The 119,905-nt window shown below is 44.9% G+C and overlaps 5 protein-coding genes, 5 non-coding genes and 1 pseudogene across 11 annotated transcripts; 1 reads left to right on the top strand and 10 right to left on the bottom strand.

Annotated features, from left to right (window-relative positions):
- Positions 1 to 587: 587 nt before the first annotated feature.
- On the bottom strand, positions 588 to 19,633 carry CWC25 (CWC25 spliceosome associated protein homolog). The gene is made up of 10 exons (XM_054593658.1): positions 19,479 to 19,633; positions 17,181 to 17,353; positions 13,588 to 13,824; positions 10,593 to 10,662; positions 9,398 to 9,525; positions 8,686 to 8,746; positions 7,878 to 8,089; positions 7,385 to 7,483; positions 2,210 to 2,371; positions 588 to 1,696 (listed from the first exon to the last, which is right to left on the bottom strand). Exons 1-10 carry the CDS (start codon positions 19,494 to 19,496, stop codon positions 1,582 to 1,584), a joined length of 1,275 nt encoding a protein of 424 aa, XP_054449633.1. The 5' UTR covers positions 19,497 to 19,633; the 3' UTR covers positions 588 to 1,581.
- Positions 19,634 to 24,185: 4,552 nt separating this feature from the next.
- Positions 24,186 to 24,257, bottom strand: TRNAC-GCA (transfer RNA cysteine (anticodon GCA)). Its single transcript has one exon. It is a non-coding gene; the product is annotated as a tRNA-Cys (tRNA).
- Positions 24,258 to 25,024: 767 nt separating this feature from the next.
- Positions 25,025 to 27,960, bottom strand: SPMAP1 (sperm microtubule associated protein 1). The gene is made up of 3 exons (XM_054593715.1): positions 27,754 to 27,960; positions 26,059 to 26,158; positions 25,025 to 25,182 (listed from the first exon to the last, which is right to left on the bottom strand). The coding sequence occupies exons 1-3, from the start codon at positions 27,958 to 27,960 to the stop codon at positions 25,025 to 25,027; spliced, it is 465 nt and encodes a 154-aa protein (XP_054449690.1).
- Positions 27,961 to 33,450: 5,490 nt separating this feature from the next.
- Positions 33,451 to 38,715, bottom strand: RPL23 (ribosomal protein L23). Its single transcript, XM_054593801.1, has 5 exons — positions 38,636 to 38,715; positions 37,994 to 38,077; positions 37,560 to 37,688; positions 33,704 to 33,817; positions 33,451 to 33,585 (listed from the first exon to the last, which is right to left on the bottom strand). Exons 1-5 carry the CDS (start codon positions 38,646 to 38,648, stop codon positions 33,503 to 33,505), a joined length of 423 nt encoding a protein of 140 aa, XP_054449776.1. The 5' UTR covers positions 38,649 to 38,715; the 3' UTR covers positions 33,451 to 33,502.
- On the bottom strand, positions 34,486 to 35,163 carry LOC129087023 (U2 small nuclear ribonucleoprotein B''-like; annotated as a pseudogene).
- On the bottom strand, positions 37,827 to 37,962 carry LOC129087096 (small nucleolar RNA SNORA21). The gene has a single exon (XR_008530879.1). It is a non-coding gene; the product is annotated as a small nucleolar RNA SNORA21 (small nucleolar RNA).
- Positions 38,716 to 42,792: 4,077 nt separating the features above from the next.
- On the bottom strand, positions 42,793 to 42,864 carry TRNAC-GCA (transfer RNA cysteine (anticodon GCA)). Its single transcript has one exon. It is a non-coding gene; the product is annotated as a tRNA-Cys (tRNA).
- A 3,240-nt stretch (positions 42,865 to 46,104) lies between these two features.
- Positions 46,105 to 46,211, bottom strand: LOC129087092 (U6 spliceosomal RNA). Its single transcript, XR_008530875.1, has one exon. It is a non-coding gene; the product is annotated as a U6 spliceosomal RNA (small nuclear RNA).
- Positions 46,212 to 49,018: 2,807 nt separating this feature from the next.
- Positions 49,019 to 49,090, bottom strand: TRNAC-GCA (transfer RNA cysteine (anticodon GCA)). The gene has a single exon. It is a non-coding gene; the product is annotated as a tRNA-Cys (tRNA).
- Positions 49,091 to 49,804: 714 nt separating this feature from the next.
- LASP1 (LIM and SH3 protein 1) lies at positions 49,805 to 87,463 on the top strand. Of its 2 annotated transcripts, XM_054593876.1 has the most exons (7): positions 49,805 to 50,010; positions 56,885 to 56,979; positions 65,851 to 65,935; positions 72,612 to 72,719; positions 81,779 to 81,929; positions 82,313 to 82,416; positions 84,693 to 87,463. In XM_054593876.1, exons 1-7 carry the CDS (start codon positions 49,942 to 49,944, stop codon positions 84,864 to 84,866), a joined length of 786 nt encoding a protein of 261 aa, XP_054449851.1. In that variant the 5' UTR covers positions 49,805 to 49,941; the 3' UTR covers positions 84,867 to 87,463. The 2 variants fall into 2 exon arrangements, with proteins under 2 accessions (XP_054449851.1, XP_054449852.1); XM_054593877.1 differs by lacking the exons at positions 49,805 to 50,010; positions 65,851 to 65,935 and having other exon boundaries at positions 56,899 to 56,979.
- An 11,293-nt stretch (positions 87,464 to 98,756) lies between these two features.
- Positions 98,757 to 114,729, bottom strand: FBXO47 (F-box protein 47). Its single transcript, XM_054593626.1, has 10 exons — positions 114,549 to 114,729; positions 113,977 to 114,147; positions 111,283 to 111,359; positions 109,473 to 109,550; positions 107,820 to 107,928; positions 104,370 to 104,546; positions 103,274 to 103,420; positions 102,487 to 102,629; positions 99,588 to 99,747; positions 98,757 to 98,869 (listed from the first exon to the last, which is right to left on the bottom strand). The coding sequence occupies exons 1-10, from the start codon at positions 114,727 to 114,729 to the stop codon at positions 98,757 to 98,759; spliced, it is 1,356 nt and encodes a 451-aa protein (XP_054449601.1).
- Positions 114,730 to 119,905: the final 5,176 nt, after the last annotated feature.

The following is a 119,905-nucleotide window of genomic DNA, read 5'->3' as shown; positions in this document are numbered from 1 at the left end:
TCCTCCCTCCAAAGGGTCAAGTGAAGAGATCGCTGGCACCTAAGACACCTGTACTACAGCAGCGGCATAATAGTCTTATTTTCTGGCTCACTTCGTGAAATCCTTGAGTAAACTGCCCACTTTCTAAACATAATTCTTCTCGGACCAAAGATCTCCAGGTATTTGACTCAAATGATGGGTCATACTGTTCTTTGTGGAAATCCGTAAATTTGGTTCTCAGCACATGGTCGCCCTTTAAACAGTTACAAAAATAAATGTAGCCTTTATTACCAAGTAATATAATAAAATACATAATTAACCCTAGCATAGGGGAACAGATGAGGTAATTAAATGAGTAACAAGTATATGTTACTTTCTTTAGGGAAAGAGTGGGTTTTAAGTACTACAGTGCCTGGCATCATAAACGCCCCCTCAAAAAAAAAAAAAAAACCCAAATGCATTTTAAGCAAAATTGGGAATTAGCAGAAGAGCAATTAGCGTCATTAATGTGTGGGTCAAGAATGCCTAAGAAAAAGTTCATGGGTCAAATGAGGGCTTGTGGTAAAAGAATTGAGAAGGGAGAGGAGTAAAGACAGGAGACTGGTCCCATAAGTTTTTGGGTTTTTTAATAACTGACTAAAAAATAGTAACAACTCCAGAAAATCTAGAATTATTGTAGTAAGATCACTACCTGATAAAAGGGAAGCTATGAAATAAACAGCTTCCATTTTTTTTAAGAGCCAGGGAGCACACTGGCAATTTGGTCCTGACTCATAACATTATTTGACTTCATCATTGCACTCTCCACATCAAGACTCTAAGCAATGTTAAAAGATGGCTACCCTAGATCCTATCAATAACCCCAGGCCCCTCCTTTTTTTTGCAGAGGGAAAAAAAAGAAAGCTGACCTACCTTACTGTATTACTCCATAACAAGATAAAATGTGGTTCCATTAAAGGCATTTACCAAACAAGATAGTCTCACAAACCTTTTTTTAAAAACATGTAAAAATTACCATTTGTACATATACACACAATACTTTTACAGTTTGAAAGATAGCCCAATGGTTCAACAGTTCATTTAGGGATTTTTAAAAATCTTCTCCTTCCAGGTTCTTTATCACTCCCTTGGCTCTGCCCTAACCTGACATCATTGTCATATATGTACTAAATCAGACAAATGTTCATTAAACACAATCTGTCTGAGTGACTCTGGAGAGTGAGGTTTCTGAAAGGTCTCATAGATACTGAGATAAAGGGATAGGTGTGTTCACACTGGTGGCAGGGAAGTGGCATAAGAATCGCGACCACAGGGAGCAGGCTTTCAGAGCAGGAGGGCTCACACTTACATGGTCCAGTACCTACCCATTAAAAACTGTCAAAATCCACTCTGCACTCAGCAAAAGTTGCTGAGGGTCCCCTAAAGTAATCACACTAGTTCTCAAAAGTGTAGCTATTTCAGGAATCAATGGAGGAGAGTCACTTTGAACAGTGGTGGTTTGACATCTATGGAAGAAGTCACTGGAACTCTTATAAAGAGAATTTTTAAGGGGTCAGCAGCTTCCCTGGAAAATTCAGGAAAACCAGCAGGAGAGGGTGGTTTTCATCTTTTCATGAAGTTCTTCTCCAGAGCTACTGAGGTTCTCTGTAGAGAGTAGATATTCCGCTTCACCCGATCCTCCAGGGAGGAGGTTGATGCACTCTCTAGCTTCATGCGGCTAGGGAGAGAAGAGAGACGAATATAAGTGACAAGCGTGTCAACTGGTCATTTAGCAAAATGAGAAGAAACAGGTTGCTAGCCACAGAGCGGCTGTGGAAACGCAAGTCCTTTTAAACCCACACAGATGACTTTTTCGAGTGACACCATCTGGAACTCAAATTTTTAAAGCAGTTCCAAAGGGAAATTTTATCTTTTCTGGAAAATAGTCAAACCCTCATTGGAAAACAGACTTCCTGAGCCATGAATTCTTATTTAAAAGGAAAGCCAAGGAGATTCAATGGAAGTATCAATTCCCTTCTCCTCCTCTCAAATCAAAAACATCCTCCTCCCTGACCAGAAGCTGGGAGTTGTAACAAAGATGGGAGACTAAGTTCCACTTCTCTCTGCACAGACACAGGAACACTGGGAACGGACAATGTTTGGAACAGAAACAATGAATGAACCAGCCTCCCAACGGCCTCCTTGGGACCGTAACCACGAAAGCCATTGGGCAGGAAGAAGGTACACTCACTGGATAAACTTCCCATCCCGAGAGTCCAGCTTCTCCAGTCTCTGCTCCCGTTCGTCATCCTTAGCATGTTTCTTGAGGGTGTTCAGCCTCTCTTCCTCCCGCCACTTGGCATTTTCCATCATCTCTTGCCGTTTTCGCTCAAGTTCTTCTGATGAGAGCTTTCTTTTGAAGACAAAAACCATCCTGTCAGGTCTACTTCTCTCCCAGCAAAAAAAGGGAACCACCTCAGGGAGAAGAGAAGTCAGGTAGGACCCCAGATTCTCCAGGTCACTGCTCTTTCCCCAGACATGCCCGACCAATTGTCCAACTCAGCGTGAGTTTCCTTCCCTCCTAACATCTTGGTCAGGTGGCTTTATCCAAGTTCCAAAAATTTTTAGTGAAGGATTCCACACCTTCACTCAATAATCTCTGCAGTGATTATTCTGAAATATTAAATACAAAATATTCCAACTGTTTGCTCAACAACTTACAGAAGAACAGAGGACTACGTTATCCATGTGACTATTGACATCTACTACCTACCCACTGGAGATGCTTAGAAATTCATGGGACTAAGCTAGAAGCCAGATGCCTGAAGAATTTAACTTAACCTCAGAAAGCAATAGGTGGGCCTTCTTTCCTAGCACTCACTGCAAATGAAGTTAGGGCGAGAAGAGTAGGCGATAAACCAGCTCAATCACTGTTTAACAATGTCGGACACCCAAATCCATTGCTTCTCAAATGGGGGTAATGTACAGATCCCCTTTTAAAAGACAAAATTATTATCAAAGTCTCATAAGGGAGGGGAGTGGGAGCCCAATTTTGAGAAACAAACTTAAGATCCTAAAACTTGACATTAATTTATTTATAGTGAAATGACACACTCCCTTTCAAAACCCCACTAAATAAAATACATAAAACCACAAAGACAAGGAGGAGAGGCAATAACACTGGAGAAGAGATGTCAACAAATTGTTGGAAGACAGAAGTGGATGAGGGAGTGGTAACTGTTTTAACAAACTGGAGGAAACTGAATCCTAAGTGCCCAATACTAATTAGAAACAAAATCCAGGAAAGGCTCAGAGACTACCGGCCCTCAGAACTTTAGAGGATGGCAGCAAAGCATAAGGCTGAAAACAAAAGAACCAATTTAAAGTCTCTATAAGAAGCGATTAAAACAGCTGGGTCCTCTGCCTAACTTAGGGAAGCAAGTGACCGCTCTACCAAACATCTACAGGAGACCCTCCTAAGGGGAGATCCTTCCAGCAGTTTCTGGAGAACTAAACCAGACAGACAGAGATCAGAAGATGCAGAGGCAGTAGGTACAGCAAAGGAAGCTGGCAGGGTCACCAGGGCAAAAAAGGGATGAAACATAATTCACATACTCAGCACTGAGACTCCAGCCCCTGTCTTCCGGAATGCCAGCAGCCAGACTTAAAGCCATTGGTCAGGCAATCAAAGAATTTTTCCTCTGGAGAAATTTAATGATTCCTGACAAGAGAACCAAAGATACGGATATCTGAGTGTCCCCAGCTAAAAAAGAGTTCAAATCTAGACAAGCCCTGCTCACACATAACACAGCGATGTCAGCTTTTTAGTACCTTACTTTCAAATATGAATAGACAGTGAAATTATCACCAAACATTTCAGGAAAGACTCTAACATGAAAAATAGAGACCAATACAAAAGGAAGAGAGAATAAGATAAAGCACCTAACTTTTAAAAATCCGCAATTAAAAAACCTCACTCTGAGATAACAAAGATATTACATCACTGAAATGAGAAACAGGAGGATTTTTTTAAGGAACATCAGGACATGAACCAATGCATAGAAATCAGGGAGAATAAAGAAGTTAGGAAATAATGCCAGAAAATTTCCCAGACTGAAAACCATGGGTCAGACTGAAAGAGAGAAATATTGACCTTAGAAAAACAATGTAAAGAAAGGAAATACAACCTTATTATTCTGCTTGGCAATGGAAAGTATCAATGAACAATATTTGTATAACATAGTAACATGAATCCACATACTGATTAAACCAAAAACTGTGATATAACCACGATGGAAAGATGGGGGGAGAAAAATCATGGGACTGGGAGTGTGTAAGAGCTCATTTACTCCAATGCCTCATTTACCCTGACAGTAAGAAAATACCTAATATCTAAAACCAGTGAATTAAGAGACCACAACGAATGTATATATTTTTTCTTTCTTCTTTTCTTTTTCTTTTTAAATTAAAGCTGGCAACAGCGAAACAAGGACAGGCTTAAAATAGAAGCATTAACAAGAGAGAGTCCAGGCGGGGCTACTTCTAAGCTCTAGAAACACTAGAGGAAAGTAAGCCACGCCAGGCCGTGTGGGCTCACTGAGAAGTCCAGTCATAGTGACAGAGGGGAGGCAAGGCGGGGCTGCTGTTGGCTCACCAAGAAGTCAGAGAAAAGGGGGCCTTGGAGACAGGTTGAGGGGGTAAGCCTGGGACCAGCCTCTGTTGCCCACTGCTCCCCCGGTTATTAATCTTATGGGGACCCTTAAAGTTTAGGAGATGCACCCCTGAGAGGGAAGAAAGGCGTGGGTGTGCTCCTTGGGGGTGGGGGTTGGGGGGAGAGAGCGAAGTATGAGTATTTTTGGAAATAGAGCTGCCAAAGAAAACTGCTCAAAAACCTGAAAGTGGTTGCCACTGGGTAGCATGACTAGAAGAGAAATTGGACAAAGTTTTGTTTTAAGACTTTTTGACTTAGAAAAGATATCTGTATTACTGATCAAAACAATTTAAGAAAGTTTGCCTTTATAATAGTAGTAATTAATATAACAATAATAACTCCATTTTCTATTTCCTATCGCCACTTTTGTTCTGGGTAATTTGTAAGTGCAAAAGAAGGCATTTTAGCCACTTCTGGGGTGACCTTATGGTGGTGTTTTTTTTATTTGTTTTGAGCGTATTTTTTTTTGATACTATACAAGTGTTATGTTGACCCTGGCCAGGTAGCTCAGTTGGCTAGAGTGCTGTCCCAGTACACCAGAGTTGCAGGTACAATCCCCGGTAAGGGTACGTACAAGAAACAACCAATGAATGCGCACATAAGTGGAACAACAAATCAATGTCTCGAGGTCTCGACGTCTATCTGTCTGTCTCTCTCTCCCTCACATGGGCCTTTCCCCTTCTCCTTTTCCGAGGCATGTTCTCTCCACATTTCTTTTTCCTAAGCTCCAAGGGCCCTTCTTTTGCCTCTGTAACTTGTTTCCTGAGCCCATGCAGCCCAGCTGACTCACCTTTTCGACCTCTGTGACTTTCTAAATAAACTTTTGCTTGCATTTGGGGGGAAAAAAAAGTGTTGTGCTGCCTGTAAGAAATTTAAAAAGCAGAGAAAGCCATGAAAACTAATATAAATTAAACAGAAATCACACAAGACTGCCAAAAAAATTTTAAGAGAAAAAAACAGTCTTAGTCTATATAAAAACTGCTTTAAATTGAGAATCATAATACAAAAGAAAAGCTTCATCTTTTCAGCTGGTAGGAAAAGCTGTTCCAGATAATTAGTTAAAAAATACACACAAAAGAAAATGCAAAAATTTTTAAATTCTCAACCCTCAGGTCCTTGGAGAATTATCCAGTTTCTCTCAATCTGAGAAACAATGATTAAATAGTGCGAAGAAAGGTTTTATAGCTCTAATTTTTCTCTTTTTGTCTTATGTACTATCATTTTAGTTACATAAAACAACCTCAACTACCTGGAACACCAAAAAAAAAACAACAACAAAGAGATACCATAAAATCCATGCATTAAAGTTTCTGTGTTTTCACTCCACAAAGAGACAGGTCTTGAGGACTCTAACTTATTTTAAATTACAAAATTCAACAAAAACGCTAAGGGCAATAATAAAGACTGACAAGGTAAGACAAATCCAAGTGACGACAGATGGCAAAAGAGACAAAATCAAAGCAGGATCTCAGAAAGCATAGCCATGTACTGACCACAAGCCTAAAATATATTAAAAGACGCACACTCATGAGCATCCATCGCTAAGAGCAGCATGAATTACAGCACAGCTGAAGGGCTGACCCAGTCTCACTAATAAAAGATTATGTGCACTATACTCTATCTGGGAAGGCAGAGAAATACGTAACATATTTTGCGAAGTTGCCAGTTAAATTCAAACCTTTTTAAAAAATTTCTGGCCCTTGCTGGTGTGGCTCAGTAGACTGAGCGCCAACCTCAGAACCAAAAGGTCACCAGTTTCATTCCCAGTCAGTGCACATGCCTGGATTGCAGACCAGGTCCCCAGTTTGGGGCATGAGAGGCAACTGATCGATGTATCTCTCACACATTAATGTTTTTTCTTCCTTTCTTTCTCCCTCCCTTCCCCTCACTAAAAGTAAATAAATTTTTTTAAAAATCCATGTTTAATAAAAAAATAAAATATAATAAAACTGTTCCCTGGAAACCCAGAGAATTAGACAATGAATAGCTAAAAAGGACCTTAGGGCCCACCTCTTCTCTAACAATGTAGCGAATACAAGACATTGTTGGCAGGGGTGGGCAGCCCGTGGCCCACAGGCTGCACACTGCCATCACCACGGAGCTCGAAAAATACTGACGAGTGGGCCCCCAGAGATTATGACGTTACAGGGCTGGGGTGTAGGTAGGTGATAGAGTTTTTTTTTTTTAAGCTGCCCAGGTGATTCTAACATGGGGCCCATTTGTTGGGGCAGTAGAAGGAAGTTCACAAAAGTTGCTCATCTCATCTACACTTCTACTAAGAACAACTGAGACCCACTGGGGTGACCTTTCACGGGCACGGCCTCAGGTCCCAGGGCTGCACATCCGTATTGTCTGACCCACTCCCCACCCAACTCAAACACACAGTCCCCCTTAGGGTGTCTGCCCTTGAGGAGAGCACCCTGTTTCCCTTTCAGCTGATGCTCAAGAAATAAACACTCTCCCAAGAAAAGCTTCTCCATGGAGTCTATGAGGATTAACATGCTTCCCGATGTTGAGAGACAGTCAATCAGTTTCTCCTTGCAATGTGCCTCCCATGGTGAGGGGGTGGGACGGATTGTTAGAAGTCAACAAGAATAATTTAAAAAGCTGGTCGGGCAAAAAGGTGACATAGCTTGTCCACATGCCCTGGTTTGAACCGTCTCTTAGACTCAGGCCTGCAGGGTCTGAAATTTATCTACTGGCCTCTTGACTCACCTGGTATATCCAGGTGCGTGCCGCCTTTGGTAGACCTCTTTTTTAGGTGATGGGCTCTTAGTTCGACCTCTCTCTCTCCGGTTTACCTTAGAGTTGTGCCTGTAATGGACACAGAATGCAGAGAAGAGAAAAGCTTTTTCAATACAAGGGCTTTTATCATGTCCCTCAAACAACAGAAGAAAAGCTAATTGTGTTAGCATTATGACCCAAATTGAAGAGAATAGAGGACGGAAGTGGAAGAACCACAAGGCAGAAAGGTACGTAAGATTTTATATTAAACTTGGTCTAGAGATTCCAAATACATAAATATGTAGTTCTAGGGGCCTGCGCTTTACATTGAAGTTGGCGGGGGGGAGGGAAATGATGTAAAGGGAATGACAACGCAAAGACATTTGGAAAAATTAACGAACAGATATCACCAAAAGCAAACAACCTGTTGTGACCAGGCCCCCCGATAGGTATAAGTTATTTCTCAGTGAATTCCCAGACTCACTGTTTGCTTGGCCTTGGGGACCGCGACCTTCTGCCCGGGGATCGAGACCTCCTGTCCCGGGACCCTACTTCTCTGGAGCTCTTCTTGCTGGCATGTCTTGGAGGTGAGGGGGAGGAACTTCTGGACTTGGAGTGATTCTTGCATCCATGCACTCCCTTTGGCTCGGCCATCAAAGGACCCTGCAGACCCTGGCTGCGGTCGGAGTCCCTGATCTACGTCATCAAGGAGAGGAAGCAAAGCTATTCACAGGAGCACCCAGCAGCTCAGACAATGCAGTGAAACAAAAAAAATGAATGAGCACTGAGGATCTATAAGGAGACAACTGAGAAGACCAGTCTCTTCACAGAGAACCATACAGGCTTAGAAAAGTTATCTTCAGAATCCTTTAAAAGAATGTGCCCACCCAACCACCTAAACTGGCTTGGCTCTTCACCACAGCCTAAGGGGCAGCAGAGGCAGAGCAGGACCTGAGGTTAAACATCCGGAGGGAAAAGAAGGAATCCAGAGGGATGTACATTTGTCAAAAGTCATCAACCTGTATACTTAAAATGTATGCATTTCATGTAAATTATTTGCAGAGGGATGGACAGAAAGCCTAAATGCTCCCCTGGTGGCTTAGCCGCTCTGCTTAGAGAGCCCTGAGCTCCAGGTAGGAATGGGCCTGTTCTCCAGCAGCCCCGTTCTCGGGTGCTCAAACTCCCTTCTTCCCACAGGTTTGACTGGCTGCTAAAAACGCTCTGTACCCAGAAGCGCTGTCAAGTTGGCACATTCAACAGTCCCATTCCCTCTGAGAAGCCCACATTCTTACCTGTAAGCCATATCCAGGAACTTTGGACAAAACAGAAGACTTTGCTATCTTCTTTTGAGATCTAAGAGATTAAAACACGTTCAATGAAAAAAAAAATGTGTATTAAAGGTCCAGTTTAAATCTCTTGTGCTGAAATGTGCTCTCTGCTTCAATGGTGAATTTTCCCACCTCCAAGCTATTACTTAGGAATATGTCTCTCTATTTGGACTGTCTTTGCTGGAAGATGCATCAGCATAGGCATGTTTTTTCCTGTGAAAAATTGTGGGCCCAGCTTTTCAGTCCTAATGCTTGAACACATTCTTTTCTCACCTCATGCTGACATTCCAGGGACTAAGAGTGAGTCAGCAGTGACAATGCTGACGACAGGGAGACGTACAGAATGGGTCCAGATGGGCCCATTAATGCATTAAAAAAGAAAAGGAAAAAAGGCCTACATAAAACTCGCTTCAGTCTTGGTGGAATCACAAGCTGAGGTGAAAGTCATATTCAAGATGTCTGACCAGAGACCTATAGGGCTACGGGGTCATGCCAAGATTTGCAAGGGAACTCCTGTGCTAGGTGACAAGCTCTGTGGGCGGAGGCCCTGCGTATGAATTCACCATGAGACCCAGTCTCTGGCAGTTCCTGGCACAGAGGAGGCGTTCGGTTGGTGTCTGCGGAATGAATGAATAAGCGAACCAGCGAGGAGGGAGGCCTGCCTCCACATGCTCACCTGCCCGAGCTGCGCTCCTCCTCACTGCTGCAGCGATCGCTACTTGAGCTTCTGTGCTTATGTTTCTTGTGCTTCTTTTTCTTCTCCTTCTTCTTCTTCTTCTCCTTTTTTTCCAGACTCATTTGCAACTAGACAACGCCCAGAACATAAACACACCAGACATCACTGAGACCCCTGTCAGTCCTTCTGAAGGGACTGGGTTATACCCAGACTATCTGAGACCAAGCCTCGGGGTCTACAGGGGGCCAGGAGTTTCCCTGTCACCAGGGAGAAAGTCTGAACCCTGGGTGTGCACAAATGCCCTCTAGACTAGTGAACAAGATCTCTGGTGGGCGGGGCTACAAATCTGTGTTTTTACACAGTCCCTGGAACCACTGCCTAGCAATTGTTCATGGCAAAGGAACTCTAACTCCATTAAAAGTAATTGGATCAATCTTTAAATTTTCCTTACCAGCTGTTCCAAGAACAACCACATAATATGCCATATGAATGTTCAACGGGCCCGAAAGCCTCTACCACCTGGTCTCCTGAACACAGCGCATGAGCATGCTTTCCACAGGCATATCCTACGTCCCTCTTTTTTTTTTTTGAAAAATGACATTACGTGGTACTCTCCCAACCAAAAGACATAAACAGAGGCAATCAAGTTTAATTAAGCTTGATAAATTAAGTTTGCATAAAATTACCAGGAAATGGTCTCTAAAAGACAAAAATTTTTAGCCCCAGCAAGGTGGCTCAAGTAGAACACAGTTCTAATATACCAAGGTTATGGGGTTCAATCCTGGGTCAGACCACATACAAGAATCAACCAATGAATGCATAAATAAGTGGAACAACAAATCAATGTTTCTCTCTCTCTCCCTCCCTTCCTCTCTCTCTCACTAAAATCAATTTTAAAACTTTTAAAACTTTTATTTATTTTTTACTTTTTAGAGAGAGGGGAAGGGAAGAAGAAAGAGAGGTACAGAAACATCAATCGGTTACCTCTCACAGGTGTCCCCAGGGAATCAAACTGGTGACCTTTCGGTTTAGGAGATGATGCCCAACTAACGGAGTCACACCAGTTAGGGGAAAAAAAATTTTTTTTCTTTTAGCCATTCTGTTTTGTCTCTAATAAGGTAAAAGTAAATAAAGAGAAGCTCTCATCTTAAGTAACTAAAAGATACTCCTAGTGCTTATATGATGAACTACTTACCAATTCTTTGATTTTCTTCATTTTTACAGGATTGTTTAATACCTCTCTTTTTTTCTCTTCCTCCTTCTTCCTAAAGAGAGAAAATTATAAAAATCATAACAATTTCTTTTTTTTTAAGATTTTACTTATTTATTTTTAGAAAGAAGGGAAGGGAGAGAAATATCAATGTGTGATTGGCTTTTGCACACCCCCTACAGGGAAACCTGGCCCACAACCCAGGCATGTGCCCTGACTGAGAATCGAACCGGTGACCCTTCGGTTCACAGGCCAGCACTCAATCCACTGAGCCACACCAGCCAGGGCTCATAATGATTTCTCTTAAAAAGGAGATTAAGTCACTCATTCTACTCTTCACAATTGTATGTAACAATCTTTTACTGAAATGCATGGAGACAGGCCCTATGTTAAAATCCACATGATGGTATGGAAGCCAGAAATCTTCCCCAAATCTGCATAAGGGATTGAATATTGTGGGGAAAGTACACACTGGTTCCCTGTGGTGCAAGAGAGTTTGGTATGTTTCCTGTTAGGCTTCACCCTCAAGCCTTCCGAACTGGTCAAGTAAATAAATGGGTGTCATCCTGTGTGTCACTTGGTTGCTGTGTAATCAGCTGGTTCTAACTTTCCAACACTACATCCACTGTTTAACATAATTACCGCCTGGGAAGTAAAGAGAATGGATTCCTCTTTCAAGAAGTTGTATTCTCATATATTGTTCAAGGTGGGTAAACTGGTCCACCTTCTGGGAGACAATTTGGCCCACATTTACCACAGCCTGCACATACTCTTTGGCCTCACAAATTTGTTACTTAAGGAAATAAGGAAAGAAGGAAGTTCACTATAAAGATGTTCATAGTGTAACAATAAAAATTTGGAAACAAGTTAGGGATCCAACAAGAAAGTATTAATAAATTATGGTATATACATATAATAGACATAAAAATGATGTTATAGAAGCATAGTTAGTGGCATAGAAAGATGTTCCATATACATGATTAGTTGAAAAGTATTTTATAAGGCATAACATTAGTACACCAACGTTCATAGCAGCATTATTCACAATAGCTAAAAGGTAGAAATAAGTCCATCTACAAATGAATGAATAAACAAAATATATATTATGAAATATTGTTCAGCCTTAAATAGGAAGAAAATTCTGACATATGTTACAACATGGATGAGCCTTAAAGACATTATGCTAAGTGAAATAAACTAGTTACATAAAGACAAAAATTGTATGATTTCACTTATATAAAAATTGTATGATTTCCTATAGTAGTCAAACTCATAGAAAAAGAAAGTAGAATGATGGTTCCCGGGGCTGAGGGAAAGAAGAAACAGAGTGTTGTTTAATGGGCAGAGAGTTTCACTTTTAAAAGATGAAGAGCTTCCAGAGACTGGCTGTACAACAATGTGGACATACGTAACATTACTAAACTGTACACTTAAAATGATTAAGATGGTAATTTTTTAAAAGGTTTTATTTATTTATATTTAGAGAGAGGGAAAGGGAAGGAGAAAGAGAGGGAGAGAAACATCTATGTGTGCAAGAGAAACATTCATCGGCTGCCGCCTGCACGTCCCCAGCTGGAGACTTAGCCCGCAACCCAGGCCATGTGCCCTGACCAGGAATCAAACCAGCGACCTTTCACTTTGTGGGACAATGCCCAACCAACTGAGTCACACTGGTCAGGGCAAGCTGGTGAATTTTATGTTATGTGTATTTCACCACAATTTTTTTTTTAAAAGAAGGATATTCTGACACATGCTAAAGAAAGATGAAGCTTGAAGACACGCTGTGTGAAATAAGCTAGTCACAAAAGGACAATTACCATGTTATTCCACTTACGCGAGGTAACTAGAGTAGTTAGTTAAATTCATAGTGATAGAAAGCAGAATTGTGAGCCCTGGCCAGGGAGCTCAGTTGGCTGGAGCATCATCCCAACAAGCCAAGGTTGAGGATTCGATACCCAGTCAGAGCATATACAAGAGTGAACCAGTGAATGCCTAAGTAAGTTGAACAATAGATTGATGGCTGGCTGTCTGTCTGTCTCTCACTTTCTCTTTCTGCCTCCCTAAAAATCAATAAATTAAAAAAGATAAAGAAAAAGAAAGTAGAATTGTGGTTGCCAGGGGCTGGGGGGAGGAGGGAATGAGGCGCTATTGTTTAATGATTATAGGGTTTCAATTTGGGCTGGTGAAAAGTTCTGCAGGTGGATGGTGGTGATGGCAGTCACATGAGCATGTGAATGGACTTAAAGCCGCTGAGTGTGGACGTAAAAATGGTTAGGGTGGTAAATTCTGTGATGTATATCTTACCATAATTAATTAAGAAGCTAACAAAGCAGGAGAAAATATTTGCATATACACATACAGTATCTTTATATATACATATGCAGTCTCTTCCATATATAAATAACTGTAAAAGAATTTTCAGAGAAATATAAACATTTTTCAATGTTCAACCTTATGCACTTGAAATAAAATATTGCATATTCGCCTCCTCCCAAAATATGTTGAGCATGATCTCATTTAGCACCCGATATGCAGCTACTTTGTTCTGTTACATATTAGGGTTTCAAGTGAGATTCTAAATGTTCTTTTTAAAGGGTTCTGCTGCAAAAAAAGGTGGGGGAGGAGGGGAGAAGACCTGTTCACCCACCTAGCCAACTCTTTACACATCTCCAAATTTCCAAGAAGCTGCTAGCCTTTCTTACCTTGCTTCTACCTCCTATTTTTATTTAAAGGTCAACAGTAAATGAATGAATCTGGTCTGGTCTAGTCTGAGCCGGCCCACTTGCCAATATCTTCCGGAATGGCCTACTCCAGGCACCCTTAATGGAGCCTCCTTCCCATCATGAAGCCCAAATGGAGACAAATCCTGTCGCATGATAGACAAAAGCTAAGAGAAAACAGGTTGCAAAGTGAGAGGCTATATGACATCCCTACTAAGCATCTCTATAACCAAACCCCCTTCCCAGACTGTCATCAGTACCTGATGATGAAGAGTGGGTCCTCCCGGATCTTGCTGGCCATGTCAAGCAGGGAATTGGCGCCTGACGGGGCAAAGATAGAGCCTGGGAGGAGTCCTGTCTCAGAAGAACAGCCCGCCTCCTTCTCCTCCATCTTCTCAAAAACGTATTTGTCAATGGGGCGCCCCAGCAAGTACTCGTCACGGTTCACCATCCCACCAGGACCCTGGTACATCCAGTCCAGTTTTTCTTCTTTTTTCCTAGTTCAAGAGAAAAAAAGAAAAGAAAATGTTGACTCCCGCAAACCTACACGCAAAACCTGAACACAGGGAGAGACAGCCACAAATGGTCAGGGCAGGACTCATTCTACAGGCACCGAGCATGGGCTAAACACAGCACTGGCATATGGGAAGAAATGGTGCCTGCCAGCATGAAGCCTACCATTTAGTGGAGAGATCATCTTCACCACCTAACGCAATTTACAAGGTAAAACAGTGTTCCTCAACATGGGCATGGCTCTTTGCTCAGGGCTTCCCAAGCCTCCTCTACAGTCTTTATGTTACCCTTTCATTTTAAGGACAATCTGAAACACTAAGCATATTCTGGATCACCAAGAACAATTTCAGTGACGACATATGTAGTGGTGTTCATTGTGTGTTTTGGTGCTTATTGTCATATTGGCACAAGTGGTTATACTACATCTGAGGAGATAATGGAAAAAAAGATCAGAAATAACCTAGTAAGAAAATTACATTTTCAAGCCAAAAGAGGGGGACCAAATTATGTCATGGTAACATGCCAAATTAGTATTCCCCTATGGTTCTGACAGAGAAAAACAGTGAGAAAACTGAACCTTCACACAACAGACAATGAAGGCACGCTGAATTCATAAGAGCATGTGCTGAAGCAGCCAATACCACATTCGTACTGCAAGTAGCAAAGTATTTTTATGAAAACAATATTATTAAATGTTTTTTAAATGACTTTTTGTTTAATTTGTATATTAATTTTTGTTTAAGACTGTAACAATTCAACTATGAGCATAAAGAATGTCTTCCTGGTTACGTCTTCGGACATTTTTTTTTTAAAGATTTTATTTGTTTATTTTTCCAGATTTCATTTATTTATTTTTAGACAGAGGGGAAGGGTGGGAGCGAGGGAGAGAAACATCAATGTATGGTTACCTCTCATGCGCCCCCTACTGGGGACCTGGCAGGCAACCCAGGTATGTGCCCTGACTGGGAATCGAACAGGTGGCCTAAGGGCTGGCACTCAATCCACTAAGCAACACCAACCAGAGCTGTTACTCTGACTTTTTAAATGAAAAAATATTTGGAGTAAAAGCCACATAAAAGCAAAAGAATCTATAGATTTTTGTTGTTGCTATCATTTAGGATACAGACCCGATTCTCTGTCAAGGTTGCCCATTAGGACCATCAAACGAGCTCTTAAAATATACAGATGCCGTGACCCACACACTCCCTGCTATTCTTAGGGAATCTGCTTCTTTATTTAATCTTCCAGGTACACTCTAAAGTGCAAAGGGTGAGAAACATGGGTATAGACCGCTGTCCAGAAAACATTCTAACATTATCAGTAAATACTAAAGCAACACTCACTATTGCAAAGAGGGATTTGGAGATCCAGACTAACAGGTACACTATTAAGGTTTTCATTTGTTATGTGTGATGCATTTCAAACACAGAAAGGTCTATCTGAACAATAGAAGTGAATCATTAGATAGTAAAAGGTTATTGGTATTTTAAAGGATAAATTGAAAGTCTGACACTATGCAAAAAACTATACAAAGTAGTCTAGATGGACAAGCAGATCAATTAAATACATCTGCAAGTAAAGATCAAAAAAAGGATCTACATCATGACCTTTGTGTTTTATAACATTGGAGGATATGGGAGGGAGCAAAAAATATCAAAAGAATATAAAATCACCTTCTTTCCACTTGCAACAGACATGCAGGCACAAGGGTCAGCAACAGGGTAGGAGTTTGCCTACCCAGCTCTGAGACTGTTACCTGAATACCCCAAGCTCCTTAATTAGACTCTGTACAGCCCAAATTTCTGATACATCAGGCATATGATGTGTAATGCTTTGTTAAATAAAAACTTCCAGATAATTTTTTTACCTTTGGTTAATGGGAAAGTGAACTTTCACGACTAATGGGTAGTCATTCTAAAATTGTTATCTGTTTAAAATCATGGGTTCACTAATCAGATATAACAGTGTGTGTTCACTTTATAAGCTGCCCAGAAATTAATTTGAATGTTTGACATGTATTTATATCATATTATAATGTAAAATATATAATTTACCTAACGTATATACAGTAAATTTAATGTGTATCTAGGTTAAAAACCATAAAATTTCTTTCTCTTATCTCATTTTATGTATTAATTCCCTAAATATATATATATTTTAAATATTTTATTTATTTTTTAGAGAGAGGGGAAGGGAGAGAGAAAGAGAGGGGGAGAAACATCCATGTGTGAGAGACACATGCCTCTCATCACATGCCCACAACCGGGGACCTGGCTGGCAACCCCAGGCCTGTGCCCCAACTTGGAACCAAACTGGTGATCTTTCAGTTGATAGGCTAGTGCTCAACCCACTGAGCCACGCCAGCCAGGGCCCTAAATATATTTTTAAATTCTCAAACTCCATTTATTTTAAAACATTTCAAATTTCATACTTAAGTCATAATGGCATTCTCCTCAATTTGTTATTCTGAAAAAATGTAACTGTTATCCTGCCTAAGTTCCATTGTCATTTCCATGAACTGAAACTAATTCTCACATGCACACACACAACCGTGAATGCCACAAATCCTCTTGTCATGAAATTATTAAGGAAGAGCCCTGTATATCCATCCAATGCAGGACACATGCTACACATCACCCTGGGGACTTCCTCATGAGGACATAAACAAGGGCAATGATAATAGATTACTCTATTTTAGTCTGCCTGCAGCTTTTATTCAATTTCAATTTTAAGAATGCACTGCATATTTTATGTTTTTTATTTTTTTTCTCAGAACACATTTACTCCCGCCTCCTTTTGCAAAATAGGCAGGGTAATTACTACCTGCTCCTCCTATCTTAGAGTATACTCGGGGAAACAAGTAGAGTAAAATCAAGTGGGACTGCCCACAGTCACACAGCTTTTACTGAGAGACACACCATCCACCTCCTAAAAGAGCCCGCAATACACAAACAAACGCAGGAACAGGCCCTGACACATCCTGAGAGGCAGGTATGGCAATCGCCCTCAGGCAAGGTTATTTGCCAATCTTTTGGCCTGCACTAAGCCCTTTACATGTTATCTCCTTTGATCTTCCACAAACCTTAGAAACTGGGAACTCTCACTCTCTTGGGTCTCCTCAGGTAACCGAGGCTCCCAAACTTGCCCCAAGTCACGTGGTTAGGCCAGTGCAAGAGAAGCCAGCCTCAGGGCCCAGGTCAGCCTGACTCCAAAACCCGTTCTCTTAACCAGCTATCGTGCAACAGCTGGCTGGTGCACCTGCAGGCCAGTCCTGCAGTGCCCTACCCACCAGGACACCGCCTGTCCCAACTGCCCACCGCACCCTCCGCTCCCAGCTTACTTGACAGCGCCAACGTCCTCCGCGTAGCGCTGCATCTCCTCCCGGGCCCTCTCCTCCCGCAGCTCCCGCTGCAGCTCCTCAATCTTCTTCCGCTCAGCCTCATGCTTCTGCTCAGCCTTCCACACTTTCTCCACATTGCGGAGTGTCTGCGGGTGCCAGCTCTTCTTCAGATTCTGCGGTAATTCAAAGGAGGGAGAAAATAATTCAGGGAATGTGTGGGCGATGAGAATATAACTGGCCCTGCCTCACCTACCCCTCTATTGCCTAATCATGCCAAGGCAGGCCAATGTAAGGGCAAGACACCTTTAACAATGTCAAGGTTGGCATCCAATAATCTCTCACACACCAGGGGGCCTTGTTCAAGTACATGAAACTGCAGGATACAAAAGGCCCTTCCTTCCTGAATTTCCTTCGAATACTTTCAACTTGAAATGTTTATGAGTCTGACTTCCATTGGCCAAGTGAGGTTTGGTGATGACAACAGAGGAGGAATAGGGCCGAGAGATGGAAAAGCAACATCCATCCTTATAAACACAACCTTCTTTTCCTTCAGGCCACTTAACCTGCCTTACCCTTGCATAGCTTACAATCCCACCTAGTACCTCTTTCAACCTTCCTTCCCAGGAATTTCCCCTTCACCCTCCAGGAATGCTTCTCCTCCCCATTCTCCCCAAGAGCCACGACTCTGGTTCAGCTTCTGTGAATCAGAGAAGGTTTCCTGGAGGAAGTGACATCTAAGCACAATTATTTGTTAGCCTGGTAATATAGAAAAAGGTGGAGAAGGGGTTAAGATTTCTAAACAGAAGGAACAGCACACACAGGTGAAAGCCCAGTGGTGAGAAAGAACAGAGCACAAATAATTCACGGTGGCCAGAAACATAGTGTGAGCCGGTGGACACAGGGCTCAAGGTGACGCCAGCTAAGGCAGAAACATATTAAGAGCCTTACAAACCATGTTACGGGGCTGGACTTACTCAGATGACAGCAGGAAATACTAAAGTCATATGCAGGTGAGAGGCGTGAGAGGCTCTCATGTGAAGGATGGACTGGAGAGGAACAAGATGGGAGACCAGGAGACCAGCTAAGAAGTCTAAATGAGAAAATGTACACAAGGTACCTAGCACGTGGAAGGTGTTCAGTCAGTGAGGCCTCCCTCTTTTTCCTTTTCTCTCTGCCTTCTTGGCCTTCCTTCCCCCTCATCAGGTCTTCCTGTCCTTCCTCCCTTCCTCCCCCCTCACCCCTCCACTCCTTGCCAATCTTTTCCTACTGGTCCCCCTCTCCCCGCTTTAACATAGGTGACTCTGCCCCCTAGGGAACATTTGGCAATGTCTGCAGACATTTTTGGTTGTCACAACTGGGGGAGAAAGTGGTCCTAGTCGCTGGAGGCCAGGCTGGTAAACACCCTACAATGCACATGACCACACACACAAAACAAAGACTTATGCTACCCAGAATGTCAATAGAACCGAGGCTGGGAAACCCTGGATTAGAGCTTTCCTGTCCCTAAATGCAGTTATCTGAAAAATACACTAAATTCGAGGAAACCTGATAAAGTATTGGAATTCATACTAATCAATAATACCTGACAAACTCTAATCCAGCTACTGGACAGGTGACTAAATTGATCTCTTTGTTGATTCAATTAGCTACCCTTTCAAGAGGTTAGTATTTTTCTGATCTTGCACCATGCTGTTGTGGGTCACTGCCCTGTTTGGGACCTTAGTCCCCTACAAATGAACTACACTGTTTAAAAGAAATTGCTACTTATATTAAGTACTGTAAATTCAGAAGAGCGCTCTGACACTCCAGATCAGAATGCTGCACTGAAGGGGAAACGGAAGAGTCCCCGTCGGGTTTAAAATGAATCCCAGGACACGGCTCAGGGGAAAGAGTGGGGGCACAAACCACGCCTACTACAGCCCAGGACATCGCTCTGAACTCCTAGTTGAGGAACGGAGATGTGTCCCAGGACAAGATATACAAAATAATGCCTGCGTGACCCGTCCTCCTTTCCTACTCATGGTCCCAACTCTCGCCCTCCTGTCCCTCCTAGAATTTCCAGCCTGGATGGCCCCAGCCAACAAGCACACAAACAACACCTGCCACCCTTGGCGACACACCTGGCACGCCTTCCCAAGTCTCCGTTCAGTCTCTCCGTGCCTTAGCGATCTGTCCCCCCCGCCCCCGCCACCAAAAGCAAGGCTGCGTTGACAAGGTTACCCACACCCACTCCCACCGATTTCCGTCCCCAGCAGTAGCCCGTCTCAATCCTCCCCAGCCGAGGCCTTCCTCACTTACCAAGTCTCCGCCTCCCATGTCGGTGGAGACGTTTCCTCACTAAGTGGAACTGGAAGGGTCAGGAAGGATCGAGAGAAAACGTAGAGAAATAGTTCAGGTGCGACCTCCCCAGATCTCTTCTCCGGGACCACCGGCTGCCACAGTCGCTGCCGGATCTAAAGCCCACTTCCGGGAGGGCGTCGTATTATCACGACGCCGTCGCGGGGCGATGACGTTTAATACTCTGGCGCTGAGTAGCAGTAGCGTCACTTTTAGTTTCGTAATTTGAGGCGCTGAAGTCGCAGCGTCTGTGTTTCGGACGCCTCGCTTTGGCACCACACCTGGTATCCCGAAAGGTTTATTTAAATGCCACGGCTCTGGTCAGTTACCGTGCGGATGGGCCTCGTCCAGCGGTTCGGTTGCCATGGCAGCGCGCCACGGCATCCCCCTCCTGTCTCCTGACGAGGCCCCAGCGTGGACCAGCTTCCGCCGTCTAGCTCCGACTCACACCCCACACCCCGGTTTTCAAACGGCTCTTTAAACCCCCACTCCCTCAAACCTAGACGCAGCGCCGACTCCCTTAAGTCAGACCTACTTTACGGAGATAAATGAAACAATCGAACCGAAATTCCATTGGCTGCCCAGCACCAAACCTTTGGAATTTGCCAACTTCGCCATTTCCTTTTCTTTGGCGATGGAAGAGGCGTCCCTCCTGTCTAGGCTGGCGGTTCTTCCACTCTGGACCCCACCCGTCACTTCTGGTACTTCTAGACTTCTTCCTGTCTCACCTATCGCCCTCAGGATTTGCTCTTTGTCGTCAGCATTTTGGATACATTCCATTGATCCTTTAAAAAAAATTTAAAAGGCTCGTTTTATCCCCCAGCTGCTGCTGGCACTCTGCTCTCCGTTCCAAACTTGAAACGAGTTGTGTCCACTCAGGAGACAGGATGCCTCCACTTCATCCTCTGCTTAACCTCACCCCCTCACTCAACTATTCTTCCCATGATCTTTAATAATTCCTCTCTAAGTCAAGTGACACATTCATCCTCATCTTGATCACCTTGACCCTTCGGTGTTGAGGACCACTCTCTTCTTACGGAAACACTTTTCACTTGACTCTCCACATCAACCTCCAAATTTTCCTTTTCTTCTCTAGACCCTTCTCCAAATTTTCCTTTTCTTCTCTAGACACACAGTGCTGTCCCTGGAAGACCTCATCTACTCACAGGGCTTTCAGTTTTCATATATATGCCAGTGAATTCCAAATATTCATTATCTCCAGTCATCTATCTCTTTTAAGCTCCGGGGTTTTAAGCCTGGCTATTATGCATTTTCAGTTGAATACCCAGAAGATGCTAAAACTAGGCTCATTCTCTGCCCTGTCCCTACTCCCCCAGCCCAGCCCTTTTGTCTCCTATTACCACCATTCTGGATCTCTTCCTCATCATATACGAATTATATCAATAAAGGTTTTACTTAAAAGAAAATCAGTATCACTTGCCATAAATAGAATGGAAAATCAAGTAGGGTATTACTAAACACTAGCTAGATATGTCTGCTTTCTTTGATTTAAAAAAGAGAATTCAGAAGTGTTAGAGAACTGACACCAAATAAAACTTTTCCCTTAAGTTATTCAGGAATGAAAAAGGATTGAAAAAGGAATAATTGTTTGACTCTGTGGTTCAGTGTTTTTCTGCGACATGTCTGTTTGCTAGCTGCCGTCAAATTGAATTTACCTGCATTACCCATCCCACTTGGGGCAAAGTGAGGAACAAAATGTGAAGCCACAGTAAAGCACTCGAGTGTGGCATGGGCTCCCTCTAAGCAATTCTTATTAAGTGGCAAAGGAAGGAGCGTGAAAACATTTCAGATATCAGTGTTGTACATTGTCTAATTAGAAGCCTCTAAAACTAATATCAGTTTGGGTTTAGGTAGTTTCTTAATTACTTAAGAAAGGAAATTTCTATGGAAAACACTGAATTGAAGCAGGGACTAACTGCCTTGTGATGAACTACTCCACTAAGGTCTGACCCCCACCAGCCTGTTCCAAGACACTCCTGGTTCATTTGTGACCTGTCCTTACCTTCTGAATATTGTGGCTGGGGCCCTGTGAGGACAAAAGGGAGGGAGATTAAAAAATCAAGTCCCTCTTCCACACTACAGCAGTTAACTATTGCTAGATAATTTGCAAGAGTTTCAACTGACCTTCCTCAACCTTCCTCAGCAATGCCAGGTAGAATTGGATTCAAAGCCACCAGAGTTTCCAGAGGCTGTTAGAGGGACAGAAAAGATTCACTGATTCCATAAAAAACCATTGGACTTGAGATCGGGACTTAAGCGTTATGTAAGGTTTTACTGCTGCAATACGTCGAAGTTGCTTTAAGTGGTTAGGTGTGTAAAAAGCAGTGTCAGTATTGTCCTGGCAAGTGTCGGTCAAAACAGATATCCCACAAACAGGGCAGGAAACTGAAAGCAGCTTTCATTTGACCAAACGTGTGTATTAATAGAATTATGTCTACTCTTCAGACAACAACTGCCCTTCTATAAGGAGCATCCAGTGTATGCCTAGTATGTAGTAGACGTTTTGCATTGTGGCTACTATGAACAAATGAGTGAGTGAATGAATGAATGCAAAAATGTGAAAATTCTTTCCTGGCTGCTGTAGAGAGAGAGCAAGCACACCAAAGTGGTCACTCCCAAGGAATTCCAACTCAAGAGAACAGGCCCCAAATGATGGAGAAGAAAATAATAACACTTTAAGATAGGACAAGAATCTCTCAGTGGAAAGGTATCACCAAGTACATCATTGAAGAACTTCAGAACATCAAGAACTAAAATCCTGAGATTTTTCAGAGAGAAATAGGTCACATATGGGCATAAGAATGACATCGAGCTTATCATTCTTTAAATGATAATCTTTTATCATTTGAAAGATTATCTAAATGATAATGATAATCTAAAGAAGAGAATCTTTAGAAGACAAGATTTGCAAACCTCTGAAAAATATTTTTCAAGAATTCTTTTCCCAAACTATTTCTCAAGCATGCAGGAAAAATATTTTTCAGACATGCAAGTACTCGAATATTTTACCTCCCCTATGTTCTTTCTCAGGAAGCCCCTGGGGGTGATTTTCCACCATATAAAGGAGGAACCCAAGAAAAATCAGGACAATGTCCAGGAAACCAAGAGGATGCAACTCAAAGAAGAAGGCACGCGAATTCTCAAGGCGCCAGCTGGTGGCAGGCGTAAACACCCTGAGGCAGAAGAATGAAGGTGTCAGAAGACTGCTTTAAAAAAATGAATTCGATGGGTTTGTACCAGATGAGTAATTGTACTGTGAAGCTGTGGAAGAATTTGAAAATAATTGTCAGAGATCACAAAGAAAAACACGTGAATAAAAAAATAGGTAATTGTCTTCAAGAAACAAATTTTCATGGAAGGAAATACTATCATAGTATGTGTAGATGGACTTAATAGTAAATAGTACTTATATGATCATGACAATGTAAACATAATTGATTTGATACAAAATTGTTATCTAATTTTAGCAAATGGGAAATAAAGCGATGCAAGCATGCAAATCCTTGACTGCTAGAACTAGAAACTGATAAATGATCACGCTCTCTCCTCACAGTGGTTTCTTTGGGGAGGAAAAGGTGATATATTCATTTTTGCACTCAAACACTCCTCCAATTCCGGGGGCGTACCTCATGCTGTCAAACTTGGTGAGGCAACACTTCCTCCTCTCCGATCTGGCATAAATCAGCACATCCGTCAGATCACAGCTCAGTCAATCAAATGATTCCACTTGGCATTTCTGTACCTTGAGGAATTATTCTGAAGATGCAGGTGCAGCTGGAACAATGTCCATGGTGTAGTGACGGGAGCACAGGAGTGTAGTGTGACGGCGCAGTGCAGTGATAGGAGCCCGGGTTGGGGGAACCAACAGGGGACACTTCCGGGGCCGAGACCTGAGCTGGATTCTCCTGCTTGGCAGCCCCTCATAGTTCACTGCTTTCTGAGTTAGGTTCTCCAGCTTTCCATCAACTCTGTGAGTCCCCATCACCCCTCCAGTAGACTTAAAGTGGCCAGGGTGGATGTCTGTTCCACTCTGAGAAACTAAGAAGGGCCCCTCACCATGTAGAGAGAGGATTATGCAGTTAACACAAGCAACAGGTTAATAATCCTCTTTGGATCAGGCAGAAATATCCCTTCAAACTGTAGAAAATCTTCAGTTTGAAATTATGTCTAGAAAAAGTGGGTGTTTTCAAAAGATATCTTTCTCTTGAGGTTACATTCAAAAGCTTTTCCTCTGACAGCTGTGTGTGATTGTGTGTGAACGTGGACTGAAAAGTTCCCTGATAGGGACTCTCTTCCATTCTTTTAATTCATTACAGCCTTGCATGTACTAAGCTCTCAAAAACATATATCGTATGAATGCCTTTATCTTTAATATCATACATCAGATTGCTAATTTTGTGTTCACAGCTCTGATTTAAAATTTCCTAGGGAACTGTTTCTGATTTGTTGGGGGTGACATAGTGTGTCTTAGCTGAATCCTAACAGATTCTCCAGGGGTCTCTCCTAATCGGTCATCTGGAATGTGGGAGGAACTAGTAGTATCTCAAACCACTGAGTTGAGAGTTCCTCATCTTCTGTAGTAACTCCGTGGCTGGAAGTTGAGGTATTTATTTATAGTCCTTGTAATGAAAGTGGAAAATAATGGTAAGGGGGCACCCGGATTTGAACCGGGGACCTCTTGATCTGCAGTCAAATGCTCTACCCCTGAGCTATACCCCCACAACCTACTTTGTTTGTCCTCCTTGTCCACTTGTGGTGACTCAATACAATGAGGTTCCACCCACACTTGAGTCCTGGCAAGCTTTGTGTGCTAAAGCCCCACCTTCTTTTGTATCCATCATCTGCTTTGGCTTTTCTCCTGGCCACTAGTACACTGGGTTGGGGCACTTGAAAAAAACAGCCTGGAAACTAGTTGTAAGGGAAATTGACATAGCATTTATAGAGAAAAGTGTCCACAAGCACAGCATCACTATGTCAGAACCCTTGGGTTCTGCCTTGTTCCTACCCCGCCTCTGGATGAACTCAGAGGAAAGGAGAATGTCAGTTCTGTTGAATGAAATGACAGGAAATTCAGTCAATCCTTTCTAGGGCCACCGAGGGCCACACTGCTTGCTCCATTCAGAAAGAGTAGCCAGCTTCTGACCTGGCCCTGCTGATGCCTGGGGAAGAGCTTTGTTGTGGGTTAGGTAGCATGGTTCCTCCTAACCACACTGGCAGGGGAGAGCCGAGGCCGCTCAGCCTGGCGTTTGTTGGTGGGAGTGTAAGGGCACAGGCCTGAGGAGCACTCTGTTCTCTCACCTCCTCACCTTCGGGGAAGAGAAGCTCAGAGTGGAGAAACTAGTTTGCCCCCTCCCGCTGCCTCAGGGAAGAAAGAGCACACTTAAAGGCACAGGTAGAAACAGTTTTTATATAGAACAACATTGAGACATCTAAACATCTGTGTCATAGAAATTCCAGCTCGAGGGGTGTGAAGGGAAAAGCTGCTCTTAGAAGAGAGGGAATTGGGTGACCTCTCCGAAGACAGATGGGCGCTGGCGGAGGGCTGGGGTGTTCCTGCGATAGCCAAACCGACCATTGAACCCCCTGATCATTTTCACATCAGCATGGTAGTAGTCATGCCCGGTCACCTGCTGGAGGGAATGCCCTTGGGGGTGGAGAGAGAGGCCCGAACCTGCATTCAGCCCCCTCTTGCTTTCTTCACTCCCACAGGGCTGGTATTAGGGTGCCAACCCAGCTACAGCCACTGTGCTCCCCATGTCTAGCCGGGCCCTCAATCCTCAAATGTTTTGAGCCTCTTGACTGAAAAGCCAAGTGTGGGTGAAGTCAAGGAAACAGGTGGCTTCCTGGAAACCCAGCCTCCTACCAGGAAGAGCATGCAGGAGGAGGGTGAATGGTACAGGAGGGTCAGAAACGTCTAGGTTTGGCCGAACTTGCCTTGTTCCTAGAAGAACTGAGAAATGTTCATTTTTGCCCCTGACCCATCTGGAGAAAATGAGCTCAGCTTGGCCAAATGGTACAAAGGGGCATGTGACTAGAGGGCGGCCAAAGGGTGGTGGAGCTGGGGTGAGAAGGGGGTTTACCCTGTCAGAAAAACGTCTCTCAGCTCTCCCTTTCCTGTTGCTGCTTAACTGTGACTGGAAAACGAGCGGAACGCAGCTTGCTCAGGAGCCGTGAGAGGAATGTGGGCTTTAGACTTAGAAAAAATGGAATTTCAATTCCAGCTCAGCCCTTCTCAGCAAATCGCTTTAGCTCCCTAAGTCTCTGTTTCCCGGGTTGCAACACGGGATTAGTGTGAGGGGAAAAAGCACCTAACATACATTAGGTGCTCTGTAACTAAATATAAGGCACACTGTGACACCATCTGCTCGTGTACGAGAAAAACTGGAGGATGCGTTCCCTGGCCTGCGTCCCCCCTACCCAGGCCTCACTACTGCCCAGTTTCTCTCTCGGAATGTGGGGTGCTGCACACCACTCTTCCCAGGTGGGACCATGGGGAGGCTGAGAACAAGGTGGCACTTGCCTGCCCCTGCCCAGTTTCTCCTGTTGAGGTATCTCTGTCCTTGCCCGAAGATGTGGAAATAATCCACTGTCCAGCCGTCCCTTCCTGTACCGCCATGATCCTGAGAGTGAGGGAGAGAATACAGAAGACTGTCAGCCTCCATGCTGAGAGATGCACAGTGCACACTCCCCTGGGGTTGTTGATGGGAGTGGAAAGAGGTCACAACCAGGGGTAACAGGGTCAGACAGATTAAATATACTTATTGATCTGTATTGCCTCTGAGGGAGAGGCTGTGTAGCTTAGCACTTAAGGGCTCAGTGTGTGCTGCCAGACGGGTTCCCATTCTAGCTCTGCCACTAACAAGCAATGTGACCTATGCCAATGACATCTTTTATGAGCCTCAATTTCCTCATCAGTAAAAGGAGGGTTGCTGTGAGATTTAAGTGAGATAGTTCAAATATAGGGCTTGGCATAGTAAAGTTTCAATAAACATCTTCGTTTAAATGAAAATAATACCTACCATAAATGGTGGTTATGGCAATTAAATAGTTACAAAATGGAACATTGAAAGTGTCAAAAGTGCGTACACTATATTCTTTTCAAGCTTTTAAATATTCATTTATATCTTTTTAGCCCCCAGACTCTGGTTCCTTCTGTAAGTTACGTAAAAGTTACATGAGTGAACAGCAAGTACACACTCAAGCATGGCACACACAGGTGTATGTCCATATATATATACGTGTACTGAACACGTACGCACACACACAAACACCCAGGATCACAAACCCACACACAAAAAAAAAAACCCCTAAATTTGTTCACAGAATAACCCCCATTAAGTCGTATTCATACCACTGTGACATACAGGCACGAATATTAGAGGCAAAAGTGGTGAAAGAAATGAGGACCGTTAGCAAATAGCCTCAGAATCTTTGATGCCAGGGAAGTGGTCTGCTTGGAGGGGAGGGTGCAACACCCCGGAGGAAAAGGCCTGGGGAGGTTTGCGCCCACAGGTCCGGATGAGTGAGCCCCGCTGCAACTATGACGTCACCAGACAGAGGGCGTGGCGCTCGATGGGTCTAAACAGTCTTTGTCTTGTTCACTGAGGTCACGCGAATTTTCGTGCTCTTAGAGAATTTGCAGCGTGAGGTCACCCCAAAGGGTGGGTCCGTGACGTCAGAAAGGACAATGAAACCGGTTTGGGAGAAGCGGGCTCTTTTTTTTTCTTAAAGTAAGAGAAAGTTTATTTAGAAAGTTTATTTAGAAAGTTACAGAGATAGAAGTGAGCGGTAGAAGAAATGGGCTCAGTAAACGAGTTCCAGAGGCAAAAGAAGGGGCCCTGGGAACTTAGGAGAGAGAAGGGTACAAGTAATGAGCCTGAGGGGAAGAGGAGGGCGACAGGAAAGGCGCTGGCATCCTCCCTGGAGGGGAAGCTCGGGGAGGCAGGCTTTGAGTCCAGTTCCCTAGGCTTACGGAAATCCAAAATGAGATCATTCTCAAGTTCAGGGGTGGAAGGTGATTCTGTGAGCTCAGTGAGCTCACGCCAAACACCTGTCACCCCCCTGGTCCAGTTCTGGGGGATCATTAAGAAAACTGACGGATATGGGAGTAGGGAAGCTTCCTCGGTGAGACACGCCAGCATTTGGGAAGTCGGTCCGCCACCTGGGCCAACCTTTGCAAACATAGACAGTGGGGTGCTTCTGGGCGTTACCCTACCTGATTAGTTTTCCGCAAAATGGGCGGGACCACATGGCTCTTGAAGTACCGGTGGGCGTGGTAGTCCTGCTGCGCATTGTAAGGCGGAATCGCAGACCAGAGCTTGGGCCTCAAGTTCTCATAGGTGCGGGCCAGAGTGCTCATGGCCACCCCATCCAAGATGAAGCTCTTCTCCAACCGCAGGGGACACTCGCACAAGTGTGCCATCCCAACCGCCGCTGCCTACAAGGTCCTCTCTGGTGGGAGAGGTGAGCCCTAGGTGGGGACTTCCCTGAGCATTGTTACGCGGTGTCAGGACCCCGACCCCTGCGACACAAACACTATTGTCCCCCATCCAATGGGGTAGTCTTTTAGGGTTGAGGAGGAGTTTGCTTTCATGGCCCTGAGGGGAGGGCTGACCCGAAGGAGGACATGCAAAAGAACTGAGGCGGGCCTTCCGAGTGCGGTCAGGCTCAGCTTCCCGGTTCCCTTTAGGAGCAAGATCCTCTGTTCCCACTTTATCATACTCATTTCCCCCCAGTTCAGTTCCGTTGAAACTCTTGTACCCAGGATGGATCAGGGGGTTCAGATAGCATCTACTTCCAACTCTCATTTTACAGAACTGGAAGTTGAAGCTCAGAAATGGTGGAATATTCCCTAAATCCATTTGGTGGCAGATCCAAAACTAGAACTCAGGTCTCCCGACTTCCAGTTAATTCCACTTAAGGCATTTCCTTCTTCCCCGCTCAATTTTTTTCGTATTTTAAAGAAAAAGATTGTATTTAGAGAGGGGGGGAAGGGAGGAAGAAAGAGAGGGAGAGAAACATCTATGTGTGTGAGAGAAACATCCATCGGTTGCCACCCACATATCCCCAAGTGGGGAAGCACAACCCAGGCCAAGTGCCCTGACCAGGAACTGAACCTCTGAGCTTTTGGTTTGTGGGAGGAGCCCCACCGGGGCAGCCACACCAGTCTGGGCTGCACCCAATTCATTTCATCAGCTAGTATTCATTCCTTCCTCTTGTTAGCTGACCATACCCCCTCCCCCAAAAAATCCACATTAGATTGACACATTACCATACTTTTTCTCTCGCTAACTTTATGTATATATGACAAGATACAGCAAAATATGAACAGTGGGTTTTTTTTAGTTATGACTATAGGTGATTTTTATTTCCTTCTTTATATTTTTTACTTCCCCAAATTTCCCCTTGATTAAAGCCTTATATAGACCCTTTACACATCAAAGTGCCTTATACAAACTGCTCACACTGGATCTGAGGTGCAGTTACCCTCATTTTACAGGCTCAAAGAGGGATTCTTTTTTTAGATTTCACTTATTTATTTTTAGAGAGAGGGGAAGGAAAAGAAGGAAATATTGACATGTGAGAGAAACATCAATCAGTTACCTCTCACACATGCTCCAACCAGGGGCCTGGCCCCACAACCCAGGCAGGTGCCCCGAGAGGGAATCGAACCAGTGATCTCTCACTTTGTGGCATGAAGCTCAAGTCCAACCAATTGAGCCATGCTGGCCAGGGCTCAAAAGGGGATTTTTTTATTCACTATTAATATTTTTATATAAAGGCACATGTATTACACAGGGAAAGATTGTATTATACCTATACACAAAAATCACTAATCCTGCCCTGACTGGTGTGGCTCATTTGATTGGTGTGGAAAAGTCACTGGTTCCAGAACTTCTGGCCGAGATGGAGGAGTAGGTTGGTATGCCTCCTCACACAACCAAAAGGACAACAAATTTTAAAAAATAACCAGAACTGCTAGAAAATTAAACTGTATGGAAGTTAGACAACCAAGGAGTTAAACAGGATTACTCTATCCCACAAAGCTATCATTTAGAATGGAAGGGCAGATAAAGTGCTTCCCAGATAAGGTAAAGTTAAAGGAGTTCATCATCACCAAGCCCTTATTATATGAAAAGTTAAAGGGATTAATCTAAGAAAAAGAAGATCAAAACTATGAATAGTAAAATGACAACAGACAATTATCAACAACTGAATCTAAACAAAAACAAAAACAAACTAGCTAAAACTAGAACAGGAATAGAATCACAGAAATGGAGATCATATGGAGAGTTATCAGCGGGGAAGGGGAGAGGGAGAATGGGGTAAAAGGTATAGGGAATAAACATAAATGGTAGGTACAAAATAGACAGGGGGAGGTTAAGAATAGTATGGGAAATGGAGAAGCCAAAGAACATATGTACCATCCAAGGACATGAACTAAGGTGGGGCGGGGGGGGGGGAATCCGGGGAGAGGGGGGTGCAGGGAAGAGGGGAATACAGGGGGAAAAATGGAATAACTGAAATAGCATAATCAATAAAATAGACTTAAAAAGAAAGGACAAAAGAAAGAAAAAGAAAGGGAGAGCACTGATAATGGATAAAAATGGAATAACTGAAATAGCATAATCAATAATATATACTTAAAAAGAAAGAAAGAAAGGACAAAAGAAAGAAAGAAAGAAAAAGAAAGGGAGAGCACACATTCCATTCCCAGTCGAGGCAAATGTCTGGGCTGCAGATCTGGTCCCAGGTCAGCACATGTACCGGAGGTAACCAATCGATGTTTCTCTCACATCAGTGTTTCTCTCCCTCTCTTTCTCCCTTCCCGCCTCTAAATAAATAATATCTTTAAAGAAATAAATCATTAATCCTGGCAGTTCAATATGTAACATATTTAATATTTCTACACTATGATAGGACTGCAAGTCAAATCTGAAATTATAGAAAATAAGTCTGTAGTCTGACTTTACCTTATCTGGGAAGCACTTTACCTGCCCTTCCATTCTAAATGATAGCTTTGTGGGATAGAGTAATCCTGTTTAACTCCTTGGTTGTCTAACTTCCATACAGTTTAATTTTCTAGCAGTTCTGGTTATTTTTTAAAATTTGTTGTCCTTTTGGTTGTGTGAGGAGGCATACCAATAGAATAGAAGGTCCATTCTATTAAACCCTCAAAAGAACCTGGAGAAAACACGAACACAAGGACAAGTGGGAAAAATGACAGGCCCAGCCCTCACATATGGTGCAGACAGGTGAATTTCGTATATATGAGGTCTGTCCAGAAAGTATCAAGCCATGTACTATGAAAAACAGATATTTATTGAAGATAGGAGATACAAGAAACATTCTACTTAGCACAATGACACCGCAGTCTGCTTCAAAGAAGGCACCTTGGGACCCCACACAGTTCTCCCAGCATCTCTTCCACTGTCCAAAACGTTCTGCAAAATCTTTTGTTGGAATTGCCATCAGCTGCCGTCATATTTCCCTGAATCTCATTGATGGTCTGAAATCTCTTCCCTTTCAAAGATGGTTTTAGTTTTGGGAAAAGCCACAAGCTGCAGGGCGCCAAATCTGGGCTGTAGAGGGGCTGAGTTATATGGGTGATTTGATCTTTTGCCAAAAACAACTGCATGGGATGTGATCCATGAGCAGGCGTGTTGTGATGAAGCTGCCAATCACCAGTTGCCCATAGCGGCAGCCTTTTTTGTTATATCGCATCTCTCAACCAAGAACATAGAGGTATACTCCTTATTGTTTAGCCTGGAGGGGCGTACTCATGACGGACACCTTCCCAATCAAAAAACATAGTTAACACAGTCTCGATCTTGCTACAACTTTGCCAAACCTTCTCCAGGCGTGAACCGGGCGACTTTTGTTGGGACTGGGCCTTCATTTCAGGATTATAGCCATACATCTGGTTATGAGCTTCTTGAGGAAATCTGGTTTACTGGGAGCAGTTTGAATCGTCATTAGCAACTGCAGCAAGATGTTCCTTCTGCTCTGATAGCAGAAGCTTCAGAATCAATTTTGCCATGATCTTGGACAGTTTTTGGAATCCCCAATCAGCGCTTATATCTCCCACTGTTAGTCATCAATCTTTGTTGATTGCAGCCTGTACACATTCAACATAATCAGGTGTTCTGCTTGTTGCAGGCCTTCCAGACAATGGATCATTTTCAAGATTCTTGACCATTTTTAGCATTTTTGCCACACTTTATTTGTGCTGCACTCATTGCATCATCTCTGAAAGCTTTCTGAATCATCTGAATAGTTTCACAGAATGTTCCAGCTTAATGCAAAATTTGATAGATTCATTGCTCTACTCATTTTGAATGTGCCAGCCACACAGTATACATGCTCACTTAAGGGTGTCTACTGGCCCCACTTACTAGTAGTCGTCATTGTTAACACATGTGCATTCTGGTCCACTCTCCTTGGCTGCCAGGTTACATGGATGTCACACAAACTTCTGATTTTAACAGTGGCTGGACTTTTTCTGGACAAACCTCCCATCTCTCTCACACAATCAAATAAAAGGATTCAATTTTAATGGATCTGAGTGCTTATCCCAATAGACTTGAAGTTTACCATGCTGGAACGTGGTAGCAGGGAAGCCAAGTCTGTTTTAAGAGACTTCCAATTTAATATTCGTAAAACCAAGACTGGCTCTGCCTAGAACAGAGTACTTGCTTCTTAGTACTGTGTGCACCTTGGAAATTTGGGCTGCTCTAAAAAGTCCTGATGCTATCTAGTCCTACCTCTAGTCTGACCTAATTGGTCCAGGATATGGCTTGGACACATTTCAACTCTTCCAGTTGAAAAAGCACTGCTCTCTAGTCCTGGTACATTTCATTCCTAATTTTGGATTAAAGGGTAGTCATCTCACCAAGGGATTATGTGCTGGGTAGGGTCTTCCTGTACTCTAAGCTTCAGCCTTGCATTATACCTAACTTATAGATACCATTTAGGGTTGAGAATTTCCAGATACTAGATATGAACACAAAACTTTAGTCTAAAAAGCCTATTTCAACATCTTTAGGCTGGGTTATTGACCCAAATCAGGGGAGCGCTCCTTTTTCCCAGGCCCCGAATGGGTCAGCCAAATCATGGTTTGGAAATTAAAGCTACAGTATTCAATACCTTCAGCCAGAACTTGCCAGGACATATGCCTATTGTGCTGCCATAATTATATCTTTTATTCCTAAACTAGGATTTGGCAGATATACTGGGGAAAAAAGCCCTGCAAATACCATTAATTTAATCATCTTCCACAACAGCAAATTTACATGGTATTTACCATGTGTCGGGTTTTCAAATATGCTCATTTACACGCAAATGTCCCCAAAGAAAACCTGTAAATGCGGAAGTTTGCATATATGTAAGTGTGCACCTGGTTCCTACTCATATTGCTCCCTGAACTCCAAGCACATCCACGATGTGAACGCTCCACCTTATCTTGACTACCTTTCTAACTCCATGGTCATTACTTGGGGTAACCTGTCATCAAGCAGTACCTGCTGTTTACTTATGGACTCCAAACACAAATACCTAGTTTTTATAACAGAAATCGGAAAGTTCTAAAAGCTCTGTATACTCACCGAAGTGCAAGGACTATTTATCTTTTATTACATATGCCCTAAGAAAGTTTGCTGAGTAGTTTCCATTTTACAAAGTAGGCAAGGGTGTTGTCAAGGAGAGTGACATGTAGCCCTGCCGGGTGGCTCAGTTGCTTGGAGCATCGTTCCCATACACAAAAAAAGGTTGCAGGTTCCATCCCATTCCTGGTTGGGAGCAGCCAGGGCACATATAAGAAACTTATCAATGCTTCTCTCTCCCTTCCTTCCTCTCTTTAAACACATCCTCTTGTGAGGATTGTGACATGTACAAATGAACAGGAAGGCAAGCATTGGGATGAAATAATTTTTAATGTTTTTTTTCTTTACCAATACATAAGAGAATCATGCAATGCTGCCAGCATTGGATGCAATCCTGGGCCACAAATCTGCACACTCCTTTGCAACTGGTCCTGTGATAGCAGAACCTGCAAAAAGAAGAATGAGGTATCGGGTAAGATCAGAGGGCCCTCCTCTGCTTGTACTCCTGACCTAAGAATTAAATCACCCAATCTCAAGGATATAAGGAAGACCATGGATCCTTACCTTTCATTTCACCTTTATTGTTTACTATGACCCCCGCATTATCTTCAAAATATAGAAACACGCCATCTTTTCTCCGGTATGACTTTCGTTGTCGAATTACTACCGCTGGATGTACTAAGAAGGAAAAAAGGATAGTAGTCATTAATCTGTCAGCTCCCAGTGCCAACCACAAAAAAGCAGTTTACATGTTGTCCAGTGCCCCAACGTTTTCTGTTTGAAAAGATGTACAAAGGAAACCTGATAAACACTTCCTGCATTTCTTCCCATTTTACCTATGACAGGTGGGTACTGCCAAGATCCTAGTATCACAGAACAGGGAATAACCCCCCACTCCAGACTGAGTAAGTGGGGAGGCCACTATTAACTTATTAGGCAATATTCCATTCTAGTATATACAAAACCTCAAATAAAGTATATACCATGATCAAAAAATTACTGTTTCCAAGAATTTGTTGAAATCAGTATGTTCTATACCTTAGGTTTTACAAATATAAACTCACTTATACACCAACTAATTTACCCAAAGAAAACCAGTAACTGCTAGTGAGCATATGTACACACACACACACACATACACACTCTATGAGTATGCCCAGGATCTTGACCATACTCTACCTTATCACAAATGCCTTTTTAAAAAACAATATACAAACAAAAGTTTATTGTACAAATTGAGGCCTTCATTATTTCGTAGTTCACTAAGGCTGAAGGCCTGGTAATTAAAAAACAAAACAAAAACACCTGCACAAAAATCTCACTTTTATCACTTCATCCCCCCACTATTGAAATGGCCTGACCAAATGGAATAAAACAAGCACCATAAACATTATACCAAGTCCTTTAAAGACAACCATCCCAAATGTTATTTCTTAGCATAGGCGATCTTCTTGGAATGGAACAGTGTGATCTTAAATCCTCGTAGAGCATCCTGGGAAGCTCCAGCCAGCCCATCATTTCCAAATTCAAAAAATGCAATGTCATGCCTCTCAGGTACCAAATATACTTCCCTGAAACCAGGAAACCCGTCAAACAGCATGGATAACATCATCTCATTAGTCTCTTTTAGTAAATTACTAAGGAATATAGCTTGGAGGGTAATCAGGGAACCTGAGGATTTGATGTTCCATACCTTTAGGTTTTAGCCAAATTTGATGTTCCCTGACTGGGCTTCTGATTTATGGTCACTGCCATCTGTTCCAGTTTTGACTTTTTTCTTCATTGCAATAGTACCATGCATTTTAGGTATTTTATCAGAGTCTGTGTTTGCATACCAGATTTGCATTGGTTTACCACAAAATGAGTAAGACTCTCTTCTTTTTTAATATTGTCATTCATGTTGTTGACATAAATTGTATGACTTGGTCTGCTATCCATGTGTTTGGTTAAACTGTTTAAACAGCCCCAGGCCGGTGATGTGTTCAAACGCCTTTCTAACTGCAGGGCACATATGTTTTTAGCAGAGCGAACACTTGGGTTAATTAACCCAAATATGGCATGGCCTGTGCACAGAACAAGACCATTTTAAATGATCACGTGTATCTGTAGTTTGTAAAACAGAGGACAACCATCTGTAAAGCAAGTAGAACGGGTTATGGGAAGATAAGGGCTCCATTTACATAGGAAAGTTTACAGCTAATTCTTTTTTGCTTAGAAGTCAAGAAAAAAGGATATACAACCAAATACTGACAATGATTATCTCTTAGAGATCTAAGCGTTGGTTAACTGAAATTCAACTTGTCCTTCTTGTGTAATCATATTTACCTTTTGGAGGAACTGTTTTCCAGGGACATAAACAACTTTTTAACAGACACATCTTGATTTAAATCCTGACTGATACTAGCCTGGAGACCTTGAATAAATTAATCTTCTGGAGCTTAAGTTTTCCTCTTGTAAAATAGGGATAATAGTTACGATTTCCGCATTCAAGTTCAGATACTGAAACTACCATGGCTCTGCTTGAGCCGACTTGATATATGTACACTGACAGCCTCTGATCAAGTGTTTAACAAAAATATACAATCAGTGACAAATAACTAATATTTACTGAGTGTCTCTTCTGTTGGACCCTCTATGTACTTATAAACCATTTCAATCCTCACAAATGAATCTAGCAGATAAACAAGGCCACACAAATCCAGGATTTTGGACTCCCATTCTGCCCCTTTCCCCATTTCTCTGTGTAACACATTAGGTCTGAGGTGAGGGGAAGCAGTCACCTAGCAGAAACAAGGACAAAGAGCACATTAATAGTTGGAAAGTCACGACTGTTTTTGGAACCATGACATGTCCTCCGGTCTGTCCCATAACTGATTGAGACCCACAGCACATCCTGCTGCCGTCTCACCCACAGCAATGGCCAACTGTTCTGTCCTTCCCTGACAGCCCCCCAGGCCACAGGTAAGACCCAGTGAGTGTTCTACAAGGAGAGCCTGTCCAGTTGCGCGCCAATCCTGATCTACACACCGATATATCAATGCTTAACCACAGTGCTACTTGCCCCTTGCCTCCCAAGCCTTCAAAGGATATTAAAAGTGAACAAAGATTCCTCACCAAAAAGCTAAAAACTGAAGCGGGGGGGGGGGGGAGTTATGGGGACTCACAAGGTTTAACTGACATGTGGCTGAGACCTGTCACATTTGTAAAAGATGGCTAGGACTTCTCAGGAAAAGCAAGACACCCCAGATCAGAGACAGACTAAACACGCAGCTGAGAAAAACTCAGGAGCCGAAAAATGAAAAGTGGACCAAGTCTTAGAAGCTCTAAAGCCACACAGAATATCTCAAGTCAGAAGTGCTCCTAGGCCTCCCCCTTTAATTCATATATCCAGCAGGAAACTGTTGGGAATCAGCCTGCATTAAGAAGTGAGCAGCTCCCTGTTTTAATTTATGTCAAAAGAGATTTAGAAGCAATCACGTCAAACTTCTGACATCACAAACTTGAGGTGATCTCATCTTAAAAAGAACCTTAAAGAGTAAGAAACTGGCCCTGGCAAGATAGCTCAGTTGATTAGAACATCATCCCTGTATGCCAAGGTTGCAGTTCCATCCCTGGTCAGGGCACATACAAGAATGAACCAATGAATGTATAAGTGAAACTACAAACTGCCGTTTCTCCCTCTCTAAAAATCAATAGAGGAAATTTTTTAAAAAAAAGAGAGAAAAGAATGGTTATCCCTGTATGCCAAGGTTGCAGTTCCATCCCTGGTCAGGGCACATACAAGAATGAACCAATGAATGTATAAGTGAAACTACAAACTGCTGTTTCTCCCTCTCTAAGAATCAATAGAGGAAATTTTTTAAAAAAAAGAGAGAAAAGAATGGTTATACGTCACATGCCCTACATGCTTAACCAACCACTTGACAAAGTATGGTGATATCAGCATTCCCTTTCAAATCAGTAGTTCCAGAAAAGAAAACTTGCCTGAGGAGACATGACGTCTCAAAGCTGTGCTCTCACCTGGTTAAGCTGTAAACCACCCATGAACAAATTGTATTTAGTAAGTACCACCATGTTCATTTGTAGCCAAGGGAATCAGTAGTGAACTACAGGACCACTGGTATGAGACAACCCTAAATGTCGTACACATGGGGCTTTTGAATTTCCAGGGGTGTAGGTACGTGACCTGAGGACTTGCTGGGGAAATGACAGGGTAAATACGCAGCGCGGGGACAGCGTATGCCGCCAGCTTACACTAGAAGCCACTGAAGAACTTAGGCTATTTATCTCACACTGCCCCCTCCAAAGAAATCAAACTTTAAGAGGCCTTAAGAAGGGTACAGTTACTGTTCCATTTTTCAAGAAAGGGAAAAGTCTTCAACTGTCCTCTAAGCAACAGAAGCGTTGTTAGTCTACTCACCCTTCTTTCTGAGCTCTGGTTTGCCTTTCTTGACTGTGGCCATCACCATGTCACCCACACCAGCCGCGGGAAGTCTGTTCAATCGTCCCTTGATCCCCTTCACAGAGATGATATACAGATTTTTGGCTCCTATAAAAGAATGTAAGCAGAAAACGCGTTCTTCGAGGGCCTCCTAGGCAACTCTGTGAAACAAAGGGTAACATTCCTCAAACACTTCCAAACCCTCGCCACCCCCCACTCGAACACCACGCCCCCGAAGGCGGAACACCTTGTCACACCACCGATTGAAGCGAAACAACACAACACGCTGCCACTTCACCCAAAAGCGGTGTTTTTACTTTGCCCTTTCTTGACGGCTCAGTGGGTCATTAGGGAAAGGCCCAATGAGTGCTTTTAAAAGGGGTGGTTTGGCAGGGTGCAGCCGAAGACCTCACCTGTGTTGTCAGCACAGTTGATCACGGCTCCGACCGGAAGACCAAGGGAAATCCGGAATTTCGCACCGGAGGACCCACCACGTCCTGTGGGTAGGAAGGGAAACAGATCACTGCCGGGTCAGGGCTCGGAGTTCCCCTCCCATCCCAAGGCTATAAATTCATTCGCATATGATTTCGAAATTACACTACAGATTCGCTCTCTCTAGAGCTCCACTTGCTCCTTTCCCTGTGTGCCAACCAGTTCTCCTGTCAAACAGCCAATTCCTTGTTACGACCACCCCTACATTGAGATTGAGGGGCCTGGACGACTCAACCCTCGCTCCAACTTTTGCAGCAGTTCTCCCTGCAAGGCGGCAGACCGCTCAAGCCAGCCCAGCTGCAAACGCATTAGCGCAGCACTAAGCACGGAGTGATCCTGCGGGCTTCGGTCTGCAATCATGTGCGGCTCCGGCCAGCTCCACTCTCCAAGGGCCCCCACCGCGACTTTCAGAGGCCCAGGCAGTGCTCTCGCGGTGCTATCTTTCACTGTCTCTCACTCGGACGAAAGCAAAGCGCCCCCGCTGCCCATGGCCACCGCTCCTTGCGAGGCCGGCAGCCACCACGCGGCAGATGGCGAAGGATCCCCTAGAGCCAAAATCTTACCTCGCTTCGACATCTTGAACGCCGGAAAAGGATAGAAAGGAAGTGCAAACAAAGGATGCTGGGATATGAACTTCTACGCCCGGCCCATTATCCTCACGTGATCCGGAGTTTGCTCAACCCGCTCTTCCCCTAGGGCGCGCTGCTATTACGTAGTGAATCCTGGAAGTGGGCTGTTACGGGGTTGAGGGCTGCAGAGCCGACTGAAGCCTAGGGTAGCATCTTCACGAGTTCGGAAGTAGTTGAGAACACAGAAACATTGGTTTGTTAATTTACCCAACACAATTTTTTGAGCACGTAATGCCAGGGACTTCGCTGGATACTAGGTTCAGAAATGATTAAAAACATCCGTGCTCTGTAGGGGCTAGGGAAAACGCTAAATGATCTCGTTAGGATGTGATGTAATTGAAAAGTGCCATTCTAACACTACAGGTAATTGCATATATCTGTGCCTGGTCCCATACCCATTTGTATTTTAGATATCTTGCTTTATTAATTATCGCTCTCACAGCTTTAGTCTCTCCCGTGCTTCTGGTTTCTTTCTGTCAACACGGTATTCATTAAATATTGAGTGCCCACTTTATGCCAGATAATGTTCTAGGCATACATTAGACTACATCAGAGAACAAAACAAATCAACATTCTTGCCCTTATGGAGCTCGCTGCTGGGTGGTGGTGAAGGGGGATATTAGACACCGAACAATGAATATAATAAATTGCAATATATAGTATGTTAGATGGTGTTAAGTATTATGAAAAAATAAAAATAGAACAAGGAAAGAGGCATCAGGAAGTGGGAGGAGGGGCAGAATACAATTTAAAATAGAATCGTCTGTGAGCTTCATGGAAGAAGTTGACATTAGAGCAAAGACTTTATTAAGGTGGGTTGCTTATACCAATGTCCAGTGAAGAGCAGTCTAGAGTCATCAGCTAATAAAAAGCCCTAAGGCAGGAGTGTGCCTGGACAATAGAACACCAAGGTGGTTTGCACTCAAGTGGTAGAGGAAGAGGTACTGTGATGTGATCAAGATTCTGGATATGTTTGTGGGGATGTATAAGAAAGAGAGGTGTCAAAATGTCTCCAAGGTTTTAAGTCTGAGCCCGTGGAAGATGACAATGCCATTAACAGAGAAGGGGAAAGTTATAGAAGGGATAGGTTTGTGGGGTAAGAATAGCTCAGTTTTGGATATGTTGAGTTAGGTGTTTCGACACCAAAAGGAGATTAAATAACACGTTGGACATAGTAACCCGGAATTCTGGAGAGGAGATATAAATGTGGAAGTTGTCTACATACAGATATACTTAAAGTCATGATAGAGGATGAGATTATGAAGAAGAGTAAATAAAGACAACTATGGACTGAGCTCTGGGGCGCTTCCACATTAAGAAGTCTATGAAACCACCCTGGCTGGTATGGCGCAATGGATTGAGTACCAGCCTGTGAACCAGCGGGTCATCAGTTCCATTCCCAGTTTAGGGCACATGCCTGGGTTGTGCTCCAGGTCCCTAGTAGGAGATGAACAAGCGGTAACCACACATTGATGCTTCTCTCCCTCTCTTTCTCCCTCCCTTCCCCTCTCTCAAAAAAAAAATCATAAAAAAAAAGAAATAAAAAGAACAAGTCTGTAAATCTGGGCATGTGATGTGGTTCTGGGTCCAGGAGCACGCAGGGGTCAATGGATCGATATTTCTCTCACATCTATATTTCTCTCTCTCTCTGTCTTGCCTTTCCTCTCTAGAATCAATAAACATATCCTCAGGTGAGGACTAAAAATAAAAGAAGTCTATAAATCTATGAATCTATAAATTTCTCTGTCACTCTTAAAATGCCTTCACTTGATCCTTCCAGCTTCTGTAGCTACTAGAGTCTCCTTTTGACTAGTTCAAAAGTAGTTGAAAACTCAAAAACACTGGTTTGTTAATTTGCTGTCTCTTTCGCAGCTTAGCCAAATTGTATGTATTTCTGAACTTACAATTTCCTTACCACATTTGTCTTTCTTGCTAAATGGAACCATCATCTATCCAGGCATCCATCTGAGATTTCTGTCTAAGTTCTTTTCAGTTTGCCTTCTAAATATCTATCAACTCTATTCACTTCTCTTCGCCTCTACTAACACTCTGGTCTAAGGTACCTCCACGTCTCGCCTAAACTACTTCTGAAGCCTCCTAACATATTTCCTGGCCTGTATTTCTCTCTCCTCCATCCACTCACCCTTCATACAATGGCCAGCAATACTTTTTGAGAAATATAAATATTATAATGTCACTCTCCTGAAAATCCTCCAATGGTTTCTACTGTTCTTAGAATCAAAGTTAAAATCCATATCATGGCCTACAAGGCCCTGGTCTGGCATTGTCCTACCTTGTCACCCTCATCTTGCAACATGCTGTCTCTTGCTCTGCATGGTTGGCTTTTAGTCCCAGGCACCGGCCATGCTCCTGAATACCCATAGGCCTCACACATGCTTGGAATAGCCTACACTGCCTACCTTTACCATGTATTTCAAGTCTACTGATATTTCAGATCCCGACTTAAATGTCTCTTTCTTAGAGAAATCTACCCTGCCCCCCATACCAGGTCAAATTCCTATATTATAAGCCTTCTTAATGCAAGGCATTTTTCCTTAATACTGCTTATTACATTTTTATTTTATTTTATTTTTTAAATATTTTATTTTGTTTTTAGAGAGAGGAGAAAAGAGGGAGAAAGAGAGGGAGATAAACATGGATGTGAGAGAGAAACATGTATTGGTTGCCTCTCGCACACCCCCAACTTGGAGACCTGGCCCACAGCCCAGGCATGTACCCTGACTGGGAATCAAACTGGTGAGTTTTCAGTTCGCAGGCCAGCACTCAATCCACAGAGTCACAATGCCCAGGGCTAAATGCACTTTTTACTTACAATATTTTCAGCTTGTGATGGGTTTATCTGAAGGTAACCCCATTTTTAGTCAAGGGGCATTTGCATATAAACTGATGATTGGGACACCTTCACCCTACAGGCACTTCTAACCGAAGTTGTCCAAAACAGAAATCATGCTTTTCTCAGAAAACATGCTCTTCTGCCTGTATTTTCTTGATTGGTGCTACCACCAATGTCTAAACCAGAAAACAGGGATACGATTCATTCTCCTCTTCCCTCAGGCTCCAGACCTAATCACCGAGGTCCCCTGACTTGGTTCTACTTCCTAGGTTTTTCTATGCAAAGATCTGCCTTTTAGAGGCTATTGTAACAGCCTCTGAACGGTCTGACCATAATCTGTGTTGACTTTCTAGTGCTTATAAAGTTCAAGATCCTTAGAATAGCACTAGAGCCTTTCCGGAGATGACCTATCTTCTCCTTGGCCTCATCTCCTGTCACCTTGCCTCTTACGCTTCACACTCCAATACCAAACTGCTTAGGGTTTGTGGGCTCTTTCGGATTTATCCACTACTTGTTCTGTAAAACTCTGTTCAAATGCTATCTTTTCCTGTGCCATGTCACAACCCCAACATTCTCTGCGCTCAACACCACTTGAGCAGTGGTTCTCAAATATTTTTTTCTGAAGACTACTGTACATTCTTAAATTTTTGAGGATCCCCAAAAGTTTTTGTTGTATATTAGGTTATACCTACTGGCATCTATCAGATTAGAAATTAAAATTGTGAATGTTTAATTATTTGTTAATTCATTTGAAATAATAACTCTGAAAAATAGCTACGTTTTCCCAAATGAAAATAGATTGATGAGAAGAATGGCTTCGTTTTACCTGCTTTTGGAAATCCCTTTAATATCTGGGAATGATAGGCAGCTGGATTTTCATGTTTCCACATTTCAACTGTTGGGATAGCACACCACTGTAGCCTCAGAAAAGCTCCATGTACACCCATGAAAGAACTACAGTGAAATGGGTAAGTGATGTAGTATTATGAAGACTCTCCCTTTGTCCTATCCGCAAGGATCTCAGAAGCACCCCAAGGGTCCCCACACACTTTGAGAACCACTGACCTAAAGGACATCTGAAAAGTTGGGGATATCACATTGTACAGTAATCCTTTTACTTGCAAATTGAGCCTGGTGCTGGAGTGTAAAGTCCACCTAGGAGACACCATTCTTTGGTTTAGGTTGTCTGTACTTGTGACCATCTTGGTGGCTGGTAATGCTTAAAAGTGAGACCACCAGGGGGCACCCGGATTTGAACCGGGGACCTCTTGATCTGCAGTCAAATGCTCTACCCCTGAGCTATACCCCCTCTGCTGGGAAGGTTGAGATTACAGCTTAATTGTACTGTCTACTGACCAGACGTGTCTCAGCTGATTAAAAGCAGTTTAGTACTTGTGATCAACTGCTTCAAGCTTCCCGAGGAGATACTAAAGAACTAAAACAAGATTGAAGAAGCAATGAGGACCCAAGTTCTGAAAGAAAAGAGCAAAGTCCTCTTGGACCCATGCCTGAAGGTCCTGTGGGTGTGTGGGATGGTATTCCTTTCTGACATTAACTACAGCCTTTTCTACCTCTGGCATCTGGGAATTCTTCAAGATTAATTTCCATCTTGCCTGCCTGCAACCTGAGCTGCAGCCCAGGACTTTGCATGAGAGAGGAAGTGCTTCCCTTGTCTTTCCCAAGACCCTCTCTGCTCCTGTACCAGAGGCGCCCCCATTTTCTCCATTCTATCCAGTATCTTCAGTCCCTTCCTCCTCTTCCTTGGGTCCTTCAAATATCAACAGGCTTCTCCTAAATTAGAAAACAGAAAACCAAGAAAACAATCCACCCCGGCTGGTGTGGTTCAGTGGGTTCAGCGCTGGGCCTGCAAACGGAAAGGTCGCCGGCTGGATTCCCCCTAGTCAGGGCACCTGCCTGGGATGCAGGCCGAGTCCCTGGTTGGGGGCTTGTGAGAGGCAACACGCAACCAGTCGATGTTTCTCTTCCTCTTTCTCCCGCCCTTCTCCTCTCTCTAAAGAATAAATAAAACCTTCAACAAAATCCTTTAAAAAATTTCCTGTCCATTTCTTTTTTCCCATTCCGATTTTAAAGAAAGTCTCTACTTCATTTTTCCCATTACCTACTACCTTTTCCTGCAGTTCTGCTACTCCCCGCATTGGCTTTGTCAGTTATTTTCTCCCCTTGATATGTATACATTGTTTCTCCAACTAGACTTTAAGTTCCTTGAGGGTAGGAGCATGCTGCATTCTTTTTTGTATTCCCCACAGTAGCTGGCACAGTGCCTGGATCACCGTAAGCCCTGTGCTGTACTTAACGGCCAAAGCACAATCTTAGTTAAACTCAACTACCTGATTACAAGCCTGCACCCAAAGCAGCGGAATGTTGTTGGAGGAAAGCTTACATATCTGTGTCACTCTTGCAATCTCAGCCAGGCTCTCTGTCCAGTACTCCTACACCGCTGACTGACGAGTTTCATTTCCTCATTCTCCAAAATGACCATTACATATACATTCTCCTGTCTCAAACTCTCCAGACCTCTTCTCCCTTCCTCACTCTCTTAGCTGAAGAGCTTGCCTCTTTCTTCTTGGAGGAAGTTAGAATCAGTCAGAAGCAGTGGTGTGCTGGCAAATGGCTCAAAAGACCGGCTTTGGGGATGTAATTTCCCAAGGTGCAAATACTCCCACCCGCTGATAAGCTACTTAAGAGACGTGAACTGGCTTTAAAAAATTCCTGAAAATTTAACCATCAGTTCTCACTAGCAGGTATGAACTAAATCTACCACACTTCTGGAATCAACTACCTCCTTCACCAACAACCAACTATACTCTGATGACTCTCTAAAATTTGTTTCCAACCTGGACCTCTCCCTGAATTCCAGAATTAACCAGATCTCTAAATGCATACTTAACACCTCCTCTTGAATGTCGATGGGGTACCTCAAACTTAACACACTGATCGCATCCTAGAATGTGAAGTCCATGAGGATAGGAAGTTGTGCTTTATTACTATCTATTTAAAAGTTTAAAAAACAACAACTCTTGATTTTCTTTTTCCTAAATGTGCTCCTTTTCCAGTCTTTTTTATGTCAGGAAATCATGTCACCATCCTCTCAGAGAGTGAAGACAAAAAATAAGAGTCATTCTTGATTCTTCTCGTCCCCTCATCGCCTCCAAGCTACCTAATGCACCTGAAGCGCACGGCTCCAGGCCCGGTTAATCCAGGTGCTGGCGCTGCTCCCCAGCTCTGCTGCCGCCTGGGGTAGGCTACATAGTGGCCCCCCATACATTTCCCAGTCCCCTTGTGAATATACTACCTTACATGATAAAAAGGACTTTGCAGATGTGATTAAATTAAGGATCTTAAAATGGGGAGATTATTCTGGATTATCTGGGTGAGCTCAATGTAATCACAAACGGTCCTAGTGAGAGGGAGGCAGGAGGATCAGAGTCAGAGACAGAGAGAAGATGTAAGAGTGGAAGCAGAGACTAGAGGGCGAGAAGATGCTCTCCTGGATTTGTAGATGGAGGAAGGGGCCATGAGTCAAAAAGGGCAGGCACCCTCTAGTAACTACAAAAGTCAAGAAAACTGACTCCCTCCTAAAGCCTCCAGAAGGACCGCAAGCATGCCAACACTTTGATTTTCGCCCAGTGAAGTTGTTTTTGGATAATACATATGTATTGTTTTAAGCAAGTAAATGTGTGGTAATTTGTTACAGCAGCAATATGAAACTAATACACCACTGTAGTTTACATCACCACCATCTCTTTCAAAAGAATCCTAACCTGTCTCCCTATGCTCACTCTTCCCTTTTATCGTGAAAAGAACACTCAACATGACATCTACCCTCTTAACAGATTTGTAAGTGTACAATACAATAGTGTTAACGACAGGGACAGTGTTGTACAGCAGATCTCTAGAACTCACTCATATTGCAAAATTTAAACTTTATACCCATTGATTAACAACGATCCATTTCCCTTTCCTTTTCCCTGGCAACCACAATTCCACTCTCTGCCTCTATGAATTTAGCTGTTTCAAACACCTCATGTAAGGGGAATAGTGCAGTATTTATCCTTTTGTTACATGATTGGCTTATTCCATGCTGCACAATATACCATGCTGTCACATATTGCAAGATCTTTTTAAGGGTAATATTCTACTGTATGTATTCTCCATGTCTATTTTTTACTTCTTATAAATCTTTTTCCTTTTTTTGATGGAGGACAACTTAATTTTTCAAGAAACTGAAAACAGATCAAACATGTTTTGCTATGAACACTTTGTAGAGATGAAGTGAAGCGGTGATTGGGGTTAATTTTTTTTTTGTAACTAATCAATAACCCTGGCTGGGTGGCTCAGTGGTTTGGATCATCTTCCCAACACACCAAGGCTGCAGGCTCAATTCCGGGTCAGGGCGCATACAAGAAGCAACCAATGAATGCATCAGTGGGTGGATTTCTACCCAATAAATTAAAAAATTAAAGTTACTTTAAAAAATAAAATAAAAAAGAATCAATACAGTGATGGAAGGGTAAAGAATGCAAGAATAAAATATATGGAATGCTTCATGAATTGGGTGTCACCCTTGTGCGGGGGCCATGACAGTCTTCTCCGTTACTCTTTCAGTTTTAGTATATGTGCTGCCGATGCGGGCACCCTAGCACCCTTTTCCACAGGAGTGTGGGAGATGATTTCAAATCCCTCTGCTCAAAATTATCCATTGCTGGTTTTTCATCCATTTGGAGTAATATCCAAACTCATTACCTTGGCGCACAAGGCCCTCTGCAGCTCCTCTAGCCACTCTGGCCCTAAGGCCTTTGTAGTAGCCATTTCTTCTACCTGGAAGGCACCCCTCGCCCCGCCCCGCTCCCGCCGCACTCCCCGCCCCCCGCCCCCCCCCTTCAGGTCTGAACTCCAAAATCACCTGCACAGAAAGGTCTTCCATGATTCAAGGTTCTCCAACTTGAAATAGCATCTTCCTGGTACCTTCCTAATGCAGTATCTTGTGGGTTTTTTGTTGTTGTTGTTGCTGTAGTTTTTTGTTTTTAAATTTATTTTAATATTTCCCTTATCGCTACTGGGCATTTCCTTGTTTATTCACTTGCGCGTTTCTTTCTAGTCTGTCTCCGTTGGATTTTAAACTCAGAGTCAGAACCTTTGTGTCTTTCTATGGAAAGTACGTTTTGTGTCTTTCTATTGAAAGTATGTTCTGTGACTAGAGTGGGGCACATAGTAGTTGCTCCATAAAACTAGAGGGGAACCATTAGCAGGGGTGTCCAACCCATGGGCCCAGGATGGCTATGAATGCAGCGCAACACAAAACCGAAAACTTCCTTAAAACCTTTTTTTGTGTGTGTGTGTGCTCATCGGTTTTCATTAGTGTCTGTGTATTTAATGTGTGGCCCAAGACAATGCTGCTTCTTCCAGTGTGGCCCAGAGATGCTTATAGTTTGGACACCCCTGCTAGAGAGTATAGGCAGGAAAAGTCTCTCAGTAGAGATGTGTTTGTGTTCTTCTTAGGGAGACGGGGGAAAGGATTCCCTACGCAGTTTTGCAACAGGTGGTTCTTTTGCTCCTTAAGGTAAACTGGCTGGTGGGTGGGATTGTGGATAAAGAATTTAGCCTAGAAAGTGGATTGGTACCCAAGTTAGTATGTTTTGAGCTGGTCTTTTAATTTTGTTTCTTATCATAAGTAAATTCAGTATCATTTAGTGAGAAGTATCTAATTTTGAACAAATAGATAATTCCATCATAAAAAAATTTAGGATTGGTGTAAAAAGAATTTACCAAATACTTGTTAGCAAAAAAAAAAAAAAAAAAAAAAAAAAAAAGCACATAGTAAGAGGTATAGCTCAGTGGCAGAGCATTTGACTGCAGATCAAGAGGTCTCCGATTCAAATCCCGATACCCCCTTCACCTGCCTTTCACGTTTTCTCAGTGTCTTTCAGGTGTAACCCACAATAACCCAACTCTGTCTCCAGTTTCCAGGGACCCATGTCCTTGTCCGTGAAAAACAGGGAGCCACCAAGAGGTGCACACGGATAACTTTACGGCTTCTAAACTGTCTTCCCCTACTCAGTCGCGAGAAGCCCGCCTCCACTCTGAATAGGCAGAAAGGAAGCGACAAACTCTTCCCATCCCTTGAAACTGTTCAAGGCCTATTGGCTTTGGAGATGGGCGGGGCAATGTTATTTTGCCTAGTTCATATCTGACCTATTAGACTAGAAGAATGAATCCAAATTCAGGTTTATAAAATTGTAAAATTTAAACAAGACACACAGATATAAAAGGTGAAACGTGTACAGCTTTCTCCGTCATATTATTTCAAAGACAAACCTTTGGCCTGATAACCTACAGGTAGTAAGTTTGAGGGCTTCTGTCCAGGCAGGGGGTGAAAAGTTGGTTATATCTAGGGTCTGGGCTTTTTGTACCAAGACTGCAGCTCTGCCCATATCCAGCCTCAAGATGCATCTTACAGTAATGGGAGCCGTGGGGAAAAATGCGCGGGAGTATTCCCCTGGGACCTTGAGGGACGGCACAACTGGATTCCGGGTTTAAAATATCGCAGCTGACCCCTCACCCAAGCAGCATGCCTCTCCCTCTCTCCTTTTCTTCCCCTTTTTTGGGGCCAAACCTAGTCGAAGGGGAGGCCCTTACTCCCTTCACGTTTACGGGTTTGTTCTTTTTTGTTACTGTTAGTGACGCAACCAAAAAACATCTTTCCCTACCTTTAGGTTATGAAACTCGACAGACTTGTATTACTAGTTTAGCAGTTCTCAGAGTATGGTCCCCTGACCAGCAGCATCAACATCACTTGGGAAATTGCCAGAAATGCAAATTCTCGGGACCCCCCCTAGGCCTACAGAATCAGAAACTGGTGGTGTTTTAACAAGCCCTGTAGGTAATTTTGATGCACTCAAGTCTGAGCGCCACTGCATTACTTTATGTAAGTTTGCATCAGCAGATAACTTTATTTTTGTAAATTAAAATGAGTTTATGTCTGTGCATTGGGCATTTTAACGTTTTCAGAAGTGCTTTGACTCTGTCTACCTGTGTTACGAGCCACAGGGAAGGGTGAACACAGCGAGTTCATGTCACTGGTAATAAAGAAAGTTGAAGTTGGAGGAAGGCTGTGTCTGTGGGTTTCTTTTTCTAGACCTACTCACACCCCTATCGGAAAAGGAACGCCAACTTGGGGTAGTCATTTTGTCTCCGGAACCCGCGGCCGGGGAAATTCCAATACCTCTGGCGCCAGCTATCGTGAAGTGCAGCTTTTGTACCTGATTTGCGCGCATATCCACCCAGGTACAAAGCAAAACTGAAAGCTTTCCGCTCAGGTTAGAAAATGAGAAAGGAATTTTTGAAAAAGCGTTTCTCTTTTCTTTCAATCTAGGACCCAATGTTAACATAAAAAGAGTCAAGAAAGGTGGAAATGTATTGGTTACGAAGAAGAAAAACCAGCCAGGGGGCACCCGGATTTGAACCAGGGACCTCTTGATCTGCAGTCAAATGCTCTACCACTGAGCTATACCCCCGCGCCACCTTGGCGCCCGGAGATATTTCTTTGGATACTAGAACACTGCTACACCAAGGTGGTTGATAAGGGTAGAGCGAAAGGAAAGAAGGAGGAGAGGGGGCCAAGAGGAAAGCGGAAAGTGCTTGAATCCAGGGAACCGCGGGAAAACTGCGCAGCAAAGGCGCCGGGGGGGGGAAAGAACAACCTTGGGCTGCGAGGCGCTGAGTACAGGCGGGAGCGACGGGTTCCGCCCTACAAAAGTGGGAGAGGATTTGAGGGGGAAGGGAGGCTAACCGAGGGGCGGGGCAAGGGGGTTCCCATTCTGTCCGTAGTTCCTACGGACGGGTACAAAGGAAAGTCCCCGAATCTGGTGAATCCGATCGGGCGTTCAGAAGGTTCCAACCCCACCCTCGACGGATGCGAGAGGTTTGCCCGCCTCCCTCAGCCGGGGCGCACCAGATGTTTGGCCAGATCAGCTCCGCGCCGCCTTCGGCGCGGGAAGGGCTCTGGGCGAAGCCGGCGTCTCTTCAAGGGCCCTCCAGCTTGGGAGCACCTAAGCGCGCACCCCGGGCCCCACAGCCCTACCCGGAACCCGCCCTCGCACAGCCTCAAGTCTCTCGAGGAGCGCGCCTGCCCGCACGCGCCCTTGCCCGCGCCCGCGCCCGCGGCGCGTCCCCGCCCCGGTGCAGCCCCTCCTCCCCGCTGTGTTTATTAGGGGAAGGAGGGCGGAGGCGGAGGCCAGTTCCCTAGCTCCAGCAGCGGTCGCCGCCGCCTGTGTAGTTGCAGCCGCTGCCGTCTCCCGCCAGCTCGCTCCGGGGAAAGAGAACGCGCGCGAGCTCGGGCGTCCCCGCCCCAGGCTTTCCTGTAGCCATGAATCCCAATTGCGCCCGGTGCGGCAAAATCGTGTACCCCACCGAGAAGGTGAACTGTCTGGATAAGGTGAGCCCCGGGACCGGGAGACGCGTCTTTGCCATTCTCTAGCAGTGCCCCAGATTGGGGGAAGAGAGAGGGGCCGGGTCTATGCCGCCCGATCCCCGCGATCCCTGGGAGAGGGCGGTGTCATGGAGTGTTGGGGACAGACCCCAGTCTGGAAACCAGGAGATCAGAGGCGAGGCGAGGAGTCCACGCGTGGCAGGCAGCCACTGTTGGAGAAGAGCCGGCTCTGTGCGACGGGGTTGGGAGAACGGAAGAGGGGTAGAGAAGCCAGGCCAAGGGGTGGGGGCTGGGGGAGGTTAGGGGTGCAGTCCCGCCCCCTAGGCCGAGAGAGTGAGAGACTGACGCTCCTTCTCCCCACCGCCCGGAGCGCCAAGTAGGCGGAAGCGCGGGGCTCTCGGGGAGGGGGCGGCGGGGGCGGGGCAGAGGCTGGGGGGCCCAGCGAAACTGTCCGCTCTGGCCACGAATGGCTGGGCTTCCTGGCCTGGAGACTGGAGGCGGGGGCTATCAGCCGGCGAGTGTTGCATCTGGTGAACTGGGTTGCGGATAAGGACCTGAGCCCCACTGCAAGACCTCTTTTTTTGGACGATCTGTAGTACCCTTGATGGTTCAGGGATTAAAGGACCACCGGTTAATGGTAGCTTCCCAGCCCCCACCTCAAATGAGAGGCCAACTCGCAGTGCTGGGCTGCCCAGCCGGAGCGGGGCGGGGTCGGATGCAGGAGTAGGGTGGATGGGGGGTGCTTCGCACAGATCTTCTGAAATTGTGCTTAGAGCTGGAGACCGGCTTGCAGAACAAAGAGCTAACTTTTCAAAGCAGGTTTACCCAATGGAGGGTGGGGTTGGCTGAGTTCAGGGGAAGGCAAGAAAAGGGGGAGGTGTTTGGGGGGAGGGGAGGGTGGCCTTCTGGAAATTCATTGTCCCCTGAGGGCCCTTACGATTCATCCTTCTCCGCCCCCCCCCCACCTATGCTGTACTTGTTCATCTGGTTGTCATTATACTTTTCGAGGGGGGTGGAGAGTAGAATTGGGTGTTTCCAGCAGTTTGGGGTAGGATCCTGTCCTCTTTTAAGCTCCCTTAGATCCCGAGGCAGAATCTGCCCGTTCTTCTGCATCCTGCCCCAGTCTGGAGGAGGGGCCTTTGTGATTTTTGTCCCCTTCCTCATCGTGCCTTTCACCCACTTCCCAAAGCTGGCTCCAAGTCCAAATATGCCCTCTTTCTCATCTGAAATGGCAGGGTGTGGGGAGCAAGGGATGGAAGGGGGGGTGCAGAGCCCTGGGGCCAAGTTCATGGCCCACTTGAAGCCATGTTTTGTTTGGGAAAAAGACAGTTCATTGGATACTTGTTTCTGCCCTTCCCCTCGGGGTTGGAGCTTCCTCAGTGATATTTGGCCTTCCTGGAAGAACAGTGCATGTGGGGCTACTGCTGTTTCACTGTCTCTCCGGGGTTTGGCCAGACAGGAGGAGAGGAGTGCCGTGTTGTGGACACAAAGGATATGGGAGACTGTGCCAGCCTCTGGAGGGCAGGACCTGAGCTTGGAGGCACTAACGGAAGAACTCTGTGCCTTTGCACACTGGTGTTTTTGCCCTTCCCTGGTAGGGATTTGGGCCTCTCTACCTTGAGTTCCCTGTGCTCTCCTTCTCCACAGTCATGAATTGGGAGGAGACTGTGGGTACTTTCACGCATCTAAGGCAGAAACAATATATGATGGAGAGATTGCTAGCCTGGGAGTTGGGAGACATGGTCCAGTTCCAGGTGTGCTCCCGCTGGCTTTATGAATGACTCTAGGCCTCAGTTCTCACCATCTGTCAGATGAGTGATGATGTTATTTCCTTGGAGGTGGGGCAGTGCACTAAAGTGCACTGAAGGGGACATGGTATAGGCTGTGCGCTCCCTACCTTTCTGGAATGCTCCCCACACCATGGCTCCACTTGTAAAGGACTTAGGTGTCCTGCGGAGGAGGGTGGAGATCCTGCAAGGTACCCTCCCCAGCTAGCTATCCTCTTGCCCTAGCTGAAGAGTCAATCAGGTAGGGGTTGCCTTGGGAAGTGGGGTTGGTGATTCCCCTCTCTTTTTAGAGCTTTCCCTTCCTATAGAAGGCGGTCCTGGGGAGACCTCACTACCTGCACAGAGCAGGAGCAGGAGGCAGGGAATATCCTGCCATCAGTCCCTCCTCCCAGCCTCCTCCAGGCAGTAAGGACTGGCACTTCCTGCTGGGGAACTGGTGCCCCGAGGGCTGCAGCCTGCGGGGAGGAACCTTCAGTCCCATAGGCAAGGTTGCTAACCAACTTCCCAAGGCTTTCCATTCACAATAGGAGAGAGTCAAATTAGACCCACCCCATTTACTACACTACGATTTCCCTAGGGCACTTAGCTCACAGGCTGACACAAAGCAGAAGCTATGTCCTTGGTGTTAACCTTTTCTTCTTCCTGAGGCTTATCTCTCACAAGACTTAGGTGGGTAAAGGCCATGTCACCTCTGATGGCCACCCTGCCCCCAACCTGCAGTACCCAGTGTGCTTTGCATGCTGAATAAATATGTATTGCTGATGACGGTGTTTGAGGAAGGTGATTTCCTTCCCCAGAGGACTTCTGGGATTAAAGTTGGGGGAGAAACAGGGTGACCTCATTGGCTTATTCATTAGGCAAATATTTATTGAGTACCTACTTTGTGCCAGGCACTCTGGAGGGTTGCCACAGGCCTTTGCGGAGGGAGAGGGGCTGTGTCTCAAAATGTCCCCTACATTTTGATAGATGTGGATATTTATCCTACACCCCTGTTAGGAAGCATTTGTATTTAGGGAACTGTGTTGTCAAGAATCTTGTCCCTCTCCCTGGGCTTGCTTTTCTGGGTCCCTGAAAACAGGCAGAGACGTTCATTCTGGAAGGGTAAAGGACTGGTGGGCTCCAGCGTCCCTGGAGTATCCCCCATTAGGAGGGCTCGTGGCCTCTGGTTGCTGTCCCCTCTCCTGCCCTCTCACTCCCAGAGGGGGCAGCAAGATAGAAGGAGGCAGGGCTGGACATAAAAAAGAGACAAGTCCCTGCAACTGTGGTGCCCCCTTTTCCTAGCTGAAGCTCAGAGTACCCCACGATCACCTGTGGCCGTCCATTCACAGCAGCTGCTACTTATTGCGACATGCCAGGCTCAGTCTTCGCAGCAGCCTCCCACGACAGATGTGGTTGCTCCTGTTAAGTGATGAACCCCGTAAACAGAGGCTCAGACAGTTCATGTGGCTCATTCCCCTCTCAGTCAGAGCTGGAATTCACACCTGCAGTTCTCCATGTTTAGCTCTTCTGCCTGTTATGTTTGCAAAACAGTACTTTTATTTACACTATCTCATTAGTGTCCACAGTGGGACCGCCCTTCATGCCCCTGGCCTGAGGCATGCTCCTTCCTAGAGCCGGGGTAGGAGGAATAAACCACCTCGCCCTGGGAATTTGTGGAGGTGTGGCCAAGGTCTGTCACTTTAAGCCAGCGGCCCAGGTGGCCAACTGAACTTGGTGACCCAACCAGGGTGGGGCTGGCATTGCCCCTGAAGAAGGGAGAAACTGTAACCTTGGGCGACAAGGAAGGGAGAGGAAGGTCTCATATTCTAACCCTGAGTCATGGCCACCCAGGCAGCCTGGGTGCAGAGGACAAGATGCCAGGCTGCAGGCACAGTGACCTGAAACTGGCCGCATCTCCCTCACCCAGAGCTATGAGCAGCCCCTCCCCCACCGCTACAATGATTACAGAGAGTTAGGAGCTTGTCCAAGCCTTGCCCAAGTGCAGGGGATCTTGCTTCTGCCCCACCAGCCTCTGTTTACCCTTCTGTGGAGTGGGTTTTCTGGAGACTGGGCTTCAGCTCTGGAGCTGCAGGCAAGGGAGACTGGAGGGTGAAGCTGGAGCCTGGGAGGTGGGCTGAGAGGGTACTAACAGGCACCGGAGGTCTGTTTTTTTGTGAAAGGGCAACAACGGACTTCCAGGGCAGTGGGAAAGATTCGAGTTGCCTGCCCAGAGATGTACTTTGCTCCCAGTGTGGAGAACCGAGTTTCGGGAATGCTTCTCTGAAATCTTACTGGGGCCTTTAAGAAAAGAGGGACAGGGCTTATGGGGCAGGGAAAAGAGGCAGACCTGACTGAGACAAGGATGAGGTTTCCTCCGGGTGCCCAGTCCAGGCTGGGCCCACAGGGGCTGTTGAGTCGCTCACCCTCTGCTCTCCTCCTTGCCGTCCACCTTCCTACTGGAAGGGGGACACAGTGGCAGGAGCTGCTGGATTTTCCTGAACCTTGGAGCCATCCTCCAGAGAGCGAGGGAAGCGACCTAAAGCAGCCGCCTTGGAGCGTGAGTCATCTCATTGCTCCTCCCAGCTGCTGTGTGGGACCCTGATTTTAGTTCCACTTTACAGCCACAGAGACCAAGTTTAGCAGTTACGCTGAGGGCACTCAGATCACCTGTGCTTTTATGCTTCTGCTCCTGAGCCCCTGGAAGGGAACAGATGACCACTGCCCCAGACTCGAGTGTATCTAGCTGAAAGCAAGGAGTCTCTGAGGCTGAGGTGGAAAAGAGCTACGGATGGAAATAGACACCATCCGCTTGTATGGGGGTTTCCCTTCCAACGGCAGCATGGAGGGGTCTGGTGGAACTCCTGGGTTGGGTGTTGGCCCCGTACCCCCAACCTGGTCAGTATACCCTGCCCCTTTCCCTAAGGGGCTTGGCCTTGGCTCCAGGGCAGGATCCTGTCCATTGGCCAGGGTAGCGGTATTTGTCTTCTTCCCTTTGTCTCCCCCAAATCAATCAGGAGGCGGCTTTGGAGGTCCCCAGTCCTAGGACAGTGTGTATTCCTGCAGATGCGTGTGTGTGTGTGTGTGTGTGTGAGTGAGAAAGTGGGTCATGGTCTGGATTCCAGAGAATGTTTTTCCTGGCAGGCCCCGGCGGGGGTTGGGGGAGGTGGGGGCCCAGGCAGGGGCATGTGCAACTAAGCAGGCAGAGGCCAGCAGACTGGCTGGTGACAGAGCTGGGGCGCTCTGCCAGTGCCTCCCGGGCTTGGAGGTGGGAGAAGGGCTGACGGGGGCAGGGACTCTCCTAGTCCAGTTTTTCTGATGGGTTATATGTGTTGGGGTTTGGCACCAGGAGTCTAGGCTGGGCGCTGGGATAGGCCCTGGTTGGGGCAGGGGCCAAGCTTAGACCAGCCATCCTTTTGCTTTCAGACTTCCCGCTGGCCTTCTTCCCAAAACAGTGGGGTTCTCCTATCGTTTCATGTACTGTCCTACCGTTGCAGATTCTTTTGGGTCTTCTTGACAGGGGAAGTGTCCTATTAGAAGGCAATTACGCCCAAATTACCCCATGGTCCCTGGTTGAAGTGGGCCAAGGTAAGGGAGGTGGTAGCCCAACCTCCCAGCTTCCTTTTTTCTGTCCCCTCCTCCAAAGTGTCCTGGAAGCACCCTTGGCAGGGAAAGACATTTTGAGAAGCACTCCCTTGAGGGGATTCCTTGTCAAATGGCCAAGAACCAGCCCTGTGCCGGTCACCTTCAAACGTGTCCCTGGGCCTTTCCCCGGCTTCTGGCCTCCTTCCTGAGGGTCAGGCGTGTGTGCCTTGACTCCTGGGAACCGGGGCAGAGACAGGTCAGTCGGGTCACCCAGGCCGCCTGGATCTGGAGCCCTGGAAGCTGGACTCCCAGTCAGTGCAGGCCTCAGGGCCTCGTCCTGTGCCGCCAGGGGTAAATTTGGGCCTCATTCACGTGGGTTTGCCCCAGCGTCCACATTTCTTAGGCTGAGGTCAGTTCTGTTGCATCCTTTCCCCTTCCCTCTTGTTCCCCTTCATCGACCACACTGGGTGGGACCTGGTTGCTCTGTTCTGGGTTTCTTGGCTTTGCTGGAGGGTCTTACCTGTCACTGATCCTCACCTGTGTTGTAGTTGTGGCTGGGCACAGTGAGCGCCCCCCCCCCCCGCACCCAACGCACACAAACCTCCAGGGTGAGGCTCTGAGCCCTCTTGCCCCTATCTGCTGTCTGCAGCATCTAACGTTCAGGTACTGAGAGGTGCCAGGTGCTGTGCTGAGAGCTTTGCAGGTGATTTCTCCTTGAATCCTCGACAGTCCCAAGAGGGACAAGCATCATTTCCCTTCTACAGACCTGGAAATGGCTCAGAAGTGTCGGCCCCCGACCGAGGTCACCTAGCTAGTCAGGGTGGAGCTTTGATGCCCACTACGCATTTCCCCTTCCAAGGCTTTTAAGCAGAGCTCCTCAGGGCCTCAGGGAGGCCAGCTGCTGGGCACACTCCTACTGAGTGGGGGCTGTAGAAGGTGATGGAAGGGTGTGAGGGTGGCGGCTGGGGCTGGAGCACCCTCCCCTGCCCCGGGTCGGGGTCCCACAGCAAGGGGGAGGTGCCGCAGCTGGAGCCCCTGGTGGAGGTGGGAGCGAGGAGTGCCTGGGCGCTGGGCCGGGGTGCTCAGGGGCTGGACCCTCCTCCTCTCCTTCTCTAGGCCTGTCAAGGCCGAGGAGCTGCCCCTCAGGTTCAGCAGCGGCTTCTTAGCAACCCTGCAACAGCTTTGCATAAGCAATGAGGCTTCTCAGGCTTGGGGGCAGCAGGAGCGGTCTGGGGAGGCGCAGCCGCGCTTCAGGGGACAGCTCCCCACTACTATTACTGGCTTCCTCTCCGCTCACCGTACACATCTGCCCTTCTCCCCTCCTCGCAGCTCAAATGGCTGACCAGTGGGGAAGGGGTAGGGGGAGTGTCATCTGCTGCCAGAGTCTGTGACCTGAGATGTCCCCAGCTCACCCAGGGTGATTCTATGTTCCCTTCCCCAGGGCGGAGCTGGAGCGCTCCTTCCTAGGGCCTGAGCCCCCTTCCTAAGGTCCTAGCGTCTGATGGGTGTCCTCCTTCTGCCTCTGTCCCCAGTTCTGGCATAAAGCATGCTTCCATTGCGAGACCTGCAAGATGACACTCAACATGAAGAACTACAAGGGCTACGAGAAGAAGCCCTACTGCAACGCGTGAGTTCTGGCCCGGGCTGGGGGCTGGGTGGGTCTCTGGGCTCCTGCCTCACCTTTCCTCCTTGTCAGTCACATTTATTTCTCTCACAGCTGGAGGAGTAAAGGTTCTATTCTCATTTCACAGAGAAGGAAACAGGTTTGAGGAAGGGAAGGGACTTTCTCAAGATTACATGTCTAGCGAGAAGCTAGCTCAAACCCAGTAAAACAAGGCATGTTCTTCCCACTGCACCCTGCTTCAAGGGATGGCTCCAGTGTGGTTACTTTCAAGAAAAAGTGACCTGCCCTGTGCCTGCCTAGTTGTGTTTTCTGTTTCTCCTTTCGTCCTCTCTCTCCCCATAAGAGCAGTGGACTGTCTCGTCTCACCTGCTCCATGCCACAGAGCCTGGGCACTAGGCTCCGGGAGCTGCTGGCAGCAGCCCTTCCTGGTGCTCATTTCTTGAGAAGTGGGGCAGCAGGAAGGGGTGGCCTGGCCCAGGACAGAGCTGGTCCCTGTCCGTGAGGGGGGCCACGGGGACCTCCAGGCTTTTCCGGTGGAGTTGGCCTAGACTCTGTTCCTTCCGCGCTGGGCCTGTGGCTTGGCTCGCCGCAGGGAAGCAGGTAGGGCGGGGCCCTCCTTCCGTGCCATTCCAGAGTGTAGGACACCTTCCGTCTTTAGGGTGGCCTCTTGTGCCTGGCAAGCGTAGATGTGGTGCGGACTCAGGCTCGGTCCATGGCACGTGCAGGACCTCACCGCCACCCTGCTGGGGAGGAGCTTCAGAAGGTCAAGTCACTTCAAGGAGATGAAAAGATGAGCATTCAAGACAATTCACCATCCGACCTGAGTCCAGTTTTATTTTATTTTTTTATATTCCCAGTCGGGAGGCTCTTTGCAGCTGAAGTTTTCCCAGGGGGGAACTTTGGGACTTGTTTAAGAGGGGTTGAGGGGGGTCTTAAACCTCCTGGAAAGGCTGCCTCTCCCTTTTTCACCCCCAATCCCCTGCTAATACCACAGCCTCATCTCTTTGGCGTTTTTTTGGGTGTTTTTTTTTTCATTCATTAGGTGTGTATTGCCTGCCAGGTTACTATATGCCAACCTGTGCCAGGTGCTGGAAAAACAGATTTCTGATAAAATCTTACACTAAAGAAGTAACATGTGTATCATCCCTTCTGGGAGGGCTTGGGGCACTGGGAAGGTTGCCTGAGGTGGAAGGAGGGTCCCCCTTCAGCTGCTCCTTCTCTTCTATTAGCTGGTCCTCTCCCCCACCCCCCAGTCCCTCCCACCCCCCCCAAGGGAAATGGGACATTCCTTGAATTCTTAAGGGCTCACACAAGCCCTGATTCTCTGCCACTTCCTCCCTCTGTTGGGGAGTGGGGTGGGGTTCAGCAAAGCCAGAGGCTGGGGCGGTTTTAACCCCTTGACTGCTGGACCACTTCAGGCTGAATTCTGGGCGTCGAGGCTCCTTTGGGGGCAGCTTCTGACCCTCCATCCCTCCAGGTAGAAATCTGGCTGAGCCCCGAGCCTAGTGGGTGGCAGGGATTGATGCTTCATTACAGCTCTTCCCTAAGACTGCAGTAGCCTAGAATTCAGTGAGCACTGGGAGTTGGAGAAAGAAGTCAGAGGCGTGTCCTTGTTTTCTCTGTAGGTTCTCAGCCTAGTGCCAAAATCTCAGCTTACTTTTCTCACCCTCTTCTGGGGAGGCTGCGGAAAGCAAAGCGGGGTGAGGAGCTCCTTGCATTGACTGAAGACTCCAGGGGAGGCAGAAGATGAAGCGCCCCTCCTTGGATGCTACTTTCGACCTGCCTAGGCAGAGGTTCCCCGTCTGTCTTCTGATCCCTAACCAGAGAAGCGGGCTGACCCTTCTCTGTTCCCCCAGCCTTTACAGACTTGGCATGTGCCATGCCCAGCTGACCGTGGGCTCAGCTGGGATGTTACCTGGGTAGGGAAGACGTGGGGGCTTTGTGGTCCAGCGGTGTTTCACTCCGGCTGTAGTAGTACCTTGCCCAAGGCATTCACACTCCCTCAGCCAGCTTCTGCTGAGCAGTTGGCAGTTATGCCAGCTATTCAGACATGGAAGTTCCAGGATAAACCAGAAGCAGGCCCAGCCTGCAAAGAGCAGTTTGTAGGCCTGTCTGAGCCTTGGGTTCCCCATGGCTAAAACTTCCTACCCTGGACCAGACACCAAAAGATACTGAGTGCCTGCTGTGGGCCACGGACTGTGCTGCGTGCTCACCGTCATTCCTTCCTGTTTTCTTCCCGCCTCTGGCCCCATCCTCCAGTGACATTCAAGTTCCGAATCCTGGGGTGTCCAGGGTATGGCTTTGTCCTGATTCCCCTCCTGGCCTTGCTATGCGGGCCAGGCCTGGTTTCCTTCTCAGCAGCCGCTCCCGCTCAGAACCCAGAGAGGCAGGTGGCCTCTCTGGGCACTGGGCCAGGGAGTTGGGCCCACCCAGTGAGTGAGTGTGAGTTTGGTGTGCGGGGTGGCCTCCAGGTTCTGCCTGTCTCTGGCTAGACCCTGAGCCAGGATCTCGCAGGGGGGTTGCTCAAGAGAGAAGAAACCTGTCTATCTTTTCCCAGTGGCATCTCAAGGCTAATTTAAGTTCTGGAAAGTGGCTGTAAGCAGCCAAAAGGCCTCTTCTGTTTCTCTCCTCACACTGGACGTGCTTTAGGGTGAGACAGCGGGTGAACACAGGCCAGCGCTCACAGCCGGCCTGCTGGGTGGTGGTGGCTCCCCATGGCCATGCACGTCCACGTGGGCCTGGTGCATGTCCAGGTGCACACACTGCAGCCATAGGGCTGGGGAGAAGCGCCAGGGGGTTGGCTGAATGGGGTGTGATCGAGTTCACACTTCCCAGGCCACGGCCGCCAGACCTTGTTGCTATGGCTAGGTACAGGCGTGCATGCCTGTTTTTGCACAATAGTCAGTGGAAGAACCAGTTAACTGAATTTTTTCTTGAAGCTTCTAGGTAGGTTGGTAAGTCTGCTCCATTTTGGTTAGAGGGGTATTTACAACCCTTGATTATTTGTTTTGTAAACTACATTTTCTGAAGGTGGGACAGATGTCAGCACTACAAACCTGCTGCTTTGTTTTCATGAAAATAGTCTAGGAGTCTGGAGGTCAGGGTCAGGGTGGGGGGTGGGGAGAAATGTGCTGCTCTCTCCTCTCTGGGGGCCATGACTCAACCGAGGCTGCAGGCCTGGGGTGGAGTTGCAGGCCTGGAGGTGAACCAACTTTTGGAGTGTCCCCTTAGGGGGTGGGCATGGGCCAAGCAAGAAAGGGGGGTACTCCATTGTATCCTTCCCCTCTTCACTGACTGCAGATATCTGGGGTCCATTTTTCAGTTTCTTTGAGCTGTGGGGTGAGGGGCTGAGCAGGATGGAGACGTGCCTTCTTCTGGGGAATGAGGGACTACGGTCCTGCGCCTTCAGCCAGGCCTCAGAGAGTGGCCCGGGCCTGTGCGGCGAAGCTGGGTGCTCGAAGTGTCTCTGGATTCTAGCAAACTCTCTTAAATCCCAGCTGCTCTTAGGGGATGGGGCATTAATGGGCAATTCCAGGTCTGGGGTCTGGGGCTTTCCTGCCTCCCCAGATTTTCTGCCTCTGATCGGGCAAATGGGATCAGATGTCTCAGGGAGCCAGGGTAGCACCAGGAGTGGGAGGGGGTATGTGTCGCGTGTGTCTGGGACAGGGGAGGCGCGTTGGAAAGGGCATCCAGAGCGGCCAGATGCACCTCCAGGCAGCTGCCACACCTGAGTCTCACCTCCAAACCCTTGCACTCAGAGATGGCAGGGCCTCAAGGAATCCCAGCGCTCCTAATACCCCCACTTCATAGAGGGGGAGACTGAGGCCCAGTGTTCCCAGGCCTTGTCCAGCTTGGCAGAGTCATTCCTTTTCATGTGTCGCCATCAGGGGCAGTAGCTGGCTTTGATTTTACAGTTTTGTCTCCAACCCCTGAGGGCTGGTAAGTTCTTCTTCACGTCTAGCCTTGATCTTTTGGGCTGCTCATTATTTTCCTCTGGTCAAACAATGCCTCCTTGTTGCTTCCTGTCCCCACCACTTCAGCCCTCAGGCCTGGGGGACTGGTGAGAAACTGGGTTAGGAGGAGCCCTCCCCACTGCCCGTGGGCAGTGTTCCCAGCAGGGGATCAGCAGCTCCTTCCAGAGGCAGGATGTCGGGACTGTTCCCCCCCCGCCCTTTTTGGTAAAACCAAAGGTTCCTTGTTGCTTTTGTTGGAGTATTTTTGTCCTTTGTTGAACAAAAAGCTGTGGTTTTTGAATGAGTCTGAAGCTGGAAGGGGCGAGGTTGCATGCAGAAGGGGGCGCTGGGCTTTCAGGCTCTCTGGTAATTTCGATCTGCCCCTGGAGCACAGCTCATTGCAGGACCCGGAGTGGGGCTGCGTCCTAGAAGCTGTGCCTGTCCCCTCCAAGCTGTCCCTGTCCTTAGGAACCTCATAAGAAGGAGCCCAGCAGCTTCTCAGCATCCTCCCTGTCCTCACAGGTGGCTCAGAGGCCGTCAGGGATAACCCCGCCTCTGGGGCAGAGGCCCCTTCACCTGCATCCCCACAGGTCCTGGTTTGGACTCTGCAGACACCTGCTTTGGAATCGTTATAAGGACAAGGTGGATTCTGCCTGGGAGTAGCTGAGAGATCCCAGAGGGTCTCTCATCGTGGCCAAGCTTGGAAACAGGTTGGGTTTGAAAGATGATTCACTTTGTTCTTCACCCACCCTGCCAAGCACACCTTTTCCCAGAGGCCTGCGGAGGGACTGGGGGCCACCTGAGAGAGATGTCAGCTTGCCCTTAGCTGGCCGGGTCGCTGTGGTGGACGGGAGAGTGCATTGCGCTAGGTCTCCCCTTAACACTGAACCTCATTGATAATACCTACCTGCCTTTCTAGTCCATGGCCTTGTGCAGATTTCAAGAGGGAAGGTACACAGAACACAGTCCATGAAGAAACTGCTTTGTGTACCTGTAAGTTCTCTTGGAGGCCTAGGCCAGTACTGAGAGTGGCCTGATTTCCCTCCCCTGCTCCTGTTCTTGCCCTCATGGATGCTAGATCCCTTCTCCTGTCTTCCAGACTTCTGTCCTCTTCTGTGTCTCTCCATGCCGCTCTTCCCCAGAGCAGCTGATACTGCCACCGAGGGCTGGGAGGGGCGTTGCAGAGGGCGCTTGGAATGATTAGCAGGGAGGCTGGCCCAGGAAGGGACAAAGAGCAGCTGTGCTCTGGACCCAGCTCCAGGCCAGGGTTAGGACGCCTGGTTCTCCCCATCCTGGCCCCTTGTTCCCTCACCATGGCCCCGTCGGTTGGTGGGGCCGGGGTTCCAGTGGGGTCACTAGCTGGGGGCGGTGGCCCCTCTTCTGTTCTAGTGGCCACAATGGCATGCACACACACCCATTCATCCCGACTGGCATGTGAGGGTAGTGGGTGGACAGAGCTTCAACCTGAGGACAGAGAGGGAGGGAAAAGGTAAAATTCCCAGCACTTGTTTCTGGAAGGAGGTCAAATCAGTTGGAGCCCTTTCCGGGGCACTCGTGCTGAGGGGGAGGGGCACGGCACTGATGCTGCTGTGTCCACCCTCTCAAAACACACCGTGGCTCCTGTCCTCCTCCCCAGATTGCAGACGCGGGCTCCTGGTTCTGCCCTCACGGCAGTGCAGTGGAGGACACCCTTGCTGTCTCCTCCCCACCCCCACAGACCCTCTCTCTCTCTCTCTCTCTCTCTCTCTCTCTGCACTCCTGCCTGGAGCTGAGGATGAGGTTGCCATGGGAACCTGAAGCGCAGTGAGCAGGGGAAGGGAGAGGCAGGGTTGTGAAGCCAGGGCTGGGGGCTGTGGGGAGGGGACAGCGTTGACCCAGCAGGAAAAATAGAGCCTGAGCTGCCTGTCTCCCTCTAGCCTGGGGTTGGGGTTTCGGAGGCAGGGGTAAGAGACTGGGGGTTCTGAAGTGCCTCTTAAACCTAGCTAATCTGATACAGGATTAAAACCCCCTTCCTTCCCGTGCCCCATTAATCAAAGACCACATCTCAGTTGGTTCCTCCTTCCCTTCTGATGGGGTCAGTGTTCTGGCTTTGGGGGCGCTGAGATCTGGGGGTCATGTGGCTCCCAGGAGAGGATGAAATACGCACCAACCCCACCCAGAGGTACTGGCTGCACGTTGTGGCGGGGGAGGGCCCCTGAGACCCTTCTGGTGGAGTGCGGGAGGCACGGGAGGCATGGGAACGTGGCCCGTAACGCGCACTGTCACGTGTGGACCCGCTGGCCTCCGTGTCTAGGAGACACACATCGCTGTAGAAGGCTTATCCATGCACGTGTGGCATGTGAGGAATAGCGCAGTGTTTGGAGGAGCCTCGGAACTGTGGGGCGGGGGCGTGTGTCAGGCCCACGGCTAGCTGTCCTCGGGCCACTGGAGCTGGCACTCCGTTTTTACCGTGTACACTCAGGCAGATGGGATCCCAGGTTTGCAGACTGGCCCCCGTGCACGTGTGTGTGTCAGCTGCCCTTCCCCACCAAGTGCTAATCAGTGCCATCTTCTCAGAACTGGCCCTTGAGGTTCTGGGCCAGAGCTGCCCTGGAGGTCTCCTCGGTCCCCTGCTTTCTGACCTAATCTCCCTCCTCTGCCACAAGAGTCTGCACTTACAGAAGTTCTCCTCACCACACACCCCACCCCATGAGGTCTTCTGAATGGCTCTTACTTGGTAGGAGGGTCATCTCTGAAACTTTCCATTTTAAGACCTCAGGGCCTGCCAGTTCTGCTAAAGATCTTATTTAGATCCCTCCTGCTGTTCTCTTTCTATTCTCTGCAGACCGACTCCCAGTTGATCGATCCTCCCTTTCCCTGGAGCTGCTCAGGAATTTTGAATGGCACTCCTCAGCTGTGGGTGGCCCTGGTTTCATGGAACTGGGCCAAGACTGGGGACTGGACCCACCGCCCTAGCCTCACATTCATTCGCAGGCCATGCCAGCTGCCGGCACCTGTGTTTACTTTTCAGTCTCCTCTCTTTCCTCCCTCTGCTGGGGCAGCTGTGAGCCTGGACTGACCTAGGAGGCTGGACCAAGGCAGGGCAATGGACGCTAGGGGTTGAGACACAGCTATAATCACTTCGGTCCAAGAGAGTGAAACCAGCCCAGAGGGAAAAAGGATTTGCCAGTCACCCGGCGAGCCTGTGGCAGAGCCAGAGTCCAGCGCTGTGCGCCCACCCCCTGGGGGGAGTTCTCCAAAGCCCCAAGTCCTGCTCTTTACCGGGGAGTCACGTGTTCTGGGAAGTCACCATAGCTCTGGCTTGGGGTGGTGCGGGCAGCCGGAGGACATGCCAGGTTTGGTGAGGTCACAGAGACCAGAGGGCTGCTCATGCCCAGCTCTAGGGCATGTCAGCCAGCTGCAGTGGAACCTGCCAGAAGGAGGCCAGCCTTCCTCTTACTTGGGGACAGCCTGTGATCAGGGACCCGCTGCTGGTCACAGTTATGGTGGGGTGTGGTCACCCAGGGCTGAAGATGGCCAGATCTCAGCTCCTGATAAGAGAAGCCCGCCAGTCCCTGAAATAGTTGGATCCCCTGCGGACCTCCAGCCCTCACATACCTGCACATATTCACAAACTACAGCGAGTCAGGACTGCGTCCCCTTTAGCTGGTTTGCTGGAGACTTTGTGATGACCCAGTGAGATGTAGAAGACCTGAGTTCCAGTCCCAACCCAGTTTCAGCTCCTGGTGTGACATTCGTTCATTCAACAAATATATATTGGATACCAGGCACTATTCTAGCAGCTTGGGATAAATCGATGAATAAGAGAGACCAAAAAAAAAACCCCTCACCTCACAGGGAAGTAGTGGAGAAAGGAGAAAATAAACCGATGGTTAGGTTAGTTATAAGTCACCTAACTGCTAAGTATTGGTGCCAGCACACTATTTCCTCCTCTGGGAAATGAGGGTTGTGCCGGATGGTCTGAGGGGTCCCTGCAGGCTTGGCTTTAAGGGCCTCCCTGGCTCCTGCTGCCTCCAAGCCAGCCCTTTTTCTGGGGGACAGGTCTCTGGTCTGTCTAGTGCCTGGAGATTGAAGGGTCTGGTTCAGTGTGCTGGGTCCTGGGGAGGCTGGGTGCCAATCCAGATGCTTGCACTCATCAGCCTTGTGTCTTGGCAACGTTGTTTAACCTCTCTGGGCCTCCGTCTGTCATCTGTCATAGGAGGACAGTGGGGTGGTTGTGCGAATTTGATGAACTAAGACATGTATGCCCTTTGCACAGGGCAAACATCAACCGTTGCTACAGCATTATCTGTCGCCCAAGGGTGACCTCTTTTCTGGCGTCAAGCTGATCTCCCGCCTACGCTCCAGCTAAGTTGGACCTTGGTAGCCCTTGGAAATACTGCTCTGGATGTGTGCATTTTTTCTGTCTCACCACCTCCTCCAGGAAGCCCCCTGGATATGCATGTCTCTTTCCCCTTTGTTCCTGTCTCTGCATCTTTCCTGCCCTTCCTCTCCTTGGTTGGTCTCCATTTCTGGTCTTAGCGTAAAGCTTTGTCCTGACCCCATCTTTATCTTCTCCCCAGTCTGGCCCAGCCCTCTTGACTTCCCCGGTTGGTAGACTCTAAGGTATGGATTATCTCCAAACAATGGTGATCTGAAACCCTTAGGGTGTCCCATGGTCTCCCTTTGGCTCAGGATGGTTCTCCATGGCCCGCCGGCCACTCAGGCCTGCCGTGTCTCCCAGCTCAGCCCAGCATGAGTGTGAGAGACACTTGCCTCCCTCCGCACGAGCTGTGGACACTATAGCCCTGCTCCTGCAACAGGGGTGGGGCTGCCCAGGGACAAGAGGAAGTTGCCAGGAGAGAGCCAGAGGTCTGTAAGAAGCTTAGGGGTTCCTGCCCGTTCCCCAGAGTGACCCCAACTTTTTTTTTCTGTCTTGCAGACACTACCCCAAGCAGTCCTTCACCATGGTGGCCGACACCCCGGAAAACCTCCGCCTCAAGCAACAGAGCGAGCTCCAGAGTCAGGTGAGGGGGCGGGGCCGCTGCTGGGGCCTGGTGAGGAGGGAAAGCTGTTGTAACTCCTGCATTTGGCAAGGGCTCCTTCCCCCTGGGGTTACTCAGCAAGGCCAACGTGCTGAAATCCTAGCACTTGCCTTGTCTCCCTGCCCCCAATTCCGTACCCCGTTACTTCCTATTTCCTGACTCTATCTAAGGAGCTGGGGAGAGCATGCCTCCACTTCTCACCTAAAGTGGGCTGGAGAGAGGTGTGTGTCTGATTCTGGGGCCCCAAAGCCCACCACCTCCAGCAGCTGCTCCCGTCTCCTCTGCGCTCACGCCCGCCCTCAAAGGAGGGAGCTCACCTCTCTAGACTCATGCTCGGCTGAGGTTACACAGCCCACCCTCTATAGCCATGTCCCCAGGCCTCCTACGCCGCTCTGAGGGGGCAGACTGCGAAGGTGGCCTTGGCCCGGGGGGCTTGTCTGCCTTTGTCTCCCTGGGCCTGATTTTCCTGAGCACCTGTTCTAGGGCGCAGTGTGCGTTACATGCGGGAGGGCAGGGGATGGGTTCCTGACCTCGGGGGAACTTGGTACTTAGGGGACACCGAGGAATAAGAGCCCTGATACCAGAAGAGCTGGCCCTGCCTGGGGGTCTGGGAAGGCTTCTGGGACAAACCTGGCCTGGACTATGGGGAGGGGATGGGTGGTTCAGCAAAGGCTCCCTGGGGAACTTAACCAAATGGGCAGCATGCACAGGGCCAGAGAAATGTCGTAGAGGATCTACTTGGGCTGCAGTAGGGACTGCTCCTGCTCCCCCTGGAGTGGGGCTCCTGCTGCATGGCCTTGACATGGCCCCTCTGGGTCCCTGTCTCCCAGTAGGTCTCGTGAGGGGAGAACCATCCCTGGGCTGCTTCCCATTGTGCAGATGAGGAAACTGAGACATTAAGGGACTTGCTAAGATCATACCGGTAGTAGCGGAGACAGTAACAATATTAACAGCCAGCGTATTGCGTGCTTCATGCCCTGGGCACATTAGCTCACTCACAGCAGCCCCGTGCAGTTGATAGGATCACTTCCACTCTGTGGAAGAGGAAGTAGATGCTGATGGCTCTGAATGCTGATTTGTCTAACCCTTGAGACTTGTGTTCCTTCCAGTCCTCTGCCCAACTCCCTGAGGAGCACCGTTGCTACCTTGAAACACGCTGATGAGAACTTCTATAGCTTAGCAAGTGCTTTGAGTTACTTGGCCTCATTTACCCTTGACCCTACTCTGGGGGGTCAGGCGAGGGAACGAAGGCTGAAAGAGGCACTGGCCTTTGGCTGCAAACACACAAGCTAAGCGAGGTTTCAATATCTGGGCTCTGGTTTTTTCACTCCAGACTATAGTGACCTTGACCATGTACAGCCCAGGTGGGGCCCACAGTGACGGGGAGCAAGCGGGGAAGATGGTTAGTTCCTTGGCAGCAGCTCACAGCTGCCAGCCCAGCCCCCGGCCCTGCTGCGGTGAAAGCTGCTGTCACTGGCAGAGCCGGTGAGGACCCCAGACCTCTGCTGGCTGAGGAGGCCTGGGTGGCCCAGCTGGCAGGAAGAGGGGCTGAGGCGGCCCTGAGGCCAGGGCGCGGTCTGCACGGGGAGGACGGCCAGCCCCTGACTGCTGCCCCCGGCTCCCCGTCCTGTAGCGAGTCCACAGGGGCCGGAGGTGGAGTGGGTATCATGGGACGGGCAGGCCAGAGCATCATGGGGCAAGCTGTACTCAACCCACAGCTTGAGAGGGACCCCGAGGGGCCTGGGGGAAGAAGCAGGAGAGTGCACCCACACTCAGGTGGAAGCAGGGGAGACGCACGCACGCACGCACGCACGCACGCATGTCCGTGCTGTCGGAAGGAGAAATTTAAGCCGGGCTAAGTCCTTCAGCCTTTGTTGGGTCTCACAAAAGCTTGGCTGCAGGTCTTTTTTTGTCCCTGGAACCCGATCCCTGAGGGGCACCCCCTGCTCCCCAGGGGCCCTCCTGGGTCATCTCCTGGGCTCTGGGCTCCTGACTGTCCGGTGGGCTGGGGAATCGTGAGAATGGCAGTCACTCTCCATGAGGTCCTTGCTGAGAGCCAGGCCTTGACCTCGTTTACTCCTCACAAGCAGCTGCTAGAGAAGGGACTCCTGCCATCCCCATTGTACAGATGGGACCACTGAGGTTTAGAGAGGCCACACGACTTCCCAGATGCAAATTTCAAACCCTTTGCTCTTAGCGGTTCCCCAGCCCCCTGCTCTCAGCCCGGGATCCCAGGATGCAGCAGTCACCAGAAGGGACTGGGGAACTGGTTAGAATGCACCCAGGGGGCTGCTGGGTAGGGCCCAGGAATCTTTTTTGACTGCCCTGTTATTCTGCTGAAAACTTTTGGTTTAGCGGCTTAGAACGGGGCTGGTGGTCAGGTGGAGCCGAAGGACCTGAGCTCACCCTCTTTCTGCTGTGATGGTCTGAGCCCTGGGAGGTAGGCCTTTGCCTTAAGAGCAGGGCTCTAATCTCCCAGAGTTGGGCTCCTGGGGGTGGGGGGGGGCGGTGCTAGGGTCTGGGGAGGCAGAGGGTGGAGGCAGGACCTGCCCTCTTTGTGGGCCTGTTTCTGCCTCCCCTCCACCTCCCCCAGCTGTGTGGTCTGAGCCTGGCCGCTTGCCTCTGGTGGCTTTGTGGCTTTTTTCCTTCCACGGTAAAATGGGGACAGCAAACCCCAGTTGCTGAGAGGTCGGGGGCTGGGCCTGCTGCTCTGAGGCTTGGAGGGGCTGAGCTGGCCAGGCTGGGGGTGGTGACAGGTTCTGGTTCCTGTGGCCGCCGTGGGGGCAGGGCCAGCTCTCGCCCGCCTGTGGCTGGCAGGAAGGGAAGTGGGAGCCTCCTCGGCCTACCCTGCCCCACCCCTCCAGGGTGTCAGCTGCTCTCTTTCCAGGGCCCCTTCCTGGGCTTGCATCGGTGCGTCTCAGCCCTTCATCTGTCTCTGGGAAGCTGCCTGTGCTATTTCAGCTTTGTTTTCCCGGCTCCAGATTGGTTCCCCAAGTGGGACTGTGGGTGTCTGGGACACCTGGAGCCTCCCCTGCGGGGGAAGGAACCACACAGCTGACCAGAAATGACCCTCTGGGTGGTCCTGGCCGGGCTTGGCTGAGGCAGGGGAATGGCAGCTGGGCCCCAGCGCCCGCCCCCTGCAGCTCTCCCAGCCCCCACCCCAGGCTGAATGGAGGCAATGTCTTTGGGGTGGGGCTGAGCTGGGAGTGGCCGTGCAGCCCCCTGGGCCCAGGCAGAAGTGCAAAGACAATGTCTCTTTCATTTTTTCCCCTCACTGTCGCACCTCCCGGGTGTAGCACCGCCTGGGACTTGCCACAGGAAACGGGAGAGCCCCCTGCCGATCCTTGGGCAGGGTCCCTGCTCTCTTATCTTGGATCCTGTGACCTCAGATAACGTACCTGTGCCACTCTTACTTGAGCGGGCTGGTCAGAGGTTAAATCCTGGATCTGCCACTACCAGCCGCTTGACTTTGGCCAAGATATTTAAGGTCTCTGAGCCAGAGTGCTTTTACCTGTGAAATGGCGATTACCTTTTTCCCAGGGTTGCCGTGGGGACGTTAGTACCCATCAGGCATTTCCAACAGTTCCTCGGGTAGAGCGGGCACTCAGCAAGTGTTTGCTGTTGCTGTTCTCCTGGAGAGGCGAGGAACTGGAGGCCGAGGCACAGGCACAATGACCTGGTGATTGCTTCCAGCTCCGGCCTCTTTCTTCGGGCCTTCTCCCCGCGCGTGTGTCACATTTCAACCCCGGTTTCTTTTTTGTTAGAAGGGAGGGGGTTGCAGTGTATGCGGGCCCCCTGCACCGGTAGGCACAAAGTAAGTGGAAATTGTTGGTATTGTATTTTTTTTTTTTTTTTGCAATGAATTTTTAGTCATGATCTTTCCTCTTACGTTGGGTCAGGGAGTTAATTTCCAAATTGTGCTGCCTGTTTGCTTGGAAATTTTGTGTCTATGTTCAATTCATTCATCATTTACTCAACAGATATTTATTTGTGCCTACTGCTTGCTGGGATGAGTGATGAACGAGATAGATCCTGGGAGAATCGTTAGTAAATCTATGTAGAAAAAGTAGAGTTTCATGGGTGAGGGTGGTTTGGGCTTGAGGAAGCTCAGGCATCCGTGCTGGTCCTGCCGCCTCCCTGGCGTAGAGTCATCCAGCCACGGCACTCGGTTGCATCCTGACCCAACCAACAGGCGGGCTGAGTGACCTTGGACAGGTCCTTTCCCTCCTCAGAGACCCTCGTCACATCCTGGTGAGCCATCCCAGATAAGGAGCCCTCACGGAGGGACTCCAGGCAGGGCCCTGCCCACACCCCGCCTTCTGGCTGTCACCCACTCCAGCACTGAACAGCCTCTCGGAGAACCTTCCCCACCTCGAGTCTCCATAGTTAGGGGCCGTAGGTGCTTAAAAATGGTCTCAAGCTCCAGGGCTCGGAGGGCTTTCAGAGATCGGCTCGTTAGTCCCTCTTGGAGGTGGGGAGCCAGGGAGAGAGACTGACTGGTGTAGGGACTCACAGCAAAGTGGTGCTGAGCCCGGGCCTCTGTCTTCTCTCAACGCAGACTCCACCCCAGCCCTGCCCTCCACGGACCCTCTGGCAGGAGTAAATGAATTCTCCTTTCCCAGCCAGGAGAGGGGCAGTTCCTGAGCCTGGGAACCCGCTGGCGTCATCACAGTGTTGCCACGGCAATTTCCCCTGGATTAGGGTCCTGACCCTTGCCAGGCCAGGAAGTAGAGGATGGGGGTGGGGGAGTGGGGAGTGCTGGTCTGTTCAGGACTTTAACAAAGCACTTTCACAACGACCCTTACCAGGATGTGGTGAGCCCTGCCGTGTGCTCCCCGGTGAGGCAGCTACCGTAGACCCACTATGATCTACCCCGCGGATTGGAATGGGTGGTGTTACTAGCCCCGTTTTACAGATTTGTAAACTAAGGCCCAGAAGGCTTAAGTCGTTGACCCAGGGTCACTTAGCAAGCAGGAGACTGACCCTGTGTTCGTAGCAGTTCCTTCTGGCATTTGGGCCATGCTTGGACATAGGAAGTCCCCGCCCCATGGTTCCTATGACAGCACTTTTACAGGTGAGGAAACTGAGGCAAGAGGCCTTGGATTTGGGGCTTCTGTATCTGGAGCTCCATTTTTCTGACTCTAAGGGCCTCGCCTGCCCTGATGCCTCCTCCTTAGAGGGTTTCCCCTCCCCGCCCCCACACCAAGCATCACATGCTGGCTTAGGCCTTCCTGGATGGGCTGGTGCTGGGCCGTCCTGGGCCCTTGGGGTGGGGTGGTACTTTTATCCACTGTGTTAACTTCCCCTCTGATGGGAACTAGCACGTCCAGGCCTTTGTTTTTGTTCTGGGCTAAAACAAAGGAGTTTCTGGAACCTTTTAGGAAGAAGCCCAGGGATGGATGAGCTGGACGCCCCAAAGGACAAAAAAGGACTCCTGACCCCTGAGGGGTGTGCAGGGGAGCTGACAGGTGTGGCCAGGGCGGCCTACATGCGTGTTGTCAGTTGGGTCGTCCTGCAGCGCGGCCCTGTGACCAAATGATTCCATGCCTGGGCTTGCCATTCTGGAAACTCCCGAGGTCCTGGGCCTCATGTCCTGGGCTGACCGCTTCCAGGATAGCGCAGCCCCCTGGAGAAAATCCAGGCAGCTGGTGGGGTTTGGAACAGCTGGCTGCCAAGGTGGACAGTGACGTCTCTGGAAGCCAGGGCACAGTTCTCTGTCCCATGGGCATTAACAGTGTTCATTATGTTCTTTAAATCCCTTGGTGGGGGCGGACAAGCTAATCCTCCTATTTCAATTCCTTGAGTGTTTGGAAAGTCCTTTCTGCTGCCTGACTTGAGTCCCTCCACTCGAGGATCCATGGATTCTCAGAAGAGGAGGGCCGTGGTGGGGTGGCAGGGTTCTAACCCAGAGCCTGGAACCCTGTCCTGAAGTGCTGTCCGCCGTCCCGAACCGATGTTGTCCACTCCTGTGGCGCTGACCTGGCCCGGCAGGCTCCAGGAAGCCACCAGTGCCTGTCAAAGGCTCATTGACTGAGTCTTCCAAGTGGCTGTCTCCCGCCCTCCTTTGTGGGCTCCAGCTTTGTCCCTTGGCACAGCCCTCGCTTAGCTGGTCACTTAGAAACTGCCTTGCGCTCTTGGTGGGTAGGGCCGCGGCCTGGCTAGGGCGAGGGCTGGGGCAGACTCTGGGGCTCTGGCAAGAGCCCTCTTCCTTCTGACAGCCTCCTGACAGGACGGGCTGGCGGTGAAGGGCTGGGAGTCAGGCAGATGAAGCTGTGCATCTTGGTGGCACTGGACGTTTGCTGCTAAACTGTGTGACCTTGGGCATGGGACTATAATCTGTGTGGCTCAATTTCCTTATCTAAAATGGAGCTAAGAATAGCATATGGTAAGATTTAAATGAGATAGTTCATGTAGAGCACTTGGCACTCCAAATGCACTGCATACACTGAGTACGTATTAGTGGATTGTCATTATGACTTTTGTACTTTTTGGTTAAGGCTTCTGTTTTGAGTTGGGGGGGTCGGGACGGCTGTCACTACAGGGGGAGTTCGGTCAGGATCTCTCTCCTGCCCTGGCTGCTGCCTCAGGGAAGGCCCTCAGCGAGGGCCCTCTCTGCTCCCCTGGCTTGACTCCAGTCCCTCCCATCTGGGCCCTCCAGGTGCGCTACAAGGAGGAGTTTGAGAAGAACAAGGGCAAAGGCTTCAGCGTCGTGGCAGACACACCCGAACTCCAGAGAATCAAGAAGACCCAGGACCAGATCAGTAACGTAAGTTCCACTGCCCTCCTGGTGCCACACTGACCTGCTGCCCTTCCTGTTGTCGCCTCCCTGCCAGTCTGGCAGATGTGAATGAGGCCTCGGGGCGGGCCTGGGCGACAGCTGCGTGAACAGCGGGAAGGGAAGAGTGCAGGGATCCCAGATATTTTTTTTGTGTACCCCAGACTCCCCCTTTACCACCCTCTGCCCACATAGCATTTCTGCCTGCGAAGGACTATACTTTGGGGAGGGGTATAGGGAGGGCCTATGTGCTCAATGGCCCCCCCGAACTCTTTGAAGTTTTATGGGTTTTTTTCCTGGCTATGGTGGGTGTTAGGGTCCAGACTAGCTGTTTTGTCTGAGCACAAAGGTCAAAACTTCAAAACTGGGTGGCAGGGATGGGGAGGGGCCACCCTCCTTGTCTGCCTTTGGGTGCTGACATTGCAGTCATTTCCGCCCTCCTTCAGCTTCCTCCCCCACCTTGGCTTGTTCTTCCTTCCTGTGTAAAAACCCCAGCCAGCTTCCCCCGGCGGCCCTGCCGCCCCTGGCCTGGGCCCTCCTGGGCGCAGGTTGGTCAGCAGTGTCTGGCGTGGGCAAGGCTGAGTGTAGAGAATGGGCGGTGGATCGCCGGGTTTCCTGCTTGGCCGAGCCATAGACCTGCAGCCTGTGTGGCCCTGGGCTCGTGGGGAGGCCGCCTCTGGGGCTTTGGGCACGTGGGGTGGAGCAGTGCTCTGAGCCGCAGCACGGACCGTGAATATGGGTTGCAGACCGGCGCACGGGGGTGTTGGGGCACGGGGCTGCAGGAAGCGCCCAGCCCGCTGGGCCAGGAGAGCCTGCAAAGGAAGGACTGGGCAAGCAGTTGTCTTTACAGCTGGAATGGGAAGGGGTCTGTGTGTTGTCCAGGTGGAACAGAGAGACTTGAGCTGAGGCTGCAGATAGGCTGGGTTTCAAGGTGGCCCACCTGGCATCCACCCATGTGCTCCCCATCCCGCTACCTGGCTCCCCTTTCCTCTGCCCGACCCCCTGGTCAGGACACTCTTAGTGTGCTTGGGGGGAGCTCCAACAGTGGTGCAGGTGGTTTCAGAAGCCAGGGCCCCAGCCCGGGACGACTGGCCATGTCCCAGACCATGGCTTTCAGACTGACTGCAAGCTACAATATGAAGTACATTTCACATTGGGGACCTCCCTCCAGCCTGCCCCAGCCAAACAGGCCCGCTAATTTGTTTAAAGCGAAAACAGACTCATAACTTTCATGGAAAAAGTTCTTAATACTGGAGGGTATTCAGATATTTTCTGTTTCATTTTATGAAGATGCTGGTTGCAGACTTCCCTGAATGGGTTTCACAATTAGGTTGCTAACATGCAGTTTGAAATTCAAGGCTTGGGGGTGCAGAAGGCTTCCCTTGGGCTAGGAGGGTGTGCCTCCCAGGGTTCTAATCCCTTGCCCTGGCCCTCCCCCACCCCCTTCCTTACAAGCCAGGGCCTGGCCAAAGGTAAGGAGGGAAAGAAGGTCTGTATCTTAGAGCTCACCAGGAGGAAACTGGAGGGAGGAGGAAGCCTTGGGTGATGGGGAAAAGACAGAATGGCTCCCAAAGCTGGAATCTTGACTCTTTGGCCTTTTTGGCTTTTTCTTGGGAAGACTCTTGTCTTTTATTATTGACAACTTGCTCCCCAACTATAACCTTAATCCTTGAATACTTTCAGTCATTGCTTCTAGCTTGTGGGTTTGAGCCTCCAGGGTGTGTGCTGGGAGAAGACAAGCAAGCCCAATCATTCCTGCCTCCCTTTCTGGAAGGCTTCCAGAATACTCCACACCCAGACTACGACACCTGTTCTTTTTCCCTCCCCTACCCACCAGTTATTGGAGGTGTTACTGTCTGAGGAGTCTTGGTAACCGAACTCAGAACTCACTGTGGCCAAGATACTCACACCTAAGGAGATAACCATCTTATCATTAACCGCTGGGTTGCAATTAGCTGATTGTCCTCTGCTCAGAGGTGGGGGAGATGAATTGAGCCTGACCTGGTTCTGCTTTTGCAGCTTTAGCTGGGACCTGTGAGGTGCAGCCACAAAGCTGGAAGACTCTTTCTTGGTTGTAGTGAATGCAGTTAGAGTCTGTCAGATGTGGTCTCCCACCAGCTGCACTAGAATCACTGGAGAAGGTTTTTGAAAATGCAGGCTCCCAGGCCCCACCCCCAGGCTGCCTGAATCAGCATCTCTAGGAATGGGGCCCAGGAACCAGCATTGAAACACATTCCTTGGGTTTCTTTGGTGTTCACTGACATTTGGGAACCATCACCTAAGAGTCTGAAAAATCTTTGACAAGTCCTAAATCAGGGTGCCCAGCCTGGCTGCATCCCACAATTCCCAGGGAATTTAAACCATGATTAGAGCCATTGCTGACTTGTCCCACGTCCAGAGGAGTTTTGGGAAAGATGGTGTTTAGAGCCACACCTTTTGTTTTGTATCCAAAATAGTGTTCCTATATATATATCGTCCCTCAGTGGCCAGGCCAGCCCCCAGTGACTCCTAGCTGTTTCCAGGGGTCAGACCATTTTCAGAGAGATAGTTTGCCTCCCTGGTGAATGTGCTGCAGGCTGGAGGGTTTACTAGTGAGAGCATTTTAAACATAGGTGTCTGGTCTCCCCAGGTGGTGTTTAAACACTTTGGTTATGTGTGGCCTGTCATCCTTCCTGCTCAGAGGCAAGATGGTGACGTGGGAAGAGCCAGTGAGAGCAGAGCCCCAGCTTCTATCGTTCAAGGGCTGGCAGGCCCTGCCTGAGCCTCAGTTTCCTTCACTGAAAAATGGGGACCATAGGCCCTACCTTCGGAAGTGGTTGCAGGGACAATGTCAAGTGCTTGGCATATGATAAATATTGTCTGTTACTATTACTTTTGAGGCAGCCCTATTTGCTTTCTGTATTGTGGCTAAGGGACAGGGAGTAAAGTTGGGCTGAAAAATTGGGCCATTGTCTAGAGTGGAGACTGTGGGGAAAAATTTGAGGCAAGATACCAGTAAGTTCTACATCTGGTGAGTAATTGTGTCTTCATTAAAGGCATCTACAGGGTTGAGAGGCCAGAGCCGCATGCTACAGGGTAACATTTATCCTTTCAGAGTCCTGGCCTTTGGCCGTGAGCTCTAATGGCTACGTGGATGGGAAATGTTAATTGCTGAGGCCCCTTTGTGGGAGCCACTGCCTTCAAGTAGAGATGCTTTCATTTACTTACATATTTACTTATATATTGATTTTTCTGTATACAGTTTTGTGTCTTTTAACTTTTTTCTTTGAAATATAACACTCAGTGACCCATACAGTAAACCCTCTGTGTAGACTCACCATGCAAGTCAAGAAACAACATTACTGCACCCGTCAAAAGACTTTTCAAAGGGTTTAAAAAAAAAAAAATCTCTTGTATCGCAAGTAAGCATCTACCATATATTTAACTTATTTATGAGGAACCAGCTGGAGGATATGACAGGCAGAGGGGATGCCTCGTCAGGGAAAGAAATGCTGGATACAATTAAATACAGAACTGGTTAATGTCCTACAGGACCATAAAACCATAAACTTCAGAGATATCCTTGATGCAGGCAGAAATCCTTTGCATTTCGATTAGACAAAAATAATTAGCAGCTTATATCCCTTACGTTAGCCTCAGTCTTTAGAGCCTGGGCCTAATCAGTAGAAAATAGTGAAGTCGAACAAAATTCCAACCCCAGAGTCAAATGGCCTGAAGGCAGGCTTGTTATACAAACCTATAGTTTGTATAACTATACACAAAGTGTGTGCTATTTTTTCTAATTTTAATATGTAACTATGCATTTCTAAATGCTCTAGTTTTGTTTTAACTGGTTTTGTACCTATGGCATGCATTCTTTTTTATCTCGCTTCTTTTGGGCAACAGTAGGTTTAAAGATTCACCTACATGTTCGCATGTAGTTGTAGTTCCTTCTTTTTTGTTGCTGTATAGTATTCCATTTAAGGCTTACGCCACGTTTTATTGATTCTGGTGTTGATGGATATTTGGAATGTTTCTGTGCACTATGTACATCCTCATGCAAGACGCCCCCTTGCCCTCTCACGCTCTCCCAGCATGCTCTCGGGCCCTCTCCCAGTGTGCTCCCCAGCTCTCTCCCGCAATGAAATTAAATAAATAAAGGGAGGGAGGGAGGAAAGAAAAAAAGGAAGGAAGGAAGAGAGAGCCATGCTCATTCCTATTTCTTAGTGTTGGTGTGGAGTGGAATTGCTGGGTCTTACAGCGTACGTTCCTTCAACCTTACTAGATAATGTTGAACTATTTTCCAAGCAGCTGTACTGATTTACTCTCAGCAGCGATGAGGGTTCCTATTGATCTACATCCTTAGACTTGTTTTTCTTAACCATTTTCATTGTATATAGTGATATCTCATTGTAGTTTTTACTTGCCTTTCTCTGATTACTAACGAGATTGAACACAGATTTCTATTTGTTTTAAGAACAAAATATTGTTATTTTGTCATTGAGAACTAAGAATCTGATGTTAGAACTAGTTTCTGACTTACCTTTTAACCATCTCCTGAGCCTTGGGGATGATAATACACATTTTTCTTGGACTGACTGAGAAAAGAAAATGAATGAAGCATATAAGGGCACCAAATAGGCCCTCAACAAATGGGAGACATTATAAAAATAGACCCCGGCTAATGAGTTGATTGTTCCATTTAAAGCCTGGTGTTCCCTTGTTAGCCATGATGTAGAATCATGTGAGAACAACGTGTCAAGTCAGACCTTTGTTTTTCACCACAAGCCGGAGAGCAGGGAGGCTCAGGGAAAAGAAAACATGAAGTAGCAGAGAAAGTGTGTTTCCGTTAGTTTCGGAGCGGGCCCTCCGTTAGTCACCCCGCAGTCCTGGCTTCCAGGGGCCTGGGTGAGTGGGCAGGGCCCTCTGGCCTGAGCTCCTCGACCACATGCATTTGGATGTCATGATACAGTTAGAGCGCGGCGTCTTTCTATGAGGGCCCGGGGCAGATCTTAAGCTGGGGCTCTGCTGATATTTTTGGACTTAGGGTGACCTCCATGTGGGCTCTTAGAAGATCAGAACTTGGGTGAGCTTGGAGCAGGGGTGAGCCAGGCCCTTGGAATCTAGAAAATGTTTGTTTCCCTTTCGGATGTGCTAATACCCTTTAATGTGCCTATCTGCTTCTCAAACCATTAGGTCAGTGAGCAAAGTAATAGCAGTTTCCTCCTTTGCTGGAGAGGGGAGGGGAAGGGAAGGAAGTTGAGAGCACTGCTGACATTTTATCCAGGTGCACCCAGGCAGAAGGGAGCTGCAGCCTCCCTCTTCTCAGTCCGCTCCTCCTCGGTGCTGCCTCTCCTGAGTTTACATGCCCGTTGTCCTCTTCTCTCAAAGTTAGGGTGACCTTATGATTGTCATCTCTTCTGAGAGTGAGAGAGTGCTGTTCACATTTATTCCAGAACAGGAGACGTAAACCAAGACCAGGGGCAGATGCGGGCATGTGGTCGCCCTGCCCCACACTTGTTCTCAGGAAGGGCCTGTCCAGCCGTGACTTTGTCCTTATGTGACCAGCCTCAGCTCTAACTGAGTAATGAAAGCTCTGCCTCGGGAAGTCATTTAGCTTCTAGTCTCATTGTCCTCTTCTGGAAAGTGGGAATTAAGGTGGACCTGTCTGATTTATTCCTTAGGGTGATTGTCACTCAGGCCAAGGGAGATAATGTGCAAAGAGCCTTTATGAATTTATGAGCATATGTGAAAGTTATTAACGATAACCGTGACAGGTGGTACCTGCATCGGTGGGGAGAGGGTTCTTTCCTGTTCAGGCTGCCGCTGCGTCATCCCCCAGGTCAGCTGGCTCTAATTTTGTAAGTATTTGTCTGCATATAGTGTCTTTTTAAGGTGCAGGATCGAGTCCACCAGCCACTTGTGAAACATAGGCTTTAGTACTTGCTTTCCGCTCTAGAGTTTCATTAGGTTCTTAGAGCTGGTCAAGAGCCTTAGGACCACCTGGGAGCAGATGGTACCGTGGTGCCATTTATAGATGAGGAAACTGAGGCCCAGAGGGGAAAGGACTCACCGATGGTCATGAATAAATGAAGGGCTCATGGTCTTTCAGGGATGAGAGGTGAGAGGGGTGCTGCAGCCTGTGGTGAAGGACTGAGCCCGTAGGATGCTGACAGGGGTAGGACCAGGCTTTGGCTCACACGAGGGGACACACACCCTTTCCCAGGGCTCTCCCTTACCGCCCCTCCCCCACACTGATGCAGATAGTCACACTCAGGGAAGGGGTCTATTGCCCAGATAGCTGGGCCCCCAGCATCAGGGGTGCCTGTCCCCAACCCACCTCCTGGCACCCTCGGCCCATGCAGGCCTCTGTCCACCTCCCCCGGTCACTGACTCCGGGTCCGGCCTCTTTTCATTAACAGAAAGTAAACACAGGAAGCTGACCTTCCCCACTTTCAGGACAAAAGTCAGAAGGGCAGTTGCCTTATGAGCCTAGAGGCCTCAGGAAGGGTGAACCCTCTTCTCCCTCCCTCCCCCCATCGCTCGGCAGGGATCACTGAGGAGTGGGGCTGGGGGACCCTCACTGTTTTCCCTTGTCTGAGAACTTCAGCCTTTGGTGCTCTTCTGCCAGGAAGTGCAGAGATCCGATGGGTTTTCAGTCTGGCCAGAGCTGGCTCTGCCCCCTCAGGAATAGGCTCAGCCTATTATTTCACCATTTGGGCGCAGGGCCCTGCTTGGGCAGAAAGGGAAAGGGCAGTGAGAGGAGAGGCCTGGTCCTGACCCAAATGCCAAAGTGAGGCGCTCTCTGCCTCCGGACCGGACCTGTCCTGGGCTCTGCTGCTGCCAGCCTGTCCTCCTGGCCCAGGCTGCAGCGAGTAATCATCACCTAGGCCAGCAGAAGGACGCAGGTGTGCCCAGTGGGCCACACCCGCAGACCTTTAGTCTAGTCACTAATATGTAAGCCCTGCCTGGCGAAGCGTTAACTCTCGTCCTCCCTGCAAAGCTGGTACGGAGGATGGGGAGAGGATGGGGAGAGAAGGTGGCAGAGAAGGTGGGAGTGGATGGCCAAAGAGGCCTGCCCTGGGCTGGACAGCTCGTCAGGCATTGGCCAGGGTTCCAGGGCACAGGACCACCGGTTCCTTCTGCTCTAGGACCGAGGGCAGGCTTTGCCCCGCTCCTTGCCCCTCCCGCCTCCCCCACCCCATTTTCCACCGGGAGAATCACAGGGCAGGATGCTGGTAAAGAGGAAGTGAGAATCAGCCTCCCATCAAGTGGTCCGAGGCCCAGAGGGAATTCAAGGCCTGGGCCTGCGTGGGACAGGACCAGTTTTCCTCAGTGTCCTGCTTTCTGAGTTTCCTCTGGGGGTGAGGGGAAGCTATTTGGTCACTCTCTGTCCCGCTTCCTCCCCCACGCCAGGCCCGCCCACCTGCCCAGCACTCCTGGAACTCTGGAACCACGGGCCTCAGCCCCTGCCTTGCTTGCTCTCCTCCCCGCCAGCTTTCTCTCTGAAAAGCTAATAGACCCTGGTCTACGAGGTGGGGTATGGGCAACAGGCCACTGAGAGCGCAGGGAGAAAACCTTGGAACTCCTGGCCCTGGTTCTTTCTCATACACTTTTTTTTATTCATATTTTTTTGTGTAGGTTTTACAATACACTTTCCATATTTATAAAGTCATACCTGTATGTAATTTATAAAATAGATGTGATTTGGGAGAATTGTGCAAACACATTTCACAAGTATTTGGGCAAGCAGGGGTCAGCATACTTTTCCTGTCAAGGGCCAGAGAGTAAATATTAGGCTCTGTGGGCCATTTGGCTTCTGTCACAGCTGCTGAGCTCAGTGGCGATGAAGGCGGGAAAGCGGCCACAGCTAATAGGGAAACCGTTGGGCGTGGCTGTGTTCCAATAAAACTTTATTTGTGGAGACTGAAATGTGAATGTCATAGAAAGTGCACGTGTCACAAAATATTCCTCTTGTGCCCCCCCACCCCCATCGTTTAAAAAGTGAAGTAATTGTTCTTAGTCACAGACCCCGAGCAAATGGGCTGTGGGCCCTTGGACAGTGGGCCGACCTCTGCTCCAGATCAGTGGTTCTCAAACTTAAGCCTGCCTCTGACTCAGCCCAGGCGCTTTGAAAAATGCATAGTCCAGAACCCCAGCCCTGATTTTGTCTATTGCACGGAAGGCCCCGGGACCTGCCCTCTAATAAGCAGCTCAGGTGGGTTGGAAGCAGATCAACAGAAGAGCGGATTTTTAAAAACACAGCTCTGGAAGGTCTGCAGGGTCTTGGCATGTTCAGTTCAGCCAATTCTTGCCAAGTGCTGGGGCGTGTGACTTCTCCAGGCCTCTTATTGCCCATTTTTGGAATCTTCTCAGGGGAGGGCTCTATCTCCAAGAGAACATGCAGCCTGACATTCCCTGTCCCCAAAGGCTGGGGTCCTCAGGAGAGCATTCTAGGGCTCTGGCCTCCACTGCTCGTGCCTACAAGAGGCAGAATCGCCTGCTAATTAAGAGCACAGGCTCTGGAATTTGCGTGTTCTTGGGCAGCTCACCTTGCCTATCGGTGCCTTAGTTTCCTTCTTGTCTGATGCGGGGGCTGTAATGTATCCCCTCGTAGATGCTGACAGGTCAGATGAGCCATGATGTGGAACAGCAAGCACAGTGCCTGGTAGTCACCTAGTAGGTGCTCAATAAACAGTTGCTGCTATTGCTGCTCTTGACCAGAGTGGAAGCAGGGCAGCCCTGAGTCCTGCCACAGGCACATGAAAATGACCACTCACATTGGTCTGGTGCTTTAGCCTACACGGCCCTCTTCCATTTGTCATCTCATTGCATCTCCCTGCTACACCTGGGACACTGATGTCCCATTTTATAGAGGTGGGAACTGAGGCCTGGCAAGGTTCCAGAGCTTGTCCAAGGGCACACAACTTATGCACTCCCACAAGAACCTGGTTTTCTCTGCCAGGAGGCCCTCAAGGAGCCTCTCCCATCCCCGGATCTTGGGTGACAATGGGAGGGAGCTTAGGTTGGTTTTCTGGAGGTCCTTTACCCACTGCTTTCTGCCCCTTCAGATAAAATACCACGAGGAGTTTGAGAAGAGCCGCATGGGCCCCGGCGGGGGTGAGGGCCTGGAGCCTGAGCGCCGAGATTCCCAGGACAGCAGCAGCTACCGGAGACCCCAGGAGCAGCAGCAGCCTCACCACTTCCCAACCAGCCCCCTGGGTGAGCATGAGGCCTGTGGGGGCAGTGGACCTGAGGCCAGGCCAGCTACAGGTTGGGGAGAAGACACACACACACACATACTCACACACGCACGCCCGCCCGCCCACCCACCCGCCTGCCTGCCCGTATCCCCCACCGAGGGCATGAGCTCAGGCCGGGCCCAGGCTGGGCTCCCCATGTGACAGGGGAGATGCAGCCCCCGCGGCAGCTTACACAACACAGCGCTGCAAGCGTGCACACAGACATTGCCTCTGAGAGGCGGGGGCTGAGCAGGGCTGTGGGGGGTGGGGTCCATGATGTGGGCTGTGGGGAGGAATGGGGTGCCCTGGGAGGGGCTGTTTTGGCAAGACAGGTTCTGAGCCCTGTCTCCTCCCATCTTCCAGCGTACCAGCAGCCCCAGCAGCAGCAGGCCGCCCCGTCCTATGGAGGCTACAAGGAGCCTGCAGCCCCAGTCTCCATACAGCGCAGCGCCCCAGGCGGGGGTGGGGTGAGTAGCCCTGGCCAGAGGGTAGAGGTGGGAGGTAGAAGATTCTAGGAGCCAGGCCTGGGACAGCCAGAGATTGGTGGGCCTAGGGAAGTGCATAAGTCATAGATTTTTCTTAGAAACCCCATGCAGAAGGCCTGGCTTTCCTTGCTTTTTGACCCTAGTTCCTTTGTCATCTGCAGCTGATAGGGATCTCAGCCTCTAGGTCAGGGCCCTGGGCCGGGCCCCTGTGTTCCACCTCCATCCCTACTGCCCTCCGCCCAACCCAGGTTTTCTTAGTCCAGCTACCTGGGAGCAGGCGAAGCACGTTTCTCCCAGGGCTTCCCAGACCTGGGCTCTGCTCCCCACTCTTCGTGACCACCCCCCTCATCCTTCAGATCCCAGCCTGCCCCTGCTCTGGAGGGCCCTCCCAAACCATCTCCTGTCCAGTGAGCCTCTGACATTTCTGTCACGCCATCTTTAGAGCTCTCTTTGCAACTGAAAACAGTCCTCTGTTTATTACCTTCTATGTCCCCCGCTGGACTTGAAGCTCTGGGTGGGCAGGGCATTGTTCCTTTGGTTCACTTACTCTGAGCCAGGCACTGAGTGGGCACTTGTTAAGTTTGCTGAATAAGTGAACGAGCAGAGCAGGAAGTGAGGCGTTCCTACCAGTCCTTAGAGCTGAAGTTCCCGGCCTGTATGTTCTGCTACTCACAGGTGTGGCTGAGCCACCCTGGTGGAGCTCCTGGCCGAGCTCAGCTCCTCTGTGCTGGATGCCTGGAAATTCAGAGCAGCTCATGTAGGAGCAGGGGGGACAATACTTAGAGAAGTAAACTGGCCAATCCGTCACATATTAAGCATGCCCTGGACAGGAGAGATTGACTCTGAATAAAAGACCACCTTCTTGCCCTCTTGGAGCTCACATTCCAGTCTGAGAGATAAACAAGAAAGCAATAAGTAGGTATACAGTGAAAGGTCAGATAGTGGCACATGCTATGAAGAAAGAACAGTAGGATAAGGGGAGAGAGCGCAGCAAATTCCTCAATAAAGTGAAGTGGTGTGAGGAATGCAAAGGCCCTGAGGCAGGAACATGCTAGGGAAGTTCAAGGACCAGCAGAAAGGCTAAGGGGCCAGAGAGGGGAAGAGGGTAGGAGATGAGGTCAGATCAGCTAGGGACTTGTAGGCCACAGGAAGGCGTTTGTGGCTGGTGAGCTATGCAGAGTGAGGGATTTGACCTGTGTTTTTTAAAAGATCACTCTGGCTGCTGTGTTGAGAAAAGGCAGTAGGAAGTCAAGGGTAGAAGTAGGAAGATGAGTTAGGAGGCCGTTGCAGAATACAGGCAGAGATGGTGCCTACTCAGCCCAAAAGGTAGAGCCAGAGTTGGTGATAAAGGAACCCTCAATTCCATAGACCTGGGCGCTAATGGAGTAGGTTTTGTTGCTTGGGGAAAAAGTTTGAAATTTAGTGCTAGAGAGGATGGGAGACCTTGGAAGGATTTAAAGCCAGGGAGTAACATGATCAGGTTTGCATTTTGGAGAGGCCCCCTGAAGTCACAATGCTGAGCAGTGAGAGGGAGCGAACCGGAGGCTGGAAACAGGTCTGAGCAGGGGTGCTGGCAGTGGGATGTAGCAGTGGCTCTGGGAGGCTCCCGAGGGACCCGCCTGGCCCCAGGGACCACAAGGCTGCGCTGACTCCCCCAGAGATAATTCAGTGTCAAGGACAGTAAGATTAGAGTATGTTAGAATCATGCTCACCTCCAAGACCACAGTTGGAATTCATGTGCTTTTACTGGACATTCCCTAGAGCTTAAGCATAAGGCTTTGCCTGCGATTGCAAGGTGGAAATCTCTCATGTCACCTAGAGATTTTTCTCCAAAGAATAAGCCTTTGTCCTGAACTTGGGAATGAAGCCAGGCTTATCACAGCTTTAAAAAAAAAGAGGACAGACTGGTGCTTATAATAATGCAGATAATAGCGTACAAGGCATGTCGTATTTTGAAACTAACTGGCAATGTGTCCATGGGACCTTGTTGCATTCCTCTTTCAAGAGGTGGATCCTGGCTATTGTGGCCTCAGTCCCTGTCTTGTGCCTGCTTCTTAGTAGATGCCAAATAATAGGACATTCCAAGGAAGTGAGACAAAGAGGTGAGAAAATTCAAGGCAGAGTCCAGCTCTTCCCTCTCTCCCAGTGCTGGCTTACTGCTCACCCGGGCTCTGCTCGAGGGCCCCAGGCAGCTAGGAAGGAAGGCTGGGGTCCTGGGGGCGCTGGGCCCTGGGCTGACTGTGCCCCCGCCCCTGCAGAAGCGGTACCGCGCAGTCTATGACTACAGCGCCGCCGATGAGGACGAGGTCTCCTTCCAGGATGGGGACACCATCGTCAACGTGCAGCAGATTGATGATGGCTGGATGTACGGGACCGTGGAGCGCACCGGGGACACAGGAATGCTGCCGGCCAACTACGTGGAGGCCATCTGAGCCCGCCGGGCACTGCCCCGCCCCACCCTCCTTCAGTGCATTCCACAGCATCGCATCGTCCTGGGCGTGACCTGTCCACCCTTCAGTGTCTCTTGTGTTTTTAAATCTGCGACAGCTTGTTTCTTCCTACCCTCCTCCAGCTCCTTTTGCCAACTGAAGCCTTGTTCTGCCACTTTTGCGGGCTCCTTCCTCTGGCAGGTTTTCCCCTTGACCAGTGTCTTGGTTTTCTCTTGGATGGAACAGGTGTGGACCTTCCTGGGGGAGGCCGAGGCCCGAGGGGCTGCTCTGGAACGGGAAACCCAGCGGCTCCCACACCTCCTTACCTTCTCTCTCTCTTTTGGCCCCCTCAGGCCCTTCCGCCCACCTCCTTACACACCCGAACATTCCAGGGCTGGGGCGAGCCCCAGACCCCCAGGCCTCCTGGGGGAGGGGCTCTATACATTCCTGGGAGTGGAGCCCCATCCCTTTTGCCCTTGTCCCCGGAGTGGGACAGGTGGGCGACTGCACTGGGTAGGCACCAGTGAGAGGGCTTTGCCTCTGAAAGATGAGCTGCTGGCTCCCTGAGGGATCCCCTCTCCCACCTCTCCCCCTCTCCCCTTCTCAAAGACAGCAAAGGAGGGTCAAGTCCCCACTTTGGGGCCCGCTTACCCTCGCAGTGTTCCTCCTCACACTGTGATTTTGCTCTCCTGCGCACCCGCACCGGGCGTGGGCTAGGAGCTTCCCCAGGAAGCACGGCTTGGGTCAAGTTCTGGCCTTTCTTACTTTTAGGGTCAGCTGCAGAAAGGAAGGGATGGAGAGCACCCATAGCCCTTTTTTTCCCTCACTCTCCTCAACCTCCAGGGACCCTGCCTTGCCTCCTTGGCTGGACACTGCGGTCCTGAAAGGTGGGGCAAGGAAGCCTCTGGCCTCTTGGCTGTCGAGGCTCAGCCCCCTGAGATCTGGGCTGGGTGGGCCACTCCCTGCTACTCCTCATGGGAAGACACCCTCCCTGTGGCCTCCCATCCCCCGTGGACTGGATCTGTCCAAAGCCACAGGATCCTCCGCATCTCCAGGACTTAGCGTGTGGGGGAAGGAGCATGTGTGTCTCTAGCTGTGTGAGCTGGCGTGAGCGTGAGCAAAGGGTCAGGGTGCGGGCTGCAGGAGCCTCTGGGCTGATGCAGGGTGCACAGGACTGTTTTCCCCTGATACTTTCCTCAAAACCCACAGCGACCGGGGAGGGGAGGCCCTAGGGGAGAGAAGTTCCTTAGTTTTCTTTGGAATGAAAGTTCCTCCTTCTGTCCAGGAATGGAGGAGCCCACCTACCCCTCTTGCAGTGTGCCGGGGCGATTGGAGACTGGCGGGGGCTGGTAGAGCCTGCTGGGATGGGGCAGAGGAAGGCACCGTGGCCCCAGGCATATTCCCACCCCCTACCGCTGTGCCCTGCACTGCAGAGGAGGCACCAGAGGACCCTGTGTAACCCACACTGTGGGTGCCTTATTCGGGGAGGCTCCCCCCAGGCCTCTCCCTTACTTACCTAAAGCCCCCTTGAGGTGTTGGGAAAGGGTCCCAGGGCTACAAAACTGGAAGCACAGACCCCGGGATGAGGAGGGGAAAGTGGTGCTATCTCCAAGTCCCTTCTGTTCCTCACTGGTGGCTGTGACGGCCCTTGCCTGGCTTTATTCATCTCTGGGCTTTCTCGTTACCCTCTGGGCCTCCCCCTCCCACCTTCACCCTGAGTCCACTCAGGCCTCACAGTGGACACCTTTGCATCCTCATACCCTGCGGTGGTGGGCCGCAGGCGCGATCAACAAGCCCTCGTTGCTTGTGAGTTGGGAATATTTACTCCAAATCAGGGAGCTCAGGAGATGACTGCAGGGGGGAGTGGGGGGCAGGAGCTCCTGCCTGACCAATAACCCCTTTTCCTGCTTGGCCCCAGCCAGGTGAGGGCAGAGGGAGGGTGTCACACTGGGTGATTTAGGGGGACGAGGGAGCAATATTGGAAGCCTTGGGAGAGGTGCTGGATCATCCCTTTCCTCTTGATCTCAAAGCACAGCATGGATTGTGGGACCAAAGGTCAGAGACACATCCTGCCGGAGGACCTGCGGTTGGGAGGGCGGGAGGAGGAGCAAGAAATAGCCTCCTCACTCAGCTGCATTTTCTTTCCAAAACAAGGCAGGCCAGCCACTGGAATCTTGCTGCCGGCCCTCTGCTCCTCCCATCCTAAAAATAGGGGGCCTTTTCTTATACACCCCAGAGAGAGCAGGGACTGTCACACTGGTGCTGAGGGACCCAGGGGCTACTGGGAGTCCTTGTTCCTTTCCAGAACCATCCATCCCTAAAAGAGCACAGAATCTGGGGGCTGAGCTGAGGCCCAGATCTTCTCTTACAGTTCACAGAGGTCTTTTAGCCCGTGTCCCAGGAAAGAAGATAACATCCAAACTAGAATGTGAATATAACGTCAGTGGACCAATAATAAAACACAAGAAGCCCAATGGTGAGAAAGGGAATTTTCTCAACACTGCTTCCTGTTTTCTTCCTCATGTCCCTCCAGGGAAAACTATTGCTTAATTTCTGCCTTTTTTCCCCTTCACATAAGCACTTTTGGGCCCCCTCCTTTTTTTAATAGCTGGAAAGTACCACCCACAAACCTGTATTTAAAAAGAAACAAACGACCATGTGAAATTTGCCTCTGTCCAAACATTTCGTCCGTGTGTGTGAAGCCGTCATTCATCTTTTTATATGGGGTGGTTGTCTCTTCTTGGTCTGTTTGGTCCCCTCCCTTGTGGGCTTGTGCTTGGGATCAAATCCTTCTGGCCTGTTATGATTCTGAACATTTGACTTGGACCACAAGTGAATCTTTCTGGTGACTCAAATAAAAGTATAATTTTTACCTGCGGACTTCGTTTTCTCTCTGGCTCTGAGGTGCAGCTGTATGTGTGTGTTCCATCTGTATGGGGCCATTGGCCTGTCACCCTCCTGAGGGCCCTACGATCCTTCAGGGAGAGACCAGTTTGGAAGCTGTCAGCCTAGGGTAGTAATTTGCCTTGGCACTTAACTTCCTCCTTGTCGAGAACTCTCCACCAGTCTGCTCCTGGCTGCATCCCTCTGCCCAGCTTGTGGACACTCAGAAACTTCCCTGAGTTCCCACATTCTCTTTCTGTCTCCCCACTGGCCGGGGCACTTGCAGGGCGGGTCTAATTCATTTTAAGCCCCTAGTGCTTGTGCAGGGCCAGGCACAGGGCTGCTCAACAAGTATTTGTCGAATTAACGAATGAGCTCAGCAGGTGGGCAGTGTTAGCGCCCAGCCTGCTCTTGGTAGGGACTCGGCACATGCTAGAGGGATGAAATGTTGGGGAGACTGGGACAGGCTGCAGGGGGATTAGACAAAGATGAAGCCTTCTGTTAGGTGGTCTGACAAGCCGAAGCAGTGCTCATGATGCCTGATGAATGTAATCTTTAACACATGTTTTTTATTTTATCTTATTAGCTCTGTGAGAGAAGTAACTACCGCAATGTCCATCTTACAGATAGGGTTCACTGAAACCAGAAAGGCAGTGGTTTGGTGGGGGTCACACAGCTGGGCGGGAAGTCTTAGGAACCCCGGTGCACTGCTCATGGCCTCATGCTCCCTCGCTAGGGTGGGCTGTGTACCCAGGCCCGTTGCATGTCTCATTCTGTCCTCTCCTGGGCCCTCTTCTTTGCTTCAGGCGTCCTAGGTCTAACCGCTCACTAAAAGGCCCGGCAGCCTCCTCCCTTCTGTCAGGCTGGGGAAGGGGCAGTGGTAAAGAAGGAATCCAGACCCTTCTGCCCTGGCTCAGCGCCACCGGTCAGTCTCAAGTCTGGCTGTTTTGTGGAGAAGAACATTCCCCACTGGGGGCTCAGCACAGAGGCATTCTCTAGCTTCAGGGTAACAGCAGGGTGGGGAAGAAAAGGGCTTCCCCGAACTGAGCCTGAACTGAGCTTTCCTAACCCAGGGAATGGTAATAGTCAGGGGAATGACAGGCCGTGTGTGTCGCAGGGCTGAGCGGCGTGGGGCGTGTCAGAGGCGTCACTGGGTGGGATAATTAAAGACAACACTGACACCTGCCCCTCCCCTGAAGGAGCTGGCTGCCTAACGTTTTCCCACTAGAAGGGGATGAGTTGGCGAATCTTGCCTCCCGTGGGCCTGCTCCCTTTCTTCTGGGGGCTGCATTCCCAGGCTCCACTCACCCGGGCAATCTGAGGGCACAGCCAGCCTGCCTGGAAGGGGACCAGCACTCTGCCTCCTGGGGACGGGCCAGTGGGAGGAGTTTCTAGACCCCCTTCTACTAGCATGAGGAGGGGGGGTACTAGTTCTTCGCCCCAGGCCCTTCAAAAGAATTATTTGGGGATGGAGCCATGGACACTAGGCTATAGAGATGTCATAGAGGAAATTTTTTAATTTACTAGGAAATAATTAAGACATAAAAAGACATAAAAAAGTATATAACTGAGTACCCACTACCCAGCTTTAAAAAATGAAATGTCAATTTTTTCCTTTCTCCTCAGAAGAAGTCACTTGCCTTTGCATTTCTAGACACTTCCTGCACAGGGATGGGCCTGAAAATTCTTTGGTGCCCTCTCTAGGTGTAATGCCATGTGGAGCTCTCTGAAGAGGATACAAAAGAGAACAAGAATGTTGGCAATGACCACAAAGAGATGAGGAATAGAGAAAGAGAGGCCTCTGGTGCTCGCCCTATAAATAGGGTGACCTGAGCAAAAATGCCTCGCGACTTGAGCAGCACAGGTGGGGCTGAGGGGCATTTTGGACTTTGGAGGGTGGGCCAGTCTGGGCAGGAGAGAACAGTATGGACTCCGGTGCATGCAAGCTTAGTTTTGAATCTTGGTCTCTGCATTTCCAGTGAAACATCAGGCAACCTGATCCTTATCTATAAAAGACGTGTAGGAAGATTGAAATTACACCATGTGCAATATCTGCTACAGTCTAGAAATCCCGTTAAGTGTTAGCTCCATCCCAGACATGCCAGTCGAGACTTACACGAGACCCTTGTCCCTGATGCTCCAAAACAGGACCCTTCCAACTTGCCAATGGTTCACCCAACTCCCAGCCACTATTTTTCTGAGATAACTTGCTGGGGACATGTGAGGAGAAAAGGAAGAAGAAAGGTAGTCAGGAAGATTCATTCCTAGGGGATCTGGATAGCGATCAGATCTCCTCCTAAGTCCATATCATGCAGACTCCATTAGATAGATACAAACGGGTGGGATTGGGTTCCTGGGAAGAAATTGAGCCTCTTCAGTTCTGCCTGGTCTCAGTGAGCAGTTCCTTGGTTACCGGCTCCCTGGCTTTATGATTGGTTGGCTGTGGTATGTTGGTGGGGGAGTGGGGAGGAGGGAAGTAAGCTGTTGATGGAGCTGCAGCATCCCTCCGTCTCCCCCTTGGAAGCAGGAGGGGGGGGAAACGAGGGCTGGGCAGCGGAGGGAGGCGGGAGGGAGCCATTTCTCTCTACTGGCTGCAACCTCCGTGCTCACAGCTCACATTTCCCTGGAATCCAGAGGCCTCCTCGGCCAAGGACTCCATAATGCTGGATATCTTCATCCTGATGTTCTTTGCCATCATAGGCCTGGTCATCCTCTCCTACATTATCTATCTGCTCTAGTGGCCTGCAGCTGCGGCAGGGGCCCACACAGAACAGCTCAGCGGTGAAGGATGAAGCTGACTGGCCGAGCATCCTGCTTGCTAACGCACCGGTAGATTTTTGCTTCTGGTCGTTATTTTGGGTATTGATTCAAAAACAAAATTGAAAGAGATCTTGTTGTTTCTATTTATTTTCCTCAGATGTGTTGATGCAATATTTCTCAGACCACTCTGAAAGGAATACTGCCAGTTTTTTCTTTGCGACCATAATTTTAAATGATTTTTTTAAATGCAAAATGAAATCCATAATGTGAAGGCTTTTTAGGTAGAACGGGCTGGGAGTGGTGTGCATGACGGGAGGGACTATAATTTGTAGTTTTTCTTCGAGTTGCTCAAACTTCCAAGTTGTTCATTCTCTCCCGGTAAGTAAAGGTAAAACACATCATTACAGGTCAACAGGGTGGCTTACAATTATGCTTACAGAATTGCATTAATTAGTGACTCATTTTTTTACTTGAGGATGAAAAAGGAAATGAAATTTACTTGGGAATGGGGTTTTGGGGGGAGATGTCCATTCTTTCCCAACTGTGGGGTTTGACAGAAAAGGGAGAAGAACTCCTATTCCTTTTCTGAGTCCCCAGAGACTAAGACCAGTGGTAAGAACTGAGGTCTTTGCTGCCATCCCCATCTGAGCCTTGTTTCTGGCTTTCCCGCAGCTCCTGGTCTCCAGTCCAACAAGATGCCTCATATCAAGAGCAGCAGACCTGCCACCAAGCAGACCTCTTCCAGAGCTTTCCGGATATGGTTAACCCCTGTCAAGCAAGGGACTTTTGCAGCTCAGAGGCTGAGGCACTAGGCTGGGACATCAGGAACTCCTGGGCATGGCTGGCAGGTGCTGAGTCTGTCTGAGCTATAAATGGAGGGAGTTGAGCAAGAACACAGAGAGCTGAAATGTAGATTCATTAAAATTATCATGGAGAACTTCTCAAAATTCATTTTGACAGCCTTTCCTTAAATCTTTCCTTTCCCTCACATGAAGGTGTTCATTTGTAAGTCCCAGAGCACGTTGTCTCTCTTTACGTAGCTCACTTTATCACTCTGTCTTTATAGATTGCACAATCTGGGGTTATGTGGTTTCCTTTGTCTTAGTCTCTAGCCAGAAGGAACTTGTCATTTGAGTTTTTAAGATTTATTTTTTCACTCCCTACCACTTGTGCTCCAGCTTCTCATTTAGAGAAACAGTTTTATAGTCCTCATTCTTTGTGCTTGCTGAGTTATAATTATTGAAACAAGATGGCTACAACTATCTTGTTATTTGGGGAAATAAACTCTCTCGCCCCCAAAATAAATGCTTTTAAAATTGTCAAATGTTCCTTTTATGGAAATAATAATTTCAACATATTTTCTGTCCAGTTAAGGTTGAAGAAACCATATATTTGGGGGTCTAAAGGAGACTTGGGCCCCAAATCTGTAATATCTATTCCTTTGAAAAATTCATCATAAGTGCTTTACATTTGATTTTCTAGCTTAAAAATAAACAAGAAAGATGAACTTAGTAATTTTTATTCATAACATTGTGTTCAATTCCCATGTTTTAAAAAGAAGTAAGATTGAGAGTATAATATAATGTTACAAATAAAATGGAAAACTTGCATTTTAGAATTCTGGCCAATAAAAGACACTGTTCTAGAAGCTTTGCCTTGGCAACAAATTACATGACCTTCAATAAGTCATTGGACCATTCAGGGCTTCATTTTATTCTCACAAATGAGAGGGATGGGCTAGAAAATTGTTAATGTCCTTTTCCATTTTAGAAATCTACAATTCTAGGATGTGTTATCTTCAGAAACAACATCTTTGAGAACAGAAATCCCATGGAAAAACAACTCTTAATAGTTACCTGTAGTCCACTTTTCTGCTCTCTCCAAATGATATCTTACAACAAAAACTCAACTGCAAAACTCTTTTTTGGCACATTATGAGGCAAAAATGACTATTTCCCCCAAACATGTATTAGTGATACTTTGTCTAAGCTGTTAAGGGAATATTAATAAATACAGTACTACATGGTGGTAATAAAAAGAGGTAATCTGACAGATACACTAATTCAAAAAGCATGGCTCTACACATTAGTACATTCAGGGATATCTTCAGTTATCTGTGGAATCCTTGACATGACATTTCCTGGTAAAACATTCCTCTAACTCTTTGGCAGAGCTTGTGTTCCAAATTAAAATTTTCTTCTTCAAGTCAAGATAGCAGCTCTATGTCCCTACCCAGATAATTAGGGTAAGTATCAGTATTTTGAAGGGTTCTAAGTAACAGAGTTCATTATTGTGATTTAGGTCTTCATGATACAGTTTCTAACCAAGCTTGCTCTGAAGTCTTTTATGAGGCCAAAGCTCTTCAGTCTGTATCCATACAAAGTTGAAACAACTAATCACTTCAGTGAAAACGATCAGCCAATTTCAGTTTTACATCAGTGATATCTACCACTGGCCCTGGGTACAATATAAAGGGAGAAAGATTACCCATATTTTCATTTACTTGTGAAATGATTACATTTTGGAAGAAATTTTGTGACTTTGTGCTTATATCCATGCTATAATATGCTACTTTATAACAGCATTTTACAGTGTTTGTCATTTTGATAATATTTTTTAAAATTTTACATTTAAACAATTTGTATATTTGGCACTTTAAAACATAATAAAACACTAGGAAAAGTTACTTCTGTAATTTGTATACACTTTTCAAATCTGTGTTATAGGGCAATCATGTCCTATGAAATGGGGATTGTATTTGGCCTATATCAATGTACTAAAAACATCTCTAAATAATTGTGGATTACTTAGAAAAAATTAATGTGGCATAATACTATGAATCATTTCACTAATAAGTGCTTTCTTGATTAAAAATAAGGGGCTTGGCCCTGGCTGGTGTGGCTCAATGGACTGAGCGCTGGCCTGTGAACCAAAGGGTTGCCGGTTTGATTCCCAGTCAAGGCACATGCCTGGGTGGTGGGCCGGATCCCAGTGAGGTGCCTCCAAGAGGCAACCACACACTGATGTTTCTCTCCTCTTTCTCCCTCCCTTCCCTCTGTCTAAAAGTAAAAAAGTAAGTAAATAAATAAATAAATAAAAATCTAAAAAAAAAAAAAAAGGGGCTTCTGTGGAAAAGTGATGGATTTTATTTCAGGACAAAAGGAATATATTTTGGGAAACAGTTAAATAATGAAAGATAAATGTTACTAAGTTAGAGTCACCTAAGACATTGCGCTGGGTACATGGAATCAAATCCAAATTTTCTGAGTTTGAAACTTAACATGACATAAATTCTTAAGTTTCAGAAAATTTGTTTGCTTTTAAAAAGCTTAAAATTAGCCCTGGCTGGTATGGTTCAGTGGACTGAGTGTTGGCCTGCAAATGGAAAGTTTGCTGGTTCAATTCTCAGTCAGGGCACATACCTGGGTTGCAGGCCAGGTCCCTGGTTGCAGGGTGTGTGAGAGGCAACCAATCAATGTATCTCTCACACACAGATGTTTCTCTCCTTCTCTTTCTCCCTTCCCCTCTCTCTAAAAAGTAAATAAATAAAATCTTTTAAAAAAATAATAATGGGTCCTGGCTGGTGTGGCTCAGTGGATTGAGCCTGCAAACCAAACAGCTGCTGGTTTGATTCCCAGTCAGGGCACATGCCTGGGTTGCGGGGCTAGAACCCCGGTGGGGGATGCATGAGAGGCAACCACACATTGATGTTTCTCTCCCTCTCTTTCTCCTTCCCTTCCCTTCTCTCTAAAAATAAATAAGTAAAATCTTTTTTTTTTAAAAAAAAGGGAATTTCTCTTAATGAAGTACAAAAGAATAGCTGAAGTGGAAAATTGTAAATTATGTACCTTCCCTTTATCGACCTCCAAACGTTTGCTAAGCCTAGAATGGCCTCTTTTAAGTAAGTTTACTCCTATCTATTATACACAAAAATAAAATCAAAGTCACATATAAAGAGGGAAAAAGAAAAAGTTATTGACACAACTTCCATTATAAACTCTAACATACTAAGGAAGATACATTTAGAAACAGTTAACAACTTCTTTGTTCTTAGAAAAACACAGCAAGATCTTTTAGTCATGGGAAATTACAGGTAATACATGATACTTAATCATGTATTTGTTTTTTGACACTGGTGTGAAACATGATAATTGTAGCATATCTATTTTAGCAGCAATTGAAATATTAATTAGCCTCAGAATTTGGTAGCAGAATAGTATAGAAAGACTGTTCTACTTATAGATGTTTATACAATTTGTGAGTTGTTGCTAGTAAATGAAATTATTTAATTCATATACTATACTATTTAGAAAAAATATACATATATAAGTATATAGCTAATTGCAACATTATTTTATGTTAATACATTTTATATTTTGATTATTGGTAGAGCTATAATTAACAGCTTAAATAAAAATAGTTCCTCCACAAGAAATAATTTAAAGGAATTACACATTCAGTGACTTGCATAATGATAAACTGGACAAGTTAGAAATGTTTCTTATTTTAATTTTATTTTATTAATATAAATAACAACTTAAATAAAATTAGCAAATATTAAATATTTAAGTATCAAAGACATTTTACCATAAACACAATACTTTAAAAATAACAATACTTATTTCTCAATTTTGTGCACCTTGAAGAAAGCAGTGATCTTAGAATGCCTCCAAGTATTTTTTTTTAATTTAAAAGGCTTTCAAGATTCAAAATAAGCTTTTTTTTTTTAAGTCTAGTTACTTGAGGAATTTCCTGTAGTTATATTTGCTCCCTTGATGAAAAAGAAAATGTGTTCTTAGTCCCTTGGCACTTTTTTTTAACCCAGGGAAGACTGTCCCATACAACTATCTTTGAGGTCATCTTTCCCGTTTTAGTGATGTCTCAATAAACCATGGAGCCTTGGTCCACAGCCTGATTTCTTATAGGTATCACAGCTACCTGCTGGGGTGTTGGTAAAGAAGTTACATTGCTAGTAAGGTATCCAATAACATAAGAGGCTTTTGTAGCAGCTTTGTGTTTTTACACATCGCAATATTTATTGACATAAAAATCTGTAATCATATAATTCAGTGCTATTCACTTAAAGAGGTAAACTCGAGTAATAACCACACAAAGAGGCTAATCTTTGTTTTTTATTGACCTAAGATGGTTCCTCCACTGTACCTTGTGCTGAGCACCCACACTTGCTCTAATCTCCAAAGGCAAATAATTATCCTGGCAAAATATCTTTGTTATTAACAGAACAACTGGAAGCATAAAATGAGTCACCTGAAAATGGAAAAGGTGCCTATTGTTCATGCTATGGAGAGAAGCCTTGAACTCTTAAATGCCTGAAAGGTTTCCCAAATAATTTACTGCCTGCATTATGAAAATGATAAAGTTGAGGAGTGAGAAGGGCATGAGAAGGAATTACCCAAGAAAGAATAGAAGTTTTATGGTTTCATAAGGTACAGAGTATTTATCACTAGACATAAACTTTAAATTAGTTTCTAAGAAAAGAAGCATCATTTGTTGGTTATTAGTATTATTATGGTTTCGCGTGTGTGTGTATGTGTGTGTGTGTGTGTGTGTGTTTAGAAACAATAGTAAAGATAAATTAACGATGTATCATTGAGATTTTGGGGGTTTGCTTTCTCGTGGAAGTAAAAATCATCCTACAAATCAAAGTCATAGGAGACTAAGGAAATCACTATCAAAAGGAATAAAAGAGCTATAAGCCAAGGTTAATCTTCTAATTCAGAAAAAGGTACAGGATAAATGATCTGACCTGCTAGCAATTTACATCATTGTTATTATAAGTGTTCTAGAGTTAATTAGAAGTGGGCAGTCTTCTAATGTTTTCAGGCTATTCATTTTGCAAATGTTCCTTTTTTGTGGCACTGTGATTGCATAAATCAGCACTTAAACATCAATGTTAATGATAATATATGCTTTTGCAAGTTAATCTGACACTTTAAAATTTGGTATCATATTGTATTCCTAATGACAAATGTATTCAGCAAAAAACTGGACTGCTGAATTGAGGAAACTGCACATTTAGTCTCAAATGTTATTTTATCTATTAATAATTGAGTGAAAAAATTACAGTTTACTTTTTATTGGTAGCAAGATGGTATCATTTATCTACTGTACCCAAAGAATGAGTCAGATTTTTTTATGTTCCAAATTTCTAGGGAAGGTGAGATAATAATCTCACAATTATCAAGAATGCAATAATGTTTTTAAAAATTTACAGCAGCAGTCATGTCAGTTCAACTGTGTGATGTGATTCAATATCCAGGTCAAAAATCTTTTAAATTAAACCATTTTTCCTTTGTGAAGTTTCTGAAAATAACTGCCGTAGAGATTTGGATAATTCAAGGAATGCAAGGAAACTTCGCAATGCCAAGTTGCTTCTCTAAGAGAATGAAACAATATCTACTTAGTAAAATATTTAAAATATTCATTACTAATATTAAAATTTTAAGTGTTTTTCTTCATTTTTCTTTTTTCCCCTACAAATAATCTAATGGAGTATATTCTTGATTTGGAATCACCAGTGTTTTCTAGGTGGATTAGGTTTTTAAAGGAATGTATGAGAAAAAGGGTGAGAATGAAAATAAAAAGCTAATTAAGGTGTTGTTTTGTTCTCTGGTATATGTCAACTTTTAATCTTCATAATTTAGTTGTGAATTGGAAGGAAGAAAATGAAACTGAGAGGAAGAAAATGAAACCAGGATAAAAGCAAGGACTCTGTTTTTTGCATAAATATGCAAATGCTATAAACTTTGGAGAAACAATTCCTGTCACAGATGGAATTATAATTGGACAATCCATCAAAGAAAGGCAGTTAATTTCTGACCCTCCGTAAAAGAAGGTTAAATGCTTATGCTACTGAAATATAGCAAAATCTTGTTAACACAGTTTATATTTTCTCTGCAATTTTCACTCTTCCTCATTCTTATTAAATCTGTTACTGAGCCCCTCTTGCCAAATATTTGAGAATTTCCCATAATTTATACCCTACTTTTGTGGGTAGTTTCTGTATCTTCTAATGTTTCTTCCCTTTATCAGCTCATGAGGTGAGTTAAATCAAGAGCTTAGGAAAAGAAAGCCAGCCTCCAAAAAGTTGAGTGGGAAGGGGTATGTCTTTAGCAGAAGTAAAATGATCAAACCCAAGGAGAAGAAAATGAGAGATCCAGGAGGGCTCCAGCATTATTTAAGCCCCCACTAGGCACTATTATTTTTTGCTTTAATAGTAAAAGTGGTGGTGGCAGATGTCAGTCAGACTGAAACAGTCCTGGAGCTTCTTGGAATTCATTCACTTGAGTGAAGAGAAACCCCACTCACAGGCTCCTCTAAATATCCACTCTTCCAGTTTCCCTCAAGTTCTATTCTTTAAGATAGGGAGAAAAGCTTCAGGAAGAAGTGCAAATTATTTATGCATATTGTTCTGGCAGCAGAATAGGTATTTTTCTCTCATATTTCTCCTTATTTGCAACAGTTCAATCCCCAGGAAATAAAAGATGATTTGTATTAAAACAATATATACCCTCTCTATTGATAGGTTTTTGTATTATTTGTCTTAAAGAAGGAAAGATATATTTGTGTATGTGTATGTACATACATATATGAGTATGTATATACACATACGCACACATATATATGAATTTGTACATACACACACACACGTGTATATATATATATATGAATGCGTATATACTCATATACACATACTTCCTTTGGTTTTTTATCTGTCAGTTCATACAAAATGTGTATGAACCATAGGCCAAGAAGGTGGTAAAAATGTGATTCATATCTGCAAATTCCAAAACATCATATTGCAAACCTTCACAAAACATTCTAGGCTATGTCTACACAACCTAAGCAAAGTGAAGAGATACATTCTGTTTAATGAATTTGGGTCTGCTCAATTATAAAACAAAATTTTCTCTTGTTTCAAAGATCCACACATGCAAGTTGACTGGTCCCAGATTCTTAGACACTAATGTTCCATTTATTTTGGTGTAAGGTTTACCAATATCTGGAGACGCACCAACTTGTCTTTCAGAGAAATCTCAATATATTCTTCAGTTTGTTTGTAATTTTTATATTAATAGCAGTCTAAGCAGTTGCCACTAAAATTCTATGCAACTTTAGAATTACTCAGGAGATAAAAAGTCCCTTGGATGCTATTCTTTGTAGAAAAGTAGCATTCTTCTAATTGTTAGTTCAGTGAGGTAGTCTCTAAATATAAGGCTTTCTGAGTATTTAGGTAGAGGCAGACTCCACGGTCAAATACAGGACCTCCTTATGGAAGTTAGCCTGAGCATGCACAAGATGGAACAAATTCAAAAAGTTTCTGTCCTCTTCATCATGGTCTCCTATATGCCATACACAGGAATGAACAGTAGGGGAAAAAAATGACAGTTAAGTTTTAAAATATATGATCTATTTAAAACATAAGATGTTCCAATTCTTCCTAATAATATGTAACAGAAGACTAGTTAGTGATCTTTAACTAAGTCAGATGTTAACCACTGAAATAATGGAATTCTATAAGAGCGCTGAATTAGAAGTCATAAGAAAAGGATGCTGGTGCATGTTTTATTGTTTCTAACTTTAAGACCTAGGGCAAGTCAGATAATTTTTCTAAGCTTTAGTTTTCTCATCTGTAAAACAGGATTATCATGTTGGATACCTAATAAAACTGTATAAAATATATATTAAAACTATATAAATATAGGATATCATTATTATGATTATGACAGTTGATGAATGAGCAATTAAACATTTTTTGCTCTGCAAAACTGAAATTGGTTCCTTTAAGACTGGTTCCTTTAAAACTGAATTGGTTCCTTTGTTTTAACTTTGTTAAAACAAAGTTAAACTCTTTAGCTTTGTTTTCCACTAAAACCAATACACAATTTAAAAAGTGACAAAACCAGGAACTAAATATATCTCATGGAAAAACAAACAAAAAAAGTCTACTCTTTCTATTTTCAGTTTAGAAATAAAAGTCTACATAGAATTATTCCTGTCTTAAGTGGAGACTAGAATGTATTTTATTCACACCTGTGTACCATCTACATGCATACTCACCTGACATAACTGACTGCAGCATTTCCATTATAATACATGCAAATGCATTCGCCACATTCTGCAGGAAGTTATGTTTTTCCACTGAAGTATTAAAGATTTTACAGAGTCTTTGCATTATTTTAACTGTCCAATCCATGCAGTATAGTTCTTTCTCGCACACCTGATTTAGACATACAAAGGATTATGGTTAACCTTTATGCAAAGAAAGCTACAGAATTTGAAAATTGTATTAACTATGATGGTTTATGATTTTACATAATTTATTACACATGACATTATATTGAATCTATAAGTGAGAAATGTTTTATATCCAACACTCCTTTGCTTTCAAGTGGTACAATTTTAGTGGAAACTATATGACTTAAATAAAAATCTGGTTTACAATTATCATAGAATATTATTTTTTAATTTATTTTTCAATTATAGTTTACATTCAATATTATTCTGTATTAGTTTCAGATGTTCATTATAGTAGTTAGAAAATCATATACTTTAGAGTGTTCCCTCTGATGTTTCAAGTAGTTACCTGGCCCCATACATAGCTATCATGATACCATTGACTATATTCTCTATGCTGTCATCTACATCTCTATGACTGTTCTGTAACTACAAATTTGTACTTGTTAATCCCTTTCCCTTTTTCACCCAGACCCCTAGCCCTCTCCCCTCTGACAACTGTCAGTCTGTCCTCTGTATTTTATCACAGAATATTAATAATGTAAGAACTAATACTGAAAACAATGATTAAACATATGAAAAATAAGACTTTGGCTCATTCACTCATTTAACAGATATTTACTGAGAACACGCTAAGAGCTAGAAATACAATGGTAACCCATAAAGACAGTGTTTCTATTTTCAGGAAGTCCACTAAGGTAACAGAAAAACAAGAAACTTCAATAGGCAAGAGAATTTTACAGTATTACCAACTTTCCATCTTGAGAGTTATAAGAAAAAATGTCTCTATTATTTAAAAGATAAATATTTAAAGGAAAGACTACATGTTAATAGTTAAATCTGAAAAGAAAAAGGTTTACTAACATTTTAAATGGCCAATTGAGCTAACATAACCAATTAATATACAGCATGAAAATAAACTTTATAGTAGTGTAACTAAATAATGTTAATCTGACAGGAAAAATGTATTGACTACTTATGTGTAAGGCATGGAACAAGGCATTATGAAAGAAGCAAGTGACACAGTCCTGGATTTCAAAAAATTTGCCATCTGTTTTGGGAGGTGACTTACTCCACATATAAAATGGCTTAAGAACACTAATAGTAAATGAAGATAAAGAGAAGACAAATCTGAGGCAATTCAGAGAAAATTAATGATCATAGTTGAGATGGTAATCAGGGAACAATTTCTAGAGAAGGCTTCTTCATGTCTAGCAACTCCTCTCCATTCTCTTTCCTATAGTGCTGCCTAAGTGACCTTTTAAAAACTTGAAACTGATCATGTCTCTCCTTTCCTAAAACTTTTCAGCAGCTCCCTAATAGAGAATCTGTTCAAGACCCACAAATAGTCTATGTAAGGCCCTTCATTACCGAGCCGCTCCCTTTCTGTCTAACCTCACCTCCTTTTCCTCTTCTGCACATTTTTCCCTTCAGAAATAATACTGAGCTTCTTATAGTCCTGTGAAGATAGCCTGAAACTCCATTTCTCTGTTTCTCTTTTTTTTGGAGGAAATCTACTTAATTATTAAAATATATATTTATATTGAAAATACAATTAATTAAGTAGTTTATTCACATTTTAAAAAGAGCCACAGAAATTTCATTCATGTTTTAAGTAGTTGAGTTGGTAATGATCCTGCCTCCATTTCATAGGAAATGGATTACAGTCAGTTATTCCTCACAACAGCCAACTGGAAGATTATTTCATTGCTTTTGAGGCATTGGTTGAACTGGCACCTATGATGGTAGCAAAATAAGTGATTTGCCTTGTCTATCTGCCTGGAGGACTTCTATTCATTTTTTAAATGAATTGGGGTTGGGAAAACCCTCTTTGTGTTCTTCACTCACCCAATATTGGCTCCTTTTCTGCTACCTTTGTTTGCATTTTTTGTACATATGTTTTTACACTTATCTCACTGAATTTATTTATATATACCTTGGTATCTCTTAAAAGACTATAAGCAGCTTTTGGTCCAGAGACTTGTCCTATTAATTTCCATAGTCCTAGAATCTCACACAATGTATGGCCCAGAATAAAAACTCAATTTGTGTTAAATGAATAAATATTAAAAATATTTCAAAATATTTTGTTTTGAAAAACATTTTAACTATAAAAAGTAGAGAAAATAGTATAATGAACCCCCCTGTACCCACTGTCCAGCTTACCAATCTTGCTTCACCTTCATCTCCCTTCACTACCACATCCTCTCTCTGCTTGCTCATTGATTATTCTGAAGCAAATCAAATGGAGTACTTTATTTTTTAACAGAATTTTTTTAAAAAAAGAATATAACTTGGGCCCTGACAGGGGAGCTCAGTTGGTTAGAACATTGTCCTGATACACCACGGTTGTGGGTTCAATCCCCTATCAGGGCACATACAATAATCAACCAATGAATGCATAAGTAAGTGGAACAACAAAATCAATGTCTCTCTCTCAAATTAATTTTTTAAATTAAATAAAAATAAAAAGAATATAACTTGGCAGAGCTGTATAATGACAATGTAAACATGAAGCAGGGAAGGGTAATACAGGAATAATTCCAAATATGATAGTTTATTACATATATTTCAAAATTTTACAAGTATATATAAAATATATACTTATATCCTTACTCTTTCAAAATGTTTGGTACATATTTCAGTTCCTTCAGGACAGCTCCCTGGCATGTCAACTAAAATGTTAAACAACTTGTTAAAGAAAAACTGATTTTTTACTTACCAAAGCCAAAAAGACTATCAGTCTTGCTAGTTCAATAGTCCGTCCATTCACAGCTTTACTAGCCATGAAAGTAAAACAGATGTCGTTCCCACTTAGGATTAGGAGACGTGCATTATTTTCTAGAAGCCACTCACGAGGAACCACTTTTATTGGAGAAAGAACAGTTTTTTTAATGTGAAATTACACAACAGCTAGAGTAAACATCATTAATTACATGCACTATTATTCATTTCATTGGAAATACAATTAGTGTCAAGGGAAAAGATCAGAAAAATGTTTTAGTTTTTCAGTTACAGCGTTTAACTGGAGACAGAGATTACTGCCATGTCATGGCAGGTCTTACAAATGTACTAGAAATTTTTAAAAGCATTTTTCCCACACATAGATCGACAGGAAAGGTGGCCTAATCCTCTGAAAGGAAAGAAATCTTGAAAACTTCAGAATCTCAAGGATTATACATAAATGGGAAAAATCGTTTCACATTTGCCATACCATTAGGAGAGGGTTTCTTCTTACGAAAACTAGGAGGGTGTTTCTGAGAACTTACAAAATGGGAGTAATTGTTAAGGTTTCAAATAATAATAGTAATAAATATATATTTATAACACAATTGAAGGAAAGTAATTACGTGTGTTCTCTTCAAACATTGCCAAATTCTTTAAATATTTTAGAACATTTAATGATTTCAGTTAGGCAAGTCATCTGTTACCTATAATTACCCTTATAATTTTATAACTATATTATAATAATAAATTTGTTACTCAGTGAGATAAATATATTATTTTACCTGATAGTTCATCTATAAGGCTGATCACATCATCTGCTGTCCACTCTTTGATGCCTGTGTCATATAGTAATTTAATGGCATCAGCCAAACCTTTCAGACTAGATTCATCTGTAGGTTCTTCTATCATTTTCTGCCAAACCACTTGTCCTAAATGATAATTGAAACAAAAAAATAAGTTATGACAGAATAGTTGGATTTGTGATAAAGACTTCGTGGATTGTTTAAAAAGGAAATTGGATTGCATAATGGAATTCATTACTTATATATGCTACTTTTATAATGAAAGTCAATTTTGATAACAATATGAATTTGAATGTCTCTGACTGATATGATGAAGCACAGCAACAATAGCTAAATGAAGAAAAAGCAGTTTCACCAAGCAGTGCTTCTAGTTCAAAGATAATGCTATCCCTATAAGAGACATTAGAATAAACAATTAATGTAATCTTACTGAAATAAAATAAAACCTGAAAAAGAGAACATGCTATATTTGAGAATCTTCCAAACATTTATATCAAAACAGATTAATCCACTTAATTTTTGATTATTTACCTATGATCAGTTCTCTTTGTGAATTACACAACAAAATTTAATCCCAGATTGGCTTCTTGCTGCTATTCAACATACTTTAAACTGCTTACCACCTGATATGAGGCAATGTGAACTAAAGAACTGTATGATAATTTTAACATTAATCTAAACTTCATTAGAAAGGCAAAAAATTGCAAAAAAAATCATATTATGCACCTCAAATTAATTAAATCATAAAGTCCAATTACTACTTTGATTTACTGGCACTATTATTCCCCTACAGAAGTGAATATAATCTTAAATTAAGATAATGTTTAAAAATGAAATGCAGCTATTTTAGGTAAACCAGACATGATAGGAATATATTTGGTAATGGCCTTCAGGGAACAATTTGTGTCTTGAAGCTTAAGTTATGCACAAGTTAATGTAGTATAAATCTATGAAATCAGGAAACCATTTAGGTATTAGGAATAATGAAACTGAGTAGATACAAAAAGATATGCTTCCTAAAGTAAAACTAATTAACCAGTTTTGTAACATATGTTGCTAAAGAATAGATGCTCACCATCTTGAGGAGATATTGGTCCAAAGATGATATACAGTAATCTTGCCTGATTCACCATTGGCCATGGTTTTAATATACATGTCAACCAAAAAGCAGAATCACTTCTATGTGTCCAATGATCAAGCAGAACATTCCTACAGAACAGTCTGATCCTTAACTCCAGTTTTCGGGCATTTCCTATGGAGACAAAAGACTTGTAAATCATTCTTCTTAGAAAGCTTGATGTGCATAACGGATAGGTCAAGGACATACATCATTAATATACGTTATATTGAAAGCATTACTTTATTTTCCTCTGAAGAAGTTTTAGATTATCAAGGAATTATTTTTAAACAGCTTTATTGAAATATAATTTATATACCATTCAATTTGCCCATTTAAAGTGTACAATTCAATGGTTTTTAGTATATTCACAGATATGTACAACTATCACCAAATAACTTTTAGAACACTTGATTGCCTCAAAAAGAAATCCAGCTCTTTTAGCTGTCACTCCCCTATCCCTCCGTACTCTACCACCCGAGCCCTAAGCAACGAATAATCTATTTTCTATCTCTACAGATTTCCCTATTCTAGAATTTTATATGAATGAAATCATATAGTATGTGGCTTTCTCTCCCTTAGCTAATGTTTTCAAGGTTCATCCATGTATTTGGCACATATCAGTACTTCATTCATTTTTATGGCTAAATAATACTCCATTGTAGACATACCACATTTTGCTTATCCATTCACCCACTGATGGACACGTAGGTTGTTTCTACCTTTTGGTTATTCTGAATAATGCTGCTATTAACATTCATGTACAAGTTTCTGTGTGGACATGTGTTTTCATTTTTCTTGGGGCTATACATAGGAGTGAAATTGCTGGGTCATATGGTAACTCTATATTTAAGCATTTGAAGAACCTGCTAGACTGTTTTCTAAAGTGGCTGAACAATTTTACATTTCCACCAGAAACGTATGAGGGTTCCAATTTCTTTACACTCTCAACAACACTTGTTTTCTGACTTTTTGATTCTAGTCATCCTAGTGGGTATCAAGTGGTATTTTGTGTGTTTTCTTTTAACAGCATTATTGAAATATGTATAATTTACATACCATACAATTTTATCCACTTAAAGCATATAATTCAATAGTTTTTATTATATTGTATTACTGTTTTTAAAAAATTGTGGTAAAATGCATATAATATAAAATTTTAAACCATTTTTAAAGTGTAGAGTTCAGTGGCATCAATTACATTCACAATGTTGTTCAATCATCACCACTATTTCTAAAACTTATCATCACTTCAAATAGAAATTCTGTAACCATTATGCAATAAGGCTCCCTTTCCCCATTTCCTGATAATCTCCAATCTACTTTCTGTTTTTATGAATTTGCCTGTTCTAGGTACCTCATATAAGTGGAATTATACAGTATTTGTCCTTTTGTGTCTGACTTATTTCACTTAGCATGATGATTTCAAAGTGCATTCATATTGCAGCATGTGTCAAAACGTCACTCCTTATGGCTGAATAATATTCCATTGTTTGTGTGTACCACATTTTGTTTATTTATTCATCCGTTGATGAACCCTTGGCTGTTTCCTCTTTTTAGCTATTGTGAATAATGCTGCAAAGAGCATTGGCATACAAAAATCTGTCCAAGTCCTTGCTCTCAGTTCCCTTAGGTATACATTTAGGAGTGGAATTGCTGGGCCATATGATAATTCTATGTTTAACTTTTTAAGGAACAGCCAAACTTTTCTATAGGGCAGCACCATTTTAAACTTTTATACCATTTATGGTCTACCTATTTGTAGGTAAGACAAGTGTAAATGGGAAGTCAATCAATTATCTAAGGACATATAATGTAAGTATCCTCTGATGTGTTAAGCCAAGGAACACAGAAGTTTAGAAGAGAGATTACTGCAGGTCTGGGGAAATCAGGAAAGTCTTTACAGAGCAGGGCCGGCAAATTGGTCTTAAAGGATAAGAAGGAAACATGGTATCTCAGGAAAAAAAGAGAATGAAAAAAAGGCATGAGGTAGAAATGTGTAATAGATGTCTGAGACACAATGAATAGAGCAATATGCCTACTTTATATCATACTGATACAGAGAATAATGGGCAATAAATTTTTAAAAGTAGGTTAGGATTAGAATGTGAAGACCAGTATATATCAGGGAGTTAATACAGTTTTTGCTCAAGGGAGCAACATGATAAATTAATTTTGTTAGTGTTTCATTTGGCTTCCAAATAAGCCTTTTTAGTCCATAATTTGTTTTATAATAAAATATTTCAAGCTGACAGAAAAGCAGAATACTATAACAAATGCTGTGTACCAATTGCCTAGCTTTGTCAAAACTACTTTTTGCTATACTTGCTTCAGATTTTTAAAGTAAATAAAACATTACTGATACAGTTTGGATTGGATAAGGAACACCCACATTACAAAAGATAATCTGCTTTACTCAAAGTCTACCGATTTGACTGTTAACCTCATCTAAAAATTAACTTCAGAAAAACATCTAGAATAATGTTTGGCCAAATATCTGTATATAATGGCCTACTCAACTTGATATACAAAATCACCTACTACATCTCTTAACTTTATTTCTATACTTTCAAACATATGTATGTAACTATAAAAATATTTTTCATGTTTTTAATATGTTTATAAATGGTTTCATATTGAAAGTATCAGTTGGTAATCTTTTCTCTCAAATTATATTTTGATATTTACCTATATTAACACATAGGTCTCTTAGTTCATTTGTTTTAATTACTAAGAGTTTTAATTATATGACTATGTCACAATTCATTTAACCATTCTCCTGACAATGGGCATTTAGGTTGTTTTGCTTTTCATGGTTACATGCTGCAATATTCATTCTTATACATGTCTCCTTGTGCAAACTGTGAGAGTTTTTCAGAGTGAAACTGCTGGAATGTAGAGTCTCATAATTTTTAAAATATGAAATATTTCAGGTATATACAAAGGTTTAAAGAATACTATCATGAACACTTTTTATCCTCCACCCATCTTAAGGAATAAAATATTATTAATACAGTCGAAGCCCTCTGAGTACCCCTCTTTCTCTAATTACATGCCACTTGAGCTTCCTTATCCAATTCAGTGTTTATCACTCCATTTCTTTGTTCTTTTACTATAAATGAATACCACAATTTATTTTTAAATACACTTTGAATTGTGCTTTTTTTGTTTTATTATTGTATCATGTTATTTCTGAATTGTAGTTCTTTTTTTCTCTGTATAATGTATACTATGCATATAAACTTATTAATTTCTTTTTATTAGAAGGAGTAACTTATTCTTGGCAGAAGTTAGGGCAACCACAAACATACACATAACACAGAAGGAGATATGAGCAAGACTAGCTAATAAGAAATAATATATTAGGAAAAGGAGAGACAAGAGCAAGCATGACTTATAGTTCTTTACCTGGTTTGCTGAAGACAGTGGTCTGCACCTTGCGGGAGAGACTAGTCAGCTCACATAAGAAGTTAAAAACACGATGGCACTCAAGTTCATCCCAACCTGCTGTTAAGATCTGAGGATAATAAAATAAAGGAAACAATGCAGATGTTCATACCATCAGATCAAAACATAAGTCAGTATTGCCTCATAAGCACATAACTGCTGTAGCACATGATCCAGGTGATGTATAATTTTTATCCACTATGGAATTGTTAAAATTAATAAGTAATTTTACATAAACAAAATATAGAAATGCTCCAAATTAAATTTCTTTTTCTTTTAAAGGGAGTATGTTTTCAGAGAACTTCCAAATTCTACTAAACCCTGAACTCTGACAGTATGAGGAAAAATAACGAAGGCCCCAAACCTTAGAACATAGGTTTAGACATCTGACTCCCATGCATACTGTGGCTTAGTTTTAGACTACACTATCCTTTATGATATTGCTTATAAATGATAAAGATTTCACTTAATGTGACAATTTATAAGCATTTATGACATTTGGATGTGAATAAGCAGAAAAATTTTATTAGGAAAAAAATTAATAATTATTTTTGAGTAAACCCAAATGTAGAGTTAAACATATATGAAAAAGAAATTCAAATGGTATATCATTATACAACTGACCCTTGAACAACACAGGTTTGAACTGTGCAGGTCCACCTTTATGCAGATTTTATTTTCAATGAATATGTGTGTACTGTTTTCAGTGTGAGGTTGGGAGGACACAGATGTGGAGGGCTGACTGCATTGACCTAAGCCATTTTATATAGGGGACTTGACCATCCATGGATTTTGGTATCCATGTGTGATCCTGGAACCAATCCCCCTTGAATACCAATAGCCAACTTAAATTTGGGGGGAGTCAAAAGTTATACATAGATTTTGGACTGTGTAGGATGGCACCTCTAACCCCCGTGTTGTTCAAGGGTCAACTGTAATTAGAATTGGAAAAAGTTGATCAATCACAAAAATTTTTCTTAAAATAGTTGACCTGGATTTCAGTAGTAAAAAATCAAGCTTATTATCTCCGGAAGGACATACAAGAAACTGCTAACATCGGTTAATTCTGTTGAAGGGCGATCAGTGAACAAGGAACAGGCCTTGGAGGGAGACGTACTTTTCGCTTTATATCATTTTGTACCTTTTGAATTTCATATAAATACATGTGTTTATATTACCTGTCCAAGACAGATTTTTTCATTTCTTTGGGACAGGCTGGTAGGCTGGGATATATGCAAGATTGATGTAAGACTGTTGTAAACCTCATAAGGTTGTTGTAAGTTTTAAATAAGCTAGTACATGTACATTGCTTAGAATAGTATAATATATTAATAATATACTGTTAATATTTAATAACATTGAATAACAAAGAAGATTATAGTATTATAATACCAATATTATATATACCAGAGAGAAATCCAAGAAGAAAATTTGAGGTAGCAAACATTATTAGATTAACACATTCTCAAATCTTTACAATTTTATTTTGTTTTTTTAGAGTATTATTTTTTAACCCATTGAATTATACACTGCATGCTCTATAACACATTATATAACATTACATGTCAACAGTTCCAAAACATTCTTTTTCTTCTTTCATTAAAAAAAATGTACCTGTAAAAACATGCCATAACATGATAATCCTAAACATTGCATAGGAGCTGCACAGCCATTGAATTTAAAACAGGAAACCTGTAAGAGAACAATTATTAATTCATCCTTTTCAGTGGAACTGTACAATGATTTGACATTCAAATTTAATGGAAATATGTAAGCATTTGTTCCGTATTAACTGAAAATAACTAAAACGTTAGGTAACTAATTAGCACTGTTATAGAGGTAGAGATTACAAAAGATAAAATACAGGCCCTGACTGGGGTCTCTGAGTGGACTGAATGCCGGTCAGCCTGTGAAGTGAAAAGTCTGGGGTTCAATTCTCTATCAGGGCACATACCTGGGTTGCAAGATAAGTACCCAGTTGGGGGGTGTGCTAGAAGCAACCAATCATTGTTTCTCTTGCTCATTGATGTTTCTCTCCCTCTCTTTCTCCCTCCCTCCCCCTCTCTCTGAAAATAAATAAATAAAATCTTTATAAAGAAAGAAATAAAAAACAAAGTCTGCCTCCAAGGAACTCATAATTTATTTAGGAGAATAAGATATACACATGTGAAGTTATTTTGATAATTCAGGTTAGAATATGTATAAATGATAAAATGACAAAATATTATATCAGATACTATGAAAGCAGGGAAATGATAAATTTGGGGACGATTTTAAAAACTTATGAAGGATGTGAAACAAGCAACGTCTTAAAGTAGGATTCAGATATACAACAAGTGGAAAGGATTGGTGAGAGAAACAATAAGGGCAAAATTGCATAGGGGTATGAATAAAAATGTTTATTTGGGAAGAAAGATACAACCAACTTAACTAGGCTTAACTAGGTTGCATTGTTAGAACCTAAATACCAGCTATGGACTTTGGACTTTATCTTGCTGAAACTGAGTAGCCACTGGAAGATTTTTTTTAAGCAAGAAAATTAACTTGATGAAAGTGATGCTTTAGGAAGAATAACCTTGATTCAATGTGCAGAATGTCTGGGGACTGAAGAAACTGGATGGCAGAAAGATCATCTGGGAAGCTGCTACAATAATATAGACCTCAATTTAATACAAATATTGAGATGAAAAAAGCCAGTAGATCAGATATAGTTTGCATGCTACTGAGTGTGGAACTGAACCATCAGCACTGCATATACGTTTGGGTTTGTATAGTAAAACTCATTTTCTTACATAGAAATTATGCCCAACACATTGATACACATATTCAAATCATAAATTATCATAAAAGGGCTGTCATGTTATATATTGCAACATTTTATGTTTTTGTATATTTAAACAGTAATATTTTAACATTCAGAAATTATTTCATTTTAATCAAACATCTAAATCACCACTTTAAAACATCCTCATGATTCCCATGTGGGATAAAAATGCTTTTATACTCTGATACACCTAATAAACTTAAATGATGCACTGTATTTAGTTATATATGAAATTATTTTATAAGTAAAGGGCTACTGTACTGTATTTTCACATTTTATATTCTTTGAGTACTTGGTAAAGTATTAAATTATCATTGATCAATTTTTTAATACTAACTCATGAAATTCTACTAGTTAAGGATAGATTTAAATGAATATAAGACAATGATAAAATATCTTCACTGGAAATCAAGATTGTGAACTAATTCAAAAGTATGCCAAGGTTGCAGGTTTGATCCTCACTCTGGGCACATACAAGAATTGACCAATGAATGCATAAATAAGTAGAACATCAAATTGATATTTTTGTCTGTTTGTCTGTCTCTCCCCCTTTTCTCTATCTCAAAAAAATCAATAAATTAAAAAAAAGTATGATCTTACTTCTGCGAGTATCTTGTGAATATACTTTAGTCTTTCCTTTGTGGGTAGCAGCAGTGTACATCTTTTAAATAGTAAACCTGAGAAAGTTAAAAAAACACACACACCAAAAAAAGGTGACAATGCAATCAATTAAAAATATCTATAAAGCACAGCATAATGTTTCCTGAGAGTCAAGTATGGTATGGTATATGGTTTGTAAGAGAAAGTTTGGGGGCAAGGATGTAAACATTTCTGTGTTGATTACCAAGTGACTTTGATGTCTGCCTAAGAGGCACTGGCATAATATTTTATAAACTATTGTTAAATTGATACTATCGGACAGGTATGGAAAAATTTTATATTATTTAGATTTTAAAAGGTACAATGACAAGACATAAAGTACACTAGGGAAACTTTATATGTCTTTATTCCATAGAAAACATATTGTTCTGAACTGTTAATACAAAACATAGAAAGAATGGGAAGAGTTTTTGTATTCTTTTTGGAAAATAAAAAAAATTTTAAATCATAAGTCTTTAAAATTTCAGAGGTTTTAAGTCATTTTTGCTCACAGAAAAATATTGTTTGGATTACAATATTTTTCTCCCTTCAAATATAACCTTTTATGGGGTTTGCATGTTAAGAATGTATAGAATTTTGTGTTCAGACATTTAAAAAAGAAGAAAAAAACCCCTTTAATGTCCCAGTGAGATATGGAACTTCAACTACAGGGACAGGAAGTGAACAATTTGTTTCCTCTAACTTTAAATAGTCTGTTTTCCTAAAAAGGCAATACATTGTTAACATTCCTATGAGGGCAAATGTCTTCAAATTAAAAATAAGATATATAGCAGGAAAATATATACTCGCATATCATTACTTTCTTCAGTTTTCATCTTCTCTGCATTTACTTTTTAACATAATATAAATATTACTTTATATACTTCTGTAAAATATATGGGAACCTGATTTATTTTTAGAAGTTGTTATGTTTGGTAACACATGACCAGAATTAAGTTTTACACATAAACCCTCCCTATTTTTTGTACATAAAAAGACATTTTCAGTGTTTGGTTTTCAGGCTGAGTTCTTTTCCTTTCATGTTTTGGCATCCAGTCCCATGGCATGTCATAGCTGTGGAATTGTAAGCTATAATTGTATGTTGGTTGCCTTTTCTAATGTAAAACTACTATTTTTAAGGGTTGTAATTAACCATAAAAACCAATACTGGCTGACTTTTTTTTTTTTTTTTTAACAAAGGTGCTCTGCAATACCCTTTAGAGACCAACTTCTTTAATTTCTTTTTACTGAAATAGAGTCAGATGTAATGTTCTTTCCACACTGGCCATCTGCTCTGTTTTGTATGAAGAAGAAAATTAAAATTTATAATATTCAAAGAGCAGGATTCTGAAAATGTTATTTTAATGTCTGAAAATAAGAACAGATCAGACAGGAATAGCAACATGAGAAAATGGTAAGTTCATCAAACATTTACTTAAAGAATCAGTCATAAGCCAGGTGTCTGCATCAAAATTAAACATAAGATTGAAATCATTACATGAATAAAACTGTTTTAAAAAGCTAGCTATTAAGATCAATACACATTTGTATTCTTCTTAACTAGCTTATCCATATAATTGTCTCAGTTTTTTGTTTAAGCAACTGAGACTTGGTCAGGGAGAAGAATTCTTTCAGATCAAAACCAAAGCTCTTTTACCCAATCACATACCATTTCCTCTGCACCTAATGATGTTTGTAAAAGATATTTACAATAACAAGTAGCAAAAAAATAATTGCATATTCTGTTACAGACTTAGTACTAAGTTTAATAAAAAATAAAGCCAATAACATTATAATCAAATTATATACCTTTAATATAGTCTTATTAAATATACTTGTCAAATAAAGCTTTATATATTTATACATCTATATAGTCTTATTTTATTATCTAATGCTAGGCATCCTTGGGCTACTAAAAGGTAATATAGTTAATTTACTTTGTATGCCTTTATTTAATCTCAACACCACTTTGATATTAGGTTTTATTGTCATATTTTGTTTCATTACAAGGTGATTTCTAGTTTAATTGGTGTCATTAGTCAAGTCAAAATTAGAATTTTATTTCAGCACTTTTAGGGAGAATAAAATCAATAAATGGGGTGAAAGACAAATGAATACAAATCAAGGGAAAAAAGATCATAGAAATTTCCTTTGATAAGGTTAATTTAATCACAACATAATGATTTATTAGTAAATATGTACAGTGCTTGAAAAAACAACATTGTTTCTGATAAAAGAATAAGTGATCTTCCACAATAATGTGTTCAAGTTTCTACTTTAAGGACGAGATTATGGTTGAAAGGGAAAAGAGGTATCAAGATAAAACTCATTAGATCCTCAGAAAATAAAGCATAGAAAATATATCAATTTCCTAAACTGGTAAGCCACCTAGAAAATAAGCATAGGTGACATTTTATCCACATGAAATTACAAGGGATGACACTTTTTACATTAAGTGAATTCTCTCATCTTGAAACTTAAGTGTAAGGAACTGTTGTTAAGGGAAAGTCCTCACAATGAAGAGTAAAAGCGTCATAGAAATAGGCACATATTAGAAAATATTCCATTTCCCATGGGTCTTGCAGAATTGTATAATAAAATCCCCTTAATTAAGTATGGTTCTTTACTTGTTACAATTCTTATTATATAAATTACCTAGAGATCTGTAGTGTTCCAATATAGCAGAGTCTTGTCTCTGGCCAGGCAGCTCAAGGTTATGAAAGTCCTGCAGTAGAAGCCTTTTGCTTCCTGATGAGGTTGAGATATAATTAATAATGTGCTGGCTGAATGTTTTGGACACCATGCTTAGTATGCTGATATCCTTCACTACCAAAGGAAAAACATATACATATATATGAATGGCTTAAGTACAAGAACGTCGCTGTTAGTACTATGTAATAATTTGTTAGCTCATTAATAATATTAAATAATAGTAAAAATAAAGAGGAAAATCTAAAATTGTTTTAAATCCAGTGCTCAATACATTAGAAATATTTTGAGATGTAACAGCCACATTACCACGTCATTATAATGAGAATCATGCTTAAGGAGTTTTGAGTATTGTACTTTCTCATCGTATCCCGTACCTAACAACGATGAAGTTTTAGAAGATAAACTTAATGTGAACACTATTAATTTTAGCAGGGCCAAAGATGACAAACTAGTTCTTGGGAAAAATAAGAATATTTGAGTGTCTATGTAGCCTGCTCATGGTCCCCAAACCTCACCTGACAAATATCTTAAGATTATTTGGAATATTTCCAATGGCAAAGCTTTAAAATTTCCAAGCGCTGATAAGGGCTGAGAATCTGAATAAAGGGTGCTGGAAGCACAGCTGGATCGACGATTACTACGTCTATATTTCTGGTTGGGAATCAAAGTGAAACTGGTATTTATTCTAGATGCCATCCTTTTTCTTATCTTGTGAATTTATCCTGGTTAGAAAAACAAAGTACAAGAGACAGAAGAAAAAGAAAGACAGGAAATTATAGTGATGAAGAGTTGGTTTGTTGTTGTTTGTTTTTAATGAAGAGGTTGACATTTTCATGGGAAATAGCTGTGTCCCTATATTTACAAAACTTTTAATATGGTGCCCAATTTATGGAGTTCCCACCAGTAGTCTATTATTCACCTCAGGATGATAAGAAATATTTAAAAATATTTTCCCTTGGCCAAATATTCTAGATAGATTAAGAGTTTTGGTAGAAAATGAGGATGTATTTGGATAAAATATATTCTAAGAAAAGAAATAGGAAGAAATTTTAAAAAGATTTAACACAAAAGAAACCAATATAACAAATTCAACACATTCAGCATCTGTCAATTAGCATGTTGCTTTTACATTAAAAAAATAAAAATATTGATATAGCTTTAAAATTTTGTAGTAATATTTTTCTATTTCTTTAAAACTGAGCACTGACATCTTTTGTTAGAAACAATAAAAACAAAAAGATAAAAAAAATAGAGACTTTAAGTTTAGAGACTTTAAGCAGTGAAATTAAAGTCTTATAAAATTAAATAAGCCTCGAGTAAATAAATAAATAATTCCCCCTTAATTTCACCTTTGGTTAATAATAGTTACTGATAAATCCGGAAGGGCTTACAAAACTTGATTTCAAAATGAACATTTCTTAGGGAGAACTAATTAAAATCACTGATAATTTACTTATACTAACCAATAACTTTAAAAAAAAAAACCCTATTTCTTACACACAGTGACATTGTCATTATTGCCCCAATCCAGAAAACACTGTCCTTCATATATATATACATGGAACGTACATGTCCATGTGGATAACCACAACCCCAGTCTTAAGCTCCTTGTTTATGAAGTAACAAGTAAGATGTTTCATCACAGGAGTTACAAGTATATCTGACCAAAATGCATTTTCTCCTTTTGTCAGAAAATCGCTCAAATCACATTGTTACTTATCTGAAAAGGTTACATATCAACTTATACCAATTTAAAGTCAGTTACACATTTAAACACATGGCCCAGAAATTCAGTGCTTAGTGAAAAACATACAGTGAACCTCCTTTAAGACCATACATACCATAGCATTTTGCTTCAACATTAAATGGCCATTTAAATTAGTAGATATTTTAAAAATAATCATTGAAATTATACAAGTGACATGTGCTTTGTCAAAGGTTTACGATTTATGACAAAAGCAAAAGATTAAATTTGCTTCTAAACACTTCAGTTTATATCATTCCAGTATTTCACATTTATATTTATTTTTAACAAAAAAAAAAAAAAAAAAAGGGAGGGGAGAATCACTGTTAATAGTATTTTGTAATCTTTTCCAATTGTAATCAAAATTGTAATTTCTTTCACTGCTAATAGGTATACAAGTAATATATTTTCAGGGCTGCCTATCATTCCACCAAATGGAAGACTCTTCATTTATTTAATCCATAAGGTTGTTGGGTTTTTTGTCCTCACAGTAGGCATTTTAAAGCATTATCATTATTATAAAATCTGGCCCAGGATTGACTTCTCTGAGGAACTTGTAAAGAGGGACTTGGGCGGGCTCGTGGGCTCTTCAGAGATTCACTGGCAGCTGGTACCCAGGGGACTTCAGTGTGTCAACCACTGAAAAAGTCTATGTACTTGAAACCTCTGAGGGGGTTGAAACACAATGCCCAATCCTTTTAAACGAAGGTCTATTTCTACAATTTTATATTGTCCTCTCAGACCAGAATATTTTAGGGGAGACAGCAGGCTTTTTTGAAAAATTTAAAGGTGTAATCTCAAACTATCGGTTTCCTCTCACCCCTCTAGAGAACGAGAATCACAGACCGAAATAACAGAATTACAATGTTTTGAAGCCCCGGGTCCATCCCACTCGGTTTTGACTATTTGTGAAGGACTTCGAGCGCCCTCTTGGATAAACCTTTTCCCTCCCTTTCAGGAAAAAACCGTCCCACAGCAACTCACCGGGATTTCGATTTTGTTTGAACTTTAAGAAAACCCTGTGAAGAGACCCACCTCATCTGCTCGGGGATTAGCCCAGACATCGCCAAAGAGGTAACCCAGGGAAGCCATAAAAGAGAAACTGGCCAATAGGAGAATCAAACCACACTGGGATGCATTTTTTTACCCCTTCACTCCATCAAAAGTTTAAACTACCTCAAGAAAATATTGGGGAAACAAATCTCTTTTTACCACAGATTTTGACAGTTTTCCGGCTAAAGAATCACAGGAGGATGGGATCTAGTTGTTTTGCCCCACCATCCTCAAATTTCTTAATGTTAAAAAAAAAAAAAGAAAGAAAAAAAAAATCTCCTCAAGAGTTTCCCTCCGGGAAGAGAGAAGGTCCGGCTCTGCCACGTTCCGGAGTAGCGCTCCCGCCTCCCAGGAGCCCCAGTGGTCTCGAGAATGTTTTAGAATCCTCCCAGGAGCCCCAGCGGGGAGGAGGCCCCGCCCCCTCATGAATAATAAGACGCCCCAGCTCCCATACTGCCCTCCTCCATTATGAATAATTAACGAGATGAGGTCCTTGAAGCCGGAACCTAAGCCAAAAAGCCACCCTTTGCTCCAAACTGGACAGGAAGGGGTGGAGCCATTAGACTCGGGTGAGGGGAGGGTACAGAGGAAGAGCCGCAATTTAGCGAGTGATGTGTGCGCTCTGAATCACTTCCTGTTCTTCTGAACCTAGTTTTGAGTCAATTTTTTATTTCCCCTAACGCCACTCCAAGTTATAAGAGCTTTCATCAAAACGTGTGTTGGAAAAAAGCCTCCAAACATTCCTTTTGAAACCTATCTGGATGCCTCGATCAAAGGAAGATGAGGGCCTCCAGCCTTGTAAGATAGAGTCCAAGACAAACCTTTGCAGCTTGGCCCTTCTCTCTTGAAGATTAAGTTCTCATTAATTTATTCACTCATTCAGTAGCTATTTATTGAAGCTTGGTCTGCGCCAGTCACTGGGGTAGGTCCTAAGGATACAACAGAGAACAGGACATGTAAAGTTTCTTGCCTTAATGGAGCTTATTATTCTAATGGGAAAGATAGAATAAACAGACGAAATAAACTACAGATAAAGAGCAATGTTATGGAGGAAGTAAGGCAACAGAAAATAAGGTAAGGGCGGGCAGCTGTGCTTACTTTAAATAGGTCTGGAAGGTCCCTTGGAGGAGCCATTTAACTTGAATAATAGATGGGAAGGAGCGGGTCAGGATTAGGATTGGGGGGCAGCGCGGGGGGGGGGGGCGGTGCGGACAGCGGGAAAGATTTTGGTATGTGCAGTCAAGGAATTTGCAAGGCTGGCTGGCTAAGTTTATTAAGCAAGTAGGAGAGTTGCGTCATGGAAACCATAGAGAGGTAGGCACAGACAGCCTAAAAGAGGGGCACTTTAGAAGCCCTGTAGGCTCTATATACTTTTGTTTTGGGGGACCCACTCCACATTCTATTCAACAAAATACTAGGTATCCACATAGTACTCTGTTTTGAGAGACTAGTCAGCTGAATCACAAAAATTGCTAGCAAAAATAGTAAGGTAGATTCAAGTGATTTGCATAGGGCAGTTGGAAAAATACATACGAACAAAAAAAAAAATCAAAGGGTATGTAAAACTAGGGCTGTTACATAGAATCCCTAGGATGTAACATGGTGACAAGATTTCACCCAAAAATAGGCTTTGCAGGAGAATGGCAAGAAATTCTTCACTTTTCAGACAAGGACACCAAGGTCCAAGGAGTTAAGATCTTTCCTAGTGTTTTCAACTCCAGCATCTTGGCATAAAGCCAGTTTGAGTAATTACATTTAGGTCATGTCAAATTTTTCCTGAAAAAGTTCTGTATTAAAGAGTCTACTATGAAATAATATGTACAGTATTACACTATTTTAAGAGAAAAAATGTATATAGGAGCATATCAAATACTAGGAGGAATGACACTATTAATATGTCAGCCATAATTAATTTTGCAGGGCAATATTAAGGGGGATTTAAGTAAGTTTTTTCTTCTTTGTGAATTTCTGTGTTTTCCAAGTTGTCTGGAATGAGCCCATATTATCTGGTTTTTGTAAGGTTGTGTTAACCAATGAATGTATGGATAAGTACACAAAATGATCTTCTCTCTGTATCTCACTTTCCCCGAAATTCAATAAAAAAAATATTTAAAATAGGCACTATCGTATATTACTGTACCACAAATGAAGAGATGGAGGAGGGTTGGAAAGTAGTTTTGGATATTTTAAATGAGTATCATCATAAACTGAAAGATGGTAATAAATAAATGTACTCAAATGTTCAAGCCAGTTCATAGCTCTGTCTGGGAAATCATGAGGCAGAAGGAACAAATGGCACAACAGTTAGTGGGTATTACCTCCTTTCACAATCTTTTTTCAAAAGAAGTCCTCCCCCAAGATTAGTGTTTAGAATGGTGTGGGATCCTGATTTTATTAACCCTTAGACAGCATCAAGCTCTAGGTAGCTCTACAAGAAAACCCTGAGACAATATGGATTCAGATATGAAGGAAATGGCTATTGGTGTCTACCCTCTAAAGCCAGCTCAACCCCAACTGGCAATAAATTTAATCCTATATTTTATATTTTATGATGGAATTATTTGGGCTTCATTTTTAGCATTATGATGGAAACTCTGGAAAGTGGTTTTAATTGTTTTTAAAATTAAGGCCAATGAGTTACAGACTGGGAGCAAATACTTGCCAAATACATATGATAAAGAGCTATAATCTAAAATATACAAAGAACTCTTAAAACTCGACTATAAGAAAATGAACAAACAATGAGCAAAAGACCTGAACAGATACCTCACCAAAGAAGACATACAGATGGCAAATAAGCATATGAAAAGATGCTCCACATAATATGTCATCAGGGAATTGCAAATTTAAACAACAATGAGATCTCATTACGCGGCTATTAGAAGGGCCAAAATCCAAAAACACTGATAGTACCAAATGCTGGTGAGGATGTGGAGCAATAGGAACTGTCATTTATTGCTGTGGAAGTGAAAAATAGTACAGCCACTTCAGAAGACAGTTTGGCGATTTCTTACAAAACATTTACCCAAAGGAGCTGAAAACTAACATCCACACAATTACCTGCATGTGGATATT

Source organism: Pteronotus mesoamericanus, unplaced genomic scaffold, assembly GCF_021234165.1.
Source record: "Pteronotus mesoamericanus isolate MK-2021 breed Mesoamerican mustached bat unplaced genomic scaffold, CSHL_Meso_final scaffold_476, whole genome shotgun sequence".
NCBI lineage: Eukaryota > Metazoa > Chordata > Mammalia > Chiroptera > Mormoopidae > Pteronotus > Pteronotus mesoamericanus.
Note: the sequence above shows the minus strand (reverse complement) of the source record. Positions and strands in the feature narration are given on the sequence as shown.

Excerpts from the sequence above, each read along its gene's own strand:
- SPMAP1 (XM_054593715.1), bottom strand. The coding sequence starts at position 27,960 with ATGGCACACTTGTGCGAGTGTCCCCTGCGGTTGGAGAAGAGCTTCATC. Across the intron at positions 26,159-27,753 it reads TTTTGCGGAAAACTAATCAG|GATCATGGCGGTACAGGAAG; the intron begins GTAGGGTAACGC and ends CCTCACTCTCAG. Across the intron at positions 25,183-26,058 it reads GAGAAACTGGGCAGGGGCAG|GGCATTCCCTCCAGCAGGTG; the intron begins GCAAGTGCCACC and ends TCCACCCCCAAG.
- FBXO47 (XM_054593626.1), bottom strand. The coding sequence starts at position 114,729 with ATGGCATCTAGAATAAATACCAGTTTCACTTTGATTCCCAACCAGAAA. Across the intron at positions 104,547-107,819 it reads CACTGTCTTCAGCAAACCAG|GAAATGCCCGAAAACTGGAG; the intron begins GTAAAGAACTAT and ends TTGTCTCCATAG. Across the intron at positions 102,630-103,273 it reads CCTTATAGATGAACTATCAG|TGGTTCCTCGTGAGTGGCTT; the intron begins GTAAAATAATAT and ends CTCCAATAAAAG.
- LASP1 (XM_054593876.1), top strand. The coding sequence starts at position 49,942 with ATGAATCCCAATTGCGCCCGGTGCGGCAAAATCGTGTACCCCACCGAG. Across the intron at positions 50,011-56,884 it reads AGGTGAACTGTCTGGATAAG|TTCTGGCATAAAGCATGCTT; the intron begins GTGAGCCCCGGG and ends CTCTGTCCCCAG. Across the intron at positions 72,720-81,778 it reads CCCAGGACCAGATCAGTAAC|ATAAAATACCACGAGGAGTT; the intron begins GTAAGTTCCACT and ends CTGCCCCTTCAG.
- CWC25 (XM_054593658.1), bottom strand. Across the intron at positions 10,663-13,587 it reads GACCCACTCTTCATCATCAG|GAAGAAGGAGGAAGAGAAAA; the intron begins GTACTGATGACA and ends TTCTCTCTTTAG. Across the intron at positions 8,090-8,685 it reads TTCCTGGATATGGCTTACAG|ATCAGGGACTCCGACCGCAG; the intron begins GTAAGAATGTGG and ends TTGATGACGTAG.
- RPL23 (XM_054593801.1), bottom strand. Across the intron at positions 33,818-37,559 it reads ACCAGAGCTCAGAAAGAAGG|TACATCCAGCGGTAGTAATT; the intron begins GTGAGTAGACTA and ends TTTCCTTCTTAG. Across the intron at positions 33,586-33,703 it reads CAATAAAGGTGAAATGAAAG|GTTCTGCTATCACAGGACCA; the intron begins GTAAGGATCCAT and ends TTCTTTTTGCAG.